We start from the raw sequence: 144179 nt of genomic DNA on the forward strand, positions 1-144179 counted from the left end.
GTCTGGAGTACAGTGGCGTGATCTTGGCTCACTGCAAGCTCCACCTCCCGGGTTCACGCCATTCTGTCTCAGCCTCCCGAGTAGCTGGGACTACAGGTGCCTGCCACCACGCCCGACTAATTTTTTTGTATTTTTAGTAGAGACGGGGTTTCACAACATTAGCCAGGATGGTCTCGATCTCCTGACCTCGTGATCTAACTGCCTCAGCCTCCCAAAGTGCTGGGATTACAGGCGTGAGCCACTGCACCCAGCCATGGATTCACTGATTTTTTGAAGGGTTTTTCATGTCTCTGTCTCCTTCAGTTCTGCTCTGTTCTTAGTTATTTCTTGTCTTCTGCTAGCTTTTGAATTTGTTTGCTCTTGCTTCTCTAGTTCTTTTAATTGTGGTGTTAGGGTGTTGATTTTAGATCTTTCCTGCTTTCTCCTGTGGGCTTTTAGTGCTATAAATTTCCCTCTAAACACTGCATTAGCTGTGTTCCAGAGATTCTGGTATGTTGTGTCTTTGTTCTCATTGGTTTCAAAGAACTTATTTATTTCTGCCTTAATTTTGTTATTTATTCAGTAGTCATTCAGGAGTAGGTTGTTCAGTTTACGTGTAGTTTTGTAGTTTTGAATAAGTTTCTTTTTTTAATAGTTTAATATATTTTAATAGCATACTTACAGGAACAGCACAGCAGACAGACAACATTAAAAACATGTACTTGCCTGGGTGCAGTGACTCAGGCCTGTAATCCCAGCACTTTGGGAGGCTGAGGTGGGCAGATCACGTGGTCAGGAGATGGAGACCATCCTGGCCAACACGGTGAAACCCCATCTGTACTAAAAATATGAAAAATTAGCCAGTGTGGTGGCACATGCCTTTAGTCACAGCTACTCTGGAGGCTGAGGCAGGAGAATTGCTTGAACCTGGGAGGTGGAGGTTGCAGTGAGCCAAGATCTTGCCACTGCACTCCAGCCTGGGCGACAGAGCAAGACTCCATCTCCAAAAAAAAAAAAAAAAAAAAAAGAAAACAAACAAACACGTACTTGCATGTAGGACAACTCAGTTAGAAAAACATAGTGAATGGATGGAATCTACTGTGTGATAAAAATGCTACAAACACCATTTAGTTGCTGTCAATAAGAAATTTACTTGTTTTTAAAAAAATGCTAATGCTGGCATTGTCTAGAAAAATTTAACAGGTTTATTTATAATTATTATAAAGTTGAACTGCTGAAACCTGTTCACTGAAACATTTTAACTTGCATTAATGCTTTACATCTCCACATTTATATTAAAAATTTACACACAAATGAAAATTGAAAAAATGCCATTACCTGATTTCTATCCCCTATTTTTCCACTTGCAATCATACACTTAGGTATCTTTTGACCCCATGGAAAAAAATATCTAACCTTCATAACCACCAATAACAGGAAGAAGAGAATTTTTTTCTTTTTCTTTTTTTTTTTCTTTTTTTCTGAGATGGAGTCTCACCTATCGCCCAGGCTGGAGTGCAGTGGCACGATCTCGGCTCACTGCAAGCTCCACCTCCTGGGTTCACACCATTCTCCCGCCTCAGTCTCCCGAGTAGCTGGGACTACAGGTGTCCGCCACCACGCCCGGCTAATTTTTTGTATTTTTAGTAGAGACGGGGTTTCACTGTGTTAGCCAGGATGGTCTCGATCTCCTGACCTCGTCATCCGCCCGCCTTGGCCTCCCAAAGTGCTGGGATTACAGGCGTGAGCCACCGCGCCCGGTCGAGAATTTTTTTCTTTTTGAGAATGAAATGTTTCCCATCATAGTGGATTCTTAAGCACGTTTTCCTTGTATGCGGCGTGCTAGCTGGATTTCTTTTGGCATAATAGTTAGCCGTTTGGCATGGATAGCACACAGGTTGCTGTCTTCAAAAAGGCCAACCAGGTAGGCCTCACTTGCCTCCTGCAAAGCTCCAATAGCTGCACTCTGGAAGCGTAGATCTGTTTTCAAGTCCTGAGCAATTTCTTGCACCAGACGCTGAAAGCGAAGTTTGCGAATCAGAAGTTCAGTGGCCTTCTGATAACGTCTGATTTCACGGAGTGCCACAGTACCAGGCCTGTAATGATGAGGTTTCTTCACCCCTCCAGTAGAGGGCGCACTCTTGTGAGCGGCTTTTGTACCCAGTTGCTTCCTGGCTGCTTTACGGTCGATTTGCAGGCAGTCCGCTTTGTACAAGCCATGGTATAGAGGCTTCCTTATTTACCTCCCTTATCCTTCAGCTGGAGCTCTGCGAGCCAGAGGCAGCGCTGGCGTTGGAGAGTGATGGCGGCATGGCGGTGCGGCGGCGGCTGCGAACACCTTGAGTGAGTTTCTTAATCCTCAGTTCTAATTTGATTGTACTGTGGTCTGAGAAACTTTGTTATGATTTCCGTTCTTTTGCATTTGCTGAGGAGTGTTTTACTTCCAATTATGTGGTCAATTTTATTTTTTATTTATTTGTTTATTTATTTTTGAGACGGAGTCTCGCTTTGTCTCCCAGGCTGGGGTGCAGTGGCGCCATCTCGGCTCACTGCAAGCTCCGCCTCCCGGGTTCACGCCATTCTGCTGCCTCAGCCTCCGGAGTAGCTAGCATTACAGGCGCCTGCCACCACGCCCGGCTAATTTTTTTGTATTTTTTTAGTAGAGACGGTGTTTCACCGTGTTAGCTAGGATGGTCTCGATCTCCTGACCTCGTGATCCCCCCGCCTCGGCCTCCCAAAGTGCTGGGATTACAGGCGTGAGCCACCGCGGCCGGCCTATGTGGTTCATTTTAGAATAAGTTCTATGTGGTGCTGAGAAGAACGTACATTCTGTTGATTTGGGGTGGAGAGTTCTGTTGATGTCTATTAGGTTTATTTGGTCCAGAGCTGAGTTCAAGTCCTGAATATCTTTGTTAATTTTTTGTCTCGTTGAAATGTCTAACATTGACAGTGGGGTTTTAAAGTCTCTCACTATTATTGTGTGGGAGTCTAAGTCTCTTTGTAGGTCTCAAAGACCTTGCTTTATGAATCTGGGTGCTCTTGTATTCTTTAATTTTATTTATTTATTTTTTGAGACGGAGTCTCGCTCTGTCGCCCAGTCTGAAGTGCAATGGTGGGATCTTGACTCACTGCAACCTGTGCCTACCGGTTGCGAGCGATTCTGCCACCTCAGCCTCCCAAGTAGCTGGGACTACAGACGTGCGCCACCATGCCGGCTATTTTTTTTTTTTTTTTTTAGAGACAGGGTTTCATCATGTTGGCCAGGCTGGTCTTGAACTCCTGACCTCAAGTGATTCGCCCACCTCAGCCTCCCAAAGTGCTAGGATTACAGGCGTGAGCCACTGCGCCCAGCCTAATTTTTATATTTTTTTCTAGAGAAGGGGTTTAACTATGTTGCCCAGGCTGAGGACTTATCTTTTAAGGAAGTACAGCTATTTGTTTCTGATTAAATATTTTGAATTAAAAGGTTACTTTTTTTTATATCAATGGTTTTTTGTAAATCCATGCCTCTATTTAACGAAGAGGACAGTACTAAGAGTTCATACTAAATTATAAACGGGCCGGGTGCAATGGCTAACACCTGTACTCCTAGCACTTTGGAAGGCCGAGAGGGGAGGATTGCTTTTGTCAAGGAGTTTGAGACCAATTTGTACAACACAGGGAGACCCCATCACTACAAAAAATAAAAACAAAATTAGCTGGGCTTGGTGGCGTGTGCCTGTGGTCCCAGCTACTCAGGAGGCTGAGCTGGGAGCCCAGGAAGTTGAGGCTTCTATGAGCCGTGATCAAGCCACTGCACTGCAGCCTGGGTGACAGAGTGAGAACCTGTCTCAAAAAATATATATTAATATATAATAAGATATATTAAATATTAAACAATATATTATATAATAAATAATAAATAATAATATATAATATGTATATTTATATAATATATATATAAATGAAGAAAAATAAGACTATACAGCTCCAATTTCCTGACACATATCTCACTCTGGGTCACTTTTAGATAGCTTTGGATGGTCTCAGGGTTAGGCGTTTCTGGGATTCAAAAAGATCACTTTTTTCTGTTATTTGTCATATTTACAATTTTAATAGTAACATGATCATTACTACTGTTTTCTGCATGTTAGATTCTAGGTTCTGAATTTGAGGTTATAAGCGACCTAGAAAATGATAATATTTAGAGTCGATATAATAATCAGCTTTTGTGTATTTTGTACATTGGGGAGTAAAATCTTGAGTTAGCCATAACCTAGAGTCTAGGACTACCAGTTTTGTCATCATTTTCTGATTCTTCTCAGTTCTCTTTGTTTTGCTACACTAGTGTAAATGTATTCCCTTGTTTCAATATAATAACCCCACATGTACATAGGCCCCTCCAAAACAGACAACATGCAAAAATGTAGAGTTTACGATTCTAAAGTGTTTAAGATTTCTACTCAGATGCTTTGATTTGCTTCCACAATCAGATACTGAATGTATCTTCTGTTTAAAGAATAGAGATGAGGAAAATAGCACTGTCTGTGTGTGTATGTGTGTGTGTGTGGTGTGTGCGTGTGTGTGTGAAATAGACTGATGTGATGCATTGTGACAACAGGTTGGGTTAATGACATCCTCTTTTTATAAGGACACCAGTCATATTGAATTAAGGCCCATTCTAATGACATTATTTTAACTTAATTCTTAAAGACCCAATCTCCAAATACAGTTACCTTGTGAGGTACTGGGGGTTAGAAATTCAACATATGAATTTTGAGGGAACACAACTCAGCCCATGACGCACCCATAAAGGTGGAGAAGCAAAGGGAAGAATTTGAAATTACCACCCATTAAAGGCTTACAATAAGGGCCCTACAGATCTAATACTCAGACCTTTGAGAAAAAGGGGGAGTTGGTCTGGTGCTTATATCTCAGAGCTCAAAAACCTATACCACAGCACAAATTTAAGATGCAAATATCTTACTACCAAGATGGAATAAGAATTACTGGAGTTTACAGTCTTCTCTGAAAAAACATAGAAAAAAACCAAATAATAGACAAAAAATATATAAAACCAATTTTTAAGACATCAAGCAATGAAGGGCAGTAATGTTGGAAAATGGGAAACAAATGAGCCCTGTGATTACACAGCCTCCTGAACTGAGAGAGATCCCAGGTTGTGACAAAGAGAGGGGGACCCCAGGCAGGGTCTGGTAGAACTCTGTATGTTGAGGAGACAGAGTTGAGAGTCTGGGGAAACGGAGGCAGCTAGCATTTTCAGGACAGAGTGCCAGAAGTGAAGGAGCTGCCCCAGAGAGAATTCTGGAGATCTGTAGAGGGTGCCCCTTAGTATTCAGGAGAAAGCTGGTCAGCACATCCATGAGAGGAAATGACTCAAAGCCGGGGAAAAACCACTGAGAGGATTAGAGAGAAGAGCATATAACACTCACACAAGGCCAGAGAAACTGCCATCTTACTAGCTAGACTGGAGAAGCTCACAATTCACAGGACGCTGGGGACAATACTGAGAAGGGCCTTGACTCAGTAGTGTGCAATAGTTAAGTTAACCCAAGACTAATCGTGGCTCTGGTCATTCCTAATTTTTTTTTTTTTTTGAGGCAGAGTCTCGCTCTGTCACCCAGGCTGGAGTGCAGTGGCACGATCTTGGCTCACTGCAAGCTCCACCTCCCGGGTTCACGCCATTCTTCTGCCTCAGCCTCCTGAGTAGCTGGGACTGCAGGTGCCTGCCACCATGTCCGGCTAATTTTTTGTATTTTTAGTAGAGATGGGGTTTCACCGTGTTAGCCAGGATGGTCTCGATCTCCGGACCTTGTGATCCGCCCGCCTCGGCCTCCTAAAGTGCTGGGATTACAGGTGTGAGCCACTGTGCCCGGCCCCCCCCCCCGCCTTTTTTTTTTTTTTTGGAGCCTTACTCTGTTGCCCAGGCTTGTGTGCAGTGGTGGGATCTCAGCTCATTGCAGCCTCCACCTCTTGGGTTCAAGTGATTCTTGTGCCTCAGCCTGTCCAGTAGCTGGGATTACAGGCATGTACCACCACGCCTGTCTAATTTTTGTATTTTTAGTAGAGTTGGGGTTTCACTATGTTGGCCAGTCTGGTCTCGAACCCTTGACCTCAAGTGATCTGCCCACCTTGTCCTCCCAAAGTGCTGGAATTACAGGCATGAGCCGCCACACCCGGCCCATTCCTAATAAGTCTCAAAAGCAAGACCAAAAGAGGATCCAACCATTTCCAAGTAACTTAACTATATCTGAGAACAAAGCTCAAGAATATTTATTGAGATACAGAAAAGATGCAGAACTCATCAAGGTGAAATTCACAATTTTACTAGGCATGAAAAAAGGCAAAAAACAACAACAACAACAAAAACTGATGCATAATGAAGAGAAAAATCAATCAATTGAATTGGATCAAGAAGTGATACAGAGGCTGGGCACGGTGGCTTATGCCTATAATCTCAGCACTTTGGCAGGCCGAGGTAAGTGGATCATCTGAAGTCAGGAGTTTGAGAGCAGCCTGGCCAACATGGTGAAACGCTGTCTCTACTAAAAATACAAAAATTAGTACCGGGCATGGTGGTGGGTGCCTGTAATCCCAGCTACTCGGGAGGCTGAGGCAGGAGGATCACTTGAACCTGGGAGGCGGAGGTTGCAGTGAGTGGCGGTCACACCATTGCACTCCACTCCAGCCTGGTGACAAGAGTGAAACTCTGTAAAAAAAAAAAAAAAAGAAGAAGTAAAGGACATTAAAGCCAGTTACTATAACTCTATTTCATATGCTCAAAAAGATTTTTTTTTGTAAAGACCTAAAGTGAGTTTCTACAGGTAAAAATGACAATGCCATCAAAACAGCTTTATTTGTAATAGCCAAAAAAATGGGAAATAATCCATATGCCATGAACAGGTGAATGGTAAACCGTGGTGTATCTGTACAATGAAATACTACTCAGCAATAAAAGGGGCAAAGTATTGATACACACAACAATGTGGATGAGTCTCAAAATAATTATGCTAAGTGAAAGAAACCGAGCAAAAGGAGAACACACAAAATGTGAATTCACCTACAGTGATAGAAAGTAGATTAGTAGTTGCCTGGAGATGGGAGTGGGTAGGGATTACAAAAGGTTATGAGAAACTTTTCAGGGGATGGTTGGACTTGTTCATTATCTGGATTGTGATGATGGTTTCATGAATATACATACATCTGTCAAAACTTATAAAATTGTACACTTTGAATATGTGATGTGCAGCTTATGGCAAGTTAATTGGTAAAGCTGTATTTTTTTTTTAAATAATGATTGACAGGAGTGTTTAAGGTCTGTCTCAAAACTTATCTCTTCTGGAGGCTGCTACACACCAACCTGTACTTGTACTTTATACTCAGAAACACTAATGTGCAGTTGCCCTATCAGTAACTTGCTTTGATGGGTAGTTCTACCCACAGACTCTTAGTAGGAACATTAGCAGCTAGCATTTGCCTTCAGCTTTGCTTCCAGTGACTCTTCTCTTCCTAACAGGATTTTTGCAGCCCCAATAACCTCATATGATATTTAGAGGGTGAGATATTTAGTATTAATTCACAGCATTCTCACTAACTGGGTCAATGGAAAGAAGTATGGACAAGGAATACAGTCTTGCTGAAATTGTGCTGCCGCTAAGTAGACACACATAGAGGTAAAGCGCTCACTGCATGGTAATGGTCTGTTCTCAGCTTTCTAGTATTGCATTGTCTTCTGTAATTGTGCAGTATCTTCTGCCTGGAAATCTTCCAACTCTCCCACAAGATATTTTATTTTACAACATCCATGTAAAGAAAAGTTAAAATAGTCATGACTTGCTAACCTCAATAAGGTCAACAACAGGTTTTTAAAATCTTTCTTTCTCTTTCCTTATCTCTGCCATTGTTAAATAATTCAGGAAATACCTAGCGAGGGCTTAGTGCGGGGCACACTTAGCTGTCATGTACGTCTACAGCCTTGTTATTCAAAGGGTATTTAGTGGAGGACAGTCTCTGCATCGGCTGGGAGCTTATTAGAAATGCAGAGTCTTAGTTCTCCTCCAGACATACAGGATCAGTTTCTGCATTTTAACAAGATCCCTTGGTGATTTGTATGTACATTTAAGAAGCTGTGTTCTGGAGAATTCTTCTTAGCTCTACCACTTAAATACTGCCATGACTTTGAGAAAGAGACTTCACTTCTTTAAGTCATTAACAAATGAGGGGTGTGGGAGTAATAGTAGAACCCACCTCATATTTGTTGGGAGGATTTAGTGAGACAAACCTTCTAAAATCCTTAACATACTAGCTACTAAGTGCTTTTAAAAAATTACCCTTTATTATTATTATTATTTTGTAGTTGAAAGAAAAAACACTTTTTTAATAAAACATCGATCATAGGCACTTCCTCTCTAGTTTATTTATGTGTTCATAATGACGGCAGAGAGACATTATTGCAACAAACATGAAAAATAAATATGACACTTGATCCCGAATTAGAACTTGAAGAAGAAAGGAAATGAGGGAAAGGGAATGTCTTAGCTTGAACTCTTATAACAAAATACCACATACTGGGTGGCTTAAACAACAGATGTGTATTTTATTTAATTATTTTTTTTGAGATGGAGTCTCGCTCTGTTGCCCAGGCTGAAGTGCAGTGACACGATCTCGGCTCACTGCAACCTCCACCTCTTGGGTTCAAGCAATTCTCCTATCTCAGCCTCCCGAGTAGCTGGGACTACGGGCACACGCCATGACGCATGGCTAATTTTTGTATTTTCAGTAGAGACAGGGTTTCACCATATTGGTCAGGCTGGTCTCGAATTCTTGACCTCAGGTGATCCGCCTGCCTCGGCCTCCTGAAGTGCTGGAATTACAGGCAGGAGCCACTGCGCCCGGCCTCAGAAATGTATTTTCTTACAGTTCTGGAGGTTGTGGTGCCCGCATGGCTAGGTTTTGGTGAGGATGCTCCTCCTGGCATGCAGATAACTGCCTTCTCATTGTGTCTTCACATGCCCTTTACTCCACAGTTGCACCTGGAGGGGGAGAGAGATTGTTCTTTCTCCTTTCTCTCTCTGTTTTTTTTTTTTTTTTTTTTTTTGACGTGGAGTCTCACTCCGTCGTCCAGGCTGGAGCGCAGTGGCGCGATCCTTGGGTCACTGCAACCTCCACCTCCCTGGTTCGAGTGATTCTCCTGCCTCAGCCTCCGGAGTAGCTGGGACTACAGGCACGTGCCACCACGCCCGGCTAATTTTTGTATTTTTAGTAGAGATGGGGTTTCATCATGTTGGTCAGGCTGGTCTCAAACTCCTGACCTCAAGTGACCCGCCCGCCTTGGCCTCCTAAAGTCCTGGGATTACAGACATGAGCCGCTGTGCCTGGCCTCTTCCTGTCCTTATAAAGCCACTAATCCCATCAGGAGGGCCCTACCCTCAACCATAATTACCCTCAGAGGCCTCATCTCCAAATACCATCACATTGGGGGTTAGAATTTCAACATAGAAATTTTGGGGGGATACAAACATTCAGTCCATAGCAGGGAATATGTTTGTTGATGCTGTTGTTATTCTTCCTGTAAGTGACACTATTGGACATTTGAATTTAAGTGATATAGAATTTGATAATGATGAATCTCTTCCAGGTGAAAAGCTGAACAAAAACTTTCAGAAGAGGACTGGATGTATTTAAGGGCTTTAAACAATAATAATGTTGCTATCCAGAGACTGCTGTTGCTGATACCCCCTTCCTTTTGCTCAGTTTCCTCAAGAAAGGGTCTCTGGGTGGCTGGCTACCTTGGACCCCCTAACTAATAAGCTCCAGGTTATACTTGTTCCACTCAAGTCTATTTATTTTATTATTATTCTTTCCTTAGGGACGGGTCGCATTATGTTGCCCAGGCTGGACTTGAACTTCTGGGCTCGAGCAATTCTCCCACCTCAGCCTACCAAGCAGCTGGGACTACAGGTCTGCACCACTGCACCCCACCCATTCAAGTCCACATCCCCAGAAACGAGGATAATGCTTGGCACAAGGTAGGCATTTAATACATATATGTTGAATGTATGAATAAATATACTGGCTCTTTCTCAAGGCCAGAGAAGCCTCTCTTCATCTTCCCAGGACTTCCATTACCTACTTTTTTTCTGGAGGGCGGGGGGGAATAATTTCAACCTACAGAAAAGATGCAGATGCAAGAATAATGAAAGGAACTCTTAGATACCCTTTAACCAAATTCACCAATAATGTTTTAGTTTGTAAAATCTAATTTGAAATAATTTTTTTAAAAATTTATTTTCTCCTCAAATTTCTTTTTCTTTTTCTTTGGCTTAAGAATCTTCATGTTTTTATTTATTTATTTATTTATTTTTTGTTTTTGTTTTTTTGAGACAGAGTCTCACTCTGTTGCCCAGCCTGGAGTGCAGTGGCATTATCTAGACTCACTGCAACCTCCACCTCCTGTGTTCAAGTGATTCTTGTGCCTCAGCCTCCTGAGTAGCTGGGATTACCAGTGCACGCCACCACGCCAGGCTACTTTTTGTATTTTTAGTAGAGACAGGGTTTCGCCATGTTGGCCAGCCTGGTCTCGAACTCCTGACCTCAGGTGATCTGCCTGCCATGGCCTCCCAAAGTGCTGGGATTACAGGCTCATGCCTGTAATCACTGCACCCAGCCTCAAATTCCTTTTTTACCATGAAATAATTTCAAATTTATAGATTTGCAAGAAAAACACAAATAATACAAAGAACTACCTTATACCCTTCACCCAGATTTCCTGATTATTAATCATTTACATTTGTCTGTTTTTCTTTCATGTACCATTATTTTATTCCTGATACATTTGAGATTAAGTTGCAGACATGTTGACAAATTACCCCTAAATACTTCAGTGTGTATTTCCAAAAACAAGGATACTTTTCCATAGAACCTCAATACTCTCATCAAAATCAGGGTATTAACATTGCTACAATACTTTAATCCACAAATTCCACTTAAATTTCAACAATTGCAGGGATAGCATTAGGAGAAATACCTAATGTAGATGACAGGTTGATGGGTGCAGCAAACCACCATGGCATGTCTATACCTATGTAACAAACCTGCACGTTCTGCACGTGTATCCCAGAACTTAAAGTATAATAAAAAAATTTTCAACAATTGTTCAATAATGTCACTTATTGAAAGGAAGAGCAACAGCATCATCAACAAAACTTTTCCGCCTTTCCTTTCTGTTTCAAGATTCAATTCAGGATCATGCATTGTATTTAGTTGTCATGTCTCTCTCTCTCTCTTTTTTTTTTTTTTGAGACAGGGTCTTGCTCTGTTGCCCTGGCTGGAGTGCGGTGGCATGATCTTGGCTTACTGCAACCTTCGCCTCCTGGGTTCAAGTGATTCTCCTGCCTCAGCCTCCCGAGTAGCTGGGATTACAGGCATGTGCCATCATGCCATCACCCCTGGCTAATTTTTGTATTTTTAGTAGAGATAGGGTCTCACCATGTTGGCCAGGCTGGTGTCATGTCTCTTTAGTTTCCTTCAATGCTTAGTTTTTTCCTCATTTTTCATGATCTTGCCATTTTTGAAAAGGATAGGTCAGTTATTTTATAGTATTTCCCTCAATTTGGGTTTGTCTGATGTTTCTTCATGTCTAGATTCAGAGTATGGATTTTTGGTAAGAATGCTATAGAAGCAATACGATTTTCCTCTCAATGCCTCACATTAGGAAGCACAAAATACCAATTTTCCTCATTAATAATGATAGTAACTTTTTTCACACTGTTAAGATGATGTTTATATTTCTCCACTGTAGAGTTCATTAATAACAGATATTTTATTGAGCTTTACTTTTAAATTTTATACATATGTATCTTTTTTTCATCAAAATTTTAATGAGCTTAACATCTATGGATAATTCTTGTCTGAATAATTTATTACAGCAGTGGTTGCTGAGTGTTATTTTCTAATTCTTTTTTTTCCTTTTTTGAGATGGAGTCTCACTGTGATGCCGAGGGTGGAGTGCAGTGGCACAATCTCAGCTCACTGCAACCTCCGTTTCCTGGGTTCGAGTGATTCTCCTGCCTCAGCCTCCTGAATAGCTGGGATTACAGGCACCTGTCACCATGCCTGGCTAATTTTTGTATTTTTAGTAGAGATGGAGTTTTACTATGTTGGCCAGGCTTGTCTCAAACTCCTGGCCTTAAGTGATCTGCCCATCTCAGCGACCCAAAGTGCTGGGATTACAGGTGTGAGCCACCATGCCCGGCCTTGTTATTTTCTAATTTGATCATTTCTTGTACATTTATTAGTTGGCATTGTACTATAAGATAGATCTTTTCTTTGAATATCAGTATGGGCTTATGGATTCTTATTTTATTGAATCAGTTATGCTCTATTATTATCCTTAACTATTACTTATTACAGCTTTATTGATGTATATTTGACATACAAGAAATTGCATATACATAAAGTGAAAAGTTTGAAGAATTTTGTGTACCTATAAAGTGAATAAACTGTTACACTAATCAGTGAAATAAATATTTTCATTAATCCCTAAAAGTTTCCTTGTCCTTCTTAGTAATCCAATCTCCCTTCCTCTCTCTCCATCCTCAGGAAAGCACTAATTTGATTTCTGACACTGTAGATTAATTTCCATTTTTTCTAGAATTTCATGTAAATGGAATTCTACAGTATGCATTTTTGGAGTGAGGGTTCTGGCTTCTTTCACGTGGTGTAATTATTCTGAGATTAATCCATGTTGTTGAATCTATCAGTGGTTTCTTATTTTTATTGGTGAGTAGTATTCCATTGTATTGATTTACCAAAGTATGTTCACCCATTCACTTATTCTTGGGTATTTATTTTTTTTCTAGTTTGTGACTCTTACTAATGAAATTGCTATGAGCAAGTAAGAAGTCTCTGTACAAGTCTATGTCTGTGTCTGTATGGATATATTCTTTGATTTTCTTGGTAAAATATCTAGAGTTGGAATGGCTGGATTATACAGTAGATCTATGTTGAACTTCTATGAAACTGCTAAGTTATCAAAGTATTTGTACCACTTTACAGTCTCCTCAGCAATATATGAACACATTCATTGTTTGATGTCTGCACCAATACTTGGTATGGTCATTCTCTTTAATTTTATCCATTACACAATGGGTATACTGGTACTACTTTATGGTTTTGATTTTCATTTTCCCAGTAACTACTGATGTTAAACATTTTTAAATGTACTTATTTACCATTCTTGTATCTTCTTCAGTGAAGTGTCTGTTCAAATCTTCTGCCCATTTTTACTGGGTCATTTGTCTTCTTCTTCTTGAGTTGTAAGAATTTCTTTTTCTTTTTTTTTTTTTTTGAGACAGAGTCTTGCTCTGTCGCCCAGGCTGGAGTAGCTGGGACTACAGGCGCCCGTCACCATGCCTGGTTATTTTTTTGTATTTTTAGTAGAGACGGGGTTTCACTGTGTTGGCCAGGATGGTCTTGATCTCCTGACCTTGTGATCCGCCCGCCTCGGCCTCCCAAAGTGCTGGGATTACAGGCATGAGCCACCGTGCCCGGCCTGAGTTGTAAGAATTTTTCATATATTCTAGAAGTAATTTATCAGATTGTATGTTTTGCAAATATTTTCTCCACTCCTGCCTTTTCATTTTCTTTTCTTTCTTTCTCTCTCTTTTTTTTTTTTTTTTTTTTGAGGCAGAATTTCACTCTTGTTGCCCAGGCTGGAGTGCAATGGCATGATCTCAGCTCACTACAACCTCTGCCTCCCGGGTTCAAGAAATTCTCCTACCTCAGCCTCCCGAGTAGCTGGGATTACAGGCATGCACCACCACACCCGCCTAATTTTGTATTTTTAGTAGAGATGGGGTTTCTTAATAGTGTTATTGGAAGAGCAAAGGTTTTTGATTTTCATGAAGTCAGCTTGGAAGTAGATCCTCCAATCGCAGATGACTACATCCCAGGCCAACAGTTTGCCTGAAACCCTATGAGAAACCCTGAGCCAAAACCACCCAGCTAAGCTACTCCTGGCTTCCTGACCCTCAGAAACTATGTGGAATCATAAATGTTTGTTGTTTTTAGTTACTAAGTTTTGGATAAAATGATATGCTGTGATAGATAACTAATATACACTGGCTTAAAGTGAATATGCCTTGTAATTTTCTTCATATATAAATTTTTAATAATTTCAACTATTATTTTATATTCAGAGGGTACATGTGTAGGTTTGTTACCTGGGTATATCGCATGATGCTGAGGTTTGAGGTATGTATGATTGATTCCATCACCCAGGTACTGAGCGTAGTACCCAATAATTAAATTTTCAACCCTCCCCTCCAATAGTCCCTAGTGTGTATTGTTACCGTCTTTATGTCCGTGAGTACCCATCGTTTAGCACCCACTTACAAGTGATAACATGCTGTATTTGGCTTTCGTGTTTCTGTGTTAATTCACTTAGTGTAAGGCCTCCAGATGCATCCATGTTGCTGCAAGGGAAATTATTTTATTCTTTATTATGGCTGTGTAGTATTCCATGGTGTATGTATGCCACATTTTCTTATTCCAGTCCATGATTGATGGGAACCTAGGTTGATTCCATGTCTTCACTATTGTGAATAGTGCTGCAATTAACATACAAGTGCATGTGTCTTTTTGGTAGAATTAATTATTTTCTTTTGGGTATATACCTAGTAATGGGAGTGCTGTGTTGGCTGGTATAGTTCTAAGTTCTTTGAGAAATCTACAAACTGCTTTCCACAGTGGCTGAACTAGTTTATATTCCCACCAACAGTGCATAAGCTTTCTCTTTTCACTGTAGCCTCACCAGCATCTGTTATTTTTTGATATTTTAGTAATAGCCATTCTGACTGGTATGAGATGGTATCTGGTGTGGTTTTGATTTGTATCGATTTGTATTTCTCTGATGACTAGTGATGTCGATCATTTTTCATTAGTGACGGTGAGCATTTTTAGTTATTTCAGTATATATATGTTATATAAAATATATATTTTTTGTTTGGTGTTCATTGAGCTCCTTTGATCTGTGGGTCTTTTTTTTTTTTCTATTGCTTTCTTCAAGTTCACTAACTTTTTCTTCTGCAGTGTCTGGTGTTAATTTAATCTGGCACATTTTTTCCAGAGACTGCATTTATTATCTCTTGAAATCAGTTTGTGCCTTTTAAGTATTTTAGCATGCTTACCATTTACCATACTCTTTACCATGCTTACCATTTACATTCTTTTATATGGAGTATGTTTACAGTAGCTGTTTTAATAACTATTAATTTTATTGTCTGTGTCATTTCTGTGTCTATTTCCGATCATTAATTTTATCTTTATTATAAATCACATTTTCTTGCTTTTTTGCATGCCTTTTAAATTTTATTGGATGCCAGATATTTTGAATTTTATGTTGTTGGCTGGGGTTGTTTGCATTCCTTTAAATAGTTTTGGTCTTTTTTTTTTTTGGCAGGCAGTTATCTGGAAACAATTTTATTTTTTTAAGGTTTGCTTTTAATTTGTTAGGTGGGTCCTAGGGCTAATTCGGCTCTAATACTGAGGCAACACCTTCTGAAAATTCTGCTTGATGCACCATGTGTTAACAGGCCTTCCCACACTGGCTAGTGGCAATATGAACTCCTGACCTGTGTGAGCTCTGGTGATTGTTTCACTTGATTCTTTCTGATGTTCTCTCCCTGGCCCTGGGACGTTTCCTCAAACACATGTGCTAATCAGTGGGCAGCTAAAGAATCAAGGGCAATCCTCTATAGATCTCCGGAGCCTTTGCTCTATCAGCTCTCTCTTCTCTGGTAATCTGGTCTTTAAATTCTAGCTGTCTTGGTGTCCCCAAGCTCTAAACTTTGTTTCCTCACCTCAGGGAACCCTTGTGGATTCCCTTTAGGGGCTTCCTTCCTGAGCTGCACCCTGTAAGCTCTCTCTAGGCCGTGAAGCAATTTTAGGGCTCACATTGTTTGCTTTCTTTCAAGAATCACATCCCTGTGCCATTTTCACATATCTGAAAACCATTGTTTCATATATTTCTCATTTTTAAATACTATATATTTATTTATTTATTTGTTTTTATTTTTTAAGACAGAGTCTCACTTTGTCACCCAGGCTAGAGTGCAGTGGTGTGATCTCGGCTCACTGCATCCGCAGCCTCCCGGGTTCAAGCGATTCTCCTGCCTCAGCCTCATGAGTAGCTGGGATTACAGGCACCAGCCACCACACCTGGCTAATTTTTGTATTTTTAGTAGAGACGGGGTTTTACCATGTTGGCTAGGCTGGTCTCGAACACCTGGCCTCTAGTGATCCACCCTCCTTGGCCTCCCAAAGTGCTGAGATTACAGGTGTGAGCCACCGTGCCTGGCTCAGATTTTACTTTTCATAGCAGTTTTAGAATTTCAGAACAATTAAGAAAGTAGTACAGAGTTCCTATATACCCCACATCCAGTTTTCCCTCTTATTGTTTTACATTTGTATGATACATGTCATAATTAATGAACCAACATTTACACATTATTATTAGCTAAAGTCCGTAGTTCTTTTTATTTCCTTAGTTTTTACCTATTTTTTTTCTTCTTTTCTTTTCTTTCTTTTATTTTTTTGAGACGGGTCTTGCTCTGTCACCCAGGCTGGAGTGCAGTGGTGTGATGATGGCTCACTGCAGCCTTGACCTCCCAGGTTCAAGTGATCCTCCCACCTCATCCTCCTGAGTAGCTGGGACCATAGGCACACACCACCACACCTAACTAATTTTTAAATTTTTAGTAGGGACAGGGTTTTGCCATATTGCACAGGCCAGTCTTGAACTCCTGGGCTCAAGCGATCCACCCATCTTGGATTCCCAAAGTGCTGGGGTTACGGGCGTGAGCCACCATGCCCAGCCCCTAATGCTCGTTTTCTACCTTAGAATCCCATCCAGGATACTGCATCACTTTTAGTTGTTGTATCTCTCTAGGCTTCTCCTGGCTGTGACAGTTTTTCAGACTTTCCTATGGTTCTGATGACCTTTACAGTTTTGAGAAATACTAGTCACGTGTTTTACAGGATGTCCTGCTATTTGACATACAGACCAATGGAATAAAATGGAGAATGCAGAAATTAATCCATATATTTATAGCTAACTGTTATTTTTTATTTCCGTAGGTTATGGGGAACAGGTGGTGTTTGGTTACATGAGTAAGTTCTTTAGTGGTAATTTGTGAAATTTTGGTGCACCCATCACCCAAACAGTATATACTCTACCCTATTTGTAGTCTTTTTACCCTCACCCCCTCCACCCCTTACCCCAGAGCCCCCAAAGTCCATTATGTAATTCTTATGCCTTTGCATCCTCATAGCTTAGCTCCCACTTATGAATGAGAAGATACGATGTTTGGTTTTCCATTCCTGAGTTACTTCACTTAGAATAATAGTCTCCAGTCTCATCCAGGTTGTTGCAAATGCCATCAACTCATTCTTTTTTATGGCTGAGTAGTATTCCATCATATATATATTGTGAGATATATACATCACAATTCTTTCTATATATACCATATATACCACAATTTCATATATATATACACATGCATACACACACACACACACACACACACACACACACATACCACAATTTCTTTATCTACTCGTTGTTTGATGGGTATTTGGGTTGGTTCCACATTTTTGCAATTGCGAATTGTGCTGCTATAAACAGGTGTGTGCAAGTATCGTTTTTGTATAATGACTGGGTAGGTAGCCAGTAATGGGGTTGCTGGATCAAATGATAGTTCTACTTTTAGTTCTTTAAGGAACCTCCACACTGTTTTCCATAATGGTTGTACTAGCTTACATTACCATTAGCATTGTAGAGGTTTTCCTTGTTCACCACATCCACACCAACATCTATTATTTTTTGATTTTTTTGATTATGGCCATTCTTGCAGAAGTAAGGTGGTATTGCATTGTGGTTTTGATTTGCACTTCCCTGATAACTAATGATGTTGAGCATTTTTTCATATGTTTCTTGGCCATTTGTATATCTTCTTTTGAGAATTGTCTATGTATGTCCTTGGCCCACTTTTTGGTGGGATTGTTTGATTTTTTTCTTGCTAATTTGTTTGAGATTGTCGTAGATTCTGGATATTAGTCCTTTGTCGGATGTATAGATTGGGAAGATTTTCTTCCACTCTGTGGGTTGTGTGTTTACTCTGCTGACTGTTCCTTCTGCTGTGCAAAAGCTCTTTAGTTTAATTAAGTCCCAGCAATTTATCTTTGATTTATTGCATTTGCTTTTGTGTTCTTGGTCATGAAATCCTTGCCTAAGCCAATGTCTGGAGGGGTTTTTCTGATGCTATCTTCTATAATTTTTATAGTTTGAGGTTTTAGATTTAAGTCCTTGATCCATCTTGAGTTAGTTTTTGTATAAGGTGAGAGACGAGGATCCAGTTTCATTCTCCTACATGTGGCTTGCCAATTATCCCAGCACCATTGTTGAATACAGTGTCATTTCCCCATTTTATGTTTTTGTTTACTTTGTCAAAAATCAGTTGGCTGTAAGTATTTGGCTTTATTTCTGGGTTCTCTATTCTGTTCCATTGGTCTATGTGCCTATTTTTATACCAATACCATGATGTTTTGGTGACTATGTCTTTATAGTGTAGTTTGAAATCAGGTAATGTGATGCCTCCAGATTTGTTCTTTTTGCTTAGTCTTACTTTGGCTATGCGGGCTTGTTTTTTGTTCCAAATGAATTTTAGGATTGTTTTTTTCTAGTTCTGTGAAGAATGATGGTGGTATTTTGAGGGAAATTGCATTGAATATGTAGATTGCTTTTGGCAGTATGGTCATTTTCATAATATTGATTCTACCCATCCATGAGCATGGGCTGTGTTTCCATTTGTTCATGTTGTCTATGATTTCTTTCAACAGTGTTTTGTAGTTTTCGTTGTAGATGTCTTTTACCTTCTTGGTTAGGTATGTTCTTGAGTATTTTATTTTATTTTATTTTATTTTATGTTATGTTATGTTATGTTATGTTATGTTATGTTATGTTATGTTATGTTATGTTATGTTATGTTATTTTATTTTTACAGCTATTGTAAAAGGGGTTGAGTTCTTGATTTGATTCCCAGCTTGGTTGCTGTTGGTGTATAGCAGAACTACTGATTTGTGTACATTAATTTTGTATTCGGATACTTTGCTGAGTTCTTTTAACAGTTCTAGGAGCTTTTTTGAAGAGTCTTTAGGGTTTTCTAGATGTACAATCATATAAGCAGCAAACAGTGACAGTTTGACTTCCTCTTTACCGATTTGGATGCTCTTTATTTCTTTATCTTGTCTGATTGCTCTGGCTAGGACTTCCAGTACTATGTTGAAGAGGAGTGGTGAGAGTGGGCATCCTTGTCTTGTTCCAGTTCTCAGAGGGAATGCTTTCAACTTTTCCCCATTCAGTATTATGTTGGCTGTGGGTTTGTCATAGATGGCTTTTATTATATTGAGGTATGTCCCTTGTATGTTGATTTTGCTGAGAGTTTTAATCATAAAGGGAAGCTGGATTTTGTTGAATGCTTTTTCTGCATCTATTGAGATGATCATGTAATATTTTTGTTTTTAATTATGTTTATGTGGTGTATCACATTTATTGATTTGCATATGTTAATCCTGCATCCCTGGTATGAAACCCACTTGATCATGGTATATTACATTTCGATATCTTATTGGATTAGGTTAGCTAGTATTTTGTTAAGGATTTTAGCATCTATGTTCATCAGGGATATTGGTCTGTAGTTTCTTTTTTAGTTATGTCCTTTCCTGGCTTTGGTATTAGGGTGATACTGGCTTCATAGAATGATTTAGGAAGGGGTCCTTCTTTCTCTATCTTGTGGAATAGTGTCAAAAGGATTAGTACCAATTCTTCTTTGGATGTCTGGTAAAATTCAGCTGTGAATTTATCTGGTCCTGGCCTTTTTTTCTTGGTAATTTTTAAGTTACCATTTCAATTTTGCTGCTTGTTACTGGTCTGTTCATGGTATCTAATTCTTCCTGATTTAAACTAGGAGGGTTGTATCTTTCCAAGAATTTACCCATCTCCTCTAGGTTTTGTTGTTTATGTGCATAAAAGTGTTCATAGTAGTCTTGAATAATCTTTTCTATTTATGTGTTCTCAGTTGTAATATCTCCCATTTCATTTCTAATTGAGCTTATTTGGATTTTCTCTCTTGGTTAATCCTGCTAATGGTCTATCAATTTTATTTATCTTTTCAAAGAACCAGCTTTTTATTTCATTTATCTTTTCTATTTTTTTTTTTTGTTTCAATTTCATTTAGTTCTGCTCTGACCTTGGTTATTTCCTTTCTTCTGCTAGGGTTGGGTTTGGTTTGTTCTTGTTTCTCTAGTTCTTGAGGTGTGACTTTAGATTGTCTGTCTGTGGTCTTTCAGATTTTTTGATGTAGGCATTTAGAGTTATGAACTTTCCTCTTAGCATCACCTTTGTGGTATCCCAGAGGTTTTGATAGGTTATGTGACTATTATCATTCAGTTCAAAGAATTTTTCAATTTCCCGCTGGGCGCAGTGGCTCACGCCTGTAATCCCAGCAGTTTGGGAGGCCAAGACAGGCAGATCACCTGAGGTCAGGAGTTCAAGATCAGCCTGGCCAACATGACGAAACCCTGTCTCTACTAAAACTACGAAAATTAGCCAGGCATGGTGGCGGGCGCCTGTAATCCCAGCTACCTGGGAGGCTGAGGCAGGGAGAATTGCTTGAACCTGTGAGGCGGAGGTTGCAGTGAGCCAAGATCATGCCACTGCACTCCAGCTTGGGCAACAGAGTGAGACTCCATCTCAAAAAAAAAAAAAAGAATTTTTAAATTTCTGTCTTGATTTCATTGTTGACCCAATGATCGTTCAAAAGCAGGTTATTTAATTTCCATGTATTTGCATGGTTTTGAAGGTTTCTTTTGGCGTTGATTTCCAGTTTTAGTTCCTGTGGTGTGAGAGAGTGCTTGACATAATTTCAGTTTTCTTAAATTTATTAAGGCTTGTTTTGTGGCCTATCATATGGTCTATCTTGGAGAAAGTTCCATGAGCTGTTGAATAGAATGTATATTCTGTGGTTGTTGGCTAGAATATTCTGTTAATATCTGTTAAGTACATTTGTTCTAGGGTATAGTTTAAATCCATTGTTTCTTTGTTGACTTTCTGTCTTGATGACCTGTCTAGTGCTGTCAGTGAGGTATTGAAGTCCCCCACTATTATTGTGTTGTTGTCTATCTCATTTCTTAGGTCTAGTAGTAATTGTTTTATAAATTTGGGAGCTCCAGTGTTAGGTGCATATATATTTAGGATAGTGATATTTTCCTGTTGGACAAGGCCTTTTTATCATTATATAATGCCCCTCTTTGTTTTTTTAACTGCTGTTGCTTTAAAGTTTGTTCTGTCTGATATAAAAATAGCAAATCCTGCTTGCTTTTGATGTCCATTTGCATGGAATGTCTTTTTCCACCCTTTTACCTTAAGTTTATGTGAGTCCTTATGTGTTAGATTAGTCTCTTGAAGGCAGCAGATGGTTAGTGAATTCTTATCCATTCTGCAATTCTGTATCTTTTAAGTGTAGCACTTAGGCCATTTACATTCAATGTTAGTATTAAGATATGAGGTACTATTCCATTCATCATGCTATTTGTTGCCTGTATACCTTTTTTTTTTTAAATTGTATTTTTGTTTTATAGGTCCTGGGAGGCTTATGCTTTAAAGAGGTTCTGTTTTGATATGTTTCAGGATTCATTTCAAGATTTAGAGCTTTTAGTAGTTGTTGTAGTGTTGGCTTGGTAGTGGTGAATTCTCTTAGCATCTGTTTGTTTGAAAAAGACTGTATCTTTCCTTCATTTATTAAGCTTTGTTTAGCTGGCTATGAAATTCTTGGCTGATAATTGTTTTGTTTGAGGAGGCTGATGATAGGGCCCCAATCCCTTCTAGCTTGCGGGGTTTCTGCGGAGAAATCTGCTGTTAATCTGATAGGTTTTAGTTTATAGGTTACCTGGTGCTATTGACTCACAGTTTTTAAGATTCTTTCCTTCATCTTAACTTTAGATAACCTGGTGACAGTGTGCCTAGGCGATGATTTTTTTGAGATGAGTTTCCCAGGTGTTCTTTGTGCCTCTTGTATTTGGATGTCTAGGTCTCTAGCAAGGCTCGGAAAGTTCTCCTTGATTATTCCCCCAAATATGTTTTCCAAACTTTTAGATTTCTCTTCTTTCTCAGGAACTCTGATTATTCTTAAGTTTGGTTGTTTAACATAATCCCAGACTTCTTGGAGGCTTTGTTCATATTTTCTTTTTTTCTTTGTCTTTGTTGGATTAGATTAATTTGAAAACCTTGTCTTCAAGCTCTGAAGTTCTTTCTTCTGCTTATTCGATTCTATTGCTGAGACTTTCCAGGGCATTTTGCATTTCTATAAGTGTGTCCATTGTTTCCTGAAGCTTTGATTGTTTTTTATTTATGCTATCTATTTCCTTGAAGATTTCCCCTCTCATTTCTTGTATCATTTAAAAAAATTTCCTTACATTGGGCTTTGCCTTTCTCTGGTGCCTCCTTGATTAGCTTAATGATTGCCCTTCTGAATTTTTTTTTGGGTAAATCAGGGATTTTCTTCTTGGTTTGGATCCATTGTTGGTGAGCTAGTGTGATTTTTTTTGGGTGTTAATGAACCTTGTTTTGTCATATTACCAGAGTTGGTTTTCTGGTTTCTTCTCATTTTGGTAGGCTCTGTCAGATGGCTGAAGGCTGTTGTTCAGATTCTTTTGTCCCATGGGTGTTCCCTTGATATAGTACTCTCCCTCTTTTCCTAGGGATGTGGCTTCCTGGGAGCCAAGCTATAGTGATTGTCATCTCTCTTCTGGATCTAGCCACCCAGCAGGTCTACCAGGCTCTGGGCTGGTACTGGGGGTTGCCTGTACAGAGTCCTGTGATAAGAACCATCTATGGGTCTCTCAGCTGTGGATACCAGCACCTGCTCTGGTGGAAGTGACAGGGGGGTGAAATGGACTCTGTGAAGGTCCTTAGTTTTGGCTGTTTAATTCACTATTTTTGTACTGGTGGACCTCCTGCCAGGAGGTGGTGCATTCAACAGAGCATTAGCTGTGGTAGTATGGGGAGGATCAGGTGGTGGGCGGAGCCCTAGAACTCCCAAGAGTATATGCCCTTTGTCTTCAGCTACTAAGGTGGGTAGGGGAGGACTATCAGGTGGGGGCAGGGCGAGGCATATCTGAGCTCAGACTCTCCTTGAGCGGGTCTTGCTTGGGCTGCTGTGTGGGATGAGGGTGTGGTTCCCAGGTCAATGCAGTTATGTTCCCAAGAGGCTTATGGCTGGCTCTGCTGTGTCATTCAGGTTGTCATGGAAGTGGGGGAAAGCCAGCAGTCACAGGCCTTACCCTGTTCCCTTGCAACCAAAAAGGCTGGTCTCACTTCCACTCTTCCCCTGTATCCCCACAATAGCACTGAGTTTGTTTCCAGGCAGTGGGCAAGCAGAGCTGAGAACTTGCCCCAGGCTACCAGTCTCCCAGCTGCAAAAGCATGCAGGGCTTTCGTACTTTCCGCCTGTGGAGTCTGCACACCAGATTCACACCCTGCCCTGAGTTCTGGCCGGGAGACTTCTCATTTGGTTGAAATTGTTACAAAGTTCAGCTGGAGGTTTCCTTCTCCCTGTGGCCTTTTCCAAGTACCCCCAGGCAGCCTGCTCCAGGGACCCCTGTGAGGCAAGGCAGAAATGGTTTCTTAGGAGACCCAGAGAGCCCACAGGGCTTTTCCTGCTGCTGTTTCTACCACTGTGTTTTGTTCTGCTCTCTAAATTGATTCAGCTCCAGGTGAGGTTAGAATCTTCTCCCATTCGCTAGACCTTGAGATTCCCCATTGAGGGTGTATGTTCGAGGGCAGACAATCCCCCTTTCCCATTTTCACCGTTTGGGCACTCACAGTATTTGTGGTGTCTCCCGGGTCGTGCAGGAGCAATTTGCCTCCTTCAGTGGGTCTGTGGGTTCTCTCAGCTTTCCTGATTTATTCCTGCAGTAGTTCTAGAGCAAAAGTTCATGAAGTGAGCCTCCACATGCTGCTCTGTCCGTCCGCGTGGGAGCTGCAATCCAGTCCTGCCTCCCGTCCACCGTGATCCTCTCTAGTCCCCACTATTTGAATTTAACTGATGTTTTCCTCATGATAAGACAGGTTTGTGAGTTATTGGGAGGAAGACCACAGAGGTAAAGTGCCATTTTCATCTCGTCATATCAAGGATACGTATTATAAACACAGTTTATGGTTGCTGATGTTCACCAAAATCTCCTTATTTATGTTTGCAGGGACTAGGATATTTATTTTATACTTTGAGTTATAATCCAATACTACTTTATTTATTTTTTTGCTTAATTCCTTCCATTTTTGGCTACTGAGAGCTCTTTCAGTGGCTCCTGTTGTTATAGAACTGAACTGGGGTCCACTTGTCTGGCACAGTAAAAACAGATGCCTACACTGAGGTTTTTGCAGTGCTAGAAAGGAAGATGTTTATTGCATAGTACTACACAAGGAAGATCAGACAGCTAAATGCCCAAGTCTAGACTCCCCAATGAGTTTTTTAAGGCAAGGGTAAATTTCAGAAAAGCAGAAGTTATAGGTAAAATAATAAATCAATATGGTGGTTACATGTTGGTTTGAGCTTAAAAGGGCAGGATATCTTGCAGTGGTGGTTTACAGGTTGTAGATAGATTCAAGAACTTCTGATTTGCCATTGGTTAAGAAGAGAAGCTTTGTTTAAAAATTTGGGGTCCGTGGAAAAATGTTAACTGGCCTGGCTAGGGGAACTTTTTTTCTCCAAGCCCCTCAGAAAGAAACAGAATAAAGGGTGAATAAAGTTTAGTCTTCACGTCCTCTTTATTGGGGGTATACGTGCCAATGGATCCATTTGTGGGGGTCCTAAGTGGGAGTACAAGCTCATGAAAGACAACTCAGTGACATACGTTTTTATTCTTAGTTTCTATAGGGAAAGCAAAAATCTCTGGAACTGTAATTTCCTTGGCTTTTGTTTTAGGCTACGATTTCCTTCTTGCTTAACAAGTTACTTAAATTCACTTCTGGGGCTAACTAGATGCCTGGAATTTCGCTTGAAGGAATTTCAGGATTTTCCTTTGTGTTCATGCTTGAGATTTACAGGATCCCCAAAAGGGACCCCCTGCTGTGTCTCACAGTGTCTATAGCAATGTGGCTTTTTGTTTTTATTTTCAGCTCTTCCTTACTTTTTGACACAAGATGCTCCAGGCTTATCTTGTATATTTCCTCCCCCAGGCTTAAACTAGCCATTTCTTTGAGGATCCCTTATTCCTTTTGTTGGAAATGGTTGGTGCTTGCCTGTAATCCCAGCTACTTGGGAGGCTGAGACGGGAGAATCGCCTGAACCCGGGAGGCGGAGGTTGCAGTGAGTCAAGATTGTGCCATTGGACTCCTGCCTGAGCAACAGAGCAAGATTCCGTCTCAAAAAAAAAAAAAAAAGAAAAAAAAAAGAAACCAAGTTCTGGGACCTAATGAGTTTTTGTTGCTACTTCTTTAGGCCTTCTCAGCTTCAGAGAAAAACTATATGTGCATTTACTAGCCCATGCATACATAGGTATCTATACATATCTGTATCTATATTAAGCTAAGCATGAATTTAGATTGATACATAGAACTGAAATCCATTATTACTACCCAGGTTACTCTTGATTTTTTTCTAGTTTTATTGAAATATAACTGCAAATAAAAATGTATATATTCAATATTTCCAACATGATAATTCGATGTATGTATACATTGTGAAATAATTGCTACAACCAAATTAACACATTTATCATCATCCATAGTTACTATTTTCTATGTAAGTGCTGTGTGTGTGTGTGTTTGTATGGAGAAGACACTGAAAAACTGTTCTTTTATCAAATTTTAAGTAAACAACACAGTATTATTAACCATGGTCACTTTCTTGTACATTAGATCCTCAGAACTTATTCACTTTATAACTGAAAATTTGTACCCATTGACCAGTATCTCTTCAGCTCCTCCACCCCCAAGCCCTTGGCAGCCACCGTTCTAGTCTCTGCTTCTATAAGTTTGACTTTTTGGGAAATGAAATCAGTGTCTCAAAGAGATATCTGGCTGGGCGCGGTGGCTCATGCCTGTAAACCCAGCACTCTGGGAGGCCGAGGCGGGTGAATTGCTTGAGTCCAGGAGTTTGAGACAAGCCTAGGCAACATAGCGAAACTCTGTCTTTACTGAAAATACAAAATGTTAGCCTGACATGGAGGCACGTGCCTGTAATCCCAGTTACTCCGGAGGCTGAGGTAGGAGAATCACTTGAGCCCAGGAGGTTGAGGCTGCAGTGAGCTGAGATCACGCCACTGCATTCTAACTTAGGTGAGAGAGTGAAACACTGTCTCAAAAAAAAAAAAAAAAAAAAAAAAAAAGAGCTGTCTGGGTTTTCATTGCAGCATTATTCACAGTAGCCTAGATATGGAAACAACCTAAGTGTCTATGAACAGATGAATATTTATAGAAAATGTGCTATGTAGATACAATGGAGTATCATTTAGCTCTGAAACAAGGAAATCCTGCCATTTGTAACAACATGGATGAAACTGGAGGAAATTATGTTAAATGAAATAAGACAGACACAGAAAAATGGGTACTATATGATCTCACTTATATGTAGAATCTAGAAAATTATCTTTAAAAATTAAATTTTATTTATTTCTTTGATCAGTTAATCTAGTTACATGGCTAAAAAAGTAAAAGGGGCATGTAGTGAAAATTCTCCCTTCCTTTCCTTTCCTACAATCACAGACTGCCTTCTGAAAGTGACTAACGTTACCACTTTCTACAGGGGAATTGAGATGAGAAGATCATCTTTCTTTCTTTGTTTTTTTAGAGATAAACTCTCACTCTGTTGTCCAGGCTGGAGTGCAGTGTTGCGATCCTAACTTATTGCAGCTTTATACTCCTGGGCTCAAGCAATCCTCTTGCCCTAGCCTCCCAGGAAGCTCACTACAGGTGCGTGCACCATGCCTGGCTAATTAAATTTTTTTTTTTTTTGTAGAGATGGTGTCTTGCTATGTTGCTCAGGCTGGTCTCGAATTCCTGGCCTCAAGTGATCCTCTCACCTCAGCCTTCCAAAGTGCTGGGTTCACAGGCTTAAGCCACTGCACCCTCTACTTTAATTTTATCTTACAACAACAATGTTGAAGATAGTACCAGTTGAAGAAGATAGTACCAATACCATTTTAAAAGTAAGGAGAATGGGAAATAAAAATTTGTTTTTCTTTTAAATGAGAAAATTGTATAAATTCATAATGTAGACAATTTGAGAAGCACTACGGAAACACTCAAAGTTTAGAGTCAGGATTTGACTGTGGTATAAATCTGATCTCTGCTGGTTCATAGCTATTTAAACCTGACATATCTTTTAAGCAATCTGAGTCTCAATATTTTCATCTGAACATTGGACTAATAATACCTATTTAATAGAGTTGTTAATTATATTTGTAATGTGCTGAAGCCAGTGCCTGCCACAAACAAATCGCTCAAAGAATGGTAACTATTATAATTTTAAGTTGTTTTAGTGGTTGAGCATAAAAACAATTGTTTTATTGTATGTCAGTAATATTTATGTAAGTTAGCCTCAGATATTGGATGGAGAGATTGCTAGCTATTATTTTCCTTAGCCATCTAGCCAGGTCCATTGCTGGAAAGTGGCATGTTCCTTATTTTAACAGCAAATCTTTGAAGGAAAATTCTGGCTTCCTCCTCTCCATAGAAATGCAAAGTCAAATTTTTGGAAAATAAATGCTAAAATTGTCTTTTTTTCCTCCAGTAACTATATATTGGAGCTCTCTTCAAGTATATAAAGCATTTTTGGGAATGCCTTTATAAAACAGATAATTCATACCCTGAGAGAAAAACCTTAAACATGGATAAGATTCTAAATAAGTCTAAGGGGCAGTTTGGCAGTAAGAGAGGGCATTTCTGTCTACCTAAGTTGCTCTTGACAATGGATGTTTAAGCAGGGTAATCAAATGTGACTTCTATCATCAAAATTAGTAGGGCATGAAAAACTTTTATGAGCTCATTCATTACATTGCCTGTTTGAAAATATGATCTCATGTGCCTTCTTAAGAGTGGTCACTTTGGGCTCCCTCTGCAAAGCGAGGGTTTCAGATTTTCAGGATGTTGCTAAGCAGACCAGGATTTGCTAATCCTTATGAAAGTCATTTAATGTTTTTTATTTGTTTTGTTTTTTTGAGACAGGGTCTCACTCTGCTGCCCAGGCTGGAGTGCAGGGGTGCCATCAAAGCTCACTGCAGCCTCTAACTCCTGGTCTCAGTTGGTCCTCCCATCCCAGTCTCTTGAGTAGCTGGGACTACAGCTGTGCACCACCATGCTTGGCTAATTTTTGTATTTTTTTGTAGAGATGGGGTTTCACCATGTTGTCCAGGCTGGGCTCAGACTCCCCAGCTCAAGCAGTCTGCCCATCTTGGCTTCCCAAAGTGTTGGGATTACAGGTGTGAGCCATCATGCCTGGCAATGTTTGTGTTTTTGAAGGAGCAATAGACTTCTTGTATTTGGGTAGTCCCATTGTTAGAACTCTTTCTCTTTTACTCTTTTTCACTTGGGCAGTTGGTAAATAATTAGTGCTATTTTCACCAAAGGTCATATTCTTTTCCAAGTTTATCTTCTTGGTTTTATATTACTCCTATCTAGAAGAAGGAAGTCTCTAATTTAGTAGGAGTAAGTTAAGTAAGACAAAGAATGTATGCAAGTATTTCCAAATTTATTCATATCTAATTTTTTTTGTATTCAACAAATATAGCCATCAAATCGTAGATGTTGTAGCACACCTAGGGACACATATATAATATTAATAACACACATGCATTTGCTTTATTTTTCATCCTCAGGAATTTTCACTTCAACCTCTAATTTGGTCAAAAAGTCATTCATTTTTCTAATTACTCATCATGCAATGGTGTTTTCCCTGTTTATGTCTTATTTTAAACAATAATTTAGCAAGGGATTTCTAGCTAAATAAACCTCAATGAGCTTGTTTTTGATTTAGAACATGCAGATTTTATTTAATTGGTGAATCAATCTTTGTCTATTAGATATCCTCCTGAAGTGCAAAGTCTAGGGAACAATTTAATACCAGAGACTTGTCAGTTTGGATACACATGCTTCTATGGACCTTTAGAAATAAGATGCATATTTATCTGGCTAATTATGGCTTGGCAGATGTGTTGCTGAGGTCTGGTACATAGTCAGTTCTAAAGGTGAATTGTCAGCTAGAGGCAAGACTTCAACCAGTGCCCATCAGAGGAATGCACAAGTCCACAAATGCCAGGAATTAGCAGATATAACTTGAAGAGATAGTCTCAGGCTTTGAAGGACTAAATAAAAAGAAGTGGCTGATGATGTCAAATGGTGTTGGGGTTTCTCAATCGTTGCTAGACTTTAAAAACGCACAATTATCTGTATTAAATAAATGAAAATATTTGAGAGAAAGTGAAATCAGAGAAAATACTGATTTGGTCACTGTAGATACTGGGTTGATATGGAGCACTTTATATAACTTTGTATGTGTGTGAGCTTGTGTCTTATTTCTCTAACTTGTAAAATTCTGGCTGCTTCTATGTTATAATGCATCATGGTATGGACCAGAACCATAAAATAGGATTTTCCATGATGATGGTCATGTTCTACATCTGCACTGCCTAATATATAGCCACTAGACTCATGTGGCTGTTGAACGCTTGAAATGTGGCTAATGCAAATGAGTTATATAATTTTAAATTTAATTTCAATGAAAAGAACCACATATGGCAAGTGGCTACTGTATTGGACAGTGCAGTTCTAGTCATTGACATACAATAAATACTCCTTTTCTAAGCCCAAGTGAAAAAAATTGCTAGTTTCACATGCATTGTAGAGGAGTAGCTACTAAATACTTGTATTTCAAATGTAAAACCACAGAATTTTCTCCTCTTTTACACCAGAGTAAACTGTATCACTGATCTGAGCTGTATCACGTATTTGATTAGTATCATGTGTTTTTTCAGGTCTTTCTTTTTCTATGTCTTTTCTCCATGACAAAAATTAATAGCCCATGGTTTCTTTGTATTTCTCCTTGATTTAACACATGTTTATTTAGCATCTACTATGTGTCAGGCACTGTCTTGATGCTGGATATGCAGCAGAGAATAAGACTGATCTCAATGAAATTACTTTAACACACAATTATGTAAAAATTATTTGAGAACAATTATGGTAAGGTTTTAGTGTATTTATCTAGAAATAACTAAAAAATTGTTGATTGATTGAGAATTGTCACTGTCTACAAACTCTGTTTCTATTAGGCATTGACCTTGACTACTTTTTTTTTTTTTTTTTTTTTTGAGACGGAATCTCGCTCTGTCGCCAGCCTGGAATACAGTGGTGTGATCTCGGCTCACTGCAACCTCTGCCTCCTAGGTTCAAGTGATTCTCCTGCCTCAGCCTCCTGAGTAGCTGGGACTACAGGCGTGCCCCACCACGCCCAGCTAATTTTTGCACTTTTAGTAGAGACAGAGTTTCACCATATTGGCCAGGTGACCTTGACTACTTTAAAAGGGCTCTCAGTTTATTATTTTTGTTTTAGAGATGAGGTCCTGCTTTGTCACCCAGGCTGGAGTGCAGTGGTTTGATTATAGATCACTGCAGCCTTGAACATCGGGGCTCAAATGGTCTTCTTGTCTCAGCCTCTTGGTAGCTGGGGCTCCTCAGTTTAAATTAGGTATGTAGGAGTGGGGAAAAGATGAATGGTAGAGCAGGGGGAGAGAAAAAAGGAATAACATTTCTTCTTTAGTTCTATGTAACTCCAGTTGAATATAACCTCCTTGCAGGAGGAATTATCCTGTTCCCTTCCACAATCCTCCACTAGCCTGTGTCCCCAGCACCTGAGCTAGCGTCTAGTGAGCATTATAAAACAAAACCAAACACCACATAAAATCTTTCTGGATTTTCCTTTTAGATTGTTTCTAATTTTGTGAGGAATTTAATGATTTTTGAAATCGTTCTTCTACAGTCATTTTTGTTTTGTTGCCTTTTTTCCTTCAACCGATTAAATGCTTCAGGTGTCCAAACTGGAGTGGCTGAAAATTATTATAGAGCTGCCCCTTTCATCATCCCATTCCCTTCTTTCTTCCCCTTTTGGTCTTTGCTATGGTGTGAATGTTGGAGTCCTTCAAAAATTCCTATGTTGGAACCTAATATCCAGTGTGATAGTATTAAGAGGTGGGTCCTTTTGGGAAGCGATGAAGTAGTAAAGCCTCAGCTCTCATGAATGGGATTGGTACCCTTATAAAAGAGTTAATAGGGAATTGCCTTGCCCCTTCTGCCATGTATGGACACAGCAAGAGGTGCAATCTGTGAGGAATAGGCAGGCTCTCACCTGACATCAAATCTTTGGCACCTTGATCTTGGACTTCCCAGCCTTAAGAACTATGAAAAATAAATTTCTGTTGTTTACAAATTACCCAGTCTAAGGTATTTTGTTATAGTAGGCTGAACAGGCTGAGACAGTCTTTTTTCTTATTTTCCCCATTAATTTTGAGGTAGGAGATGAGGAAGGAAACAGATAGATGGTCAGGGTTCTGAAGTTTATAATTCCAGTTCTTTTTTCTTTAATTTCCTTTCTCTTCCCATCAAGCTATGAATCCACAGCTGACTTTTCCCTTCATTTGCATTTCTTACATTTTAAGGCTATTTCCAAATTCTCAATATTTATCTCCTTCTACTCTAAAATTTTGGCACACTTTTCTTTGAAGAGCAGGTCAACATAAAAGAAAACTAAAAGTCAATCTTGATGTCATTGGTTGCAAAGTGTATGTCCTGCTTGATTCACATCATATTCTTATCACATTCTTTTAATCAGCTTAACATTTTGGGGAAATGTCCCTATAGGAATTTTCTTCTGTACTTTTCAGCTTTGTGGTAATTATCAATGTAGACATTAAACTAGATTTACAGAAAATCTATATTTATTCCAATAAGAACACCTCTATTTTGTTTGGATAAGCCATTGCTCTCTGGTGTTAAAATATACTCAAAGTAATTACACCATTAAAAGTTAATTTTGGCTCCACTTTAGAATCAAATCTGAGATTGGATTCATGTTTTCAATAACTTCAGTCCTGAAGCTTTGCATTTTTTAGTAAGTGTGGAGATGCATTTAGGAGGTTGAGCTTCTTGTTCATAACTGGTTTTGAATTGTTCATGGGCACAATAATCATTAGGAACAATAATCATAAGCAGTTATAAGTGCCAGAATGATAACTGCTTCCTTTCCTACTGCTGTTGTAACAAAATATTATGAACTGAGTTGCTCAATGCCACACAATTTTTTTCTGTTACAATTCTGGAGTCAAAAGTCCAAAAATCAAACTGGGTAGGCTAAAGTCAGCAGGGCCATGTTCCTTTTTGAGGCTCTGGGGGAGAATTTGTTTCCTTGTCTTTTCTATCTTTTATTGGCTGCCCGTATCCCTTGACTCCTGCCCCTTTCCCTGCATCACTCTGACCTCTATTTTTGTTGTCACTTCTTATCTCTGACTTCGATCTCTTTCCTCTGTCTTTTAAGAATCCTTGTGATTACATTGGGCCGCCTGGATAATCCAGGATAATCTCTCCCTGCCAAGATGCTTAGCTAAATCACATCTGCACAGTTCCGCACAGTTCCTTTTGCCGTGTAAGGTAACATTCATAGGTTCTGGGGATGTGGGCACCTTCGGGGACCATTATTATGCCTAGCCACACCAACTCTAAGTTAAACAAGAAAATAGCACATCGAGTTCAGAGCCCCATGTGATGTCACTAAGGCTCCCTCTCTCTCATTTATGTTCTTTTGTGTTGGTCTCCTGTTCAGGCAAGATCTTCCTATAAAGTGAAAAAAAATGGTCACTAGAAAACATGACCTAAAATTCTATCAGTGTCTCATTCTCAAAAGTTTCAGGGATGACTTTGTCAGAGTTTATATTTTCATGTTCCTTCTGTAGACAATCTGCAATCTCTGATTCTTATTTGGCGGCCTTAATTGAGGAGAGGAGCAAGTTTATCCTTACTTAAGCCTCATGAACTTAACTGTGAAGAAAGGGTGGTTTGCCTAATGAAAATTGATCTGCTTTTACCAGAAGAAGAGAAAATGGGATATTGTGTAGAAAAACTAATATTCATTCAGTACATACTCCTTAGGATGCAGGAATCTATGTGTTTTCTTTGAAAGGTTTATGATTCACAGAACACTTTAAAGCCCAAGAAACTTTATTATCAGGCTCACAAAGTTGATCTAATTCCTCTAGAAAGACCCAGCATTGATTCCTCTGGGTGAAAGGCACTAATTCATTATCAATCATCATTATCAGGGTGTACACATGATTTAGGTGCTTTGCCATTCCCCTTCTAGGCAGTAATGAAAGTAGCTAAACATGGGAATTTCTCTATGCCTTGTCTATAAAGCATTGCTCAGAAGAGAAGGGTTACTTCAAAAAAGATTTCTTCTTATTCACAGTAACAAAAATGAATTCCCCTCACACCTCCCCCATATAAAAAGTGAAAAATAAAATAAAACTTTATAGATAAGGCTAAATTTCAATAGATAACCCTCTCCTACTTCATAGTGTTCCCCTTCTGATTCCACAGCCATCAGCTGGGTTTTCAGACATTGTTCTGAACATATAAAGTAGGTTATATATAGGTTACTTTGAAAGCCTTAAATGACGTGATGTTTACCCTACATTAGAAGTTATACTTTATTTGATTATAATTGATTCAATCTTCTATTAGAAGTTATAATCAATCCTATTACCTATTCTATCATGTAAGTTTCTACAATGAAGAAAAGTTTTCTTGTCTTCAATTACTTGGGAAATGAGAAAGAAAACAAAGTTTGTTTATTATATAACCATTCCAGATACTTGATCAGATTGACTTTCACTTGTATCTGGGCAAAGCTCATACTAATTCTTTTAGTTTTTCCCTCTAGGTCAACTTTTCTAATTCTTTCATTATCTTTGGTTGGGGAAATGTCAAAGATACTTTTAGACAAGTAGGTAATTTACTAAAACATTTTCATTTCTAAAATTTTAACTATATACAAACCCACATATAAGCTACACAAGATGACTCTTGTATATCTATTCTTCAGTTTCAGTACTTACCAACTCATGACTAAATTATTTTAAAACAAATCTCAGACAAAAATTTAATTATAAAGATAATTATTTATAAAAAAATACTATTGACCAAGGAGGTGGAGCAAGATGGCTGCATAGAAGCCTCCACTGATTACCCTCCTGACAAAAACACCAAATTTAACAACTATCTCCACAAAAAAGCACCTTGTTAAGAACCAACAATCAGGTTAACGATCACAATACCTGGCTTTAACGTCATATCACTGAAAGGCACTGAAGAGGGTAGGAAAGACAGTCTTGAATTGCCTGCACAACCCCTTCCTCATCTCTTGGCAGTGGCAATGTGGCACAAAGATGGGTGTCACATGGGGTGTGCTTGGCGGAGGGAGACTGCAGCAATTGTGGGACTTTGCATTGGAACTCAGGGCTGCCAATACCAGGCAGAACTCAGCCAAAACCCAGAGGAAGCATTTAGACTAGCCCTAGCCAGAGGGGAATCGCCCATTCCAACAGTCAGAACTTGAGTTTCAGCAAGCTTTGCCATTGTGGGCTAAGAGGCTCTGGGGTCCCAAATAAACCTGAAAGGTAGTCTAGGTTGCAGTTCCAGGCAAGCCTCTAATTCCTAGGCAAACTCCAATGCTGCGCTGGGCTTGGAGCCAGTGGACTTGGGGGACACCCAGCTTGTGAGTCACACGCTGGAGTGGATAAGGGAGTACTTGCATCACCCCTCCCCTCAACCCCAGGCAGCACAATTCACAGCTCCAAAAGAGACCCTTCCTTACCCTGAGGAGAGGAGAGGGAAAAGTAAAGAGGACTTTGTCTTGCAACAGGGAAACCAGTTCGGCCACAGTAGGACAGGGCATCAAGCAGGGTTGTGAGGTTCCCCATTCCAGGCCCTAGCTCCCAGATAACTTTTCTTTTCTTTTCTCTTTTCTTCTCTTTTCGTTTCTTTTATTTCTTTTCTTTCTCTTTCCTTCTTTCATTTTTCTTTCTTTTTTCCTTCCTTCCTTTCTTTCTTTTTGAATATAACATTGAGGCTTTTTTTTTTTTTTTTTGGACAGGGTCTGGCTCTCTGGCTCTGTCACTGTCCCCCAGGCTGGAGTGCAGTGGCACGATCTCGGCTCACCGCAACCTCCGCCTCCCAGGTTCAAGTGATTCTCCTGTCTCAGCTTCCCAAGTAACTGGGATTACAGGTGCCCACCACCATAGAAAATACTATTTTTTTGAACTTTTAGTAGAGATGGGGTTTCACCATGTTGGTCAGGCTGGTCTCAAACTCCTGGCCTCAAGTTATCCACCTGCTTCGGCCTCCCAAAGTGCTGGGATTACAGATGTGAGCCACTGAGCCCAGCCACCATAGAGCTTTAATTATGATTCAGCATTCAAAATTGCATTTACAGACAAATGTTCAGTTATTAATGGAAGGAATGTGTCTATAATTATGGGCCTGAGGTTCTGAAAACTTCATACCCTGCCCCATGAGCAGCAAGCAAAATGGAACAGGTGGTTTTTGTTAAAGAACAAGTTTTTAAAAAAAATTTATTTATTTATTTATTTAGAGATGGCATCTTGCTTTGTTGCCCAGGCTGGAGTGTGGTGGCATGATCTCAGCTCATTGCAACCTCCGCCTCCCAGGTTCAAGCGATCCTCCTGCCTCAGCCTCCTGAATAGCTGAGATTACAGGCATGTGCCACCATGCCCGGCTAATTTTTGTATTTTTAGTAGAGACGGGGTTTCACCATGTTGGTTGGGCTGGTCTCGAACTCCTCACCTCGTGATCCACCTGTCTCGGCCTCCCAAAGTGCTGGGATTACAGGCATGAGCCACTGTGCCTGGCCAAAAATTTATTTTTTATTTCAATAGATTTTTAGGGAGCAGGTGGCATTTGATTACATGAATAAGGTTTTTAGTGATAATTTCTGAGATTTTAGTGCACCTATCACCTGAGCAGTGTACACTGTACTGAGTGTGTAGTCCCTGATGACATTTCTAGACACACCTTGTGCTAGAAGGAAACCCGCTGCCTTAAAGGGAAGGACCCAGTTGTGGCAGAATTCATCACCTGCTGACTAAAGAGCTCTTGAGTCCTGAATAATCAGCAGCAGTAACCAGGTAGTGCATAGTGTGAGCCTTGGGTGAGACTCTGAGATGTGCTGGCTTCAGGTGTGACCCAGCATATTCACAACTGTGGTGGCTATAAGGAACAACTCCTTCTGCTTGAGAAAAGTAGAGGGAAGAATAAAGGGGACTTTGTCTTGCAGCTTAGGTACCAGCTCAGTCACAATGGGGAAGAACACCAAGTGGGCCCTTGGGGTCCCCGATTCCAGGCCTTGGCTCTTGGATGGCATTTCTAGACCTACCTTGGGCCAGAGGGCAGCCCACTGCCCTGAAGAGTGAGTCCCAGGCCTGGTAGCATTTCACACAAGCTGACTGAAGAGCCCTTGGGCCTTAAATGAACATCAGCAGTACTGTCCAAGGGCCTTGGGGGTGGTGGATATGGAGACAGACTTCCCTGGTTGGAGAAACAGGAGTGGGGAGGGAAAAGGACTTTGTCTTGTGGTTTTGGTGCCAACTTAGCTACAGCAGAATAGAGTACCAGGTAGATTTTTAAGGTTTACAACACAAGGCCCTTGATCCTGGACAGCAACTCTGGACCTGCCAGGGCCCAGGGGAACTTACCACTCTGAAGAGAAGAACACAGACTGGCTGGTTTTGCCATCTGCTGGTTGTAGAGCCCTAGGGCCTTGAGCAAACATAGGCAGTAGCCAGGTAGTGGTTACAGTGGGCCTTGGGAAGACCTAGTACCGTGCTGGCTTCAGGTCAGATCCAACATAGTCCCAGTGGTGGTGGCCCCAGGCGTGCTTGTGTCAGTGCTTCCCCAGCCTCAGGCAGCTCAGCACAGAGAGAGGGAGTCCATTAATTTGAGAGAAATAAGGGAAGAGAACAAGAGTCTCTGCTTGGTAACCCAGATAATTCTCTTTCAAAATAGTTATTTTTTTATTTGTTTGAGACAGAGTCTCACTCTGTCTCCCAGGCTGGAGTATAATGGCATGATCCCAGCTCATTGCAACCTCCATCTCCTGGGCTCAAGTTATCTTTCTGCCTCAACCTCCCAAGTAGATAGGACTTACGGGTGCACACTACCATGCCTGGCTAATTTTTGTATTGTTTTGTAGAGATGAGGTTTTACTATGTTGCTCAGGCTGGTCTTGAACTCCTGGGCTCAAGCAATCCACCTGCTCAGCCTCCCAAAGTGCTGGAATTGCAGGTGTGAGCTACTGAGCCTGGCCTCAGAGAATTCTTCTGGCTCTTATCCAATACCACCAAGGCAGTACCTCTACAAATCTGTAAGAACCACAGCATTGCAGTGCCCCCTAATGCGGATACAGCTACAGTAACTAGAAACTTAGATTACAAAAGCAAAGTCCCTTTGAATAGATGAAAAACCTTCCCGAGAAGGAAGGGTACAAATAAGCCCAGACCATGAAGACTACAATACCTAACTTTTCGATGTCTAGACACTGACAAACATCCACAGACATCAAGATTATCTAGGAAAACATGACCTCACCAAATGAACTAAGTAAGGCACCAGGAGCCAGCCCTGGAGAGATAGAGATATGTGACTTTTAAGACCAAGAATTCAAAATAACTTTTGAGGAAACTAAGAAATTCAAGATAACACAGAGAAAAAATTCAAAATCCTATTAGATAGATTTAACAAAGAAATTACAGTAATAAAAATAATCAAACAGAAATTCTGGAGTGGAAAAATGCAATTGCCTTACTGGAGGATGCATCAGAGTCTCTTAATAGCAGAATGCATCAAACAGAAGAAAGAATTCAGGCTACTTGAAAGTACACGGTTAGAGGAGACAAAAGACAAAAAAATAAAAAAACAATGAAGCACAGTTAAAAGATCTGGAAAATAGCTTCAAAATGGCAAATCTGATAATTATTGAACTTATAGAGGAAGAAGGGAGAGAGAGATAGGGGGCAGAACATTTATTTAGAGAGATAGTATCAGAGAACTTCCCAAACCAGAGAAAGATATCAATACCCCAATGCAAGAAGGTTATTGAACACCAAGCACATTTAACCCAAAGAAGACTACCTCAAGAGATTGAAAAAACTCCCAGAGGTCAAGGATAAAGACAGGATCATAAAAGCAGGAAGAGAAAAGAAACAAATAACATACAATGGAGCTCCAATACAACTAGCAGCAGATTTTTCAGTGGATCGCTTACAGACCAAGAGAGAGTGGCATGCCATAGTTAAAATGCTGAAGGAAAAAAAATTACCCTAGAATAGTATATCTGGCAAAAAATATCCTTCAAATATGGAGGAGAAATAAAGACTGTCCCAGACAAACAAAAGCTGAGGTATTTTATTAACACCAGACATGTCCTACAAGAAATGCTAAAGGGAGTACTTCAGTCTCAAAGAAAAGGATGTTAATGAGCAATAAGAAATCATCTGAAGGTACAAAACTCACTGGTAATAGTAAGTACATGGAAAAACACAGAACATTGTAACACTGTAACTGTGGTGTGTAAACCACTCTAATCTTAATTAGAAAGATGAAAAGATGAACCAATCAAAAATAATAACTGCAGCAACTTTTCAAGCCATAAACTGTACAAGGAGAAATAAATAGAAACAACAATTTAAGTTAAAAAGCAGGGAGATGAAGTTAAAGTTTTTATTAGTTTTCCTTTTTCTTTCTTTCTTTTTTTTTGAGACGGAGTCTCTCTCTATCACCCAGGCTGGAGTTAAAGTATAAAGTTTTTATTAGTTTTCCTTTCTCTTTCTTTTTTTTGAGAGGGAGTCTACCTCTACCACCCAGGCTGGAATGCAGTGGCGCATCTCAGCTCACTGCAACCTCCACCTTCTGGGTTCAAGCAATTCTCCTGCCTCAGTCTCCCGAGTAGCTGGGATTACAGGCGCCTGCCACCACAGTCGGCTAGTTTTTGTATATTTAGTAGATAGAGTTTCACCGTGTTGGCCAGGTTGGTCTTGAACTCCTGACCTCAGGTGATCCACCCACCTTGGCCTCCCAAAGTGCTGGGATTACAGGTGTGAGTCACCACACATGGCCTAGTTTTCTTTTTACATGTTTGTTTATGCAATCAGTGTTAAGTTGTCATAAATTTAAAATAATGGGTTATAAGATATTATTTGCAAACCTCATGGTAACCTCAAATCTAAAAACATATAATAGATACACAAAAAATAAAAAGCAAGAAATTAAAACATACCACCAGAGAAAATTGCTTTCACTAAAAGGAAGACAGGAAGGAAGAAAAGAAGAAAGAAAAGACCACAAAACAACCAGAAATCAAATCACAAAGTGCAGGAGTAAGTCCTTACTTATCAATGATAACATGGAATGTAAATGAACTAAACTCTTCGACCAAAAGACATGGAGTGGCTAAATGGTTTAAAAAAGAAAGACCCAATGATCTGTTGCCTACAAGAAACCATTTACATTGTCTATGTGTGTCTTTATAGAAGAAATAAAGAAGAAATAAAGGTGTGTGTCTTTATGAAATAAAGGGATGGAAGAAGATATTCCATGCAAATAGAAACCTAAAAAGATCAGGAGTAACTATACTTATATTAGACACAATAGATTTCTATACAAAATCAAAAAAATAGAGAAAAATAAGACCCTTATATAATGGGTCAATAAAGGATAAATAAAAAGGGCATACTAATTGTAAATATATATGCAGCCAGCACTAGGGCACCCAGATATATAAAGCAAATATTATTAGAGCTAAAAAGAGACAGACCCCATTACAATAATAGCTGGAGACTTTAACATTCCACTTTCATCATTGGACAAATCATCCAGACAGAAAATCAACCAAGAAACATCAGACTTAATCTGCACTATAGACCAAATGGACCTAATAGATATTTACATGCTATTTCATTCAATGGCTGCAGAATACACATTCTTCTCAGCACATGGATCATTCTCAAGGATACACCATATGTTAGGCCACAAAGTTTGAAATATTCAAAAAAATTTCTAATAATATCAAACATCTTCTCTGACCACAATGGAATAAAACTAGAAGTCAATAATGAGGAATTTTTGAAACTATAGAAAAACATGGAAATTAAGCCATATGCTTCTGATGACCAGTGGGTCAATGAGGAGATTAGGAAGGAAATTGAAGTTTCTTGAAACAAATTATAATGGGAAAACAATATACCAAAACCTTTGAGATACAGCAAAAGCAGTACTAAGAGGGAAGTTTATAGCTATAAGTTCCTATATCAAAAAAGAATAAAAACTTCAAGTAAACAATCTACTAATGCATGTCAAAGAACCAGAAAAGCAAGAGCAAACCAAACCCAAAGTTAGCAGAATAAGAGAAATAATGAAGATCAGAGCAGAAATAAATGAAATTAAAATGAAGAAAACAATATAAAAGATTAATGAAATGAAAGTTTTTTTTAAAGCCGGGCGCAGTGGCTCATGCGTGTAATCCCAGCACTTTGGGAGGCCGAGGCGGGCAGATCACAAGGTCAAGAGTTCGAGACCATCCTGGCTGACACAGTGAAACCCCATCTCTACTAAAATACAGAAAAAAAAAATTAACCAGGCGTAGGTGGTGCACGCCTGTAGTCCCAGCTACTTGGGAGGCTGAGGCAGGAGAATGGCCTAAAACCTGGGAGGCGGAGCTTGCAGTGAGCCGAGATCGTGCCACTGCACTCCAACATGGGAGCAGAGCAAGACTCCGTCTCAAAAAAAAAAAAAATGTTTTTTTAAAAGATAAAGAAAATGAACAAACCTTCAGCCAAACTAAGAAAAAAAGAAGATCCAAATAAATAAAATCAGAGATGAAAGAGGAGACATTCCAGCTGATAACACAGAAATTCAAAGGATCATTAGAGACTACTATGAGTAACTATATACCAATTAATTTTAAAACCTAGAAGAAATGGTCAACTTCCTAGACCCATACAACATACCAAGATTGAAGTACAGAAAAATATAAAACCTAAACAGGTCAATAATAAGTAATGAGATATAAGCTGTATCTGTTATCCCTTTGAATAAATGTTATACCCCTATCTGCTAATAGTTCTTACATTTGCCATTTTGAGGCTAATTCCTAGATCCTGTAAGTATATTTTATTGTTTTTTATTCTTTTGTCTACGCTGGCTTTGTATTTTCAAATAGCCTGACTTCAAGCTCACTATGTTTTTCTTCTGTTTGATTCATTCTGCTATTAAGAGACTCTGATGCAGTCTTCAGTATGTCAACTGCATTTTTTCCACTCCAGAATTTCTATTTGATTATTTTTATTATTGCAATTTATTTGTTAAGTCTCCCAGTGAAGAAAAGGTTGAGACCCAATGGTTTAACTGCTGAATTTCACCAAACATTTAAGGAAGAGCCAGTACCAATCCTACTGAAACTATTCCAAAAAATAGAAGTGGAGAGAGTAGCTTCTTCTTTTTTTTTGGAGTCAGAGTCTCGCTTTGTTGCCCAGGCTGGAGTGTGGAGTGCAGTGGTGTGATCTTGGCTCACTGCACCTCCACCTCCTGGGTTCAAGCAGTTCTTCTGCCTCAGGCTCCCAAGTAGCTGGGACTACAGGCACATGCCGCCACTCCCAGCTATTTTTTTTTTTTTTGTATTTTTAGTAGAGACAGGGTTTCATCATGTTGCCCAGGCTGATTTCAAACTCCTGAACTCAGGCAATCCACCCGCCTTGCCCGCCTTGGCCTCCCAAAGTGCTGGGATTACAGGTGTGAGCCACCGTGCCTGGCCAAGTATTTTCAAACTCATTCTCTGAGTCCAGTATTACCCTGATACCAAAACTGGATAAAAATATGTCCAAAAAGAAAACTAGGCTTGTTGTAATGGCTCATGCCTGTAATCCCAACAATTTGGTAGGGCAAGGCAGTAGGATCACTTGAGCTTAGGAATTTCAGATCAGCTTGGGAAGCATGGTGTAATTATGTCTCTACCAAAAAAACACAAAAATTAGCTAGATTTGATGGCATGTGCCTCTAGTCCCAGCTACTCTGGAGGCTGAAGTGGAAGGATCACTTGAGCCTGTGAGGTTGAGGCTGCAGTGAACCATGATTATGTCACTGCACTCCAGCCTGGGTGACAGAGTGAGACCCTCTCTCAAAATAAGAAAACCAGAGAAAAGAAAAAAAGAAAAGAAAGAAAGAGGGAGAGAAAGAAAGAGGGCAATATCGCTGATGAACATTGAGGAAAAAATCCTCAGTAAAATACTAGCAAGCCAAATTCAACAATGCATTAAAAAGATCATTTATCACCACCAAGTGGGATTTGTCCCAGTATGCATGGATGGTTCAACATATGCAAATGAACCAATGTTATATATCATACCAGCATAATGAAGGACAAAAACCATATGATCATTTCAATTGGTGCTGAAAAAGCATTTAAGAAAATTTAACATCCCTTCATGATAAAAATCTTTAAAAAATTGGGTATAGAAGGAACATATCTCAACATAATAAAAGTCATATATAACAGACCCACAGCTAGTATGATACTGAATGGGGAAAAATGGAAGCCTTTCCTCTAAGATCTAGAACACAACAAGAATGCCCATTTTCATCGCTGTTATTTGATATTGTATGGGAAGTCCTAGCTACAGAAATCAAACAAGAGAAAGAAATAAAGGGCATCCAAATTGGAAAGGCAGAAATCAAATTATCCTTGTTTGCAGATTATATGATCTTATATTTACAAAAATCTAAAGACTCCACAAAAGAACTGTTGGAACTAGGCTGGGCACGGTGGCTCACGCCTGTAATCCCAGCACTTTGGGAGGCCGAGGTGGGTGGATCATGAGGTCAGGAGATCGAGACCATCCTGGCTAACATGGTGAAACCCCGTCTCTACTAAAAATGCAAAAAATTAGCCAGGCGTAGTGGCGGGTGCCTGTAGTCCCAGCTACTTGGGAGGCTGAGGCAGGAGAATGGTGTGAACCAGGGAGGTGGAAGTTGCAGTGAGCTGAGATCATGCCACTGACTGCACTCCAGCCTGGGTGACAGAGCGAGACTTCGTCTCAAAAAAAAAAAAAAGAGCTATTGGAATTGATAAACAAATTTAGTAAAGTCACAGCATACAAAATCAACACACAAAAGTCAGTAGCATTTCTATATGCCAACAGCAAACAATCTGAAAAAGAAATCAAGAAAGTAACCGCATTTACAATAGCTACATATAAAATTAAATATTTAGGAATTAACCAAAGAAGTGACAGATCTCTACAATAAAAACTATAAAACACTGATCAAAAAAATTGAAGAGGACACCAAAAAAATGGAAAGAGATTCCATGTTTATGAATTGGAAGAATCAATATTGTTAAAATATTCATACTACCCAGAGCAATCTATAGATTCAATGCAATCTCTATCAAATTACCAATGACATTCTTCACAGAAATAGAAAAAACTCCTAAAATTTATATTGAACCACAAAAGACCCCAAATAGCCAAAGCTATCCTAAGCAAAAAGAACAAAACTGGAGGAATCACATTACTTGACTTCAAATTATACTATAGAGCTATAGTAACCAAAGCAGCATGGTACTGGCATAAAAACAGACACATAGACCAATGAAACAGAATGGAGAACCCAGAAACAAATTTATATGTCTACAATAAACTGATTTTCAGCAAAGATGTCAAGACACACATTGGAGAAAAGACAGTCTTCAATAAACCATGCTGGGAAAAACACACACATGCATGTTTGCATTGCTATTGCATGCATGCATTATTCACGTGCAGAAGAATGAAACTAGACCCCCCCATCTCTTGTCATATACAAAAATAAAATCAAAATGGATTAAAAACTTAAATCTAAGACCTCAAATTATGAAACTACTGAAAGAAAACTTTGGGGAAAATCTCCAGAACATTGGTCTAGGCAAAGATTACTTGAGTAATACCCTATAAGTGCAGGCAGCCAAAGCAAAAGTGGACAAATGCGATCACATCAAGATAAAAAGCTGCACAGCAAATGAAACAATCAACTAAGTGAAAAGACAACCCACAGAATGGGAGAAAATATTTGCAAAGTACCCATCTAACAAAGTATATATGTATATATATATATATATATATATATATATATTTTTTTTTTTTTTTTTTTTTTTTTTTTTTGAGATGGAATTTTGCTCTTGTTGCCCAGGCTGGGGTGCAATGGTGTGATCTTGACTCACAGCACCCTCCAACTCCTAGGTTCAAGTGATTTTCCTGCCTCAGCCTCCCGAGTAGCTGGGATTACAGGCATGCACCACTATGCCTGGCTAATTTTGTATTTTTAGTAGAGACGGGGTTTCTCCATGTTGGTCAGGCTGGTCTTGAACTCCTGATCTCAGGTGATCTGCCTGCCTCAGCCTCCCAAAGTGCTAGGATTATAGGTGTGAGCCACTGCTCCCGGCCCTAACAAAAGCATTAATAACCAGAATATATAAGAAGCTCAAACAACTGTACAGGAAAAAAAATCTAATAATTTGATTTAAAAATGGGCAACAGATTTGAATAGACATTTCTCAAAAGAAAACACAGAAATGGCGAACCGTTATGTGAAAAGCTGATCATTGTCATTGATCAGTAGAGAAATACAAATTGAAACTACAATGAGATATAATTTCATCCCAGTTGGGTGGGGGGAGGGGGGAGGGATAGCTTTAGGAGATATACCTAATGCTAAATGACGAGTTAATGGGTGCAGCACACCAGCATGGCACATGTATACACATGTAACTAACCGGCACATTGTGCACATGTACCCTAAAACTTAAAGTATAATAATAAAAATAATAACAATAATAATTTCATCCCAGTTAAAATGGCTTTTATTGAAGGGAAGCATGTTTTGATCTGGATAGGAGTATTAAAAGATGTTAAATTGGGACTTTATTTTGGGTATTTGTTTTGTAAGACATCACAAAGGTGAAGAATAATATAACAGACATCAAGTGTCCTCTGATGAAATCATTTATTTTCTCCCTTCCTCCACTGCATTTTTGGGGATGGTGGTAGTACTGGAGGATTTTCAGAAGAAACAAGCTAACCCTATTGCCATTTGTCATATGTCACAAAAGTGAGGTGGGCCGGGGAGTGTACTGATTAACCCTATAACTTAGAAACATGGATTCTTGTGGAGGACAAACACTAATATGTCTTGGTGAATAACACAGCAGATAAAATAGAGCGCAATCTGGTCATAAATCCCTTGACTAGTGCCATCAATTGCTATGAGAAATTCCCTGAGAAATTTCCGGACAATTCTGTTTCCTGGATTCTGGGGGGTTTCTACCACTGAAGAACTCTGCCTGCTAGTGAGATGGCACATTGGTCAGGGTTCTTGTTGAAAGTAACAGAAGCCAGCTCTAACAGATACAAGTGCAAAAGGAATTTATAGAAATACATCAGAAAAAGAAAAGTAGTTATACTGGGTAGTTCACAGAGAAACTGGGAAGCCAGGAGAACCAGGCTGGGGCTGTGCAGGTGGAAAATGTGCCCTCGATTATGCCACTGAACTAGTCCAGAGATATGCCTGGGACATCCATGGGAGCTTGAGGCTTGCAGTATGTGCTGGTGACACTGCTGCTTGTGGACTCTGGTGTCACGGCTAGTGGTGCCATCAGAAGTAGGTGTTTTCTTTATTGCTTTTCTCAAATTTGGATGAGGTGAATCTGTAGCTCCACAGGATGGTGTAACGCCATTGAACATCTCACTGAATATCTTTTTGAAGTGTCCATTTTACTTGAATGTTTCATGCAAAAAATTTATGTTAAAATTAATATGCATACTAAAAATGGCTTTTATTCAAAAGCCAGACAATAACAAATGCTGGCAGGGATATAGAGAAAAGGGAACTCTTGTACATCTTTTGTGGAAATGTAAATTAGTACAACCACTATGGAGAACAGTTTAGAGGTTCCTCAAATACCTAAAAGTTGAGCTACCATATGATCCTGCCATTCCACTGCTAGGTATATACCCAAAAGAAAGGAAAACAGTATATCAAAGAGATACCTGTATTCCTGTGTTTATTGCAGCACTATTCACAATAGCTAAGATTCGGAAGCAATCTGTGTTCATCAACAGACAAATGGATAAAGAAAATTTGGTACTTATACACAATGTAGTACTTTTCAGCCATAAAAAAGAATGAGATTCTGTCATTTGCAATCACATGGTAGGAACTGGAGTTCATTATGTAAGTGAAATAAGACTGGCACAGAAAGACAAACTTCACATTTTCTCACTTATTTGTGTGAACTAAACAGTTAAAGCAATATGACTCATGGAGATAGAGAGTAGAAGGATGGTTACCAGAGGCTGAGAAGGGTAGTGGGAGGGTGTGTGTAGGGGGAAGTGGGGATGATTAATTGGTACAAAAAAATAGAATGAGTTAGACAGTATTTGCTGCACAACAGAGTGACTATAGTCAATAATAATTTAATTATACATTTATAAATAATTAAAAGAGGCTATTTGGGCTGACACTAAGAATAAATGCCTGAGGGGCTGGATACCCCATTTACCCTGATGTGGTTATTACACATTGTATTTCTGTATCAAAATATCTCATAGAGCCCATACATATATACACCTACTTTGTACTCACAAAAATTAAAAATTAAAATTAAAAATATAAAAAGTTATTCTTCTCACAAAACACTATTATCACTGTATTAGTCTGTTTTCACGTTGCTGGTGAAGACATACCTGAGACTGGGCAATTTACAAAAGAAAGAGATTTAGTGGACTCACAGTTCCACGTGATTGGGGAGGCCTCACAGTCATTTTGGAAGGCGAAAGGCACATCTCACATGGCAGCAGACGAGAGAAGAGAGCTTGTGCAGGGAGACTTCCGTTTTTAAAACCATCAGATCTCGTGAGACCCACTCACCGTCACAAGAACAGCTTGTGAAAGACCTGACTCTGAGGCAGAGTTCTTCGGTGGATTCAACCACCTCCCACCAGGTCCCTCCCACAACACGTGGGAATTCAAGATGAGATTTGGGTGGGGACACAGCCAAACCACATCAATTACTAATAAAAATAACTCCTTAAAGAAATAATTTATCTAGTAAATATTTAAAATCTCTTTCTTATCTCCTTCTTTTTAAAATTTTTTTTTGAACAAATAAGGTTGCCCTCCCTTGGTTGATCTAACTCTTACATGTCTTTTAATTAGTAGATTCCACTCTTCTTCATCTTTCTTTTTCCCCTCCCTTTATTTATTTATTTATTTCCTTGCAAATTGTTTGTGGAAGCAACTTGTTGTTTGTCCTGCAGAGATTCTGAGAGATTATATTTTGCTGCTTGTATCAACTATTTGACTTATTCTTTTATCTACATATTTTCTCTGCATTGATTATTAGAGCTATGTTCAGCTTATTATTTTTCTTTTGGTAAGAGAAAATTGTGGTGTTACCAGAAACCTTCTGGGGACTTACCAATATAGTGAAAAAAATTAATGTAATTTAGTTTGCCACAAGCAGAAATATTGAGGAAAAATATTTAGAAATATGAATACAATCATTCTACTTGCAATGTAAATACATTTATCTCAAAGTGGACACAGCCTGCACAAGTTGATCTTGGAAATGTTCCTTGCCTGTAATTATTTCCTGTTTATTCTAAAGCCCTGTTCTTGATATATTCCTCTTCTAAAAAAACCTATGTAAAAATCAGTCATACAAAAGAACACATATATGACATAATAAACATTAAGAGTAACAAAACATCCACCCCTATGCTTATCTTGTGCTTATATTCTTTTTTTTTTGAGAGAAGCATTGCATTTTTATTTATTTATTTATTTTTTATTTTAATTTATTATTATACTTTAAGTTTTAGGGTACATGTGCACAATGTGCAGGTTTGTTACATATGTATACATGTGCCATGTTGGTGTACTGTACCCATTAACTCGTCATTTAGCATTAGGTATATCTCCTAATGCTATCCCTCCCCCCTCCCCCCACCCCACAACAGTCCCCGGTGTGTGATGTTCCCCTTCCTGTGTCCATGTGTTCTCGTTGTTCAATTCCCACCTATGAGTGAGAACATGTGGTGTTTGGTTTTTTGTCCTTGCGATAGCTTGCTGAGAATGATGATTTCCAGTTTCATCCATGTCCCTACAAAGGACATGAACTCATCATTTTTTATGGCTGCATAGTATTCCATGGTGTGTATGTGCAACATTTTCTTAATCCAGTCTATCATTGTTGGACATTTGGGTTGGTTCCAAGTCTTTGCTATTGTGAATAGTGCCGCAATAAACATACGTGTGCATGTGTCTTTATAGCAGCATGATTTATAGTCCTTTGGGTATATACCCAGTAATGGGATGGCTGGGTCAAATGGTATTTCTAGTTCTAGATCCCCGAGGAATCGCCACACTGACTTCCACAATGGTTGAACTAGTTTACAGTCCCACCAACAGTGTAAAAGTGTTCCTATTTCTCCACATCCTCTCCAGCACCTGTTGTTTCCTGACTTTTTAATGATCGCCATTCTAACTGCTGTGAGATGGTATCTCATTGTGGTGTTGATTTGCATTTCTCTGACGGCCAGTGATGATGAGCATTTTTTCATGTGTTTTTTGGCTGCATAAATGTCTTCTTTTGAGAAGTGTCTGTTCATATCCTTCACCCACTTTTTGATGGGGTTGTTTGTTTTTTTTTTGTAAATTTGTTTGAGTTCATTGTAGATTCTGGATATTAGCCCTTTGTCAGATGAGTAGGTTGCGAAAATTTTCTCCCATTTTGTAGGTTGCCTGTTCACTGTGATGGTAGTTTCTTTTGCTGTGCAGAAGCTCTTTAGTTTAATTAGATCCCATTAGTCAATTTTGGCTTTTGTTGCCATTGCTTTTGGTGTTTTAGACATGAAGTCCTTGCACATGCCTATGTCCTGAATGGTATTGCCTAGGTTTTCTTCTAGGGTTTTTATGGTTTTGACTTTAACATTTAAGTCTTTAATCCATCTTGAATTAATTTTTGTATAAGGTGTAAGGAAGGGATCCACTTTCAGCTTTCTACATATGGCTAGCCAGTTTTCCCAGCACCATTTATTAAATAGGGAATCCTTTCCCCATTGCTTGTTTTTCTCAGGTGTGTCAAAGATCAGATAGTTGTAGATATGCGGCATTATTTCTGAGGGCTCTGTTCTGTTCCGTTGGTCTATATCTCTGTTTTGATACCAGTACCATGCTGTTTTGGTTACTGTAGCCTTGTAGTATAGTTTGAAGTCAGGTAGCATGATGCCTCCAGCTTTGTTCTTTTGACTTAGGATTGACTTGGTGATGTGGGCTCTTTTTTGGTTCCATATGAACTTTAAAGTAGTTTTTTCCAATTCTGTGAAGAAAGTCATTGGTAGCTTGATGGGGATGGCATTGAATCTGTAAATTACCTTGGGCAGTATGGCCATTTTCATGATATTGATTCTTCCAACCCATGAGCATGGAATGTTCTTCCATTTGTTTGTATCCTCTTTTATTTCATTGAGCAGTGGTTTGTAGTTCTTCTTGAAGAGGTCCTTCACGTCCCTTGTAAGTTGGATTGCTAGGTATTTTATTCTCTTTGAAGCAATTGTGAATGGGAGTTCACTCATGATTTGGCTCTCTGTTTGTCTGTTATTGGTGTATAAGAATGTTTGTGATTTTTGTACATTGATTTTATATCCTGAGACTTTGCTGAAGTTGCTTATCAGCTTAAGGAGATTTCGGGCTGAGACAATGGGGTTTTCTAGATATACCACCATGTCATCTGCAAACAGGGACAATTTGACTTCCTCTTTTCCTAATTGAATACCCTTTATTTCCTTCTCCTGCCTAATTGCCCTGGCCAGAACTTCCAACACTATGTTGAATAGGAGTGGTGAGAGAGGGCATCCCTGTCTTGTGCCAGTTTTCAAAGGGAATGCTTCCAGTTTTTGCCCATTCAGTATGATATTGGCTGTGGGTTTGTCATAGATAGCTCTAATTATTTTGAGATACGTCCCATCAATACCTAATTTATTGAGAGTTTTTAGCATGAAGCATTGTTGAATTTTGTCAAAGGCCTTTTCTGCATCTATTGAGATAATCATGTGGTTTTTGTCTTTGGTTCTGTTTATATGCTGGATTACATTTATTGATTTGCGTATGTTGAACCAGCCTTGCATCCCAGGGATGAAGCCTACTTGATCATGGTGGATAAGCTTTTTGATGTGCTGCTGGATTCAGTTTGCCAGTATTTTATTGAGGAATTTTGCATCAATGTTCATCAAGGTTATTGGTCTAAAATTCTCTTTTTTGGTTGTGTCTCTGCCTGGCTTTGGTATCAGGATGATGCTGGCCTCATAAAATGAGTTAGGGAGGATTCCCTCTTTTTCTATTGATTGGAATAGTTTCAGAAGGAATGGTACCAGTTCCTCCTTGTACCTCTGGTAGAATTCGGCTGTGAATCCATCTGGTCCTGGACTCTTTTTGGTTGGTAAGCTATTGATTATTGCCACAATTTCAGATCCTGTTATTGGTCTATTCAGAGATTCAACTTCTTCCTGGTTTAGTCTTGGGAGGGTGTATGTGTCGAGGAATTTATCCATTTCTCCTAGATTTTCTAGTTTATTTGCATACAGGTGTTTGTAGTATTCTCTGATGGTAGTTTGTATTTCTGTGGGATTGGTGGTGATATCCCCTTTATCTTTTTTTATTGCGTCTAGTTGATTCTTCTTTCTTTTCTTCTTTATTAGTCTTGGTAGCGGTCTATCAATTTTGTTGATCTTTTCAAAAAACCAGCTCCTGTATTCATTAATTTTTTGAAGGGTTTTTTGTGTCTCTATTTCCTTCAGTTCTGCTCTGATTTTAGTTATTTCTTGCCTTCTGCTAGCTTTTGAATGTGTTTGCTCTTGCTTTTCTAGTTCTTTTAATTGTGATGTTAGGGCGTCAATTTTGGATCTTTCCTGCTTTCTCCTGTGGGCATTTAGTGCTATAAATTTCCCTCTATACACTGATTTGAATGTGTCCCAGAGATCCTGGTATGTTGTGTCTTTGTTCTCGTTGGTTTCAAAGAACATCTTTATTTCTGCCTTCATTTCGTTATGTACCCAGTAGTCATTCAGGAGCAGGTTGTTCAGTTTCCATGTAGTTGAGCGGTTTTGAGTGAGTTTCTTAATCCTGACTTCTAGTTTGATTGCACTGTGGTCTGAGAGACAGTTTGTTATAATTTCTATGCTTTTACATTTGCTGAGGAGAGCTTTACTTCCAACTATGTGGTCAGTTTTGGAGTGGGTGTGGTGTGGTGCTGAAAAAAATGTATATTCTGTTGATTTGGGGTGGAGAGTTCTGTAGATGTCTATTAGGTCTGCTTGGTGCAGAGCTGAGTTCGATTCCTGGGTATCCTTGTTAACTTTCTGTCTCGTTGATCTGTCTAATGTTGACAGTGAATAAAAGTCTCCTATTATTATTGTGTGGGAGTCTAAGTCTCTTTCTAGGTCACTCAGGACTTGCTTTATGACTCTGGGTACTTCTTTATTGGGTGCATATATATTTAGGATAGTTAGCTGTTCTTGTTGAATTGATCCCTTTACCATTAGGTAATGGCCTTCTTTGTCTCTTTTGATCTTCGTTCATTTAAAGTCTGTTTTATCAGAGACTAGGATTGCAACCCCTGCGTTTTTTTGTTTTCCATTTGCTTGGTAGATATGCTTATATTCTTAAATAAGAATAATAAAACATCCACCCCTATGCCAGTATCTTTGATGTTCCTTGGCGTCCTTCCCTAATTCCATCCTTTTTATTCTCTTCCAGGTGTTTATAATTCCCTTGGTTTTCTTCACAATTTCACCACATAAATGTGAGTTTTAAAATAATATATTTAAAATTTTTCTTGTTTACCAAAACTTTATTTAAATGATATAATGTATGTTTCAATTATATATGATATTTCTGTGACTTGCTTTTTTTGCTCAGTAGTATGCCTTTTTGATTTGCCTAGGTTAGGGTTTCTCAACCTCCACACTACTGAAATTTTGGACTGGACGATTCTTTGTTGTGACAGTCTGTCCTGTGCATCATAGGATGTTAGGTGCATAACTAGTCTCTAGCCATTAGATGCCAGTGACTTGACCCTAGCCGTGGCAATCACAAGTGTGTCCAGACATTGCCAAATGTCACCTGGGTGTTTGAGTTTGTGTTGGGGTGGCAGATTCCCTCGGTTGAAAAGTATTGGTCTATGTTGCTGTGTATGGATGAATTTCATTCAATTTCACTGATACAGATCATTTTATTAATATTACCTGAATATGCACCTGTTGATTTATCCATTCTTCTGTTGATGAAATTTGCATTTTCCCATGGTTTAGCTATTACAAACCATGCTATTGTGAATGTATCTATGCATAGCCCCTGGTATGTGTGTACTATAATTCTTCTAGGGGTGCATATCTAAGGATTAAAATATTGGCTTATGAAGTTTACCCATCTTCAACTTCAAAGATTAGGCAAAAACATTTTACAACTTTCTCTTTTTTTAAATTTACAGACAAGACAGACAGACAGACACATACACACACATGCACACATTTCCTAATCTCTTGTTTTGTAAATATTATAACACAGGACAATAGTATGCATGCACCCAATAGAAACAAACATGATGGTAAAGTCAAAGTTTCTTTTCTAAGATGCTAGAAGATGATCAGTTCAGTTTAGCATTTCTGGAACTCAAAATCTCACATCTATCTCCCCATAAATTGTGGTGTGGGAAATAATACCAAGGATGGAGCAAAAAAGAATTGTGAAGCTCTAAAATTTTCCTTCGTTTATTCAGTATGTAATTGCTGCTCCTCTACTATGTGCTTGGCACTGTCAGAGTCATCATGGTGAATAAAACACCATTCCTTCCTCAAGAAACTCGTATTAGTCAGCTAGAAATATATTAACAATTAAATTTAAAATAACAAGATATGAACAAAGAAAAAGGACCAGAAGAGTACAAATGAAGTGCCAAATTCAGTTAAAAGGGTAAAGAATAACTTCACCTAAGAGTGGCATTCATTCATTCATTAACTCAACACATATTTATTGTGTTCTTACTGTGCTCCTGGCACCGTTTTGGGACTGTTAATATCCTGCTGTGTCAACAAAGCAGTCACACTCTCATGGAGCTGACATTCTAGTTAGGGGGAGACAGACAGTAAGCAAACACAAATCACCCTGAGGTAGAACTCAGCTAGGCGTATGTGGGGAATAGGGAGATTAATAGGAGAGCTGGGCTTTGAAGGGTCACTAGGAGTTTTTGTGGTGGTTGTAGGGAATACGGGCAGCAGGAATATCATGTAGAAGCACAGAATATCCAAGAGTAGGGAATAGGGGGTTGTTCTGGCTTCTTAGGTATGTGGAAAAGGCAAAGGATAGGAAGGATTTTCTGGGAGAAGAGATGGGATTGAAAGAGGAGATGGGGTATAGAATGCTTATTATTAAGAAAAAAAAAAACTTCAAACATGCCACAAAAGTAGAGGAAATACTATACTGAACCCCTGTATCTCAATTGCCTAGATTTTATAATTATCAAGAATTTGCCCTCTTCCTTCTTCTATCCTCCTTTCTTCTTCTCCTCCTCCTCTTTTTTGCTAAAATATTTAAAGCAAATCTCAGACATTATGTAATTTCCCTAACATAACTCAGAATATATTTCTAGAGTTACATGAATTTTTGAAAATATAACCATAACATCATTATCACATTTGCCAAATTTAATGAAATTTCCTTGCAACATTCAATAGCCAACCCATATTGAAATTTAGCACATTGTCTGAACCAATTTTTAAACTGATTGATGTATTCAAATGATTATCTAAATGAGTTCTACTGTTTGTATTTGGCTATTAAGTCTTTAATCTTTATTTTATTTATTTATGTTTTTTGAGACAGGGTCTCACTCTGTTGCCCAGGCTGAAGTGCAGTGGCATGATCATGGCTTCACAGCTCACTACAGCCTTGACCACCTGGGCTCAAGAAATCCTCCCACCTCAGCCTCCTGAGTGGCTGGGAATACAGGTGCATGCCACCGCCATGCCTGGCTAATTTTTGTGTGTTTTTGTAGAGACAGGATTTTGCTATTTTACCCAGCCTGGTCTTGAACTCTTGGGCTCAAGTGATCTGCCCACCTTGACCTCCCAAAGTGTTGGGATTACAGGCTTGAGCCACTGTGCCTGGCCTAAATCTTTAATCTTTAAAAAATTTCTTTTGACATGGAACTCATTAGTTAGAACTAAAGATTTGAGTAGATTTAGGTCCATCATTTTTGGTTTGGCTCTGTGTCCCCACCCAAATGTCATGTTGAATTGTAATCCCCACATGTTAGGGGAGGGGCCTGGTGGGAGGTGATTGGATCATGGGGGCGGATTTCCCCCTTGCTGGTCTTGTGATAGTGAGTGAATTTTCACAAGATCTAATCATTTAAACATGTGTAGTACCTCCCCCTTCTCTTTCTCTCTCCTGCTGCCATATAAGACATGCCTTGCTTCCCCTTCACCTTCTACCACAATTGTAAGTTTCCTGAAGCCTCAGCCATGCAGAACTGTGAATCAATTAAACCTCTTTTCTTTATAAATTACCCAGTCTCAGGCAGTTCTTTATAGCAGTGTGAAAACAGACTATTCATAAGTGACACTTCATAAATGGTCTTGGATGACACTTCACAAGTGGTCTTGGATGCTGCCTGTGTTTCATGTCATGAAGCATATATTTTTGGTAGCCCTAATTTAATGATGCAAAGATTAATCATTGAAATTCACATGGTGACACTGTTTCTCTCATATATAAGTTCACTGTGGAACTTTCATTTATTTTTTTCACCAGCTGTTTTTTTAAGCTATAAACATTTTGTAGAGAAGTTTCATTCTTTAGTTATATCCCTTTGGTTATCCAAAATAAACTTCACAAAAAAGGTTAGATAATTTCTCAATTCTTTCCCTAAAGTTCTACCTTAGAAAGAGTGTTTGGGGTCTCAGTTACTGCCAGTGGTGACCAGTGTTCTGCCTTTCTCTCTCATACACATTAAAAACTCATGTGTTTTTATATATTCATGTGTATGAACCAGTACAGTTATTATCAAACTGTTTTTCAATGGCGATAATAATGAGCTGCTCTGGGATTTGAGAAAAGAATGATATGGATTTCAAGAAAATAGGAAATTACTAGGTAGAAGAAGTTAAAACTCTGCATACAAAAATGCTGAGATGGAACTGAGGGAATTGGTCATCTCTCTTTATCACCAATAGAACTGCACTGAGACTCTCTATACGATCAAAGGTGATGTTTAAGCTCCAGGTAATGCCTAGTTGCTTTCACAGGTGATTTAATGCAACATAGATAAATCATAAGAGAAACACAACATTGTCCTTTGGGGTTGATTCTGAGGAAGAAATAGGGAATACAATAAAGATAGTGAAGGGAAAGCTGAAATGCTATATACTAAAAAAATGGGGATTAAAGTTCTGCTCAGGTATTCTACCACCCACTACAGTCTAGTACAAAATTCCATTTCCAAATGAAATGATTCATATACAGGCCACTAGAGTAATGAAGAATACTTCCTTTGACTAATACAACATAGACCATTGGATCCTAGACATCATATTCTGAATTTCTCATTTCACCAATGTGGAAACTGAGTCTACAAGATATTGTTAATAATAATTCACACAATAAAAGGACAATTTTCCTGAAAAATTATCTCTACTAGATTTTTCCCATCAGCATAAAAGGTGCTGTTATTTCTCTTTTCTTAAAACACATACACATACCTTTTAGTTCTAGTTCTCCCCATAGGTTTATAGATAAACTGGAAATAGTTCCTGGGTTCTGACGTCCTAATTCTATACGTAATATTTCATTTTACTTCACCACTTGTCTGTCTAATGCAAACCTCAAACTTAACATGGCCATAACAGAACTCTTAATCTTTCTCCCCAGTCTTCACGTCCATCTCTTCACACTCTAGTGACAACATCATTCTTGCAGTTGCTTAGACCAGATACATTTGGGTTATCCTTGGCTCTTTCTCACTTGATATCTTTTCCACTGGGCAACCCTGCACTATGTACCTTTCCAATATTCTAGAAACGTTTTGCCACCTTTGCTATAACCATCCTGGTCTGAGCCACCATCATTTCTCACTGCAATTGAAAAGCCTGTTAACACATTCTCTCTATCCATTACAGTCTAGTCTCAACACAGCTGTCAGTGATCTTTACAAAAGTCATATTCTTTCACTGCTTTTGCTCAAGAGTCTCTAATGACCTTTTACCTCACACTGAGTAAAAGGCAAAGTCATTATAATGATCTACAAGGCCCTGTTTTATCTGACTCTTGTTACTTTTCTGACCTCATCTGCTTCTCTCCCCATCTAATTACTGTCCTTTGGTCACACTTACCTCCCTGCTTATCCTAGACTGCTTGCTCCTTCTTCTTACACACATTCACTCCTCTATCTCTGGTTCTTTTTCTCCAAATACCTGGTTGGATGTCTTCCGTACTTCTCTTGTCCTCGTCCATCCACTACTCAGTGAAGCCCTACCTGATTGCTCTGTTTAAAATCTTCATCCCTATCACCTATCAATAGTTAGCTCTCTCTTCTACTTTAGTTTTTTTCCATTAAATTTATCATCTTCTGCTACATAAAACTCAAAAAAATGAAATCAGTAATCAACTGAAAAAAATCCACTGATATGGCAGCTTTATGTGATTAAATAAAGAATTTGTTTACTTGCTGTATTTCCCACTGGAATGTAAACTCTATACTTCTCATTAGTGACTGGTATAAAATAAGCATTCAATAACTGTTGGCTGAATTAAATACCTAGGAAAACATTAACCAAAGGAGGTGAAAGATCTCTACAAGGAAAACTACAAAACACTGATGAAAGAAATCATAGATGACACAAACAAATAGAAAAAATCCCATGCTTATGAACTGGAAGCATCAATATCATTAAAGTGACAATAGTGCCCAGTGCAATCTACAGATTCAATGCAATCCTTAGAAAATTACTAATGTCCCAAATTGACAAATGGGATCTAATTAAACTAAAGAGCTTTTGCACAGCAAAAGAAACCACCATCAGAGTGAACAGGCAACCTACAGAATGGGAGAAAATTTTCACAACCTACTCATCTGACAAAGGGCTAATATCCAGAATCTACAATGAACTCAAACAAATTTACAAGAAAAAAACAAATAACCCCATGAAAAAGTGGGCAAAGGATATGAACAGACACTTCTCAAAAGAAGACATTTATGCAGCCAAAAAACACATGAAAAAATGCTCATCATCACTGGCCATCAGAGAAATGCAAATCAACACCACAATGAGATACCATCTCACACCAGTTAGAATGGCAATCATTAAAAAGTCAGGAAACAACAGGTGCTGGAGAGGATGTGGAGAAATAGGAACACTTTTACACTGTTGGTGGGACTGTAAACTAGTTCAACCATTGTGGAAGTCAGTGTGGCGATTCCTCAGGGACTAGAACTGGAAATACCATTTGACCCACCCATCCCATTACTGGGTATATACCCAAAGGATTGTAAATGATGCTGCTATAAAGACACATGCACATGTATGTTTATTGCAGCACTATTCATAATAGAAAAGACTTGGAACCAACCCAAATGTCCAACAATGATAGACTGGATTAAGAAAACGTGGCACATATACACCATGGAATACTATGCAGCCATGAAAAATGATGAGTTCATGTCCTTTGTAGGGACATGGATGAAGCTGGAAACCATCATTCTCAGCAAACTATCACGAGGACAAAAAACCAAACACCACGTTCTTACTCATAGGTGGAAATTGAACAATGAGAACACATGGACACAGGAAGGGGAACATCACACACTGGGGCCTGTTGTGGGGTGGGGGGAGGGGGAGGGATAGCATTAGGAGATATACCTAATGTTAAATGATGAGTTAATGGGTGCAGTACACCAACGTGGCACATGTATACATATGTAACAAACCTGCACATTGTGCACATGTACCCTAAAACTTAAAGTATAATTAAAAAAAAATAAAGTTACTAACATCATTCTTCATAGAATTAGAGAAAATTATTCTAAAGTTTATATGAAACCAAAAAAGGGCCAGAATAGCAAAAGCAGTACTAAGCAAAAAGAATAAAGCCAGAGACATCACGTTACCTGACTTCAGATTATACTACAAGGCCGTAGTTACTAAAACAGCATGGTACTATTCAAAAATAGACACATAGATCAATGAAACAGAACAGAGAACCTGGAAATAAAGCCACGTATCTACAACCAGCTGATTTTTCACAATGTCAACAAAAATAAACAGTTACAAAAGGACACCCTATTCAATAAATGGTGCTGGGAAGATTGGCAGAAGAATAAAACTGGACCCCTATCTCTCACCATATACAAAAATTAATTCAAGATGGATTAAAGATCTAAATATAAGATCTGAAACTATAAAAATTCTAGAAGAAAACCTAGGAAAAATTCCTAGACATTGGCCTGTGCAAAGAATTTATGACAAAGATTCCCAAAACAAATGCAACAAAAACAGAAAGAGAAACGGAATTTAAAAAGCTTCTGCACAGCAAAATAAATAACCAATAGAGTAAACAGACAACCTGCAGAATTGGGGAAAATATTTGCAAATTATGCCTCTGACAAAGGACTAATATGCAGAGTCTACAAGGAACTCAGTTAGCAACAAGAACAAAAAACAACAAAACCAATAATCCCCTTAAGAAAGAGCAAAGGATGAGAATAGACATTTCTCAAAAGAAGACATACAAATGTCCAACAGACATATGAAAAAATACTCGACATTAATCATCAGAGAAATGTAAATTAGAACCACAATGAGATATCATCTCACATCAGTCAGAATGGCTATTATTAAAAAGTGAAAAACAACAGATGTTGGCATGGATGCAGAAAACAGTGAAACCTTATACACTGTTAATGAGAATGTAAATTAGTACAACATCTGTGAAAAACAGGATGGCAATTTCTCAAAGAACTAAATATAGAACTGCCATTTGACCTAGCAGTGCCTCTGGATATCTACCCAAAAAAAGAAGTTATTATATAAAAAAACACCTGCACTTTTATGTTTACTGTGGTGCTATTCACAACAGCAAAGTCATGGAATCAACCTAAGATCTATCAACATATGATTGGATAAGGAAATGTAATATATATATATATATATATATACATACACCATGAAATACCATATGGTTGTAAAAAAGAATGAAATCATGGTCTTTGCAGCAACATGGATGGAGCTAGAGGCCATTATCCTAAGTGAATTAATATGGAAACAGAAGATCAAACACCGCATGTTCTCACTTTTAAGTGAGAGCTAAACAGTGGGCACACAAGGAAACAAAGATGGAAATAATAGATACTGGGGACTCCAAAAATGGGAGAGGTTGAGAGTGGGGGCGAGGGTTAAAAGATTGTACTTATTACAATGTGTACTATTTGGGTGAGGGGTATACTGGAAGCCCAAACCTCATCATTATGCAATATATCCGTGTAACAAATTTGCACATGTACCCCTCAATCCAAATTAAAAAAAAATCAAAAGCCAAATTATTGGCTAAACGGCTGAATGAATAAATGGCCAATCTGGAGACTTCTATCATGTAGAAAAGAAAGAAAATAAATTCAGTAGTAAAGCTGGACATAATTCATATTGAGACTTTTTGATAAATGATTTGAATACCTTGGAAAGAAGAGATTCTTGTCCTGAAGTAACCTATTTTATTTTCTTCAAGACTATGGCATCTTTCTCATTATCTGACTTTTAAAGAATTAATTCTCCAAAGTTTATGGGTTTAGATGTCAGTGAGGGATGGATTTCAGATGTCAGGGCAGAGTGCTGGTTCGCTTATTAAATCCATTCATTTCTTGTTCCATTGCAATAGAGCCCTGATTTTAAACAGTGAGGCAAAATGTACAGCTAAGACACCAAATTTTATAGCTATTGATAACTAGACTTGGCCAATGAAATATAAGTGGAAGATGTTTCCAAGAGCTCTTTAAATCAAGCTACCTTGGCTGGAGACACTCTGTTTGCATTTCTCCTCCCTTCCCCCTTTTTTCCAATCTAAAGTTCAACAAATATTTCCAGGAGTTTCAGTAATCCTACTGAATTAGGATGTAACTTGAGGATGAAAGCCTTTTCTCAAGTGGCAGAATACAAAGATGAAATAAATATGGTCTAATGATTGATGTCACAGAGCTGCCATTCACATTCTGGACTGTCTACATCTGGACATGTCTTATATGCAAAAAAAAGCCATATATTTTTCTCAGCTACTGTTTTTGATTTTTGTTTTGAGACAGGGTCTCACTCTGTAACACAGGCCGGAGTGCAGTGGCATAATCACGGCTCACTGTGGCCTTGACCTCCCCAGGCTCAGGTGATCCTCCTGCTTCAGTCTCCTGAGTAGTTGGCACTACAGGTGCATACCACCACACTCAGTGATATGGTTTGGCTGTGTCCCCACCCAAATTTCATCTTGAATTGTAGTTCCCACAATCCTCAAGTGTCGTGGGAGGGACCCTGTTGGAGGTAATTGAATCATGCGGGTGGGTTTACCCATGCTGTTCTCATGATAGTCAATAAGTCTCATGAGATCTGATGATTTTATAAAGGGCAGTTCCCCTGCACATGCTCTCTTGCCTGCCTCTGTGTAAGATGTGCCTGTCTTCTTTTTTTGCCTAACACTATGATTGTGAGGTCTCCCCAGCCATGTGGAACTGTAAGTCTATTAAACCTCTTTTTCTTTATAAATTACCCAGTCTTGGGTATTCTTTCATAGTATGAAAATGGACCCAAGTGGTCAATTTTCTGATTGACCAAGTACTGGTCAAGTGGGATGCTGCTGTAAAGATACACAACAATGTGGAAATGACTTTGGAACTGGGTAACAGGCAGAGGTTGGAGCAATTTGGAGGGCTTAGTAGAAGATAGGAAAATGTGGGAAAGTTTGGAACTTTCTAGAGGCTTGGAGGACTCAGAAGACAGGAAGATGTGGGAAAGTATGGAACTTCCTAGAGACTTGTTGGGTGGCTTTTACCAAAATGCAGATAGTGATATGAATAATAAAGTCCAGGCTAAGTGGTCTCAGATGAAGATGAAGAACTTGTTGGGAACTGGAGTAAAGGTCACTCTTGCTATGCAAAGAAACTGGTGTCATTTTGCCCTTGCCCTAGAGATCTGTGGAACTTTGAACTTGAGAGAGATGATTTGGCGTATCTGGTGGAAGAAATGTCTAAGCAGCAAAGTGTTCAAGAGGAAGCAGAACATAAAAGTTTGAAAAATTTGCAGCCTGACGATGCAGTAGAAAAGAAAAACCCATTTTCTGGGGAGAAGTTCAAGCTGGTAGCAGAAATTTTCATAAGTAATGAGGAGCCAATTGCTAATCACCAAGACAATGGGGAAAATGTCTGCAGGACATATCAGAGAACTTTGTGGCAGTCCCTCCCATTACAGGCCCAGAGGCCTAGGAGGAAAAAAGGGTTTCCTGGGCTGGGTCTGGGGCCCCCCCTGCTACATGCAGCCTCAGGACTTGGTGCCCTGTGTCCCAGCTGCTTTAGCTGTGGCTAAAAGGGGCCAAGGTACTGCTCAGGCTGTGGCTTTGGAGGGTGCAAGCCCCAAGCCTTGACAGCTTCCACATGGTACTGGTCCTGTGGGTGGGCAGAAGACAAGAATTGAGGTTTGGGAACCTCCACCTAGATTTCAGAGGATGTATAGAAATGCCTGGATCTCGAGGCAGAAATTGTTTGCAGGGGCAGTACGAACCTGGAGGACCTCTGCTAGGACAGTGCAGAAGGGAAATGTGGGGTGGGAGCCCCCAAACAGAGTCCCCACTGGGGCACTGCCTAGTGGAGCTGTGAGAAGAGGGTGACTGTTCTCCAGACCCCAAAATGATAGATCCACCCACAGCTTGCACTGTGCACCTGGAAAAGCTGCAAACACTCAATGGCAGCCCATGAAAGCAGCCAGGAGGGGGACTGTGCCCTGCAAAGCTACAGGGGTGGAGCTGCCCATGACCATAGAAACCTACCTCTTGCATCAGTATGACCTGGATGTGAAACATGGAGTCAAAGGAGATCATTTTGGAGCTTTAAGATTTGACTGCTCCTCTGGATTTCAGACTTGCGTGGGGCCTGTAGCTTCTTTGTTTTTGCCAATTTCTCCCACTTGGAATGGTTGTATTTACCCAATGTTTGTACCCCCATTGTTATCTAGGAAGTAACTAACTTGCTGTTGATTTTTCAGGCTCATAGGTGGAAGACATTTGCCTTGTCTCAGATGAGACTTTGGGTTGTGGACTTTTGAGTTAATGCTGAAATGGGAAGGGCCAGGGGTAGAATGATGTGGTTTGGCTGTGTCCCCACCCAAATCTCATTTTGAATTGTAGCTCCCATAATCCCCACATGTTGTGGGAGGGACCTGGTTGGAGGTAACTGAATCATGAGGGCAGGTTTTTCCATGCTATTCTTATGATACTGAATAAGTCTCATGATATCTGATAGTTTTATGAAAGGCAGTTCCCCTGCACACACTCTCTTGCCTGCTGCCATGTAAGACGTGCCTTTCCTACTCCTTTGCCTTCCACCATGATCATGAGGCCTTCCCAGCCATGTCGAACTGTGGGTGTATTAAACCTCTTTTTCTTTATAAATTATCCACCCTTGGGTATTTCCTGATAGCAGTATGCAAATGGACTAATACACCTGCCTATTTTTTTTTTTGTATTTTTTGTAGAGATGGGGTTTCTCCATGTTGCCCAGGCTGGTCTGGAACTCCTGGGCTCGGTGATCGGCCTGCCTTGGCCTCCCAAAGTGCTAGGATTACAGGAGTGAACCACCATTGGTTTAATATGTTTATTGTCTTTTTTTTCTTTTTCTTTTTTTAATAGTGTGAGGCAGCTCTGTTACTCATAGCTGCTTGCAGCTCTTTATTTTTTATTTTTAAATTTTTTTGTTATTTAGTTTTTATTTCATAATCATAAACTTAACTCTGCAATCCAGCTAGGCCTGGAAGGGAACAAGGAAAACAGGGAACAAAAAGGGAACTGAAGCGAGAGCACAAAGATTCTAGGATACTTTGAGCAAATGGGGTGGAGGGGTGTTTGCCTGAGCTACAGAAAGAATGGGCTGGTGGTTAAGATGAAACACAAATCAAACTTATTAGAGTTGTCCACAGTCTGCAATAGTGATCTTCTTGCTGGTCTTGCCATTTCTGGACCCAAAGCGCTCCATGGCTTCCACAATATTCTTGCCTTCTTTTACCTTGCTGAAGACCATGTACTTGCCATCCAGCCACTCAGTCTTGCCAGTGCAGATGAAAAACTGGGAACCATTGGTGTTGGGTCCACCAGTTTCCATGGACAAGATGCCACGACCTGTATGCTTTAGGATGACGTTCTTGTCATCAAATTTCTCCCCACAGATGGATTTGCCACCAGTGCCATTATGGCGTGTGAACTTGCCACACTGACACATAAACCCTGGAATAATTCTGTGAAAGCAGGAACCCTTATAACCAAATCCTTTCTCTCCAGTGCACAAAGGTTTTCTGCTGTCTTTGGAATCTTGCAGACAAGATTCCAAAGGAGACGTGACCCAAGGGCTCACCATCAACAGCGATGTCAAAGAACATGGTGAGGTTGACCGTGGCTGATAGTATGGGGCTCCCAGTGGTGGTGGCGTCTGCAAAGCCTGCAGTTCTTAACAAAAAGAATGGTGTTGTCATGTTAACAAGAAAATTCAAAAGGTATACCTAATAGAAAATATGAAACATTTAGAAGAAATTCTGCCTTACCTATTTTTGTACATAAGTCATACCTAATACTAAAATATCTCAAGAAAATGGTTGGAGAAACTCCTAATTACAGATAAGTTTCTAACTTACATATGAAAAGATCAATTTATGGCATAGCTTCTATTCTTTTTCTTTTCACAGCTTTATTGATGTATGTTTTATATAGCATAAAATTCATCCATTTTAAGTGTACAATTCAATTTAGTATATTCACAGAGTTGTGCCACCATTTCCAATTTAATTTTAGAACTTTTTTTTTTTGAGATGGAGTTTCGCTCTTGTTGCCCAGGCTGGAGTGCAATGGCGTGATCTTGGCTCACTACAACCTCTGCCTCCTTGGTTAAAGCGATTCTCCTGCCTCAGCCTCCTGAGTAGCTGGGATTACAGGCATGTACCACCATGCCTGGCTAATTTTGTATTTTTAGTAGAGATGGGGTTTCTCCAACACTCTAAAGATAAACCTTATACCCTTTACAAACCTATTTTCCATTTCTCACCCTTACCTTTAAACCCTTTGCCTCCAGCCCTGGACCTAGCCATAGCTCCTGACGAGGACTAATTTACTTTTGGTCTGTATGGATTTGCCTATTCTGGACATTTTACATACACAAGTCCATATCATATGTAGTATTTTTGTGTCTGACTTCTTTTTCTTAGAATGTGTTTTCAAGGTTTATCCATGTAGAATGTAACAATACTTCACTTTTTATGGCCAAATAATATTCCACCGTATGGATGTATGACATTTTGTTTGCCTATTCACCTGCTGATGGGTGCTTAGGTTGTTTCTGCATTTTGGCTATTATGAATAATGCTTCTGTGATTGTTCATGCATAAGTCTCTGTGTGGACAAGTGCTTTCATTTCTCTTGGGAGTTTTCATTTCTCTTAGGAGTGGATTTGCTGGTCACATGGTTTAACATTTTGTTTATGTTTAACATTTTGAAAAATTGCCAAATTGTTTTCCAAAATGGCTTCGCTGTTTTACAATCTCAACAGCAATGTATGAGGGTTCCCATTTTCTACATTCTCTACACTTGTTATTATTTCTCTCTGTCTTTTTTTTGTAAATAGTCATCCTAGGGAGATTGAAATGTAATCCCACTGTGGTTTTGATTTGCATTTATCTAATGACTAATGATATTGAGCATCTTTTCATGTGTTTATTGGCCATTTATGTATCTTCTTTGGAGAAATGTTTATTTAATCCCTTTGCTCATTTTTAAAATTGGGTTATTTATTTTCCTATTGTTGAGTTGCATTTTTCTATATTCTAGATGATTGCTTTATCAGATATATGATTTAGAAGTATATTCTTTGGTTCTGTGGGTTGTCTTTTCAATTTTTTTTCTGTCCCAACTTTTATTTTAAGTCCAAGGGGGTATATGTGCAGATCTGTTACATGGGTAAATTGTGTGTCATGGGGGTTTAGTGTACAGATAATTTTGTCACCCAAGTAATCAGCATAATACCCGATAATTGGTTTTTCAGTCTTCTGCCTCCTCCCACACTCCACCCTCAAATACGCCCTGGTGTCTATTGTTCCCTTCTTTGTGCCCATGTGTACTCAATGTTTACCTCCTACTCATAAATGAGAATATATGGTATTTTGGTTCCTGTTCCTGCAATTATTCACTTAAGATTACAGCCTCCATCTCCATCTATGTTGCTGAGAAAGCCATGATCTCATTTTTATAGCTACGTAGTATTCCATGGTGTATATATACCACATTTTCTTTATCTAGTCTGCTGTTGATGGGCATCTAGGTGGATTCCATGTCTTTGCTATTGTGAGTAATGCAGTGAACATATGCATGCATTTGTCTTTATGGTAGAACAATTTATATTCCTTTGGGTGTATACCCAATAATGGAATTGCTGGGTCAAATGGTACTTCTATTTTAAGTTATTTTAAAAATCCCCAGACTGCTTTCCACAGTGGCTGAACTAATTTACATTCCCACCAGCAGTATATAAGCATACCCTTTTCTCCTAGGATCTTTATAGTTTTAGGTTTCACATTTAAGTCTTCAATCCATTTTGAGTTGATTTTTGTATATGGTGAAAGGTAGGGGTCCAGTTTCAATCTTCTGCATATTCTTAGCCAATTATCCCAGCAGCATTTATTAAATAGGGAGTTGTTTCCCAATTGCTTTTGTTGACTTTATCCAAGATCAGATAGTTTTAGGTGTGTGGCCTTATTTCTGGGTTTTCTAGTCTGTTCCATTGGTCTATGTGTCTATTTTTGTACCAGTGTAACATACTGTTTTAGTTACTGTAGCCTTGTAGTATAATTTGAAGTTGGGTAGTGTGATGCCTCTGGCTTTATTTTTTTTTCTTAGGATTGCTTTGGCTATTCAGGCTCTTTTTTGGTTGCAAATGAATGTTAGAATTTTTTTTACCCTAATTCTGTGAACATGTCATTGGTAGTTTGATAAAAATAGCATTGAATCCGTAAATAGTTTTGGGCAGTATGGCCATTTTAACAACATTGATTCTCCTATACATGAGTATGTAATGTTTTTCCATTTGTTGGTGTAATCTCTGATTTTTTTAAGCAGTGTTTTGTAATTTCCATTGTAGAGATCTTTCACCTCTCTGGTTAGCTGTATTGCTAGATGCTTTATTCTTTTGTGGCTACTGTGAATGGGATTGCATTCTTTTTTTGTTTTTTGAGATGGAGTCCCCCTCTGTCACCCACGCTGGAGTGCAGTGGTGCAGTCTTGGCTCACTGCAACCTCTGACTCCTGGGTTCAAGCGATTCTCTAGCCTCAGCCTCCCAAGCAGCTGGGATTACAGGCAGACCACCAAACCCAGCTAATTTGTTTGTATTTTTAGCAGAGATGGGGTTTCGCCATGTTGGCCAGGCTGGTCTCTAGCTCCTGACCTCAGGTGATCCACCCGCCTCAGCCTCCCAAAGTGCTGGGAATACAGGCATGAGCCACCATGCCTGGCCAGGGATTGCATTCTTGATTTAGCTCTCAGCTTGGATGTTATTGATTGGCATACAGAAATGCTACTGATTTTTGTACATTGATTTTATATCTTAAAATTTACTGAAGTTGGTTATAAGATCTAGAAGCCTGTGGGCAGAGACCATCAGGTTTTCTAGGTATAGTATCATATTGTTTGACTTCCTCTGTTCCTATTTGGATGCTTTTTTTTTTTTCTTTGATGGGATTTCACTCTTGTTGCCCAGGCTAGAATGCAGTGGCATGATCTCGGCTCACCGCAATCTCTACCCACCAGGTTCAAGAGATTCTCCTGCCTCAGCCTCCCAAGTAGCTGGGATTACAGGCACCCACCACCACACCTGGATAATTTTTGTACTTTTAGTAGAGGTGGGGTTTCACCATGTTGACCAGCTGGTCTCAAACTCCAGACCTCAGGTGATCCACCTGCCTCGGCCTCCCAAAGTTCTGGGATTACAGGCGTGAGCCACTGCGCCCAGCCTGGATGCCTTTTATTTCTTTATCTTGCCTGATTGCTCTGACTAGGACTTCTTTTCTTCTCTTTTTACATTTTTTTATTAAAAAAAAATAGAGACAAGATCTCACTATGTTGCCCAGGCTGGTCTCAAACTCCTGAGCTCAAGTGATCTTCCTGCCTCAGCCTCCCAAAGTGTTGGGATTACAGGCATGGGCCACTGTCACTGGCCAGGAGTTCCTCTTTTCAGTTTTGTATGCACAAAAGTTCTACATCTTAATGAAGCTTAATTTATCTATATATTTTTTGTTTCATGTGCTTTTGGTGTTTTATCTAAGAAATCAGCCATTGCCTAATCCAATGTCTCAAAGATTTACTCCTATGTTTTCCTTTAGGTGTTTTATAATTTTACCTCTTACACTTAGATCTATTAGCCATTTTGAATTAATATTTGTGTATATTGTGAGGCAGAGATGTCCAGACTCATTCTTTTTCATGTGGATATCCAGTTGTCTGAACATCATTTTTTAAAATACTCTTTTTTTCCCACTGAATTGTTTTTATATCCTTGTCAAAAATCAATTGACAATAAATGTGAGAGTTTATGTATGGACTCCTAATCCTATTCCATTGATTTATATTCTGTTTCTTTGTCAGTATTGCACTGTCTTGATTACTGTAGCTTTATATTGTGCAAAAGTGATTGCGGTTTTTGCCATTATTTTCAATTGTAAAACCTGCAATTACTTTTGCATCAACCGAATAGTAGATTTGGAAATCAGGAAGTGTGTCTTCCAGCTTTTTTATTTTTCGATATTCTTTTGGCTATTCTTGATCCCTCGCATTCCCATATAAATTTTAGTGACAGCTTGTCAATTTTTGAATTAAAAAACAGTTGGAATTTTGATAGATATTTTGTTGAATTTGTAGATTAATTTGGGGAGTATTGCTATCTTAACAATTTAAGTTTTCTGATTCATGAATATGACATGTCTATTTATGTAGTTCTTGTTTAGTTTCTTTCAACAGTATTTGTAGTGCTCAGTGTACAAGGCCTGAGATTTTTTTTTTGGCTAAAATTCTCCTAGGTATTTTATTTGCTGCTAATATAAATGGGATCATTTTTAAGTTTCATTTTCAGATTGTTCATTACTTGTAGATAGAAATACAATCGATTTTTGTATATTGACCTTGTATCCTGGCAAGTTTTTGAGCTCATTTATTAGTTCTACAAGTTTTAAAATCTGATTCCTTAGAGTTTTCTATATACAAATATAGATAGCTTGCAAATAAAGATAGTTTCATATTTCTTTTTAAATCTTTTTTCTTGCACAGTTGCTTTCCTAAAGCCTCAAGAACAGTGTGGATTAAAGTGGTGAGTGCAGACATCCTTATCTTGTTCCTGTTCTTAGAGAAATGGCACTCAGTTTTTCTTCATTAAGCATGATATTAGCTGTGGTTTTCCATAGATACCCCTAATCAGACTGAGAAAATTCCTTTTTATTTCTAATTTTTTAAAAGTGTTTTTATCATGAAAATATGTTGGATTTTTTCAACTGTGTTTTCTTTTTTCTTTTCTTTTTTTTCTCGAGACAGGGTCTTGTTCTGTCACCTAGGTTGGAGTGCAGTGGCTTGATCATGACTCACCGCAGCCTCAACGCCCGAGTAAAGTTGGAACTTTAGGCAAATGCCACTATGTCTGGTTAATTTTTGAATTTTTTTGTAGAGTCAGGGTCTTGCCGTGGTTGCCCAGGCTGGTCTCGAACTCCTGGGCTCAAGCTGTGTACTGACTTTGGCCTCCCAAAGTGCTGGGATTATAGGCATGAGCCACTGCACCCAGCTCAACTGCTTTTTCTATGTCTTTTGAGAAAATCCTGGTTTTTATTTTCTATTTTTCTACTAATATGGTATATTACATTGATTGATTTTTGTAGCCTAAACCACTAACCTTATTCCTGGGATAAATCCACCTTGATCATGATGTATAATTCTTTTATATTTTGCTGAATATTGCTTGCTAGTATTTTGTTAATAATTTTTGTGTCTATATTTATAAGGGGTATTGGTTCATTGCTTTCATAATCCTTTTTGTAAAACATCATTTTTTTTTTTCTTTATGAGACAGGGTCTCCCTTCCTCACCCAGGCTGAAGTGCAGTGGTGCGACTTTGGCTCATTGCAACCTGCGCCTCCTGGGTTCAAGTGATTCTCTTGCTTCAGCCTCCAGCGTGGCTGGGACTACAGGTGTGTGCCACCACACCTGGCTAATTTTTGCATTTTTAGTAGAGATGGGTTTTTGCCATGTTGACGAGGCTGGTCTTAAACTCCTGGCCTCAAGTGATCTGTCCGCCTTGTCCTCTCAAAGTGTTGGGATTACAGGAGTGAGCCACTGTGCCCGGTGGAAAAAATTAAAAAAACTCTTTGAAAAAATTTCAGACTTAAAAGGACATAGAATCCCCGTACACTTTTCATGCAGCTCCATCAAATGTTAGCGCCTAAACATACTTGCTTTAGCATTATCTATCTGTCTGTCTGTCTATCTATCTATCTATCTATCTATCTATCTATCTATCTATCTATCTAATTTATGTGTGTGTGTGATTTTTTTTTTGAATTTTTTTTTCTCAAATCACAATTTGAGCCAATTTGGACACCTTTAATGTTCCGGATATGCCCAGCTGTCTTCCACATTGGGAACATCTATTTATATAGGCATCTTTTTCTGAAGATCTTTCACTTCCTATTTTCAAGAAGTAACCTCTTCTCATCCTCCCAGTTTCAGTCAGTGATACCTCATCAGTGTAATCTTCCAATACCCCACCTGTGTAAGGCCCACCATTCTTTTCTGTCCCTGCACCCTGATGATTTCCCCTATGAAGATTTTTGCAATTTGAAAATCTGTATTTATTTATTAGTTACCTTAATTGTTCTTTGTTTTTCTCACTGGTTTATAAACTCTGAGAGGAGGGTGTCATGTTTCTTCTATGCACCATGGCATAATCAATGTTTAGCACAGTGCCTTGCATGCAGTAATTATTCAAGAGATATTTATTGAAGAATAAATTAATAAAATATGGAATAAATGCTTAGATAACTAGTATATGTTTTCAGGGCTTGATTTTTCTGTGAGTTGATTCAAGCAGTATATGTTTCTCTCTGGAAGGAGAGTGAAAAACCAATTAAATGTTATTCAGTATAGTTTGAGATGCTTTTAAATTAAATATTAGATGCCAGTACTGCTGTAGTTTGGATCTTTGTCCCTTCCAAATCTCATGCTGAAATTTGATCCCCAGTGTTAGAATTGATGCCTAATGGGGGTGTTTGGGTCATGGGAGCAGATCCCTTATGAATGGCTTGATGCTGTAGTAGTGGTAATGAGCATGCTGTCATTCTGTTAGTTTCCCCAAGAGCTGATTGTTAAAGAGTGTGGCACCTCCCTCCTCTCTTTTGCTTCCTCTCTCACCATGCAGTCTCTGCACACATGGGCTCCTCTTCACTTTCTGCCATGAGTGGAAGCAGCCTGTGGCCCTTACCAGATGCAGATGCTCAATCTTGAACTTTCCCAGCCATGAAAATCATGACCCAAATAAACCTGTTTTCTTTCAAATTATTCGGTCTCAGGTATTTCTTTATAACAACCCTAAATAGACTTAGACAATGACTTATTTCACTTTGAAAGAAATCAAAATAGGGAGTAAGAATTTGTTTACAATTGAAATAATACAAAAAGGATAATTGTGATTTAAAATTTGGGGAAGTAAGGAAATAATATATACCAAAACTAAGATATTTAAAGTTACTATAGAAAAAATGCAAATAAATGAGTAAACAAAGAAAAGAAATAAAACCAAAACCAAAAGCCCTCTATAAACAAGAGGGGATGGGGGAGGGGTGCATTTTGTTCCTCTAAACTTAGTATCTACCTTTAAGGAAAACATATTTACTAAAGATTTTTCAGGGCCTATATTAAGGATTCGATAATATCGACAAAGAATGGCAAATATGTTTATTTTGTTTTGGTCTGTTGATTATTTTAGCAGGTATGATTTTTAGAAAATTGTGAGTCACTTTGAGGTAGGCAGTTAGAGGCCTGGGTACCAACTGGTATTTAACAGAAACAGAACGACATACAGGAGGAAAAGTTATTCTTTAGTATAGCTTAAGGTTAAAGTAGAGTTGGAATATATGTAGAAAAGTCCAGTTTACAAAGCCAAAAATGACGACTGTGGTGCCATAAGCATTGAATATCTGACAAAAAGAAAGCTATTTCAGGGGAAAAATACAAACAAAGTTGAATTTATTCTTTAATATATATGAAACTTAAAAATTTTACAAATACTGTTAAATATAATTGTACATATTCGTTATTTTAACGTTCAAGACTATAATATTTTTGTGTGTTTCTTTATGCAGTAGTACAATTAGTAGCTAAACATCTTGAAATTCTTATGGAAATATTTATTTTCTACTAATAATGCATTCGTTCATTCATTTTATCATATGGGCTTTAGCAATTTTAATTAAATGATTTTGCATGTATTTGAATTAACAATAGTACAATGAATATCATGGTAACGAGTGACTGGATCACTACACAGAGAAAGAATAAACAAAGTCAATATTCCAACTTTAACATGGTGATGTTTCTTTCTCTGTTGGTATTTTCTAAAGACACTGTCTTAAGGGGCAGCATGCTAACTGTTGGGAAATATGGCTTAGCCAAGGGCTGGTTAGCTACAAAGAGCAGAGACCTGAGTTTAAGTGGGCCTGGTGTCATTATGCTGTCACAAGCAGTAGAAGGGGAGGGAGGTCCTCAGAGGAGACAATAAAGACTAAAGACAGACACTCAGACCAGGGAATAAGGGGCCAGTGTCTAAAGTCAGGCGGAGACTGAGTTACTTCTAAACAAGGAATCAATCATGAGGAGATTAGCTGCTTGAACAAAAAAGAGGGAATAAATACAGTAGGAACATTAAAAAGGCCTTGGGGATATTTCCCTTTTAGATTTAGTCTTTTAAGTTGGTGCTGTGACTTCCAAAGAATTATTAAAATTTGAAGGAGTGTGATTTTTTTTCCTGTATGTTTGCACATTTTAAAACTTTCTATAACATTAGGCTGGGCACGGTGGCTCACGCCTATAATCCCAGCACTTTGGGAGGACGAGGCAGGCGGATCATCTGAGGTCAGGAGTTCAAGACCTGCCTGGCCAACATGGTGAAACCACCATCTCCACCTAAAAAAAATGCAAAAATTAGCTGGGCATGGTGGTGGGCACCTGTAATCCCAGCTACTCAGGAAGCTGAGGCAGGAGAATAGCTTGAACCCGGGAGGCAGAGGTTGCAGTGAGCCGAGATGGCACCACTGCACTCTAGCCTGGGCAGCAGAGCAAGACTCCATCTCAAAAAAAAAAAAAAAAAAACTTTCTGTAACGTTAGATGTGAAATTAAGCTAGGCAGTGAACCTTGTAGTTTTGATATTAAATGAAAAATTCTCATTAATTTTTTTTTTGACCCAGGCTGGAGTGCAGTGGCACGATCTTGGCTCACTTGCAACCTCCACCTCCTGGGCTCAGGTGATCCTCTCAACTCAGCACTCCAAGTAGCTGGGACTACAGGCAGGTGCCACCACGCCTGGCTAATATTTTGTATTTTTTGTAGAGACATGGTTTCACCATGTTGCCCAGGCTGGTCTTGAACTCCTGAGCTCAAGCCCACCTCAGGCTCCCAAAGTGCTAAGATTAAAGGCATGAACCATCGCGCCCGGCCTCATTCATTGCATTTGATTATTGCCATTACCTTTAAAAGTTGGCAGTAAACTTGAAGTCCCACCTTTTCTTTTCACTAACTGAGGAATCTTGGACAAATCACTTTACCACTCTCAGCTGCAGTTTCTTCATATGTGAAATGGAATAATGGAGTGAGAAAGAAGGGTGAGTAAATTTGTGTCTAAGGAATAAGACAGTCATTTTAGAGCTGCAGAATACTGTATAAATAGAAAACAGAATTGCCTCATGAATCAATTCTTACATAGTCTGGGTAGCTATTAGGCAAACTAATGTTTTCCATTTGTAAAACTGAGACACTGCCTATTTACACGGTAAGTGTTAGCATTTATGTAACACCTCAGGCTCCCAAAGTGCTAATGTTTACTATCTAGCTCTTCACAGAAAGGTTTGCTGACTACTGATATAATATATATATATATATATATATATATATATATATATATATACACACACACACACACACGTATCTATATGTATTTATATATTATATTTATAAATGTATAAATATGTATTTATATATTTATATATTTATACATTTATATATTTATAAATGTATAAATATGTATGGATATATAGATATGTATAAATAAATATACATTATTGACATATTTTATCAATAGTATATATGTAGACTAATATATACATATACCTACATAGAAAAGATAATAATTACCAATGCTAGTGCCAAGCATTTTACATGTATGTTTATTTAATTGTAATAACATATTTATTAGGTAGTTAAAATTATCTCCTTCCGTAGAGAGGAGGAGGAGGAAACTGAGATCCATGGAGCTTAAGGGACATATCCAAGATTGCATAGCCAATAAGTAGCTGAGTAGTGTCTAAAGTCATGCAGTGTAACCTAAGGTTCCAGCTGGCTTAAATCAAATGGTGGTGCACCTTCATATTGGCCCTGGCTGCATGAGGTCCCAAGTGAAAAGGGGGCTCTAGAGATTCACAGCTTTTCAGCCATGAGTAGGGTTTATTGAAGGAGGAAGGAAAAATACGTTTTGCTTTCCAAGTCATTCAGAAAGGGGTGTGTGTGTGTGTGTGTGTGTGTGCATGCTGGAGAGTGTGCTACAATTCCTCAGAACCCACAGAAGGCATCTTCTGTTTGTTCAAAAGGGAAGGTACATTTCACCAAACTTCCCTGTTGTTGGCATGAGTTTGCACTAATATAATAACATGCAGGTATCCATGATCACATGAAAATTCTGCCTGTTAGTTTATTAATATGACACTGAAAGTGGCAGGGAGTTAACTTTTTTTTAGAATTATGTGTAATTTGGAGAAGCTATATACTTATATTTTAACAGTTAATTTTTAAGTTATCTACCAGCATGTAACATTATGTGTCACCATTTGTTAACTTATACAAAGAGCAAAAATTTACAAACTGAACATCCCCACTGAGTTTGTCCCGAGGATGAACTTTTGATGAAATACAAAAATGTCTTTTACCCCCAAATCCTCCTGCTACAAAACTCCTCACTGTCCAGAGCCTATTGCCAGAGCTAGACTGCCTGGCAGTTGAAGAGGACAAGTGCACAAGGGAACAAATATAGACTCAATTAAAATCCAACCTTGTCCTATCTCTGACAAGGTAAAAAGAAAAAAGCAATGTGAATGGAAAACTGCATTTAGGTAAATTGTAGTAACAACCACACTACATATCCATGAAGCAGGTATCAGTTATAATAGAGAAAAGTACACAAATCATATGCATATAGCTCAATAAATTACCACAAACTAATACATTTATAACCAGCTATCAATAAAAAATTAATAAGCACCCAGAAACCCCTCTAATGTCTCATTCCAATCTAATATTCCTTTCCTCCTCTCTTAAAAGGTATGCTTTATATTCCAAAATTCGCAGTTATCCATGGAAAACTGTGTGTGGCTCTTTCAAAATTCTGTCACTAGATTCATGAACGTTGCACCTGAGAAGAAAAAAGTGAACATTCGTATTTACCATAAAATATATGTGTAGGTATTAAATGAACTAATATTTTGCTAATAGTGCTAAAAGATACTAGGTTACTTTGGATAAGGCTAGTGAAGTTTTATATATTCCTGATAGTGACCCTATTTTTGTTGCACATATTTGTACACCTGTCTTGTTTTGTGCAGCCCATTGCAAAAACAAATTTAAAAACTCTTTGTGAACAAGATCAACTTCGTAAGTGTCCTGTAGGTGGTTAATTGCTCCTTAATTATCAAGACTAATCAATAAGTATATATCTTATAGCAATAATTGCAACTTTAAAAGGATGGTAGTAGCTTTATTACAAATGAAATTGGGGATTGAGGAGATTGGATCTTAAAAACATTGGATCTGTTGATTTATGCTAATTTTTATATAAAGTCATACCCAGTGTGGCTGCTTAAACAAATTCATATTCTTACAATTGGTAAGTTTTTTTCCAATAAAATGATATATCTTGAAATGTGCATGCTTAAAGGGTAAAGTGAAATTAAATATAAGCCATTCCTTGGACAAACATATTTTAGGGTGTTGCATGGGACTTTGTATGTGTGGAGATTGTATCCAGCCAAGAGCAAAATAGCCTTTGAAGCTCATGTTGGGAATCTTAAGTGCAAAATTAATTGACTTCCAAAGCATAAAATGTATATACTATTTGTCATGAAACTTTATTTGATATTCAAATGTTTATTGTATAGTCTCTACTCACCCCCAGGACTGTTCTATTAAGACAACCTTCCTAGGTAGATTTTGTTTTTAATGCCGTTTGTGACAAATACAGTGGTAAATAATCATTGCTGGGGAAGTTATTTGTAGTCTTAGACATGTAATATTTTAAAAATATTTTTGAAGGGTTATGTCTTCATAACTTCAGCTATATCTCAAACTTCAATTTCAACAAGGATAAAGAAAAATCACGTAGAGAAGAAACAAAAGACTACTAAATGATGATGAGCTGTTGAATATTTGGGCGATATAAATTTATGGGAATTTAAAAAATAGGAATAAAAACAACAGCCCAGCTCTTCATGGTTGAATAAACAAGGTGGGAACTGCCACTGCCTCTTTCCAAATTGTATTTTAATCTTTTGCAATTTTTCTACTGTCTCTTCATATAATTAGTGGTCGATAGTTATTAATTTATTTGGCATTTATTATGCCAGTGTTAATTCATGCATAGCTAATATGCCTTAATTGGAATATGGAGGAATTTCTGATATGATGGAGTAATTCTAATGGAGTATTTATTGAGAGAAAATAAATATTATCAAATGGATCCCACTGTAGTTTATTAATTAGTCTTACACTTCATTATACAGAGTGACATTGAAATCTATACTAAATGAAAGAGCAGCAGTTTGAAAATTGGTTAGTATTTATCTTGCTATTTAATACATCTCTTTTGGAAACCACATGTAAGAACAAATTATCCAGCAACCAAGTTATCCTACCAACTATATTTCTATTTTGTGCTTTGTAGACTGGGAATCTTACAAGCTGAGCTATACCTCAGTTAGTGAGGAGATGATGGCTGAAATGAACCCATTAAAAAAAAAAAAATCCTTGTTACCTGATCCCTGCTCCTTCCAGAGCCCATTCCTGTGCACCAGTCACCTGCCTCTTGCTTCTCTTCCTTGTTTGGATTCATCTTTGGCCTTTCTTTTGCTTAAAATTTAGTGTCCGGTTTAAGGCTGAGTTCTGGAGAATTAGGCTATGAGAATTGAGTTCTAAAGATCATGGAACCCACGTTTTTCTGTGAATGTCATGTAAAGATTGGTAAAAGCAATATCTTTTACTGCCTTTGGTACAAATAAGTACTTACTCTGTGATTTCTGTGAGTTAACCCCATTTTTAACATGTGGAAGGAATTGCTTAATACTGGTGTTTCCATGGGCGTGTTTCTAGACTGTATTAGGTATTTTTACCTTTACTACTGCTAATGAAACTTCTTATTCTCTTTGTTCTTTTACAAAAAGCATTCTGATTACTTGACTGGGCTGAATAGTATTCTATGGTGTATGTGTGCCACATTTTTTTCTTTTTTTTTGAAGACATATTTTATTTTTATTTTACCAACAATTTTCAAACCACCTTATGTATTAATGATTTACTTAAGTCTTGTAAATTAAAAGGTATTTAGATTTATTACTATACATTTCTTATTTTATATGAGTACTCATTTATCTTTGAGGAATTTCTGGTTGACTGTATATCAGGTTTTACCATGTAGACACAACATATAATGTAATACATGTACATACGCATAAATACATCCAAGCATATATGTATACATATACACACATATATATACACATACACCAAAATACAGACCTTATAGCTTTCATTTTAGAATCTAATTCATGAAGTAATCACACAAACTTACTAGTTTATAAAATACAGTTGGATCCACATTATGTTTCTGACAAAACTGGGAAGTATTCATATGGCTAAATGTTTTTTGCCCTGATAGGTAACCTAATGAAGGCTATGGACAAAAATTTTGGGTAAAGAAGTTTCCATGGCAGTTTGATTTTTTAAAAAACAGTCTCTTTAGTCTCTTTTACTTTCCCTTTTTTCCTTTTTACAGTTTCAAATTATTTTAGAGTTAATTTTGAATTATTTACATTTTAATAGGAACTGGCTAAATTTTATAAGAAAAAGAAAATCTCCAAACAACCTTGAATTAATAAGTTTATCTCCTCTTTGCCAGTCTAGTTTGCTTCATTAGCAAATCAAATGCAAGTAAAAAACAATCTTAGCAGTTGTGTGTGTGTGTGTGTGTGTTTTTGCTGTTTTTATTTTATTTTAAAAATTCAACTTCTATTTTAGATAGTAGGTACATGTGAAGGCTTGTTACATGGGTTATATCGTGCCCAGGTAGTGAGCATAGTACCCAATAGGTAGATTTTCAACACACATCCCCCTCCTACTTCTTCCCTCTAGTAGTCCACAGTGTCTATTCCCATGCTTATGTTTATGTATGCTCACTATTTAGCTCCCACTTACAAGTGAGAACATGTGGCATTTGGTTTTCTATTCCTGTGTTAATTTGCTTAGGATTGTGGCCTCCAAGTTCACCCATGTTGCTCCAAAGGACATGATTTTGTTCTTTTTTATGACTGTGTAGTATTCCATGGTATATATGTAGAACATTTTCTTCTTTTTTTTTAATTTACAGAGTTTATTCAGATTTGTCCAGTTTTACATGTACTTGTATTTGTGTATGTCTGTCTTTGAATTTCTTTTTTTTTCTATTGACATCATTTATTATTGCCTGCTGACATTGTATCATTCTGCTCCCTTAATTTTCTTTCTTCATTTTTATTTTTATTATTATACCTTAAGTTCTAGGGTACATGTGCACAACGTGCAGGTTTGTTACATATGTATACATGTGCCTTGTTGGTGATTATCTAATCCATCACTGAGGGGACACCTAGGTTGATTCCATATCTTTGCTATTGTGAATAGCATTGCAATGAACATATGAGTGCATGTCTTTTTGGTAGAATAATTTATTTTCTCTTGTACATATAACTAGTAATGGGATTGTTAGGTCAAAATGTAGTTCTGTTTTAAGTTCTTTGAGAGATCTCCAAACTGCTTTCTGGAATGGTGGCTGAACTAGTTTTTATTCCCACCAACAGTGTGTAAGTGTTCCCTTTTCACTATAGCCTCGCCAGCATATGTTGTTTTTTGATTTTTTAATAATAGCCTTTCTGACTGGTGTGAGATGGTGTCTCGTTGTAGTTTTGATTAGCATTTCTCTGATGATTAGTGATGTGGAGCATTTTTTCATTATGTTTGTTGGCTGCTTGTATGTCTTCTTTTGAGAATTGTCTGTTCATGTCTTTTACCCATTTTTTAATGGGGTTGTTTGTTTTTTTGCTTGTTGAATTGCTTAAGTTCCCTATAGATTCTGGCTATTAGGCCTTTGTCAGATGCATAGTTTGAAAATATCTTCTCCCATTCTGTGGGTTGTCTGCTCTGTCCGTGGTTTCTTTTGCTGTGCAGAAGCTCATTAGTTTAATTAGGTCCCACTCAATTTTTGTTTTTGTTGCAATTGACAGCACATATTTTGGAGAAGAAATAGCCCTTGATGAAAAAAGTCAAGACATGTAATCTTGATCCACAGATAATGATTTGAAATTGGAGGAAAGAAAATCGTTGAATGTAGTATATAGGGTAAAAAATAAAAATAAATGAAGCCAGAATACACCATCAAGTTTAAGAGTCTCATCCATAGCTACTGTTGTAAACTGATGAGCCCCCTAGTTTAATAATACTATGGAGAAACAGAACATGAATCCTTGGGGATGGTAGAGTATTTGGAAATGGATTTTGGTAATGAGGAAGTCCACTAATAACATTTGGTAGCTTATGTCAGCCTATTTCATCCTAGGATCTCAACTTTCTTTATAAATATAGCTTTCAATAAAGTAATCAGCCATAGTTTACAAGTGTATAACCCAAGTTGTAGCAGTGAAGTAATATATATAATTAGCTATTGAATGCAAGATTGAGAATGGCCACTTACTCATTGCCTAATTACTTACCTACAATGTTCCATTTTGTTTATGTCCAACTTTTTTTTTTTCTGTTTTGGGATACCTGAAGGGTTAAGCTTGCAGGGGTGAGAGTTTAAAGCTTTTTGTGTATATGTGTATCTGCATATGTCTGTGTGTATGTGGCTGTATATACACATGTATATCTTCACTCTGTTCTATTTACTATAATTATTATGTTTTCTGAAAAAAATATCGCTATTTACAAATGATTTCACAGAAAATGTCTAAGGCTGATATTTTAGAGTATTTTATTATAAAACAAACTTTAAAGTAGTAAAATTTGAGTTTGGGATGAAGTGGCTGATTAGAGGTAGAATTCAGAAAGATTTCCAGATGGGAAGCTAAGATGAAGCCATGAGATTTGGTATACATTTATTTCCATTTGTTTTCTTTGGTGGTGGAAGCAAATGTCTGGTGAAATGGTTCTGTAAAGACCAGGGACAAACCAGAACATTAAAAAAAAATCAAGTTCCTGGATTGTTTTTTTTCCTTTGCCAAAGATGATCAGAATATTGTTAGACATATTTTTTTCTTAAAATTATGTATTTTCAAATACGAAGTCAGAAAGAGTATCCATCCTTTAGATTTACTCTGTGTAACATTAAGTGGTGTACTAACAAAACTGACAAAATGTGTTTTTTTGAAGCACACTGACAGGCAAAGAGTTTTTTTTTGAGACAGAGTCTCATTCTGTTGCCCAGACTGGAGTGCAGTGGTGTGGTCTCAGCTCAATGCAACCTCCGCCTCCTTGGTTCAAGTGATTCTTCTGCCTCAGCTTCCCGAGTAGCTGGGATTACAGCCATGCGCCAGCATGTCTGGCTAATTTTTCTATTTTTAGTAGCGATGGGGTTTCACCATATTGGCCAGGCTGGTCTCGAACTCCTGACCTCAAGTGACCCACCCACCTCGGCCTCTCAAAGTGCTGGGATTGCAGGTGTGAGCCAGTACTCCCAGCCCAAAGTTTAATAATATTGGAAGCTAGAAACAACAACAACAAAAACCAGTTGAGCTCTCAGTATAAAGCTGCTTGTCAGACTTACAATCAAAATGTAAATGTCAATACATTAAATACTTTTGCTGCAGCACAGCAAAAGAGAGAGAAACAGCTCAATGAGGTACACTGCCGGAAACTGGGGTGAAAAATGCTGTTTCAATTTTCTGAAAGTTGCATAAGACTAAAATATACTCCAGTAAATTAGGCTTTTACTTTAACAGGTTTGGTGTTTCATTTAGGGAGGAAAAAAGGAGATTAAACTCCAAAATCTCTTCCCATTCCATCCATTTTGACAGCTTTAAATGAAGAAAAGTAGTTTTTTGGTTATTACCTTCCATGATAATAATATTTTTTCTCATACTTCTCTGGCACATAAGACATATCCTTTGCTGTTGTCAATGTGTCGTAGCATTTTCCCTTCATATTGAACTTGCTTTCTAAACCAACTGTATCAAGTAGATATAATTTTTTGTGTAACTTTTCTAGCACCACAACCTGCCATTTGAGTGGAAATGCCTAGTAAACAGAATTTAATTTTCCAAAGTGTTTGTTCTTAGACTTTGTGGAAATTCAAGCTTTGCACTTTTTTCGTTTTCTACCGAGTTCTGTGCTCACAAGATAAGTGATTTTTTCTGGGAACTTCATTTATCTAGACTATAGGAGCACCCTAGTCTATAAAAAAAATAAAAATTTATATGCAAAAAGAAGTTGGGGGAGTTTTTCATGAGTGATCTTTAGCTTACTGAAAAGATCTGTCAAAGGGTTACTTCCAGAAGCCAGCTGTAAAAGTACATCTGCTTATTTTACACATAATTAACTACTTTATAAAGAAACCAAGGCAGAGAAAATTAAAGAATTAGGAATTCACTGCCAATTATAGAGCAATTAAAAATTAAGACATATTTATCTAAATCATCGTGGAAACCAACATGAAAACATAGTCTCTATGCCTAACAGGAGCACATGTACACAGTAGTCTGCTTGAGAAGCTGACATTCTTGATATTCATTGAATCATCTATCCTGGACTGTGCTTCGTTTGAAGGCCGCGAAAGTTGTTTTAGTTTAAATATATATCAGCTTTCTTCTCAAGGGACTTACAGTCTAATGAGAAGGATCAAATTATCAAATTGATGAATGTTTGACTCTTGCACTTAGGGAGGAGTGACTTGCTCTGGAATTGAGATTAAATGCTGTAGTTAGTGGTTCTCAGTTAATCAGAAAAATCTTCCAGAAAACAGGTTTAAACTTATGACCTAACTATCAAAGGGAAATATTCCCAATCCTATGGAGCAAGCTAACAATTTAGTGAGGTAGGAAGAAGGTATAGTTTAGATCTGGAAATCTGATTTATCTCTTAACTATGTGAGTTGGGGGAAGTTACTTTCTCTAAGCTTCAGTTTTCTTCATCTTAAGACTAATGGTCTTTATCTACTTCATAGCATTGTTGTGGAAACTAAATGAAATATAGTTGGAATGTGATTTGCACAGTCCTTGGCATGATTTCTCTAATTGACTTTCTATATATTCTCAATCTGCACCCATCAAGGTGTCATGCATTCTAGATTCACATCTGCCTCTGAGTTACAACACCTCATCCAGGTTAGTGGACAATCTGCCCGAAGTGCAAAAGTGGGTGCTGAAGAGCGGTTGGAAAGAGAGTCTCTGAGGACATGGTTGACACTAATAAAGAGTAGCCTGTTGGCTGGACTGCTCAGCTTAGAGGCACTAAGTCTGTAAGATTGGAAATTTGAAACACTTCAGCAACAAATGGAGAAAAACCAAAAACAAAAGTCAAAGTGAAAGAGGATTTAAACAGGAAGAATTAGAGAACTCCTTTGATGAATGATAATTTTCTTGAGAACAGAGATCAATGTTCTGCAACTTAAAAATTGGTTTGTAATTGTTTTTCTTTTGGCAGAGACTTGCTCTGTCGCCCAGGCTGGAGTCCAGTGGTGTGATCTCAGCTCACTGCAACCTCTGCCTCCTGGGTTCAAGAGATCCTCCTGCCTAGGCCTCCCAAGGAGCTGGGACTACAGGCACGTGCCACCAGGCTCAGCTAATTTTTGTATTTTTAGTAGAGATGGGGTTTCAGTATGTTGGCCAGGCTGGTCTCAAATTCCTGACTTCAAGTGATCCATCCGCCTCAACCTCCCGAAGTGCTGGGATTACAGGTGTGAGCCGCTGCGCCCAGCCTATAATTGTTTAATGAATGTATAAATAGGAAATCCCTGTTTACTGGGCACTAGCAGGGTTTTCTGCACACATGTGCCTCGACACTGACACACTGACAAGATAGGTTAGGAATGGTGAGTGCCTGTGACTTTCCCTATCAGTCCCTGATACAAATTCAAAGAAGAGATGATAGCCCTTATGAAAGCTAGGTTGCTGGTATCTGGAACTCAATTTCCTCTTTGGTTCAAGCAGAAAAGACTAGAAAGCCAGAGAGTCAGTGGTTAATGCAGTGTTAGAGTGGAGCAAGAGAAACAATTCTAGACAATGATTCTTCTACCTATGGCTAACAGGTGTCCATGGGACAGCATCGGGATGGGAAAGCTCAGCAGCTTAGGGAAGTACTCATACCCTGTCACTGGTAATAACAAGATCCAAAAGTAAGATGATATATAAAATAATTTTTACTTTCTGGACCACTATTTTTTTAAAAAATGATTATATCAGGAGGTTTTCTGCTTCAAAAGTTCCCCATTCTGTCTGGTTAGGTACAAGAAATTGGCTGAAATATCCAACGAATACAGGTAGATCAGAGACACCCAGCTGTTCTCCTCTTGGCATGAAAAAGACTTTTTTTCTTGCTAGTTATTTATTATTTTACTAAATGCCCAAAGGCTGTCAGATGGTGACATTTTTTTTCATCCACAGATAATCTAATAGTCTATTAGAAGTAGCCACTTACATAACAGTGGACACCTGAGCCTCTCCTGTATTAACTTTTCTTCAGTATTACCTTTGGACATGGGCCTGACACCAGAGAGATTGATGTTAGCTAGAGGTCAAATTTTAATGCATCAAGTCAGGTTTGTTTCTGAGAAGCCACCTGTTCCACAGAAACAGAAATGGTAGGGCGGAAGGGTAGAGTGAAAGGTCTCCCAATTTATCCCCCTATCTCTATGCAGTACATGGAGTGACCCAAATATTACATTAATTTTAATTGTACTTCTTGTTGTGCTGAGCTTGGTGATGTATCATTTCCTGCCTCTGTTCCTCAGAGTGTAGAATTTGTTTCACTGATAACACTGATAACTGCTGCCATAATGTCATCAAATCAAACATGAATTGATTTTGTGATTGAAACTGCAGATGCTACTATTATCTGATTACTTTAAATGCCTTTCTAAAGATACATTTGGCCTCTGTCTAATTCTCTCTGCTTTGATTTTCCTAGTATCCTCAGGGTTGACTTGTTACTCAAGGGTGAGTGCATCCTGTCAATATATAAATGATTCCCAGGGACTGGGGAAGAAACAGGAACCCTAGACTTCTGGACTACAGAGCCTCATTTTTGGTTCCTTTTAACTACATGTCCTTTAGATAATACTATTTTCATAGGAGAAAAATAAAATGAAGCTGAGAGTTCAGTTTTTTTTTCTAAGAAGAAGTTCACCCAAGCTTAAGTGTCCTGGGTTATATTGAAAGTGAGCGGACAACCCAGGCCCCTCCAGTATATCTGCAGCCTCCACCAAGATCCCAAAAAATCCAGCAGAACACTCTCTTGTCTCTGACCTTACACAACTCACCCAGTTTTCAACATGGTACAGTCTAGCTGCAAATAGATGACAGATGGCATTTTTTTTTGTTGATTAAGTATGAGACTCTCCTATAGAGGCAGGAGATCCTAAAACGTTTTATTTTGGTCAGTGGACTAATGACAAATAGCATAACACAAAAGCATTCAAAAATTAGTCAGACTTTTTATTGAGATTCTCCTGTCATCTAACCTTCCCAGAATTTAAAATTAGCTTGTCTGTACCTGTATTTTTGCCTCTGTGTTTGTGTGTCTGTGTATGTGTGTGTGAGAGAGAGAGAGAGAGAAAGAGAGAAACAGAAAGAGAGAGAGAGAAATTGATTTTTCATACCCTACCTTATAATTTAATAATTAATTAGCATCTTCTCCAGTGATGGAATGGAGAGATTGTTCATTAAGTCTGCAGATGGTTCTATGCTGGGCAAGCTAACAACATATAAAGTTAGTTAATTTCAGAGTTGCACAAAGCAGTGGAGAAGTAGATGAGATGGTCACGAAGTGTGGAAATTGGGTTGGGTCATGAATGAGAAATAAAAGAACCATAGCTTTATAGAGAGAAGACCAAGAAAATTAAAATAGCACAGTGGAAAAAATTTTCAGAAATATAAAATTTAGGACAATACTCTTCAGTGAAAATTGATAAGTGCAAGAAAAACCTTTACAACTTTTAGATATAAGGCTGGAAAATTGCTAAAAATTATTATAGAATAATATAATAATATAAATTTATATTATTATAGAATGAATAATAAAAGACTAAAATTAGATAACTGCATTGCATTTTATAGTGGTAAGGTAGAAGTCAACTAGATCAAGTGATAATGTGCTTTGTTATATAAAAATTAGATAAATTTATTAATTAAAAATATGTTTTGCTCACTTTATATGTGACCTCCTTTAAACCATTTTCCATATTGCCAACATAGTACTTTTTAAGTTTTTTTGAAATAATTTTAGATTTACATAAGTTTCAAAAATAAATTCCATATACTCTTTATATAGATTTCCCAAATGTTAACATTTTACCACATTTATCACTCTCTCTTGTTTCCTTTCTCTCTTTCTTCCTTCCCCTTTCCCTTCCTTCCATCTTTCCTTTTTTCTCTCTTTATAGTTATATATTTTGAACTGTTTGAGAGTAAACTGGAAACATGATATTTCTTTATATTGAAATACTTCAGTGTGTATTTATTTAAAATAAGTAATTTTTTTACATGGCTAAAGTACAGTGGTCAGCATCAAAAAATTACCAGTATAAAACTATTATATAATCTATAAATTTTGATCACATTTTCAGATTTCCCCACTAATATCATAATCGTACAATAATTTTTTTCTCTGGTTCAGACATGTATCCATGTTCACAAGTTACATTTAGTTATCATCAGAATAATCATCTAAAAAAACCCAGATCTGCTAGTACCACTCCCTGGCTAAACGTTTTATGATGATTTTGTAGTTTTCTTAAGATAAAATATCCCAGGCTATGTGTGATATTCAGCTGGTATGAAGCTCTGAAACCATATTGGCTTGTTAATGGCTCATCCAATTGTCTTGAGTTCATTCACATTGGTTAGTGCCTGTGTTAGAATGGTTGTTCAATATTTGCAATATTACTTCTGACCATGTCTCATAAAATCCTGCTTTCTTTTCCAGATTCATATTTTGAATTCTCTCCCAAGCTGTCTTTGCTGTGTTCCTACTTGTCACAAACTCCAGAGGGGAAAAGGTTTTATGCTACTTGAAATCTAACAATGTAGCTGCCACAGTTTCAAAGATGTTGCCAGAAGACACAAAACCCCTGGGTCAGAGACAAAGAATATTACTATGCATGGTACAAGAGGGAGATTAATGTTCACATGGTTCTCTTGACCCTCAAGTGCCATGAGGATGATGCGGAGGAAGACTCGGGTGGATGCTGTGCACACAGTGAATCTGTGTTTCAGCTTAGGAGCTGTTCTAAAAAGTAGGCTGCTAGCAAACTTGTCCAAACTTTGCCCTGGAGAAGATGTTATCTTTATTGTTCTGCGCAGGGAAACAGATCTGCACTTTGCCCCACAGAGAGAAACTATGTATCTTCTAAGGTTGTTTGCTATATAAATATTTTGGAAAGATAGTCCAGTAAAAGAGTTGATTCAAGTCATCCATAATACCTCTTATGGAGAAATGTCTCTCAACAACACTAACCATCTTTCAGTTTCTGTAATGGCCTATGCCCACTCTGAGTGCTGCTGTATTTGCTATTTTTCTTTTGGAAACATTTTCCCCGGCTTTCTCTGTCTCATCTAATTAACTTCTCATCATTCTTTAAATGTATTTTTTTTTTCAGTTCCTCAGATTAAGTTGGATTCCCCCATAGGTTGCTATTTATTCCATTAAGAGGATTTATTGGCTTGATGTGGTGGCTCATGGCTGTAATCCCAGCACTTTGGGAGGCCGAGGCAGGTGAAGCACAAGGTCAGGAGTTCAAGACCAGCCTGGCCAAGATGTTGAAACCCTGTCTCTACTAAAACTACAAAAACTAGCCAGGGGCAGTGGCAGGTGCCTGTAATCCCACCTACTCGGGAGGCTGAAGCAGGAGAATTGCTTGAACCCTGGGCGGCAGAGGTTGCAGTGAGCTGAGATCACGCCACCACACTCCAGCCTGGGCGACAGACTGAGATTCTCATCCAGAGTCAAATTTTCAAAAAAAAAAAAAAAAAAAAAGATTTATCACACTGTGATTTATGTCAGCGTAAACATTCGATTAATGTTTGTCTCTCACAGTAGACACAATTTCATAAATGTCAAAGACTGTGCTATGTTGCTTAACTTGAATCTCCAAAATTTAGCATAATAACTAACACATGGTACACAATATATGTTTTGGAGTGAAAAAGAAAATATGTGTCAAACATGTAGTATTTAAGTTAGCAGGACCTGTGCTTGTGCAATCTCATAGCAGTTATTCCAGATTTTTTGAGTATTTGATTTTGTCAAATCATCTGAAAATAATTAGAATCTGGTCTATTTATTTCTAGTATTTATACCTCAATTATTGTATATGAGTGGGTGCACATGTGTGTGTAACTGTAGTGGCTAGAATCTGTAATATAATGATGTGAGTACCAGTGACAGTGGGCATTTCTATGTTGTTCAACTCAAACAAGAATAGTTCTAATCTTTCATTAAATATAATTCTTCTAGAAGATACCTTTAAAGAAGTTTCTTTTTATTCATACAAGCATATTTTGAAGATATTGCAGGCTCAGTTCATCACCACCAAATAAAGATAAATTTCAATAAAGCAAGTCACACTATTTTTTTGGTTTCCCAGTACATATAAAAGTTAAGTTTACACTATACTGTAGTCTATTAAGTGTGCAATATACATATGTTTAAAAATATATACATACCATATAAAAAACTTTATTGCTAAAAAATGCTACTGATCACCTGAGCCTTCAGCAGGTTGTAATCTTTTTCCTAGTGGAGGCTCTTACCTTGATGTTGATGGCTGTTGACTGATCAGGATGGTGATTGCCAAAGGTTGTGGTGGCTGTGGTAGTGTCTTAAAATAGAAAATAAAGTTTTCTCCATCTATTTATTCTTCCTTTCATGAAAGATTTGAGATGCTGTTGAATACTATTTTACATGCAGTTGAACCTTTTTCAAAATTAGTGTCAATCCTCTCAAACCCTGCCATTACTTTATCAACTAAGTTTATGTAATATTCTAAATATTTTGTTGTCATTTTAACAATGTTCACTGAATTTTCGCCAGGAATTGATTCTGTCTCAAGAAGCCACTTTCTTAGAAGCAAGTCTTCATCTGTTCAGGCTTTATCATGATATTGCAGCAATTCAGTTACATCTTTAGGGTCCACTTCCAATTCTATTTCTCTTGCTATCGCTACCCAATGTGTAGTTATTTCCTCTATTGAAGTCTTAAACCTCACAAAGTCATTCATGAGGGTTGGAATCAACTTCCAAACTCCTGTTAATGTTGACATTTTGACCTCTTCCATGAATCATGAATGTTTTTAATGGCATCTAGAATTATGAATCCTTTCTAAAAAATTCTCAACTTATTTTGCACAGGTCCATTGGAGGAATCACTATTTATGGCAGCTATAGCCTTAAGAAATATATTTCTTAAATAATAAAACTGGAAAGCAAAAATTACCCCTTGATCCATGGGCTGAAGAATAGATGTGGTGTGAGCAAGCATAAAAACATTAATCTTCTTGTACATCACTATCAGAGCTCTTTAGTGGCTAGGTGCATTGTCAATTAACCTTAATATTTTAAAAGTAATCTTTTTTTAATGAGCAGTAGGTCTCAACAATGGGCTTAAAATATTCAGTAAACCATGATGTAAACAGATATGGTGTCATCTAGGTTTTGTTATTCCATTCATAGAACACAGGTAGAGTACATTTAGCATAATTCTTAATGGCTTTAGGTTTTTTTTTTTTTTTTTGAGACGGAGTCTTGCTCTGTCACCCAGGCTGGAGTGCAGTGGCACGATCTCAGCTCACTGCAAACTCCGCCTCCCGGGTTCACGCCATTCTCATGCCTCAGCCTCCTGAGTAGCTGGGACTACAGGTGCCCACGACCATGCCTGGCTAATTTTTTCTATTTTTAGTAGAGATTGGGTTTCACCATGTTAGCCAGATGGTCTCGATCTCCTGACCCTGTGATCCTCCTGCCTCTGCCTCCCAAAGTGCTGGGATTACAGGCATGAGCCACTGTGCCCGGCCAATGGCTTTAGGATTTTTAGAATGGTAAATGAACATTGGTTTCAACTTGAAGTCACCAGCTTCATTAACCTCTAACAAGAGAATCAGCCTGTCCTTTAAAGTTTTGAAAGCGGGCATTGACTGCTTCATTCTAACCATGAAAGTCCTAAATGGTGTTTTCTTCCAATAGAAGGCTGTTTTATCTACATAGAAAATCTGTTGTTTAGTGTAGCCAGTTTCAGCAATTATTTTAGCAAGATTTTCTAGATAACTTGCTGTAGATTCTACATCAGCATTTGCTACTTCACCTTGCACTTTTGTGGTATACATAGATGGCTTCTTTTCTTAAACTTCATGAACTAACTTCTGCTAGCTTCAAACTTTTCTCTGGCAGCTTCCTCACTTCTCTCAGCTTTCATAGAATTGAAGAAATTTAGAGCCCTGCTCTGGATTAGGCTTTGGCTTAAGGGAATGTTGTGGTTGGTTTGATCTTCTATCTAGACCACTAAAACTTTCTCCATATCAGCAATAAGGCTGTTTCACTTTCTTATCATTTGTGTGTTCACTGGAGAAGCACTTTTAATTTTCTTTAAGTTTTCCTTTGCATTTATTACTTGGATCACTGTTTGACACAAGGGGCCTAGCTTGTAGCATATCTCAGCTTTCAACATGCCTTCCTCAGTAAGCTTAATCATTTCTCTTTTGACTTAAAGAGAGACATATACAACTTTTCCTTTCATTTTGACACTCAGAAACGATTGTAGGATTATTAATTAGCCTAATTATAATGTTATTGTCTCTCAGGGAATACAGAAGCCTGAGGAAAGGGAGAGAGACGGGGGAATGGTTGGTCGGTGGAGCAGTCAGAACATAATCAACGCTTATCAATTAAGTTCACCATCTCATATGGGCCTGGTTCATGGCACCCCAAAACAATTACAATAGTAACATCAAAGATTACTGATTACAGATAATCAGAATGAATATAATAATGAAACAGTTTAAAATATTGTAGGAATTACCAAAATGTGACAGTTACAAAATGAGCACATGCTGTTAAAAAACATGGTGCTGTTAGACTTGTTGGACATGGGGTTACCAGAAACCTTCAATTGGTAAAAAACACAATTATCTGTAAAATATAAAGTGAAGTACAGTAAAACAAAGTATGCCTTTTTTTGTTGTTTGTTTTTTGAGACAGAGTTTCTCTCTGTTGCCCAGGCTGAAGTGCAGTGGCACAATCTTGGCTTACTGCAACCTCTGCCTCCTGAGTTCAAGCCATTCACGTGCCTCAGTCTCCCGAGTAGCTGGGATTACAGGCATGTGCCATCATGCCCGGCAAATTTTTGTATTTTTAGTAGAGACGGGGTTTTGCCTTATTGGCCAGGCTGGTCTCGAACTCCTGGCCTCAAGTGATCTGCTCGCCTCAGCCTCCCAAAGTGCTGGGATTACAGGCATGAGCCACTGTGTCCAGTCTATGCCTGTATTTGCTAAGAATTTTTTTTGAAAGAATATATATTGAGTTTTATTAACCACTTCCTCCTCAATATTTTTTGAGTTTTATTAACCACTGCCTCCCCAATATTTTTTTCTTTTAACCAATTTTTGAATCAGTAGAGCAAGTATTGCATTCCAAGAAAACATTACAAGGTTATTATATCATTTAAGAATGATATTCGTTGCAAGTGACAAAATACCAAAATTAACAGTGAAGTATCCCAACACAAAGTAATGTTAAATATTTGAGATAATGAATGTTAATTACATTGATCTGATCACTACACACTATATGTATCAAAACAACATTGTGTATCCTGTGAATACATACAAATACCTGTCAATTAAAAAATAAATTAATAACATCAGTAGGGTTTCTATGCATGAACAATGAACTAGTTGAAAATCAAGACGGCAATCCCACTTACAACAGCTACAAAAAATAAAACCACCTAAGAATAAATTTAACCAAGGTGGTGAAAAACCTCTACAAGGAAAACTATAAAACACTGATGAAAGAAATTAAAGAGGATACAAACAAATGCAAAGACATTCCATGCTCATGAATTGAAGAATTAGTATTATTAAAATGACAATGCCACCCAAAAGAATCTACAGACTCAATGAAACCCCTATCAAAATACCAGTGACATTCTTCACAAAAATAGAAAAAACATTCTAACATTTCTATGGAAACACAAAAGACCTCAAATAGCAAAGCAATCCTGAGCAAAAAGAACAAAACTGGAGGTATTGCACTGCCAGACCTCAAAATATCCTAAAAAAAAAAAACGCAAAGTAAATACAAAAGATAGGCATTACATCACATTACAAGAAATCTGGAATTAAGTTGTTCCAAAATAGGTCTGACTTAACAGCATTAGGACTCAGACATAGTTCTCTGAGATTCTTCTGGCCGACCCTTCATGATTCTTAGATGACTCTAGCAACTTTTCGTACCATGTTCTCATACAGAAGCCAAAGCCTTTATGTATGTCACTTTTAAATGGAAGTAGATATTTAAAAACATCAAACTTTAAACATGTATTGATATGTAGCTTAGTATTTATAGATTGAAGCAAAATCCATTAAAATTTGATATGTTTGAATTTATAAAAAATTTAAAAAGCAGTTATCATGATGAGTTTGGATATGTACATTATAACTCTAATGCCACTTTTAATCGATAACTTATAAACATTTAAAGTATTATATTTGAAAGAAAATTATTATTTTTTTATACATTGAATAGAGGTTATTTTGAAGTGCACATTTCAACATTTTTCTAAAAATACTACACCAAAACTTTGTTGAAAATACTTGCCTTTTTCAGAAATATATGTGACTCAATTCTAGGCAAATATTTAAAAAATAAAAACACATTTGGATAATATAGGCAGCATTTTATTATAAATTTATTTCAAAAACCTCACATTTTCTGCAAATAAAATCAAGAAGTAAAGAATTAAGGGACAATTAATTAATGAGGATAATAGGAATTCCAGGTGTAAATCATAAAATCATTATTTAATCAAGGACTTAATTAGTTGCTTTATCCACTCGATTGATGGGCATTTGGGTTGGTTCCACGATTTTGCAATTGTGAATTGTGCTGCTATAAACATGTGTGTGCAAGTATCTTTTTTGAATAATGATGTCTTTTTCTCTGGGTAGATACCCAGTAGTGGGGTCGCTGGATCAAATGGTAGTTCTACTTTTAGTTCTTTAAGGAGTCTCCACACTGTTTTCCATAGAGGCTCTACTGGTTTACACTCCCATCATCAGTGTAAAGTGTTCCCTGTTCACCACATCCATGCCAGCATCTACTGTTTTTTGATTTTTTGATTATGACCATTCTTGCAAGAATAAGGTGGTATCACACTGTGGTTTTGATTTGCATTTCCCTGATCATTAATGATGTTGAGCATTTTTTCATATGTTTGTTGGCCATTTGTATATCTTCTTTTGAGAATTGCCTATTCAAGTCCTTAGCCCACTTTTTGATGGGATTTTTTTTTTCTTACTGATTTGTTTGAGTTCACTATCGTTTCTGGATATTAGTCCTTTGTCAGATGTATAGATTGTGAAGATTTTCTCCCACTCTGTGGGTTGTCTGTTTACTCTGCTGACTGTTCCTTTTGCCGTGCAAAAGCTCTTTAGTCTAATTTGGTCCCAGCTGTTTATCTTTGTTTCTATTGCATTTGCCTTTGGGTTCTTGGTCATGAAATCCTTGCCTAAGCCAGTGTCTAGAAGAGTTTTACCAATGTTATCTTCTAGAATTTTTATAGTTTCATACCTTAGATTTAAGTCCTTAATCCATCTTGAGTAGATTTTTGCATAAATTAATAGATGAGGTTCCAGTTTTATTCTCCTACATGTGGCTAGCCAATTATCCCAGCACCATTTGTTGAATATAGTGTCCTTTCCCCACTTTATGTTTTTGTTTGCTTTGTCAAAGATCAGTTGGCTGTAAGTATTTGGGTTTATTTCTGGGTTCTCCATTCTGTTCCATTGGTATGTGCCTATTTTTATACCAGTACCATGCTGTTTTGGTGACTATGGCCTTATAGTATAGTTTCAAATCAGGTAATGTGATGCCTCCAGATTTGTTCTTTTTGCTTAGTCTTTCTTTGGCTATGTGGGCTCTTTTTGGTTTCATTTGAATTTGACAATTGTTTTTTCAAATTCTGTGAAGAATGATGGTGGTATTGTGATGGCAGTTGCATTGAATTTGTAGGTTGCTTTTGGCAGTGTGGTCATTTTCATAATATTGATTCTACCCATCCATGAGCATGGGATATGTTTCCATTTGTTTGTGTCATCTATGATTTATTTCAGCGGTGTTTTATAGTTTTTTTTTGTAGAGGTCTTTCACTTCCTTGGTTAGGTATATTTTGAAGTTTTCTTTTTTACAGCTATTGTAAGAGGGGTTGAGTTCTTGATTTGATTCTCAGCTTGGTCGCTGTTGGTGTGTAGAAGAGGTACTGGTGTGTGTACATTAATTTTGTATCTGGAAACTTTGCTGAATTCTTTGATCAGTTCTAGAAGCTTTCTGGAGGAGTCTTTAGGGTTTTCAAGATAAACGATCATACTGTCAACAAACAGCAACAGTTTGACTTCCTCTTTACTGATTTGGATGCCCTTTATTTCTTTCTCTTGTCTGATTGCTCTGGCTAGGACTTACAGTACTATGTTGAATAGAAGTGGTGAGAATGGGCATCCTTGTCTTGTTCCAGTTCTCAGGTGGAATGCTTTTAACTTTTCCTTGTTCAGTATTATGTTGGCCGTGTGTTTGTCATAGATGGCTTTATTATATTGAGGTATGTCCCTTCTATGCAAATTTTGCTGAGAGTTATAATCATAAAAGGATGCTGGATTTTTTTGAATGCTTTTTCTGGATCTATTGAGGTGATTATGTTATTTTTGTTTTAAATTCTGTTGATGTGGTGTATCACATTTATTGACTTGCATATGTTAAATCATCCTTGCATTCCTGGTATGAGACCCACTTGATCATTGTGGATTTTTTTTTTTGATATGTTGTTGGGCTCAGTTAGCTAGTATTTTGTTAAAGATTTTTTGTATCTATGTTCATCAAGGATATCAGTCTGTACTTTTCTTTTTTTGTTATGTCCTTTTCTGATTTTGGTATTATGGTGATACTGGCTTCATAGAATGATTTAGGGAGGGTTCCCCCTTTCTCTATCTTGTGGAATAGTGTCAAAAGGGTTGGTACCAATTCTTTGAATGTCTGGTAGAATTCTGCTGTGAATCCATCTGGTCCTGGACTTTTTTTTGTTGGTAATTTTAAAATTACCATTTCAATCTCACTGCTTGTATTGGTCTGTTCAGGGTGTCTAATTTTTCCTGGTTTCAGCTAGGAGGGTTGTAGCTTTCCCATAATTTATCCATCTATTCTAGGTTTTCTAGTTCATGTGAATAATGGTGTTCATAGTAGCCTTGAATAATCTTTTTTATTTTTGTGGTGTTGTAATATCTCCCTTTTTGTTTCTAATTAAGCTTATTTGGATTTTCTGTCTTCTTTTCTTGGTTAATTTTGCTAATGGTCTATCAATTTTATTGGTTCTTTCAAAGATCCAACTTTTTGTTTCATTTATCTTTTGTATTTTTTTTTGTTTCAATTTCATTCGTTCTGCTCTGATCTTGGTTATTCCCTTTCTTCTGCTGAGTTTGGGTTTGGTTTGGTTTTGTTTCTCTAGTTCCTTAAGGTGTGAACTCAGATTGTCTGTGCTCTTTTGGACTTTTTGACATAAGCGTTTAGGGCTATGAACTTTCCTCTTAGCACCACCTTTGCTGTGTCCCAGAGGTTATGGTAGGTTGTGTTACAATTGTCATTTCATTCAAAGATTTTTTAAATTTTCATCTTGATTTCATTTTAGACCCAATGATCATTCAGGAGCAGGTTATTTAATTTCCATGTATTTGCATTGTTTTAAAGGTTTCTTTTGGAGTTGATTTTTAGTTTTATTCCACTGTAGTCTGAGAGAGTGCTTTGTTATAATTTCAGTTTTTTTGAATTTATTGAGGCCTGTTTTGTGGCCTATCATATGGTCTATCTTGGAGAAAGTTCCATGCGCTGTTGAATAGAATGTATATTCTGCAGTTGATGGATGGAATGTTCTGTATATTGCTATTAAGCCTGTTTGTTCCAGGGTATAGTTTACATCCATTGTTTCTTTGTTGACTTCCTGTCTTGATGACCTGTCTGGTGCTGTGAGTGGAGTATTAAAGTTTCCCACTATTATTGTGTTGAAATCTATCTCATTTCTTTGGTCTATTAGTAATTGTTTTATAAATTTGGGAGCTCCAGTGTTAGATGAATATATATTTAGGATTGTGATATTTTCCTGTTGGGCAAGGCCTTTTATTCTTAAATAATGACCCTTTTTGTCTTTTTTAACTGCTGTTGCTTTAAAGTTTGTTTTTTTCTGATATAAGAATAGTTACTCCTGCTTGTTTTTGTTGTGCATTTACCTGAAATGTCTTTTTCCATCCCTTTACTTTAAATTTGTGTGAGTCCTTATGTGTTAGGTGAGTCTCTTGAAGGCATCAGAGAGTTGGTTGGTAAATTCTCATCCATTCTGCCATTTTGTATCTTTTAAGTGGAGCATTTAGGCCATTTACATTCAATGTTAGTATTGAGATGTAAGGTTCCATTCCCTTCACTGTGCTGTTTGTTGCCTGCATACCTTGTTTTTTCATTTTTCGTGTTTGTTTTTTAAATTGTATTTTTGCTTTATAAGTCCTGTGAAATTTATGCTTTAAAGAGGTTCTGTTTTGGTGTATTTCCAGGATTTGTTTCAAGATTTAGAGCTCCTTTTCGCAGTTCTTGTTGCGTTGGCTTTGTAGTGGTGAATTCCCTCATCATTTGTTTGTCTGAAAAAGACTGTATCTTTCCTTTATATATGAAGTTTAGTTTCACTGGATACAAAATTATTGGCTGATAATTGCTTTGTTTGAGGAGGCTGAAGATAGGGCCCCAATCCCTTTTAGCTTGTAGGGTTTCTGCTAAGAAATCTGCTGTTAATCTGATAGGTTTTTCCTTTACAAGTTACCTGGTACTTTTGTCTCACAGTTTTTAAGATTCTTTCCTTCATCTTAACTTAGATAACCTGAAGACAATGTGCCTAGGTGATGTTCTGGCAATGAATTTCCCAGGTGTTCTTTGAGCTCTTGTATTTGGATGTCTAGGTCTCTAGCAAGGCTGGGGAATTTTCTTCAGTTATTCCCCCAAATATGTTTTCCAAACTTATAGATTTCTATTCTTCCTCAGGAACACCGATTATTCTTAAGTTTGATCGTTTAACATAATCCCAGACTTCTTGGAGGCTTTGCTTGTATTTTCTTATTCTTTTTTCTTTGTCTTTGTTGGATTGGGTTAATTTGAAGACCTTGTCTTTTAGCTCTGAATTTCTTTCTTCTACTTCTTCAATGCTATTGCTGAGACTTTCCAGAGCATTTTGCATTTCTATAATTGTGTCTGTTGTTTCCTGAAGTTTTGATTGTTTTTTATTTATGCTATCTATTTTCTTGAATATTACTCCCTTCACTTCTTGTATCGTTTTTTGGGTTTCCTTGCATAGAGCTTCGCCTTTCTCTGATGCCTCCCTGATTAGCTTAATACCTAACCTCCTGATTTTTCTTTCAGGTAAATCATGGATTTCTTCTTGGTTTGGGTTAATTGCTGGTGAGCTAGTATGATTTTTTGGAGGAGTTAAAGAACCTTGTTTTGTCATATTACCAGAGTTGGTTTTCTGGTTCCTTCTCAGTTGGTAGGCTTTGTCAGAGGGAAGTTCTAGGGCTGAAGGCTGTTGTTCAGATTCTTTTGTCTTACAGGGTGTTGTTCTCTTGATTTAGTATTATCCCCATTTTCCTATGGATGTGGCTTCCTGTGGGCCGAGCTGTAGTGACTGTTATCTATCTTCTGGATCTAGCCGCCCACCAAGTCTACCCAGCTCCAGGCTGGTACCAGGGGTTGTCTGCCCAGAGTCCTGTGATGTGAACCATCTGTGGATCTCTCATCTGTGGATACCAGCACATTATTTGGGGTGTCTCCTGGGTCCTGCAGGAGCAATCTGCTTCCTTCAGGGTCCTCTCTGGTTTTCAGATTTATTCCTACAGTCGTTCTGGAGCAAAAATTTGTGATGCAAACCTCCACACACTGCTCTGTCTGTCCAAGTTGGAGCTGCAATCTAGTCCTGCCTCCCATCCACCGTAATCCCTTCTCCTTTTTTTTTTTCTTTACGGAGGTGATCAAGTTACAACTGATTTTGATAGAAGCACCAAGAACACTCGTTGGGGAAAAGACAGTTTCTTCAGTAAATGTTGCTTGGAAAACTGAATATACATATGCAGAAGAAGGAAACTAGACTCCCACCTCTCACCCTAAAGAAAACTCAAAATGAATCAAAATCCTAAATGTAAGACCAAAAACTATAAAACTACTAGTAGAAAACATAGGGGAAATGCTTCAGGACGTTGGCCTGGGAAAAGATATTGTGAATAAGACCTCAAAAGCACAGGCTGGAAAAGCAAAAATAAACAAATAGGATTATATCAAATTGAAAAGCTTCTTCAGAGCAAGTGAAACAACCAACAGAGTGAAAAGACAACTCGTTGAATGAGAAAAAAATATTTGCAAACTATTTATCCAACAGGGATTAGTGTCCAGAATATATAAGAACACAAACTTCTCAACAGTAAAAAAACAAGACAAAACAAAAACAAACAACACACACACACACACACACACACACATACACAAACACAGTTCTATTAAAAGAAGGGGAAATGATCTGAACAGACATTTCTCAAAAGAAGACATATGAATGGCCAAAAACATACGAAAAATACTCAACATTAATCTTCAGAGAAATGTGAGTCAAACCACAATAGGCTATCATCTCATCCCAGTTCGGGTGGCTATCATCAAAAATACAAAAAATAACAAATGCTGGCAAGGATGTGGAGAAAAGGAAACTCTTATACACTGTTGGTGGGAATGTACACTAGTATAGCCACTATGGAGAGCAGTGTGGGGGCTCCTCAAGAATCTATTAAATAGAACTACAGCAATCTCACTTCTGGGCCTTTATCTGAAGGAAAGGAAATCCTGCACTCTCATGTTTATTGTAGCACCATTTACAATAGCCAAGATATAGAATCAACCTAGGTATCCAACAACAGATGAATACATAAAGAAAATGCAATATATATAGTTAATGAACTAATCAGCTATGAAAAAGAATAAAATCCTGTCATTGTGGCAAGATGGATGTTCTTATACATATACAGAAGCTAAAAAACGATCTCATAGAAGTAAAAATTAGAACAGAGCATATTGGAGGCTGGGAAGTAAAGGGGGAAGGGAAGGATAGGGGAAGATTTGTTAAAGGATACAAACTTACAGCTAAATATGAGAAATAAGTTCTAGTGCTCTATAACACTGTAGGATGACTATAGTTAGCAATAATATATTAGATAGTTTCAAATAGCTAAAGTAGGATATTGAACATTCTTAACACAAATAAATGATAAATGTTTGAGATGATGTATATACTGATTACCCTGATCTGATCACTATACTTTGTATGTATCATAACATCACTACATACTCCATGTATGTATAATTATTATATGTCAATTAAAAAACAAATGAAAAAATAAAAAATGCTAGTAAATAAATGATAATATTCAATATTATTTAAATTTATTTAACTTTATGAAATCTGGAATTTTAGCTTCTGGTTGTATGGAGGTCTAGATAACCTGGATGCCTTTCATACTAGAATAAAACTATTTGTTAAACTAAAAAAAAAAGTTTAAGAAAGACTTGACAATAAACCAAATAGTTCTAGAAAATATTTTGAGCATTAGTGAAAATAGTTAAAATTTGTAACCAATAAAAATAAAACTTCTAGAAACAATAATATTGAAGAAAAACAATGTTGTATGTAAGGTATGGGAGTAAAGTACAATGTGTTTTTATATGAAAAGCATGCAAGGAATGTAGAATGTGCTTTTGTTAAGGAAAAAAGCAGAATAATTTTGTCTTAAAGTAAAATGAGAAAAAGGGAAAGCGTAGGACAGAACCTGAATGAATCTAGAAAGTTGTAGAAAGTTTGCAAAAAGGGAATTTAATTTTGTGAGGGCAAAACTGGCTAAGATTAAATGGCTTTATTTGTAAGACTTTTTTTTTTTTTTTCCTCAGAGGTAGGGTCTCTCTCTGTCACCTAGGCTGGAGTGCAGTGGCGTGATCATAGCTTCATAGCTTATTGCAGCCTTGAACTCCTGGTCCCCAAGTGATCCTCCTGCTTTGGCCTCCCAAATTGCTGAGATTACCAGCGTGAGCCATTGTGCCTGGCCAGATTCTTTGGTTTGTTTGTTTTTATTGAGACAGAGTCTCCCTCTGTCACCCAAGGCTGGAGTGCAGTGGTGTGATTTCAGCTCACGGCAAGCCTCCCCCTTCCAGGTTCAAGTGATTCTCCTGCCTCAGCCTCCTAAGTAACTGGGACTACAGGTGTGTGCCACCATGCTTACATAATTTTTTTGTGCTCTTAGTAGAGACAGGGTTTCTCCATGTTGGCCAGGCTGGTCTTGAACTTCTGACCTCAGGTGTTCCGCCCTCCTTGCCTTCCCAAAGTGCTGGAATTACAAGGGTGAGCCACTGTGCCCAGGCTTTTTTTCTTTTTTAATTAGGAAAATAATGTATTGACACAAGACTAGAGTTTGATTTTCTCTCTGTTAAAATGATAAAGTTTCTTGGCTCATCAATCTGTTCTTAATAAGAGATAGAGGCTCATGCCTGTTAATCCTAGCACTTTGGGAGGCTGAGGTGGGTGGATCACTTGAGCCCAGGAGTTCTAGACCAGTGTGGGCAACATGGTGAAACCCCACCTTAAAAAAAAAAAAAAAAGATGATAAAAGGTTTCTGTTTAGCTTGGAAAACAAAGATTCTGTGTCTTTTTTTCTTTTTTTTTTTTTAAATTATTATTATACTTTAAGTTTTAGGATACATGTGCACAATGTGCAGGTTAGTTACATATGTATACATGTGCCATGCTGGTGTGCTGCACCCATTAACTCGTCATTTAGCATTAGGTATCCTAATGCTATCCCTCCCCCCTCCCCCGACCTCACAACAGTCCCCAGAGTGTGATGTTCCCCTTCCTGTGTTCATGTGTTCTTATTGTTCAATTCCCACCTATGAGTGAGAACATGCGGTGTTTGGTTTTTTGTCCTTGCCATAGTTTACTGAGAATGATGATTTCCAATTTCATCCATGTCCCTACAAAGGACATGAACTCATCATTTTTTATGGCTGCATAGTATTCCATGGTGTATATGTGCCACATTTTCTTAATCCAGTCTATCATTGTTGGATGGACATTTGGGTTGGTTCCAAGTGCTTGCTATTGTGAATAGTGCTGCAATCAACATACGTGTGCATGTGTCTTTATAGCAGCATGATTTATAGTCCTTTGGGTATATACCCAGTAATGGGATGGCTGGGTCAAATGGTATTTCTAGTTCTAGATCCCTGAGGAATCGCCACACTGACTTCCACAATGGTTGAACTAGTTTACAGCCCCACCAACAGTGTAAAAGTGTTCCTATTTCTCCACATCCTCTCCAGCACCTGTTGTTTTCCTGACTTTTTAATGATTGCCATTCTAACTGGTGTGAGATGGTATCTCATTGTGGTTTTGATTTGCATTTCTCTGACAGCCAGTGATGATGAGCATTTTTTCATGTGTTTTTTGGCTGCATAAATGTCTTCTTTTGAGAAGTGTCTGTTCATATCCTTTGCCCACTTTTTGATGGGGTTATTTGTTTTTTTCTTGTAAATTTGTTTGAGTTCATTGTAGATTCTGGATATTAGCCCTTTGTCAAATGAGTAGGTTGCGAAAATTTTCTCCCATTTTGTAGGTTGCCTGTTCACTGTGATGGTAGTTTCTTTTGCTGTGCAGAAGCTCTTTAGTTTAATGAGATGCCATTTGTCAATTTTGGCTTTTGTTGCCATTGCTTTTGGTGTTTTAGACATGAAGTCCTTGCCCATGCCTACGTCCTGAATGGTAATGCCTAGGTTTTCTTCTAGGGTTCTTATGGTTTTAGGTCTAATGTTTAAGTCTTCAATCCATCTTGAATTGATTTTTGTATAAGGTGTAAGGAAGGGATCCAGTGTCAGCTTTCTACATATGGCTAGCCAGTTTTCCCAGCACCATTTATTAAATAGGGAATCCTTTCCCCATTGCGTGTTTTTCTCAGGTTTGTCAAAGATCAGATAGTTGTAGATATGCGGCGTTATTTCTGAGGGCTCTGTTCTGTTCCATTGATCTATATCTCTGTTTTGGTACCAGTACCATGCTGTTTTGGTTACTGTAGCCTTGTAGTATAGTTTGAAGTCAGGTGGCATGATGCCTCCAGCTTTGTTCTTTTGCCTTAGGATTTACTTGGCGATGCGGGCTCTTTTCTGGTTCCATATGAACTTTAAAGTAGTTTTTTCCAATTCTGTGAAGAAAGTCATTGGTAGCTTGATGGGGATGGCATTGAATCTATAAATTACCTTGGGCGGTATGGCCATTTTCACAATATTGATTCTTCCTACCCATGAGCATGGAATGTTCTTCCATTTGTTTGTATCCTCTTTTATTTCATTGAGCCATGGTTTGTAGTTCTCCTTGAAGAGGTCCTTCACATCCCTTGTAAGTTGGATTCCTAAGTATTTTATTCTCTTTGAAGCAATTGTGAATGGGAGTTCACTCATGATTTGGCTCTCTGTTTGTGTGTTGTTGGTGTATAAGAATGCTTGTGATTTTTGTACATTGATTTTGTATCCTGAGACTTTGCTGAAGTTGCTTATCAGCTTAAGGAGATTTTGGGCTGAGACAGTGGGGTTTTCTAGGTATACAATCATGTCATCTGCAAACAGGGACAATTTGACTTCCTCTTTTCCTAATTGAATACTCTTTATTTCCTTCTCCTGCCTGATTGCCCTGGCCAGAACTTCCAGCAATATGTTGAATAGGAGTGGTGAGAGAGGGCATCCCTGTCTTGTGCCAGTTTTCAAAGGGAATGCTTCCAGTTTTTGCCCATTCAGTATGATATTGGCTGTGGGTTCGTCATGGATAGCTCTTACTATTTTGAGATACATCCCATTAATACCTAATTTATTGAGAGTTTTTAGCATGAAGCATTGTTGAATTTTGTCAAAGGCCTTTTCTGCATCTATTGAGATAATCATGTGGTTTTTGTCTTTGGCTCTGTTTATATGCTGGATTACATTTATTGATTTACGTATATTGAACCAGCCTTGCATCCCAGGGATGAAGCCCACTTGATCATGGTGGATAAGCTTTTTGATGTGCTGCTGGATTCGGTTTGCAAGTATTTTATTGAGGATTTTTGCATCAATGTTCATCAAGGATATTGGTCTAAAATTCTCTTTTTTGGTTGTGTCTCTGCCTGGCTTTGGTATCAGGATGATGCTGGCCTCATAAAATGAGTTAGGGAGGATTCCCTCTTTTTCTATTGATTGGAATAGTTTCAAAGGAATGGTACCAGTTCCTCCTTGTACCTCTGATAGAATTCGGCTGTGAATCCATCTGGTCCTGGACTCTTTTTGGTTGGTAAGCTATTGATTATTGCCACAATTTCAGATCCTGTTATTGGTCTATTCGGAGATTCATCTTCTTCCTAGTTTAGTCTTGGGAGGGTGTATGTGTCGAGGAATTTATCCATTTCTTGTAGATTTTCTAGTTTATTTGCGTACAGGTGTTTGTAGTATTCTCTGATGGTAGTTTGTATTTCTGTGGGATTGGTGGTGATATCCCCTTTATCATTTTTTATTGCGTCTATTTGTTCTTCTCTCTTTTTTTCTTTATTAGTCTTGGTAGCAGTCTATCAATTTTGTTGATCCTTTCAAAAAACCAGCTCCTGGATTCATTAATTTTTTGAAAGGTTTTTTGTGTCTCTATTTCCTTCAGTTCTGCTCTGATTTTAGTTATTTCTTGCCTTCTGCTAGCTTTTGAATGTGTTTGCTCTTGCTTTTCTAGTTCTTTTAATTGTGATGTTAGGGTGTCAATTTTAGATCTTTCCTGCTTTCTCTTGTGGGCATTTAGTGCTATAAATTTCCCTCTACACACTGCTTTGAATGTGTCCCAGAGATTCTGGTATGTTGTGTCTTTGTTCTCGTTGGTTTCAAAGAACATCTTTATTTCTGCCTTCATTTCGTTATGTACCCAGTAGTCATTCAGGAGCAGGTTGTTCAGTTTCCATGTAGTTGAGCGGTTTTGAGTGAGTTTCTTAATCCTGAGTTCTAGTTTGATTGCACTGTGGTCTGAGAGACAGTTTGTTATAATTTCTGTTCTTTTACATTTGCTGAGGAGAGCTTTACTTCCAACTATGTGGTCAGTTTTGGAGTGGGTGTGGTGTGGTGCTGAAAAAAATGTATATTCTGTTGATTTGGGGTGGAGAGTTCTGTAGATGTCTATTAGGTCCGCTTGGTGCAGAGCTGAGTTCGATTCCTGGGTATCCTTGTTAACTTTCTGTCTCGTTGATCTGTCTAATGTTGACAGTGGGGTGTTAAAGTCTCCTATTATTATTGTGTGGGAGTCTAAGTCTCTTTCTAGGTCACTCAGGACTTGCTTTATGAATCTGGGTGCTTCTTTATTGGGTGCATATATATTTAGGATAGTTAGCTGTTCTTGTTGAATTGATCTCTTTACCATTATGTAATGGCCTTCGTCTCTTTTGATCTTTGTTGGTTTAAAGTCTGTTTTATCAGAGACTAGGATTGCAACCCCTGCCTTTTTTTGTTTTCTATTTGCTTGCTAGATCTTCCTCCATCCTTTTATTTTGAGCCTATGTGTGTCTCTGCATATGAGACACACGCTGAATACAGCACGCTAATGGGTTTCCTGAATACAGCACGCTAATGGGTCTTGACTCTTTATCCAATTTGCCAGTCTGTGTCTTTTAATTGGAGCATTTAGTCCATTTACATTTAAAGTTAATATTGTTATGTGTGAATTTGATCCTGTCATTATGATGTTATGTGGTTATTTTGCTCGTTAGTTGATGCAGTTTCTTCCTACCATTGATGGTCTTTACAATTTGGCATGTTTTTGCAGTGGCTGGTACCAGTTGTTCCTTTCCATGTTTAGTGCTTCCTTCAGGAGTTCTTGTAAGGCAGTCCTGGTGGTGAGAAAACCTCTCAGCATTTGCTTGTCTGTAATGGATTTTATTTCTCCTTTGCTTATGAAGCTTAGTTTGGCTGGATTTGAAATTCTGGGTTGAAAATTCTTTTCTTTAAGAATGTTGAATATTGGCCCCCACTCTCTATTGGCTTGTAGAGTTTCTGCCGAGAGATCCGCTTTTAGTCTGATGGACTTCCCTTTGTGGGTAACCCGACCTTTCTCTCTGGCTGCCCTTAACATTTTTTCCTTCATTTCAACTTTGGTGAATCTGACAATTATGTGTCTTGGAGTTGCTCTTCTCGAGGAGTATCTTTGTGGCGTTCTCTGTATTTCCTGAATCTTAATGTTGGCCTGCCTTGCTAGATTGGGGAAGTTCTCCTGGATAATATCCTGCAGAGTGTTTTCCAACTTGGTTCCATTCTCCCCGTCACGTTCAGGTACACGAATCAGATGTAGATTTGGTCTTTTCACATAGTCCCATATTTCTTGGAGGCTTTGGTCATTTCTTTTTATTCTTTTTTCTCTAAACTTCCCTTCTCGCTTCATTTCATTCATTTCATCTTCCATCACTGATACCCTTTCTTCCAGTTGATCGCATCGGCTCTTGAGGCTTCTGCCTTCTTCACGTAGTTCTCGAGCCTTAGCTTTCAGCTCCATCAGCTCCTTTAAGCACTTCTCTGTATTGGTTATTCTAGTTATACATTCGTCTAAATTTTTTTCAAAGTTTTCAAGTTCTTTGCCTTTGGTTTGAATTCCCTCCTGTAGCTCGGAGTAGTTTGATTGTCTGAAGCCTTCTTCTCTCAACTGGTCAAAGTCATTCTCCGTCCAGCTTTGTTCCGTTGCTGGTGAGGAACGGCGTTCCTTTGGAGGAGGAGAGGCTCTCTGCTTTTTCAAGTTTCCAGTTTTTCTGTTCTGTTTTTTCCCCATCTTTGTGGTTTTATCTCCTTTTGGTCTTTGATTATGGTGATGTACAGATGGGTTTTTGGTGTGGATGTCCTTTCTGTTTGTTAGTTTTCCTTCTAACAGACAGGACCCTCAGCTGCAGGTCTGTTGGAGTTTGCTAGAAGTCCACTCCAGACCCTGTTTGCCTGGGTATCAGCAGCGGTGTCTGCAGAACCGCAGATTTTCGTGATCCACGAATGCTGCTGTCTGATCGTTCCTCTGGAGGTTTTGTCTCAGAGGAGTACCCGGCCGTGTGAGGTATCAGTCTGCCCCTACTGGGGGGTGCCTCCCAGTTAGGCTTCTCAGGGGTCAGGGGTCAAGGACTCACTTGAGGAGGCAGTCTGCCCGTTCTCAGATCTCCAGCTGCGTGTTGGGAGAACCACTGCTCTCCTGAAAGCTGTCAGACAAGGACATTTAAGTCTGCAGAGGTTACTGCTGTCTTTTTGTTTGTCTGTGCCCTGCCCCCAGAGGTGGAGCCTACAGAGGCAGGCCGGCCTTCTTGAGCTGTGGTGGGCTCCACCTGGTTCGAGCTTCCCGGCTGCTTTGTTTACCTAAGCGAGCCTGGGCAATGGCGGGCGCCCCTCCCCCAGCCTCGCTGCCGCCTTGCAGTTTGATCTCAGATTGCTGTGCTAGCAATCAGCGAGACTCCATGGGCATAGGACCCTCCGAGCCACGTGCGGGATATAATCTCCTGGTGCACCATTTCCTAAGCCCGTCGGAAAAGCGCAGTATTCGGGTCGGAATGGCCCGATTTTCCAGGTGCCATCTGTCACCCTTTTCCTTGACCTGGAAAGGGAACTCCCTGATCCCTTGCACTTCCCCCAGTGAGGCAATGCCTCGCCCTGCTTCGGCTGGCACACGGTGCGCTGCACCCACTGTTCTGCGCCCACTAGTGAGCGCAGAAGACTGTTTGTCTGGCACTCCCTAGTGAGATGAACCCGGTACCTCAGATGGAAATACAGAAATCACCCGTCTTCTGCGTCGTTCACGCTGGGAGCTGTAGACCGGAGCTGTTCCTATTCGGCCATCTTGGCTCCTCCCTGTCTTTTCAAAATAGTTTTCTGTGCTGTGTTGTTTTTATCATGTCTTCAATTTTTTAATTGAAAACATGTTATCTCCTATATTTATATTTGAGGTATTTTATGACCATTATTGTTAAATAGATAACTAAGTATTTTTTCACAATTACATATGATCTTATTTAATTGAATGTTCAAACCTTTTGACATTTTGGCTTTTCTTGACCTTGAAGTGAACTTGACGTTTCCTAGACAGCCCCTGGAAAACATCAAAGGATTTGTTTTCTTACCTTGTTAAAAGAGAGATGCTAGACTAGTTAGATTTATTATTTTTTTCACTAAATTCCCTGGGAAACATTGTCAAAGAAGAGAGATTATTTCAGAAGGAATATAAGGTTCCTAGAAATCATCAATGGTCTTCCTATTTAAGATATGTCCTCTATAATGTTATTGGTTAAAAGTTCAGTTATTATTTAAAATGTCATGTAATATAACAACCAAATTTCCTCATCAATTGTATTTTTATAATGAACTTTCACTAAATCTTTAACTATAGCCATCTTAAGTCTTGTCACCCACAGATAGTTATTTTACTCTTATGCTTTCCTAAGAGCTCTTACAGCTACAGAACACTTTAAAGAAAACTGTCTCAGAAACCCATGGAAAAGGACTATGTTACGTATTTTGAGATACAGATTTCTGATGGCTTTGCCTAAGTAATTTTGAGATCATACCAATGATCAAGATTTCCAAAACTCTAATAAAAATCTGATGAACTCATAAAATTGCTGTTTTAGTCAGTTTGGGCTGCTACAACAAATTACCATAGACTTGGCTGGGTTTGTCGGCTCATGCCTGTAATCCCAGCAGTTTGAGGGGTCAAGGCAGGTGGATCACCTGAGGTTGAGACCAGCCTGGCTAATGTGGAGAAACCCTGTCTCTACTAAAAATAAAAAAAATTAGCCAGGCCTGGTGGTGTGTGCCTGTAGTCCCAGCTACTCAGAAGGCTGAGGGAGGAGAATTGCTTGAACACAACAGGCAGAGGTTGCGCCGGTGCACTCCAGCCTGGGTGACAGAACAAGACTGTCTCAAAAAAAAAAAATTTACCATAGACTGGATGTTTTACACTATATAAACATTTATTTCTCATGGTTTGGTTGCTGGGAAGACCAAGACAAAGGTGCTGGCAGACTCAGTATCTGGTTAGGGCACTCTTTCTGGTTTGTAGATGATCATTTTCTTGTTATATCCTCACATGGCAGAGAGAGAGAGAGAGAGAGAGAGAAAGAGAGAAAGAGACAGAGTGTTTTCCCACAGCTCTCAAACCCCTTGCAGGAGAGGGAGCATGCAGGCAGACAGGTGCAGGAACCAGAGCAAATGAACGCTGGGACTGGCTGGTTGCTCCTCTCCGGGGAGAACAGGCTTTGTGCGGGTCCTGAAGCCACGTCCAAGCATGTGACAATGCTCTTTTAGCTCTGCTGTCCAGGAAGGGTTGTCTGTGACCCCTGGAGCCCCAGAGGGTGTGTGTTACAATCAGTGCTCTTTTAGTAGTTGCCATCAGTTGACGGCTAAGTGGAGGGTCAGGTTGACAGGTTTTACACCCTACCCTCTTAGTACCTGAGTTCTTGCCCAGGGTTCGGGAAGAATCAGGTCACATGAACGAATTGAAGGGTGGTGAATGTGAAGGACTTTACTGAGCAGTGGAAGTGACTCCAGAGGGAAGGGGAGCTTGAAAGGGGGTGGAGTGGGAAGATAATCTTCCCCTGGGGTCCCGTTGTCCCCAGCCGAACTCCTCTCTGACCATAGTCTCTAACGTCCAGCTGCTTCTTCTCCTCTCGATGTCCAGATATTTCTCTCTTCTGTGTGTATGTATGCTCTGAGTCTGGATTTGGGGCTCTTATGGGCACAGGATAGGTGGTGGTAGGGCTGGCCAAAAGGCAGCATTGCACAGGAAAACAGAACTAGTTCTTACTTTGGGTGGTGGGTCCAGGATTGAGGGTGGAGCCCTCGCCAGGGATCATGCCCTCTTCTACCCAGCATTTCCTTGCGTCCTGTCCATATCATCATCACACAGTTTTAAGGAACTATGGTTAACTTTATTAAATCAGTACTTAACAAAGCACTCTCAAAAAAACAAAAAAAAAACCCAAAAAACAAAAAACTAGGCTGGTACCTGGCTTACAGGTTTCCTAGCCTTACAGGTAGAGTAAGAAGGTTCACCTACTGGCAGGCCGAAGAACCTTAGGATATCCACTCAAAAAGACTGCGATTCACTCAAATCTGTAGATGCTACAGATGAAGACTAATGATAAATTCCTGGCTTGGCTTCATAGCCTCAAGAGGATTTTAAATGTCCAGCCTGAGATTTTTTAAAATAAAAAGTGTCATAAAGCATATCTAAAAAGGCCTATATGGTCAGTTACTATTCTTGTTGAACTTACCTAAATAATCAGGCCAAATTTAATGAGAAAAATATTTTATAAGCAATAATAATATTACTTTGATTATCTTTAATCAAAAAGGTTAACTATAGAGAAAAAATATGTTTTAATGAAATAATATAACATGCCCTTATGGTTATCAGATTATACTTCTACTTATTGCCTTTAAGGTTTTATTATCTACCTGTAAATTGAACTGATCCAGCGATTTTACACATTTTTTTCAGGCCTAACCAAATTCTCAATTTTTCTAGTTTCCTTCAATATCTAGTTATAACTCTCCAAATTGATGTTTCCAATTTTTCTCCCTCCCTCCTGGTTTGGCATCACTGAGAACTAAAACTTGACTGCCCAGATCATTATATAAGGACTCAGTTTGCCTTGTATCTACCCTTTCCCCAGGATCTGAAAAAGCCCTCTGCACTGAAGCCAGGCAAAGTGATATAAACTTCAAAGAACTCATTGCTACAACAAACCATGTATGAGCAACCTTTGTTCCAGGAGCTGGACTCCATGGGGCACTCAGAAATATCACAGGAACTCCCACATCTTCCAAACTCTGCTCCAGAAAATAGCTAAACTGTGAAACATTCAGACTGTAAACTGGGAACTCCATCGGGTGGCTCCTGCTGTCCTCACTCCACCATCTAAAAACACTGAGAGCTCAGTGTCTAGAAATCTCAGCTCACTGTCTTCTGGACTAAAAAACTGGGTTTATAGTCTGCTCCAAGCATTAATCTTTGTTTTTGTTTCCATAAAGATACCCCTCATTAAATGCCTGATTGCTTACACCATCCAGCAAATATCCTCTACTACTACGTCTCAGCAGATAATTCAGCTGTTCTTTAATAAACAAAAGGCAATTCTTTCTTCTCTCCTCAACCTTTATGATGAATTTAGTGTATATTCTATTAGTTCATTTTACTACATTTTTATGCAGCCTAAAACCTTAAACTCCTTATTTTTTAAACAATGTATGTATTATACTACACATATCTTTTTGCTGCCATTTATTTTACTTAGATCCATTTTGTAGATCTACCTCCCTGCTGATACATATATATCAATTTCATTCATGGAACTACTTTGAATATATATCATATTTTATTTGTCCACTACTGAGAAATCTTCTTTATGAAATCATTATTAACTTAGTTATTAGAGAAATTTTATCAAAATGATAAGTACTTATGTTTTACTGAAAATGCACTCCAATCCCTTTTTAAACACATCTTACCACCGTATCTTTCTGACAGCCATTTGATGATTGCTGACATATAATGATGAAGTCTACTTTCCCCTCCGTACTGAGTATCATGAGGTCTACGTGAATGTCAGAAGGCTTCAATTCCCCTGAAAACTGAAGTAAATTCTTGGAGGTCTTTTTCAGGAAGTGCTCATATACTGAAGGAAGTCTATGATTTTGATACACGAAGGAACTGAGGTATATAGTGTTTGCTCAGTCTCTGGATAGTAAATATTTCCCTCCTTCCTTCCTGCAATGAGATATTTAGTAAATAACCAAGTTTTATTTAAAATTTATAAATCCATGGTCCTCTTTGTCTTAACACCATTCTTTGATCAATCATTACATTTTCTTAATGCCTTGTGGTTATCAGAGTGATGAATTGAGCATATTTTTATGTCTCTTTGTGCAGAGTTTCAGTGTGAGGAACTGTGTGAAAGTTTCTACAGGATAAATACTGAGAAGTTGAATTGTTGGGTCATATGGTTTTAGTATTTTCAGTTTTTCCAAATACTGCCAACTTGTTCTCCTAGAGGCTATTATAATTTGTTCTACTTCTGTGTGTAAGGGTTTCCTTTTCTCACCATTTTTGCCAACAGTTGGCATTGTCAAGCGCTTAATGTATTTGGTAAAAGTGGTATGTTCTTGCTGTTTTTATTCATTTGATTTTATTATTTGTGACATTGTTCTCTATTCTGCACCACTGATCTATTTGGCTGGTCTTGTGTAAGTAATACACTATTTTAATTACTATAGTTTTATAACAAATATTGTTATCAGTATAAGCCTATGCTCTATCATGCAATACTGCATAATATAACTGCCTCAATGTCCTACTTTTTACTTTTACTTAGCTAATTCCAGTATCTTTTTTAATGCTTGTAAGCTTTTGGAAGTCAAGAAATGTTTATTAGGCATCACCTGTATACTGTAATAGGCTAAATACTGTTGCATATTTCTTAAAAGTACTTAGTACTTGTAATACATCCAGCAAGTTGATGAATGAATAACGTAGCAGATCTCTGTCAGGGTGAGTGATTGGAGACCTCATTAGGCTGTGGAACCTGCAAGGTCCTCTCCTAGCTTTACTGGAGTTCCTGGAAGGAGTGCTGTTAAAGCTGGTCCCTTAGTTCCTACTTTAGTTTCTGGAACATCATTCCAATGGGTCTTCTCTGCCCCAGAGTCAAGAGAATATTATTTATGGACTAGGGCAGAAAGGAACAATCTCTAAGTGATGCATAACATTGGGTATTTGCTGATTGCATCTTGTTTAGTGTACACAATTGAAAATGATGAATTAATAGAAGCATAGAGTGACCTGGATACAAAAAAGAGCAATGTGACAATTATCATAACATTATTATTTTATACTTACCTTGCCCGTTTTTATTAGGAGATTTATTCTTTTTTTTTTACTAGATTTTTTTATTATTATAATTTAAGTTCTAGGGTACATGTGCACAACGTGCTGGTTTGTTACATATGTATACATGTGCTGTGCTGGCTTGCTGCATCCATTAACTCGTCATTTACATTAGGTATTTCTCCTAATGCTACCCCTCCCCCAAGCCCCACCCCACGACAGGCCCTGATGTGTGATGTTCCCTGCCCTGTGTCCAAGTGTTCACATTGTTCAATTCCCACCTATGAGTGAGAACATGCAGTGTTTGGTTTTCTGTCCTTGCAATAGTTTACTCAGAATGATGGTTTCCAGCTTCATCCATGTCCCTACAAAGGACATGAACTCATCCTTTTTTATGGCTGCATAGTATTCCATGGTGTATATATGCCACATTTTCTTAACCCAGTCTATCATTGATGGACATTTGGGTTGGTTGCAAGTCTTTGCTATTGTGGATAATGCTGCAATAAACATATGTGTGCATATGTCTTTATAGTAGCATGATTTATAATCCTTTGGGTATATACCCCATAATGGGATTGCTGGGTCAAATGGTATTTCTAGTTCTAGATCCTTGAGGAATTGCCACACTGTCTTCCACAATGGTTGAACTAGTTTCCACTGCCACCAACAGGGTAAAAGCGTTCCTATTTCTCCAGATCCTTTTCCAGCACCTGTTGTTTCCTGACTTTTTAATGATCACCATTCTAACTGGTGTGAGATGGTATCTCATTGTGGTTTTGATTTGCATTTCTCTGATGATCAGTGATGATGAGCATTTTTTCGTGTGTCTTTTGGCTGCATAAATGTCTTCTTTTGAAAAGTGTCTGTTCATATACTTTGCCCAGTTTTTGATGGGGTTGTTTGATTTTTTCTTGTAAATTTGTTTGAGTTCTTTGTAGATTCTGGATAGTAGCCCTTTGTCAGATGGATAGATTGCAAACATTTTTTCCCATTCTGTAGGTTGCCTGTTCACTCTGATGGTAGTTTCTTTTTGCTGTGCAGAAGTTCTTTAGTTTAATTAGATCCCATTTGCTTTTGAATATGTTTGCTCTTGCTTCTCTAGTTGTTTTAATTGTGATGTTAGGGTGTCAATTTTAGATCTTTCCTGGTTTCTCTTGTGAGCATTTAGTGCTATAAATTTCCCTCTACACACTGCTTTAAATGTGTCCGAGAGATTCTGGTACGTTGTGTCTTTGTTCTCATTGGTTTCAAAGAACATCTTTATTTCTGCCTTCATTTCGTTATTTACCCAGTAGTCATTCAGGAGCAGGTTGTTCAGTTTCCATGTGGTTGTGTGGTTTTGAGTGAGTTTCTTAATCCTGAGTTCTAACTTGATTGCACTGTGGTCTGAGAGACAGTTTGTTACGATTTCTGTTCTTTTACATTTGCTGAGGAGTGCTTTAATTCCAACTATGTGGTCAATTTTGGAATAAGTGTGATGTGCTGAGAAGAATGTATATTCTGTTGATTTGGGGTGGAGAATTCTTGCAGATGTCTATTAGGCCTGCTTGGTGCAGAGCTGAGTTCAAGTCCTGGATATCCTTGTTAACCTTCTGTCTCATTGATCTGTCTAATATGGACAGTGGGGTGTTAAAGTCTCCCATTATTATTGTGTGGGAATCTAAGTCTCTTTTTAGGTCTCTCAGAACTTGCTTTATGAATCTGGGTGCTCCTGTATTGGGTGCATATATATTTAGGATAGTTAGCTCTTCTTGTTGAAGTGATCCCTTTTTCATTATGTAATGGCCTTCTTTGTCTCTTTTGATCTTTGTTGGTTTAAAGTCAGTTTTATGAGACTACGATTGCAACCCCTGCTTTCAATTTGCTTGGTAGATCTTCCTGCATCTGTTTATTTTGAACCTACCTGTGTCTCTGCATGTGAGATGGGTCTCCTGAATACAGCACACTGATGGATCTTGACTCTTTATCCAATTTGCCAGTCTGTGTCTTTTAATTGGGGCATTTAGCCCATTTACATTTAAGGTTAATATTGTTTTGTGTGAATTTGATCCTGTCATTATGACGTTAGCTGGTTATTTTGCTCGTTAGTTGATGCAGTTTCTTCCTAGCATTGATGGTCTTTACAATTTGGCATGTTTTTACAGTGGCTGGTACCGGTTGTTCCTTTCCATGTTTTGTGCTTCCTTCAGGAGCTCTTGTAGGGCAGGCCTGGTGGTGACAAAATCTCTCAGCATTTGCTTGTCTGTAAAGGATTTTACTTCTCCTTCACTTATGAAGCTTAGTTTGGCTGGATATGAAATTCTGGGTTGAAAATTCTTTCCTTTAAGAATGTTGGGGGGGGGCGGTTCCAAGATGGCCGAATAAGAACAGCTCCAGTCTACAGCTCCCAGTGTGAGCAATGCGGAAGATGGGTGATTTCTGCATTTCCAACTGAGGTACCAGGTTCATCTCACTGGGGCTTGTCAGAGAGTGGGTGCAGGACAATGGGTGCAGCCCACCGAGTGTGAGCCAAAACAGGGTGAGGCATCGCATCACGCGGGAAGCCCAAGGGGTCAGGGAGTTCCCTCTCCTAGCCAAGGGAAGCTGTGACAGAAGGCACCCGGAAAATTGGGTCACTCCCACCCTAATAGTGTGCTTTTCTAATGGTCTTAGCAAATGGCACACTAGTATATCCCACACCTGGCTCGGGGCATCCCACGCTCACGGAGCCTCGCTCATTGCTAGCACAGCAGTCTGAGATTGAACTGCCACGTGGCAGCGAGGCTGGGGGAGGTGCGCCTGCCATTACTGAGGCTTGAGTAGGTAAACAAAGCGGCCAGGAAGCTCGATCTGGGTGGAGCCCACCACAGCTCAAGGAGGCCTGCCTGCCTCTGTAGACTCCACCTCTGGGGGCAGGGCATAGCCAAACAAAAGGCAGCAGAACCTCTGCAGACTTAAATGTCCCTGTCTGACAGCTTTGAAGAGAGTAGTGGTTCTCCCAGCATGGAGTTTGAGATCTGAGAATGGACAGACTGCCTCCTCAAGTGGGTCCCTGACCCCTAAGTAGCCTAACTGGGAGGCACACCCCAGTAGGGGCAGACTGACACCTCATACGGCTGGGTACCCCTCTGAGACGAAGCTTCCAGAGGAACGATCAGGCAGCAACATTTGCTGTTCAGCAATATTCGCTGTTCTGCATCCTCTGATGCTGATACCCAGGCAAACAGGGTCTGGAGTGGACCTCCAGCAAACTCCAACAGACCTGTAGCTGAGGGTCCTGACTGTTAGAAGGAAAAGTAACAAACAGAAAGTACATCCACACCAAAACCCCATCTGTACGTCACCATCATCAAAGACCAAAGGTAGATAAAACCACAAAGATGGGGAAAAAACAGAGCAGAAAAGCTGAAAATTCTAAAAATCAGAGTGCCTCTCCCCCTCCAAAGGAATGCAGCTCCTCGCCAGCAATGGAACAAAGCTGGACGGAGAATGACTTTGACGAGTTGAGACAAGAAGGCTTCAGACGATCGAACTTCTCTGAGCTAAAGGAGGAAGTTCGAACCCATTGCAAAGAAGCTAAAAACCTTGAAAAAAGATGAGACGAATGGCTAACTAGAATAACCAATGTAGAGAAGTCCTTAAAGGACCTGATGGAGCTGAAAATCATGGAACAAGAACTACGTGATGAATGCACAAGCCTCAATAGCCGATTCGATCAACTGGAAAAAAGGGTATCAGTGATTGAAGATCAAATGAATGAAATGAAGTGAGAAGAGAAGTTTAGAGAAAAAAGAGTAAAAAGAAATGAACAAAGCCTCAAAGAAATATTGGACTATGTGAAAAGACCAAATCTACGTTTGATTGGTGTACCTGAAAATGACGTGGAGAATGGAACCAGCTGGAAAACACTCTTCAGGATATTATCCAGGAGAACTTCCCCAACCTAGCAAGGCAGGCCAACATTCAAATTCAGGAAATACAGAGAACGCCACAAAGATACTCCTTGAGAACAGCAACCCCAAGACACATAATTGTAAGATTCACCAAACTTGAAATGAAAGAAAAAATGTTAAGGGCAGCCAGAGAGAAAGGTCAGGTTACCCACAAAGGGAAGCCCATCAGACTAACAGTGGTTCTCTCGGCAGAAACTCTACAAGCCAGAATAGAGTGGGGGCCAATATTCAACATTCTTAAAGAAAAGAATTTTCAAACCAGAATATCTTATCCAGCCAAACTAAGCTTCATAAGTGAAGGAGAAATAAAATCCTTTATAGACAAGCAAATGCTGAGAGATTTTCTCACCACCAGGCCTGGCCTACAAGAGCTCCTGAAGGAAGTGCAAAACATGGAAAGGAACAACTGGTACCAGCCAATGCAAAAACATGCCAAATTGTAAAGTCCATCAATGGTGGGAAGACACTGTATCAACTAACGAGCAAAATAACCAGCTAACATCATAATGACATAATCAAATTCACACAAAACAATATTAACCTTAAATGTAAATGGGCTAAGTGCTCCAATTAAAAGACACAGACTGGCAAATTGGATAAAGAGTCAAGACCCATTAGTGTGCGGTATTCAGGAGACCCATCTTACGTGCAGAGACACACATAGGCTCAAAATAAAGGGATGGAGGAAGATCTACCAAGCAAATGGAAAACAAAAAAGGCAGGGGTTGCAATCCTAGCCTCTGATAAAACAGACTTTAAACCAACAAAGATCAAAAGAGACAAAGAAGGCCATTACAATCAAATTAGAACTCAGGATTAAGAAACTCACTCAAAACTGCTCAAATACATGGAAAATGAACAACCTGCTCCTGAATGAGCACTGGGTATATAACAAAATGAAGGCAGAAATAAAGCTGTTCTTTGAAACCAATGAGATCAAAGCACAACATACCAGAATCTCTGGAACACATTTAAAGCAGTGTGTAGAGGGAAATTGATAGCACTAAATGACCACTAGAGAAAGTAGGAAAGATCTAAAATTGACACCCCAATATCACAATTAAAAGAAATAGAGAAACAAGAGCGAACATATTCAAAAGCTAGCAGAAGGCAATAAATAAGATCAGAGCAGAACTGAAGGAGATAGAGACACAAAAAACCCTTCAAAAAAATCAATGAATCCAGAAGCTGGTTTTTTGAAAAGATAAAAAAAATTAATAGACCACTAGCAAGTCTAATGAAGAAGAAAAGAGAGAAGAATCAAATATATGCAATAAAAAATAAAGGGGATATCACCACTGATCCCACAGAAATACAGACTACCATCAGAGAATTCTATAAACACCTCTATGCGAATAAACTAGAAAATCTAGAAGAAATGGATAAATTCCTTGACACATACACTCTTCCAAGACTAAACCAGGAAGAAGTTGAATCCCTTAATAGACCGATAACAGGCTCTGAAATTGAGGCAATAATTAATAGCCTACCAACCAAAAAGAGTCCAGGACCAGATGGATTCACAGCCAAATTCTACCAGAGGTACAAGGAGGAGCTGGTACCATTCCTTCTGAAACTATTCCCATCAATAGAAAAAGAGGGAATCCTTCCTAACTCATTTTTTGAGGCCAGCATCATTCTGATACCAAAGTGTGGCAGAGACACACCAAAAAAAGAGAATTTTAGACCCATATTCCTGATGAACATCGATGCAAAAATCCTCAACAATATACTGCCAAACCGAATCCAGCAGCACATCAAAAAGCTTATCCACCAAGATCAAGTGGGCTTCATCCCTGGGATGCAAGGCTGGTTCAACATACGCAAATCAATGAATGTAATCCAGCATACAAACAGAACCAAAGACAAAAACCACATGATTATCTCAATAGATGCAGAAAAGGTCTTTGACAAAATTCAACAGCCCTTTGTGCTAAAAACTCTCAATAAATTAGGTATTGATGGAATGTATCTCAAAATAATAAGAGCTATTTATGAGAAACCCACAGCCAATATCATACTTGAATGGGCAAAAACTGGAAGCATTCCCTTTGAAAACTGACACAAGACAGGAATGCCCTCTCTCACCACGCCTATTCAACATAGTGTTGGAAGTTCTGGCCAGGGCAGTTAGGCAGGAGAAAGAAACAAAGGGTATTCAACCAGGAAAAGAGGAGGTCAAATTGTCCCTGTTTGCAGATGACATGACTGTATATTTAGAAAACCCCATCGTCTCAGCCCAAAATCTCCTTAAGCTGATAAGCAACTTCAGCAAAGTCTCAGGATACAAAATCAATGTGCAGAAATCACAAGCATTCTTATACACCAATAACAGACAAACAGAGAACCAAATCATGAGTGAACTTTCATTCACAATTGCTTCAAAGAGAATAAAATACCTAGGAATCCACCTTACAAGAGATGTGAAGGACCTCCTCAAGGAGAACTGCAAACCACTGCTCAATGAAATAAAAGAGGACAGAAACAAATGGAAGAACATTCCATGCTCAGGGATAGGAAGAATCAATATCGTGAAAATGACCATACTGCCCAAGGTAATTTATAGATTCAATGCCATCCCCATCAAGCTACCAATGACTTTCTTCACAGAATTGGAAAAAACTACTTTAAAGTTCATATGGAACCAGAAAAGAGCCCCCATCGCCAAGTCAATCCTAAGCCAAAAGAACAAAGCTGGAGGCATCACGCTACCTGACTTCAAACTATACTACAAGGCTACAGTAACCAAAACAGCATGGTACTGGTACCAAAACAGAGATATAGACCAATGGAACAGAACAGAGCCCTCAGAAATAATACCACACATCTGCAACCATCTGATCTTCGACAAACTTGACAAAAACAAGCAATGAGGAAAGGATTCCCTATTTAATAAATGGTGCTGGGAAAACTGGCTAGCCCTATGTAGAAAGCTGAAACTGGATCCCTTCCTTATACCTTATACAAAAATTAATTCAAGATGGATTAAAGACTTACATGTTAGACCTAAAACCATAAAAACCCTAGAAGGAAACCTAGGCAATATCATTCAGTACATAGGCATGGGCAAGGACTTCATGTCTAAAACACCAAAAGTAATGTCAACAAAAGCCATAATTGACAAATGGGATCTAATTAAACTAAAGAGCTTCTGCACAGCAAAAGAAACTACCATCAGAACAAACAGGCAACCTAAAGAATGGGAGAAAATTTTTGCAATCTACTCATCTGACCAAGGGCTAATATCCAGAATCTACAAAAACTCAAACAAGTTTACAAGAAAATAACAAACAACCTCATCAAAAAGTGGGCAAAGAATATGAAGAGAGACTTCTCAATAGAAGATATTTATGCAGCCAACAGACACATGAAAAAATGCTCATCATCACTGGCCATCAGAGTAATGCAAATCAAAACCACAATGAGATACCATCTCACACCAGTTAGAACGGTGATCATTAAAAAGTCAGGAAACAACAGATGCTGGAGAGGATGTGGAGAAATAGGAACACTTTTACACTGTTGGTGGGACTGTAACCTGGTTCAACCATTGTGGAAGACAGTGTGGTGATTCCTCAAGGATTTAGAACTAGAAATACCATTTGACCCAGCCATCCCATTGCTGGATATATACCCAAAGGATTATAAATCATGCTGCTATAAAGACATATGCACACATATGTTTACTGCAGCACTCTTCACAATAGCAGAGACTTGGAATCAACCTAAATGTCCATCAATGATAGACTGGATTAAGAAAATGTGGCACATATACACCATGGAATACTATGTAGCCATAAAAAAGGATGAGTTCATGTCCTTTGTAGGGACATGGATGAAGCTAGAAACCATCATTCTGAGCGAACTGTTGCAAGGACCAAAAACCAAACACCGCATGTTCTCACTCATAGGTGGGAATTGAACAATGAGAACACTTGGACACAGGGCGGGGAACATCACACATCGGGGCCTGTCATGGGGTGGTGGAGGGTGGAGGGATAGCATTAAGAGATATACCTAATGGAAATGACGAGTTAATGGATGCAGCACACCAACATGGCATATGTATACATATGTAATAAACCTGCACGTTGTTCTCATGTACCCTAGAACTTAAAGTGTAAAAAATTAAAAAAGAATATTGAATATTGGCCCCCACTGTCTTCTGGCTTGTAGAGTTTCTGCTGAGAGATCTGCTGTTATTCTGATGGGCTTCCCTTTGTGGGTAACCTGACCTTTCTCTCTGGCTGCCCTTAGCATTTTTTCCTTCATTTCAAGTTTGGTGAATCTTACAATTATATGTCCTGGGGTTTCTCTTCTCGAGGAATGTCTTTGTGATGTTGTCTGTATTTCCTGAATTTGAGTGTTTGCCTGCCTTGCTAGGTTGGGGACGTTCTCCTGGATAATATCCTGCAGAGTGTTTCCAGCTTGATTCCATTCTCCCCATCACTTTCAGGTACACCAATTAGACATAGATTTGGTGTTTTCACATAATCCCATATTTCTTGGAGGCTTTGTTCATTTCTTTTTACTCTTTTTTTTTCCAACTTCTCTTCTCACTTCATTTCATTCATTTGATCTTCAATCGCTGATACACTTTCTTCCACTTGATCAAATCGGCTACTGAAGGTTGTGCATGTGTCACATAGTTCTCGTGCCGTGGTTTTCAGCTACATCAGGTCGTTTAAGGTCTTCTCTACACTGCTTATTCTAGGTAGCCATTCATGTAATCTTTTTTCAAGGTTTTTAACTTCCTTGCGATGGGTTCAAACATCCTCTTTTAGTTTGGAGAAGTTTGTTATTACCGACTTTCTGAAGCCTACTCCTGTCAACTCGTCAAAGTCATTCTCTGTCCTGCTTTTTTCCATTTCTGGCGAGGAGCTGTGATCCTTTGGAGGAGAAGGGGTGCTCTGGTTTTTAGAATTTTCAGCTTTTCTGTTCTGGTTTCTCCCCATCTTTGTGGTTTTATTTACCTTTGGTCTTTGATGTTGGTGACCTACAGATGGGGTTTTGGTATGGATGTCCTGTTTGTTGATGTTGATGCTATTCCTTTCTGTTTGTTAGTTTTCCTTCTAACAGTCAGGTCCCTCAGCTGCAGGTCTGTTGGAGTTTGCTGGAGGTCCACTCCAGACCCTGTTTTCCTGGGTATCACCAGCAGAGGCTGCAGAACAGCAAATATTGCAGAACAGCAAATGCTGCCTGATCCTTCCTCTGGAAGCTTCCTCTCAGAGGGGCCCCTGGCTGTATTAGGTGTCAGTTGCCCTTACTGGGAGTTACTACTACTTCCATTTAGGCTACATGGAGGTCAGGGACCCACTTGAGGAGGCAGTTTGTCCGTTCTCGGAGCTCACTGTGCTGGGAGAACCACTGCTCTCTTCAGAGCTGTCAGACAGGGATGTTTAAGTTTTAGAAGTTTCTGCTGCCTTTTTTTCAGCTTTGCCCTGCCCCCGGAGGTGGAGTCTACAGAGGCAGGCGGGCCTAGTTGAGCTGCCGTGAGCTTCACCCAGTTCAAGCTTCCTGGCCGCTTTGTTTACCTACTCAAGCCTCAGCAATGGCGGACACCCTCCCCCAGCCAGGCTTGCCGCCTCGAAGTTCGATCTGGGACTAGCAAAGATCAAGTCACCATGGGTGTGGGACCTACTGAGCCAGGCATGGTATATAATCTCCTGGTGTACTGTATGACAAGACCTTTGGAAAAGTGTAGTGTTTAGGTGGCACTGTCCTGATTTTCCCGGTGCAGTCTGTCAAGGCTTGCCTTAGGTAGGAAAAGGAAATCCCCCAAACCCCTTGCGCTTCCCGGGTGAGACGATGCCTTGCCTTGCTTTGGCTCACCCTCCGTGGGCTGCACCCACAGTCCCAATGAGATGAACGAGGTACCTCAGTTGGAAATGCAGAAAACACCCTTCTTCTCTATCACGCTGGGAGCTGCAGACTGGAGCTGTTCCTATTTGGCCATTTTGGAATGAACTAGTAATTCAGTTTAATAAAATGCGGAAGACCTGCCTTTGAGTCCTGACCCCCACAGTTTCTCCACTGCAAATCTGTCTTGGGATGATATAGCACGTTTTCAGTAGCTAACTTAAATAATGTTAAATAGCCCTACATTTGACACATTGGTTTTCTGTATCTTCTTATTAATCAGGACAGCCATATGGCACCACCAAGACTTTCAGAATACTGCAGAGACTCCATGAGTTAAACCTTGGTAATTCTATAAGTTTAAATATCTGTGCTATATTTTCCTCAAGTCTGTTTTTGGGGGAGAAGGCATTACTGGCTGGATTTACTTCTTACTTTAGTATCTATTTTTGGAGAGCTGGATGCACTATGTTCTAAATTGATGAAATAGTTCTAGTTTAAAGAACTTTCTAGTTGTAAGGACTTTTATTAAAAAGAGCAAGGCAGGTATTGCGATCAAATTTTTGTTTCAGCCCTTGTAGTGGTCTCTTGGAAATTGGGGTATTTTGTATTATTGAACAAAAATATCACGGAGGGACTCACAGTTAATGAGGTGGAGTCCCTAGTAGTGGAGGAATGGCTTTTACCCAGAAAATGGAAAAACAAAGAAAGGATCAAAGAAAGACTTTGAGGAAATATTTTTCTGGATTTTTGAATGGCAGTATGAGGGGGTCAAACAACCACAATTTTCAGAGCTATCCCTGAAGTCCCTGTCTAAGATGGATTTATAGAGGAATCCCTCTTTTTTTTTTTTTGAGTAACAAAATAGTGTGTATGATGTAACTTGGGGATCATTTTAAACAAATGCTACAAAAAGACTTTCCAGAAAAATACAATGAAAAAATAGCAACAAGTCATCCTCAGAAATATTACCCAGAGGATGGAGCAATGAAGAAAGGTAGTTGAGTTCTTCTCACTACATTTTTGTATCCAAAGAGCAGTGAGAAGTTTGAATCACTACTTTGCCTGAAATCATCCCAGACTCACTGTCCCCACTATTTATATCTTGCTGGAGAATAAATAATTTTGCATTCTTATTATGTTCTGGTCAAAAACATTTAAAAAATGAAGGAAAAAAAATCCTCCTGTACCAAGATTTATTCTTACATAAATAACCTTAATTGCACTAGTAATTCAAGAGTCTTAGGTCTATAAAATTAACTGAATAATTGTGTTAGATTGCTAAACAATTTAAATGTGTTTGTATATATAAATTTTACAAAGTATGCAAACACTATAATATATGAGGTTAGGTTTTAAGAGGCTGATCAATGTAATTTCTTTTCCAGTATCGACATTCCAATAGAACACACTTTATAATGCAAGCCAAGGATCATTTGTGTACAATGCCTCATCATCCCTAAAAGGTTTTTATTTTGAGTTTGCTGGTGTATAAAATGTATTGTTTTTTGGAGGAAAAAACAGAAAATTTCTCTTAACAAATATGTTATTCTATGTTTTAATTTTGGTTAGCACTTTAGACTCTATAGCACACTTTAACATACATCATTTTCATAGAATCCTTTCACTGATTCATTAGGGTTTATTTAATCTTTTGTAGAGAAGAAAAGATTGAGACTCAGATAGCTGTGTGTGATTTTCCCCAAGGTCACATGACTAGGTAGTGGAGGATTCAGGGAGGACGAAAGCCACATGTTTTGGCTCCTGATTTTTCCATACTGCATTTTTTTTATGGGGGTGGGGGTGTGTTTTGAAGAATCCCTGTACATTAATTCAGCAGTAAAAGACCTCTCTTTGAAACATTTTTTGCATCTTCTGCATTTCTTTGGGGCGTTAAAGATTCAGGGGCCGGGCGTGGTAGCTCACACTTGTAATCCCAGCACTTTGGGAGGCTGAGGCGGGTGGATCACCTGAGTTCAGGAGTTCGAGACCAGCCTGACCAACATGGTGAAACCCTGTCTCTACTAAAAATACAAAAATTAGCTGGGCGTTGTGGCCATTGCCTGTAATCTCAGCTACTTGGGAGGCTGAGGCAGGAGAATCGCTTGAACCCGGAAGGCAGAGATTGCAGTGAGCCGGATTTCACCATTGCACTCCAGCCTGGGCAACAGAGCAAGACTCCATCTCAAAAAAAAAAAAAAATTTCAGGAGACATCTATTGACTCAGAGCACAGAAGGTAGAGCTTTAAAAGGACTTAATAGATTTTAAGAAATAGAGATTGTCTTTGTGATGAAGAAAACTACTTATAATGTAAACAACTAACATTGTTTTTCTCTCTTTAGCTCAGCAAGCGAAATGAAGAGTGGGATTATGTTGCCAAAAAATATGCCTAAAACTCAGCTTCAGGGTATATAGCAGGGATTTAAGGAGGAATACATTCCAAATCTCAAAATTATGTATCATGTTTGTCACTGTAAACAACTAAAAATACTCAAAAAACCTCTGTGTTTCTAACACTAAAATCATTATTATTAATACACACTATGTGTACCTTTATATATTTTGTCTTCTTTCATGAAAATGAAACACCCTCATAATTTATTATTATCCCTTTGAATAGACTTTCTACTCCTATCTGTTGCTCTACCTCCTCTTTAAGGTCAATAATTCTCAAATTTGTGCTTTTGAGGTTACTTTCCAAACCCTGTAGGCATGGTTTATTGTTATTTTATTATTTTTCTTTTGTCTCCTCTGTGTATTTTTAAATAGCCTGTCTTCAAGCTCACTAATTCTTTCTTTTGCATTCTTCAGTATGTCAACTGCATTTTTCAGCTCTAGAATTTCTGCTTGATTCTTTTTAATTATTTGAATCTCTTTGTTTAATACATCTGATAGTATTCTGAATTTTTTCTCTTTGTTATCTTGAATTTCTTTGAGTTTCCTCAGCACAGCTATTTTGAATTTTCTGTCTGAAAGGTCGTATATCTCTGTTTCTCCAGGAGTGGTCCCTGATGCCTTGTTTAGTTCATTTGGTGAAGTTATATTTTCCTGGGTGGTGTTGGTGCTAGTAGATGTTCTTTGGTGTCTGGGCATTGGAAAGCTAGGTATTTACTGTAGTTTTCACTGTCTGGGCTTATTTGTAGCTGTCCTTCTTGGGAAGGCTCTCTAGATATTTGAAAGGATGTAGGTGTTGTGATCTATGCTGTATGTGCTGTAGGGGGCACCCCAAGCCTAGTAATGCTGTTGTTCTTGCAGACTCGTAGAGGTACCTCCTTGATGGTCTTGCACAAGATCTGGGAGAATTCTCTGGATTACCAGGCAGAAATATTTATTCTCTTCCCTTACTTCCTCCCAAACAAACAGAGTCTCTCCCTCTCTATGTTCTGAGCCAGCTAGAGCTGGGGATGAGTGACACGAGTATCCCTGTGGCCACCACCACTATGACTGTACTGGGTCAGACCTGAAGCCATCACAGCATTGGGTCTTGCCCAAGTCCTGCTGTAACCACTGCTGGATACTTGCCTATATTCTCTCAAGGCCCTGGGGCTCTACAATCAGCAGGTGGCAAATCCATCCAGGCCTCTGTCTTTCCTTTCAGGATGGCAAGTTCCCCCATTTCCCTGGTGGGTCCAGAGGTACTGTCCAGGAGTCAGGGACTAGAGCCAAAAACCTTAGATGTCTACCCGGTGTTCCACTGTACTGTGGCTGAGCTGACACTCAAACCACAAGACACAGTACTTCCCACTCTTCCTTCCCCTTTCCAAAGGCAGAGGAGCCTCACCCCATAGCCACCACCACCACAGGCCACAGGGTGTGCTGCCAGACTACCGATGATGTTTACTGAAGGCCCAAGGGCTCTTAAGTCAGCTTGTGGTGTATGCTGCCTGGCCTGGGACTCACCCTTCAGGGCAGTGCTCTTCCCTTTGGCCCAGGGAAAGTCCAGAAATGCCATCCGAGAATCAAGTCTTGGAATCAGGGACCCTAAGAGCCCGCTTGGTGCTCTACCACCCTATGTCTGAGCTGGTACCTAAGGTGCAAGAAAAAGGCCCATTTGCTTTTCCTTCTGCTTTTCTCAAGCAAAGGAGTTTCATCCCATAGCCACCACAGTTAGTAATGTGCTGAGTCTCACCTGAAGCCCGTAAGTCTCAGAGATTTACCCAAGGCCCTTGACATAGTACCTGGGTATCACTGCTGATCATTTAGGGCCCAAGGGCTCTTCAGTTAGCAGCCAATGAATGCTGCCAGGATTGGGTCCTTTCCTTCAAGGCAGAGGATTCTCTTCTGGCCCAGGGTATGTCTAGAAATATTATCTGGGAGGGAGGGCCTGGAAGTGGGCCTCACGACTCTGACCAGTGCTTTATCCTGCTGTGGCTGAGCTGGTATCCAAGATGTAAGACAAAGTCCTCCCTGCTTTTCCTTCTCCTCTCAAGTGGAAGGAAGGGGTCTAGTTTGGAGCTGTAAGCTGTGCAGCCTGGGGTTAGGGGAGGGGTGATGACACACCACACTGCAGCTGCCAGAGGTGAGGAAGGGGTGGCATAAGGAATTCAGGGCCGTTTTTCTATCTCTTTGGTGCCCCTTTGAGGAATATGAAGTAAAACCAGGTACTATGAAGGCTCACCTATTTTTTGATTCTTATAAAGTTTTTTTTTTTTTTTTTTTTTTTTGAGATGGAGTCTCACTCTGTTGCCCAGGCTGGAGCGCAGTGGCGCCATCTCGGCTCACTGCAAGCTCCGCCTCCCGGGTTCAAGCCATTCTCCTGCCTCAGCCTCCCAAGTAGCTGGGACTACAGGCACCTGCCACCACTCCCGGCTAATTTTTTTGTATTTTTAGTAGAGATGGGGTTTCACTATGTTAGCCAGGATGGTCTCGATCTCCTGACCTCGTGATCCTCCCGCCTCAGCCTCCCAAAGTGCTGGGATTGCAGGTGTGAGCCACTGTGCCCGGCTAAAGTTTTTTTGTTTTTTTAGATGTAGTTTTGCTCTATTGTAGCCCAGGCTGGAGTGTGGGGGCACAATGTTGACTCACTGCAACCTCTGCCTCCCAGATTCAAGTCATTCCCTGTCTCAGCGCCCCATGGTGCCCAGCTAACTTTTTGTATTTTTAGTAGAGATGGGGTTTCACCATATTGGCCGGGCTGGTCTCGAACTCCTAACCTCAGGTGATCCACCCACCTCAGCCTCCTAAAGTGCTGGGATTACAGGCATAAGCCACCGTGCCCCGCTTTAGATAGTTGTTAACTTGTCCTTGTCAGGGGGAAAATCAGTGGAGCCTTCTACTCCTCCATTTTGCTCTGCCTCTCTCCCAAAGGAATTTAAGAAGTGATTTTGTATTAATTTTCTATTGCTGTGTAACAAATGACCACAAAGTTAAAACCCACCGAGTTATCTCCTGGTTTCTGTAGATCACAAATCCCAGTGTGGCATCACTGAATTCTCTGCTCCAGGTCTCATAAGGCTGGAAGTAAGGTGTCAACCAGTACTATGTTCTCATTTGTAGCTTGGGGGTGCTCTTACAAGCTCATTTAGGTTATGAACAGAATTCAGTTTCTTGTGGTTGTAATAAGACTGAGGTCCTAATTTTCTTGCTGACTGACTGGGAGTTGCTATTAGCTGTTCGGGGCCATCCTCATGTCCTAATCACATGGCCCCATCCAAAGGCAATTCATGATGTAACTATTTATTTTCTTCCAGGACAGCAGAAGAGCTCACTGATGCTTCCAGTATCTTTCAAAGGGCTCACCTAATTAGGTCAGTCCCACCCAGAGTAATCTCCCCTTTGATTAACTTAACATCACCTGACTAGGGGATTTCATTATATCTGCAAAAATCTCTTTTGTCACATAATGCAGTGTAATCCTGGGTATAAAATCTTGTATTCACAGGTTCTGGTGACATTTCAAGATTATGCATGATGGGTATTCTAGAGAGCAGGAATTTTATGGGCAATTTAGGAGGCTCTGTGATCCAGATGTCCAGGCTCAAGTATACTCACTAGAAAGGATATTACTCTCTATTTTTAGCTCTTATTCTTAAAAAAAAAATGGTTCTAATCTTCTTGTTACAGCATTCTGTGGGCGTTTTTTCTCTTTCCTACCTCTCATCCTATGTCAAGTCTGTAGTGATATTCCTTTCCTTCCTTCATTCCAATGTAGAAAATGACAGTCCTGCCCGATCAGCATGTTTTATCCCATCACTAGTGACTTATTTAGAGATGAATACATGACAAGACCAAATCAGTTAGAGAGATTTCTGGGAGTTTGGTTTGGTTGGAATTATTGAAAATTAGAAGCTCTCTTTTTTCACTGGGAGTGTTAGATGTAGGATAAGACAATGCTGGAATTGCCTGGGATACCACATTAGAGACCTTTCTAAGGTCTGGAGAAATCAAAGTCAAGGATGGTGAAGGAGTCCTGATGACATTGTTGGAGGTCATTCATGTTTGAAGCCAGGTCTACTTGTACTCCTTTCAGTTGTGCAAATCAATATTACAGTAACTACTACTACCATTACTACTGCCACCACTACTACCACCACCACCATTATTATTTCTATTATTATTTGGATTAAAATCTGTTTCTATCAAATGAACTCAACAACTCTAAAATTTTTCCTAAATTTTCTTAGGAAAGTCCAGTGTAAGGATGCTATGTATATGGAGATCCAGAAACAGTATTTTTTTTTTTTTTTGAGACAGAGTCTCGCTCTGTTGCCTAGGCTGGAGTGCAGTGGTGCAGTCTCGGCTCACTGCAACCTCTGCCCCCTGGGTTCAAGCGACCAGAAACAGTATGTTCAAGAAGCCTCATGAATTTCAGCTGGAATGACTGAGCACAGCATACTTATTTGGTATGTCTTTTCCCCCTAGAATATTCCCCCCAAATATTCCAAATAAGGAATCATATTTTGTGAACAACCAAAACCGAAGGATTTATGACAATGTTAAGGTGGGGGTCTGATGACTCTGAAATTTGCAGGGCAGGCTTGCCGGCTGGAAATTCAGGCAGGGTTTTCATGTGGTAGTTTTGTGCAGAATTCCTTTTATGTCAGGGAACCTCAGTTTTTGCTCATAAGGTTTCCAACTGATTGGATGAGGCCCATGTACATTGTGGAGATTAATCTTTTTTTCTTAAGGCAGGTGGATCACTTAAGCCCGGGAGTTTGAGAGCAGCTCGGACAACATAGCAAGACCTTGTCACTACAAAAATTAACTAATTTTGCCGAGCATCATGAGATGTGCCTGTAGTCCAAGCTACTCAGGAAGCTGAGGTGGGACGATTGCTTAATCCCAGGAAGCTGAGGCTGCAGTGACCAAATCGCACCACTGCACTCCAGCCTGGGTGACAGAGTGAGACCTTGTCTCAAATAAATAAATAAATAAATAAACGGAGTATTCTATTAAACAAATACCTTCACAGCAACATTTAGACTGGTGTTTGAAGAACTGTGTACTTATAGCTTAGCCAAGTTGATGAAGTTAATCATCACAATAGTAAATGAGATACTTAATATTATTTTATCTTTTCTTATCTGTACTTTAAGTAAAACAAGAATGGTTACAAAACTGAGAAGTTTTGATTGTTCTCATTATCTGAAATTATTCATCTCATACTTGCTGAAGATGTCCTAGTATTATTCATGAGAAAACTTTTTCTCTTTTTATCTTCTCTAAGTACATTTTGTTCATCTCTCCAGTAGTAAAGCTGACAGCTATAGATGAAAGATAATCTGAGATATTACAAAAATCTGAGATACCTTACCTAATTCTGTTAGAGCAGTAAGCCAAAATGATACAGATAGAATCTAGGAAAATAGTAATGAAGACTCAGTATATTTTTCTAATCCTCATTTTATAGGTGAGGAAATTGAGGCCCAGGAAATTAAATAATTGGTCCGCAGTTATCCAGTTTTTTTTTTTTTTTTTAGACTGAGTCTCACTCTGTCGCCCAGGCTGGAGTGCAGTGGTGCGATCTCGGCTCACTGCAACCTCGGCTCACTGCAACCTCCGCCTCCCGGGTTCACGCCATTCTCCTGCCTCAGCCTCCCGAGTAGCTTGGACTACAGGCACCTGCCACTATGTATTTTTAGTAGAGATGGGGTTTCCCCATGTTAGCCAGGATGGTCTCAATCTCCTGATCTCGTGATCCACCCACCTCGGCCTCCCAAAGTGCTGGGATTACAGGTGTGAGCCACCGCACCCAGTCACACAGTTTTAAGTAATGGAATTGGGGCTAGCATTCAGCTCATTTGACCTCAGCTATATTTTTAAAATATTACATTGTCTCTACAATAAATATTTTCCATTTTTACATTCTAATGTATATTTTGTTCCTAACTGATGTTTTTATAGGCTTTGTCTTTTTAGAGATTATTCATGGAAGCTTTTTTAGAAGACAGAGGCCTTAAATTATAGTGTAGGTGCCCAAAAATATTTGTTTTGTTGAAGAATACATTTTTGTACAAATACTCCATGTCAGGCCTACTGCTAATAGCTCAGAGACCCTAATTGGGAGCAGAGTAATAGCAGAGTTGATTGCTCTCACAGCATTCTGTGATTATCTTCATTAGAGTCCTTAATCAAGTCATGGTGCTATTTTCTCTTCAGTCTCCCTTTTCTCCTACTAAATTATAGGTCTGTGTGCCCCTTAAGAGAACCTTTTCTGTCTTAGAAATCACAATAAAAGCTTTGTGTTTCAGCATTCAGAATCTGACACTGGTCAGTGCTTAACATGTGGTTATTGAAGAAAAGAAAGAAGAAAGGAAGGGGAGGGTGAATACATATATTTTTCTTAATGAAGAATTGATACCTAGGTTGTAGGCTAAGCCTGTGAAGCAATCACCCTGAGCAAGTTTCTTAATCTCAGCCCTAGTTTCTTCATTTATACAATAGGGATACAAATGCTTATATTACTTACATCACTGAGTTGTGATAATAAAACAATGTGAAAGAAAGCACTTTGAAAAGCAAACAATGAAAACTTTTTTCGGAGGTTCCAAGATGGTCAAATAGGAACAGCTCCAGTATACAGCTCCCAGTGTGAGTGATGCAGAAGACGGGTGATTTCTGCATTTCCAGCTGATGTACCGGGTTCATCTCACGGGGGCTTGTTGGACAGTGGGTGCAGGACAGTGGGTGCAGCCCACGGACTGTGAGCTGAAGCAGGGTGAGGCAAAGTGCAAGGGATCAGGGAATTCCCTTTCCTAGCCAAGAGAAGCCCTGACAGATGGGACCTGGAAAATCGGGTCACTCCCACCCTAATACTGCACTTTTCCAATGGTCTTAGCAAACGGCACACCAGGAGATTATATCACGTGCCTGGCTTGGAGGGTCCCACACCCACGGAGCCTCACTCATTGCTAGCACAGCAGTCTGATATGGAACTGCAAGGCAGCAGCAAGGCTGGGGGAGGGGCGCCTGCCATTGCTGAGACTTGAGTGGGTAAACAAAGCTGGCGGGAAGCTTGAACTGGGTGGAGCCCACCACAGCTCAAGGAGGCCTGCCTGCCTCTGTAAACTCCACCTCTGGGGGCAGGGCATAGCTGAACAAAAGGCAGCAGAAACTTCTGCAGACTTAAACGTCCCTGTCTGACAGCTTTGAAGAGAGTAGTGGATCTCCCAGGACGGAGTTTGAGATCTGAGAACAGACAGAGTGCCTCCTCAAGTGGGTCCCTGTCCCCGAGTAGCCTAACTGGGAGGCACCTCCCAGTAGGGGCCAACTGACACCTCATACGGCCGGATGCCCCTCTGAGACGAAGCTTCCAGAGGAACGATCAGGCAGCTACGTTTGCTGTTCTGTAGTATTTGCGGTTCTGCAGCCTCCGCTGGTGACACCCAGGAAAACAGGGTCTGGAGTGGACCTCCAGCAAACTCCAACAGACCTGCAGCTGAGGGTCCTGACTGTTAGAAGGAAGACTAACAAACAGAAAGGGCATCCGCACCAAAACCACATCTGTATGTCACCATCATCAAAGACCAAAAGTAGATAAAAACACAAAGATGGGGAGAAACCAGAGCAGAAAAGCTGAAAATTCTAAAAATCAGAGTGCCTCTTTTCCTCCAAAGGAATGCAGCTCCTTGCCAGCAACGGAACAAAGCTGGACGGAGAATGACTTTGACGAGTTGAGAGAAGAAGGCTTCAGACAATCGGTAATAACAAACTTCTCAGAGCTAAAGGAGGATGTTTGAACCCATCACAAAGAAGCTAAAAACCTTGAAAAAAGATTAGATAAATGGCTAACTAGAATAACCAGCACAGAGAAGACCTTAAATGACCTGATGGAGCTGAAAACCATGGCAGAGAACTACGTGATGCATGCACAAGCTTCAGTAGGGGATTTGATCAAGTGGAAGAAAGGGTATCAGTGATTGAAGATCAAATGAATGAAATGAAGTGAGAAGAGAAGTTTAGAGAAAAAAGAGTAAAAAGAAATGAATAAAGCCTCCAAGAAATACGGGACTATGTGAAAAGACCAAATCTACGTCTGATTGGTGTACGTGAAAGTGATGGGGAGAATGGAACCAAGTTGGAAAACACTCCGTAGGATATTATCCAGGAGAACTTCCCCAATCTAGCAAGGCAGGCCAACATTCAAATTCAGGAAATACAGAGAACACCACAAAGATACGCCTCGAGAAGAGCAACTCCAAGACACATAATTGTCAGATTCACCAAAGTTGAAATGAAGGAAAAAATGTTAAGGGCAGCCAGAGAGAAAGTTCAGGTTACCCATAAAGGGAAGCCCATCAGACTAACAGCAGATCTCTTGGCAGAAACTCTTACAAGCCAGAAGAGAGTGGGGGCTAATATTCAACATTCTTAGAGAAAAGAATTTTCAACCCAGAATTTCATATGCAGCCAAACTAAGCTTCATAAGTGAAGGAGAAATAAAATCCTTTATAGACAAGCAAATGCTGAGAGATTTTCTCACCACCAGGCTTGCCTTACAAGAACTCCTGAAGGAAGCACTAAACATGGAAAGGAACAACTGGTACCAGCCACTGCAAAAACATGCCAAATTGTAAAGACCATCAATGGTAGGAAGAAACTGCATCAACTAACGAGCAAAATAACCAGCTAACATCATAATGACATGATCAAATTCACACAAAACAATATTAACCTTAAATGTAAATGGGCTAAATGCTCCAATTAAAAGACATAGACTGGCAAATTGGATAAAGAGTCAAGACCCATCAGTGTGCTGTATTGAGGAAACCCATCTCACGTGCAGGGACATACATAGGCTCAAAATAAAAGGATGGAGGAAGATTTACCAAGCCAATGGAAAACAAAAAAAGGCAGGGGTTGCAATCCTAGTCTCTGATAAAACAGACATTAAACCAACAAAGATCAGAAGAGACGAAGGCCATTACATAATGGTAAAGGGATCAATTCAACAAGAAGAGCTAACTATCCTAAATATATATGTACCCAATACAGGAGCACCCAGATTCATAAAGCAAGTCCTTAGAGACCTACAAAGAGGCTTAGACTCCCACACAAATATCATGGGAGACTTTAACACCCCACTGTCAACATTAGACAGATCCACAAGACAGAAAGTTAACAAGGATATCCAGGAATTGAACTCAGCTCTGCACCAAGCGGACCTAATAGACATCTACAGAACTCTCCACCCCAAATCAACAGAATATACATTCTTCTCAGCACCACATCACACTTACTCCAAATTGACCACATAGTTGGAATTAAAGCACTCCTCAGCAAATGTAAAAGAATAGAAATTATAAGAAACTGTCTCTCAGACCACAATGCAATCAAACTAGAACTCAGTATTAAGAAACTCACTCAAAACTGCTCAACTACATGGAAACTGAACAACTTGCTCCTGAATGACTACTGGGTACATAACAAAATGAAGGCAGAAATAAAGATCTTCTTTGAAACCAATGAGAACAAAGAGATAACATACCAGAATCTCTGGGACACATTTAAAGCAGTGTGTAGAGGGAAATTTATAGCACTAAATGCCCACAAGAGAAAGCAGGGAAGATCTAAAATTGATGTCCTAACATCACAATTAAAAGAACTAGAGAAGGAAGAGCAAACAAATTCAAGAGCTAGCAGAAGTCAAGAAATAACTAAGATCAGAGCAGAACTGAAGGAGACAGAGACACAAAAAACTCTTCAAAAAATCAATGAATCCAGGAGCTGGTTTTTTGAAAAGATCAACAAACTTGATACACAGCTAGCAAGACTAATAAAGAAGAAAAGAGAGAAGAATCAAATAGACACAATAAAAAATGATAAAGGGGATATCACCACCTATCCCACAGAGATACAAACTGCCATCAGAGAATACCATAAACATCTCTACACAAATAAACTAGAAAATCTAGAAGAAATGGATAAATTCCTGGACACATACACCCTCCAAAGACTAAACAAGGAAGAAGTTGAATTCCTCAATAGACCAATAACAGGCTCTGAAATAGAGGCAATAATTAATAGCCTACCAACCAAAAAAAGTCCAGGACCAGACGGATTCACAGCTGAATTCTGCCAGAGATACAAAGAGGAGCTGGTACCATTCCTTCTGAAACTATTCCCATCAATAGAAAAAGAGGGAATCCTCCCGAATTCATTTTATGAGGCCAGCATCATCCCGATACCAAAGCCTGGAAGAGACACAACAAGAAAAGAGAATTTTAGGCCAATATCCCTGATGAACATCGATGCAAACCTCCTCAATAAAATACTGGCAAACCGAATCCAGCAGCACATCAAAAAGCTTCAAAGTTGGCTTCATCCCTGGGATACAAGGCTGGTACAACCTACACAAATCCATAAAGGTAATTCATCACATAAACAGAACCAAAGAGAAAAACCATATGATTATCTTAATAGATGCAGAAAAGGCCTCTGACAAAATTCAACCACCTTCATGCTAAAAACTCTCAATAAATTAGGTATTGATGGGACGTATCTCAAAATAATAAGAGCTATTTATGACAAACCGACAGCCAATATCATACTGAATGGGCAAAAACTGGAAGCATTCCCTTTGAAAACTGGCACAAGACAGGTATGCCCTCTCTTGCCACTTCTATTCAACATATTTTTGGAAGTTCTGGTCAGGGCAATCAGGCAGGAGAAGGAAATAAAGGGTATTCAATTAGGAAAAGAGAAAGTCAAATTGTCCCTGTTTGCAGATGACATGATTGCATATTTAGACAACCCCATCATCTCAGCTCCAAATCTCCTTAAGCTGAAAATCAAATTCAGCAAAGTCTCAGGATACAAAATCAGTGTGCAAAAATCACAAGTATTCCTATACACCAATAACAGACCAACAGAGAGCCAAATCATGAGTGAACTCCCATTCACAATTGGTACAAAGAGAATAAAATACCTAGGAATCCAACTTACAAGGGACGTGAAGGACCTCTTCAAGGAGAACTACAAACCACTGCTCAAGGAAATAAAAGAGGACACAAACAAATGGAAGAACATTCCATGCTCATGGATAGGAAGAATCAATATTGTGAAAATGGCCATACCGCCCAAGGTAATTTATAGATTCAGTGCCATCCCCATCAAGTTACCAATGACTTTCTTCACAGAATTGGAAAAAACTACTTTAAACTTCATATGGAACCAAAAAAGAGCCCGCATTGCCAAGTCAATCCTAAGCCAAAAGAACAAAGCTGGAGGCATCATGCTGCTTGACTTCAAACTATACTGCAAGGCTACGGTAACCAAAACAGCATGGTACTGGTACCAAAACAGAGATATAGACCAATGGAACAGAACAGAGCCCTCACAGATAATACCACACATCTACAACCATCTGATCTTTGACAAACCTGACAAAAACAAGAAATTCGGAAAGGATTCCCTAATTAATAAATGGTGCTGGGAAAACTGGCTAGCCCTATGTAGAAAGCTGAAACTGGATCCCTTCCTTACACCTTATACAAAAATTAATTCAAGATGGATTAAATACTTAAATGTCAGACCTAAAACTATAAAAACCCAAGAAGAAAACCTAGGCAATACCATTCAGGTCATAGGCATGGGCAAGGACTTCATGTCTAAAACACCAAAAGCAATGGCAACAAAAGCCAAAATTGACAAATGGGATCTAATTAAACTAAAGAGCTTCTGCACAGCAAAAGAAACTACCATCAGAGTGAACAGGCAACCTACAGAATGGGAGAAAATTTTTGCAATCTACTCATCTGACAAAGGGCTAATATCCAGAATCTACAAAGAACTTAAACAAATTTACAAGAAAAAATCAAGCCCATCAAAAAGTGGGTGAAGGGTATGAACATATGGTTTTCAAAAGAAGACATTTATGCAGCCAACAGACACATGAAAAAATGCTCATCATCAGTGATCATCAGATAAATGCAAATCAAAACCACAATGAGATACCATCTCACACCAGTTAGAACGGCGATCATTAAAAGGTCAGGAAACTGCAGGTGCTGGAGAGGATGTGGAGAAATAGGAACACTTTTACACTGTTGATGGGACTGTAAACTTGTTCAACCATTGTGGAAGACAGCGTGGCAATTCCTCAAGGATCTAGAACTAGAAATACCATTTGACCCAGCAATCCCATTACTGGATATGTACCCAAAGGATTATAAATCATGCTGCTATAAAGACACTTGCACATGTATGTTTATTGCAACACTATTCACAATAGCAAAGACTTGGAACCAACCCAAATGTCCATCAATGATAGATTGGATTAAGAAAATGTGGCACATACACACCATGGAATACTATGCAGCCATAAAAAATGAGGAGTTCATGTCCTTTGCAGGGACATGGAAAGCTGGAAGCCATCATTCTTAGCAAAGTATCACAAGGACAGAAAACCAAACACCGCATGTTCTCACTCATAGGTGGGAATTGAACAGTGAGAACACTTGGACATAGGATGGGGAACATCACACACTGGGGCCTGTCATGGGGTGGGGGGAGGGGGGAGGGATAGCATTAGGAGATATACCTAATGTAAATGACGAGTTAATGGGTCCAGCACACCAACATGGCACATGTATACATATGTAACAAACCTGCACGTTGTGCACATGTACCCTAGAACTTAAAGTATAATAATAGTAATAAAAAAAGAAAACTTTTGTCAATGCTTTTATCATTTTGGAATCAATGAAAACTTTTATATTAAACAATGAAAACTTTTATCGAAGAAATTAAAATTGTTTCTTTCCTGAAGAGACCTCTTGAAATGTCAATATCAACTGCCTGAGACTTCTCTAAAGATTTTCTTAATGATTAAACTGACAATAAAATTGGAATGGGATGATGTGTGTGCTGTAAGGAGGGCCTCACTCCACCCAATCAATTAATAGATTTTGTTCTTAAAATCCATTTCTGTTCTACTTGGATATAAAATATTAGGAATCTTTGTTCCTAATATTTTCTTTTTAGGAAATAAATTCCTGAATTAATTATCTCAAAATATATTTTATGGCTTTATTTTTGATTATAGAAAGAAACTGTTAACTGTAAAAAACATAGAAATTATAGAAGAGATTAAATCCAATGAGTCTATTTCCTGAAAAACAGTTTATATTTTATAATATTTTTGTATTATGTATGTAAGTGTGTATGTAATGTATATGTCTATGTGTATCTATGTGTGTATGTATATATGTATATGTGTATATACACACATACATGATTCAGACCATACTTTTTATTGTAGAAGTTTGGAACATACAAAAAGGATGAAAGAAAGATAATAGTGATTTATTTACTTAAAATTTTTTCTACTTTTATTTTACATACAGGGGTACATGTGCATATTTATTACATGGGAATGTTGTGTGGTGCTCAGGTTTGGAGTATGAATCCTTTCACCCTGTTAGTGAGCATAGTATCTGATAGGTATTTTTTAAACCTGCCTTCTAGTAGTCCACAGTGTCTATTTTTCCCACATTTATGTCCATATGTGCTCAATGCTTAGCTCTCACTTATAAGTGAGAACATGCAGTATATGATTTTCTGTTCCTGCACTAATTTGTTTAGGATTATGACCTCCAGCTACATTGCAAAGGACATGATTTCATTCTTTTTTATGGCTGTGTAGTATTCCATGGTGTATATGTAACACATTTTCTTTATCAAATTCACCATTGAGGGCCAGGTTGATTCCATATCTTTGCTATTGTGAATAACACTGCAATGAATGCACAAGTGCATGTGTCTTTTGGCAGAATGATTTATATTCCTTTGGGTATATACCCAGTACTGGATTGCTGGGTTGAATGGTAGCACTCTTTTAAGTTCTTTGTTTTTTTTTTTTTGAAACTGAGTCTCACTCTGTTGCCGAGGCTGGAGTGCAGTGGTGCGATCTTGGCTTACTGCATCTCTACCTCCTGGGTCAAGTGATTCTCCTGCCTCAGCCTCCCGAGTAGCTGAGATCACAGGCATGTGCTACCATGCCCGGTTAGTTTTTTTGTATTTTTAGTAGAGAGGGCATTTCACCATGTTGGCCAGGCTGGTCTTGAACTCCTGACCTCAAATCATCCGCCCACCTCGGCCTCCCAAAATGTTGAGATTACAGGTGTGAGCCACCTCGCCCGGCCTGTTTTAAGTTCTTTGAGAAGCATCCAGACTACTTTCCGCAGTGGCTGGACTAATTTACATTCCTACCAACAGTTTATAAGCATTCCCTTTTCTCTGCATCCTTGCCAACATCTGCTGTTTTCTGACTTTTTGATAAAAGCAGTTCTGACTGGTGTGGAAATTGTATCTCATTGTGGTTTTGACTAGCATTTCTCTGATGATTAGCGGTGCTGAGCATTTTTTTCATATGTTCGTTGGCCACTTATATGTCTTTGTTTGTCGTTTGCGTTTTTTTTTTAAATGGGGTTGTTTTTTGCTTGTTGATTTGCTTAAGTTCCCTATAGTTCTATACGCCCAAAGATTTTATGTCTTTGTCAGATACATAGTTTGTGACTATCTTCTCCAATTCTGTAGGTTGTCTGTTTGCTCCGTTGAGAATTTCTTTTGCTGTGCAGCAGCTTTTTAGTTTAACTAAGTCTCACTTCTCTATTTTTATTTTTGTTGCAATTGCTTTTCGTGACTTAGCCAGAAATTCCTTGCCAAGGCTGATGTTGAGAAGAGTATTTCCTAGATTGTTTTCAAGAATTTTTATAGTTTGAGGTATTACATTTAAATAATTCTATTAAAAACTTTTTAAATGTTAGATTTAGGAGGTACATGTGTAGGTTTGTTACATGAATATGTTGCATAATGCTGGGGTTTGGGCTCCTATTGAACCTATCCTTCAAATAGTGAACATAGTATCTAATAGGTAATTGTTCAACTCTTGCCCCAGCCCTCTCTTTCTTCTTTTGAAGTCCCCAATGTCTATTGTTTTCATCTTTGTGTCCATATGTACCCATTTTTTAGCTCCTACTTATAAGAGAACTTGCAGTATTTGATTTGATTTTCTGTTTCTGCATTAATTCACTTAGGATAATGGTCTCCAGCTGTATTGATGTTGCTGCAAAGGACATGACTTTATACTTTTTTATGGCTGTGTAGTATTCTATGATGTATATGTCCCACATTGAAAGAAAATAATTCTTAATCCCTCCTACCAAAGGTTTTTAATCTTACCTATTAAAATTCTTCCAGGCTTTTTCTTTTTAATACACATACAATATGAGTAAGTGTTTAGAATCCTTGATGGAATATTCAGTATTTGTGACTTCACTCTGAATTCACATTTCCAGGAGGAAAAGTTTGAATACCTTCATCTTAGATTGGCAAGAGAAGGGGGATAATAGTCTCACCAAAAGGAATAGAAGTGTAAGTCCTGAAAAGAAAAAAAAAAAACGTGATTTTATCAGAAGAAGGAGAAGATAGTGTAGTGGACAATCATAGACAATAGATGCTCACTTCAGTACCTAGGTATGTATATATTTTAAATGATATTCTAGTGTTCCATATTTTGTTCCTTTTTGTTTTCTTTTTAGTAATTTTTCTATTGTGGCAATATATAATAATATAAAATTTACCATTTTTAATGTTTTAGGGCCATTAAGTACATTCACATTGTTGAGTAACCATCACCACTATTCATCTGCAGAACTTTTAAATCATCCATACTGGAATTCTATACTTATTAAATAAAAATGCCCTCTTTGCCTCTACGTTCTTTATGAATTTGACTATTCTAGGTATATCTTACGAGTGAAACCATGAATATTTACTTTGTATCTGTCTCATTTCACTTCACTTAATGTCTTCAAGGTTCATCCTTGTTGCATGTATGTAAATTTCACTTTTTTTTTCTTTTTTTAAGAGACAGGGTCTCGCTGTGTTGCCCAGGCTGGTCTTGAACTCCTAGGCTCAAGCAGTCCTCCTGCCTTGGCCTCACAAAGTGCTGGGATTACAGATGTAAGCCACCATGCCTGAACTAAATTTCACTTTTTATCTTTTCTACAGTAAGATTATATTTTGTGTGTGTGTGTGTGTGTATACATACATATACATATATATATATATGCCATGCCATATTTTGTTTATTCATCTGGTACAATTTGGGATGTTTTTGTCCTTTGGCTATTGTGAATAATGCTGCTATGAACATTGCTGCACAAAGATCTGTTTGAGTCCCTGCTTCCAGTTTCATGATGTATATACCCAGAAGTAGAATTATTGGATCTTATTACAAATCTATGTTTAATTTTTGAGAGAACATCATTTTCTGCAGCAGCTGCATCATTTTACATTTCGAACAGCAATGCATAAAAATTCTAATTTCTCCACATCTTTGCTAACACTTGTTGTTTTCTGTTTTTTGATAATAGCCATCCTAATGAGTGTAAGGTGGTACCACATTTGTTTTATATTTTATTCAGTTTTTAATATGTCAAACTTTATAATTACATGTTATTTAACTTTTCTAAACAAGTTAGTTTTCATTTGTGACATAGTATTTTATCATATAGATACAAATAATGTATTTAATTAATCATTTATTTGCTGATATGTATATTATACATATTCTAGATTCTTTCTATTCTGTTTTTTTTTTCAGTCTTAAATCTGATTTTGTAAGAAAGCCTAATGTTCTGTCCTTTTGTGTTCCAAGGAATGAGTAGTATATGTGTGTGGGTATGTCTGTGAGTGTATGTCTGTATGGTTGGCAGGTGCAGGGTGGGTGGTGGTGATAATTTTAGCCACTTGCCTCGATCTTCTTTAAAATGTTCATGCTCAAGGTCTTAAAATATACATTTTATGATGAAAGTGTTAATTATCTGTCATATAAAATTTTCATTGTCTTTCCTTTTAAGTTATATATGTTTTGTTGGGCCCTTTCTTGGACTGGAGTTTTTGAGAAACAGACTCTGAGAGAGATTTGCATACAGGAGATTTATAGGGAAGTACCCTAAGCAACAAAATATGTGAGTGAGTCTGAGGAGAGTAGGACTGTTTTTCACATTGAGCAGGCCAGTATGAAGGATGCTTCAGGGGATCATCTGTGTATCAGATTACAGAATGATTCACAAGCATATTACCATGCAATACAAAGACTTTGACACATTGTGTTCATTCCTCTATGTCAATCCACATGCCTCTTTTCCAGACTTCCCTGTACCAGACATCCAGGGGTTTTTTCCTTCTATGTGTTGATTAACCAGTAAAGTCCTTTGCCATTGCTCATGAAACTATATATATATATATGTGTATGGGCCACTTTTCATTCCACACAAAGCAGATGGCTGGGTACACCTGCTGAAGCTCTGCCCATTGTGAGAAATTTTCTTTTTTGCTTTTTTTTTTTTCAAAGTCACCTCTGAGTGAGATGTAGCAGCTGTCAATTTTCAACTTGTGCTCACCTACTGAGTCAGTCTTTTCATGAATGAAGAATTTTTAGTATTTCTAATTCATCTAATGTATCGCTTTCTTGTGCATCTCAGGCCATCTGAGTGGCATGTTAGACCATCTCCCAGTGTTCTTGCAGGATGTTAAATCCTGCTTCACAGGATAGTACTCCCATATTGATAAACTCTCTCTTACCAACTGTATGTTCCAAGACTCCTTGTTCTAGCCCCTTTAGATCCAGTTCTACATATGCTCTCCATGCTCCTGCTATTGAATGTGTCATATAACCCGTATTCTAGGCAACCTAGTTCAAGAGTGCCTTGGTCCTGAAGGAGATCTGAGCTGCATGTCACAGGCTCTCTTTTATATGAGGGTCATCTTTCATTGATCATTATTTTTCTGCATAAAGGAGCACATTTATATTATAATAACCATAGTTTCCCTTTACTGAGAACCTACTATGTACTACATTATGTGTCTATTAATTAATGATTTACTAACTTTACTAATTTTTACACATACTCTTCCAGGTAAGTATGCTATAATTTTACAAATGTGGTAACTAAAGTTTAGTGAAGTAGTCATTTACTCATGGTCACAGACATAGCTAGTGTTTAAACTGAGGTCAAAATAACTTCAAAACCTATACTTGTGCCCTGCATTGCTTGAGATAAAGTTTCACTGTTTTAAAACAAATTAATTGTGGGTCTAGTCTTCAATTAACAGGGCAGTAAGGAAAACAATATTAGTTTTTATTTGGGGCTCCTCCATATGGTTCTATAAGACTTGAGTTGGGGCAAGTTGTGATGAGTAAGTGATCTGATCCATAGCCCAGCATGTCTTGATCATTACCACAGTTTAGTCTGCTGCACAATACTTTGCACATACTTGTCTTCTGTTATTTTTCTGGTAGAGTTGTACTGGGCCATCTCAGATATCTCTGACTGGTCCTACTCATTGGTCCACAGAGGCCCCTGATGCTGCCCTCAAGGCCTAGGTTCTTAGAGGCCAACATCAGATACTCCTCTCCATCGTCCATCTGGGGTGCTGTGTGCGGCTGAAACATGGGTCTCCTTCACTTGCTGAAAATTCAACCCTATACAGCTCTAAGTCTGTGGGATGCTCACCCTCTCATTTCTTCCAGGCCACATTCTCATCTTTCATCTTTTTGCCCCCTTCCCCCACCTTTCTTAATTAAATTTAGCCACGTTCCTTTATGAAAATATTTGGAAAACAGAGGTTGTTAATTCTAATTTCTCTCATACTTCCACCCTAGGACTCAAAATCTTGGGTTTTTTTCTTGAGAAAGGAAAGAAAAATATAATAGCTTTCAGTTGCATCAAAGAGAAAAACAAAACATAGACTAATATCCTGCTACAGTTTTAACATCTTGAAATTTGGTGATAATCATATTAGCTAACATCTACTGAGTGCATAAAATGTACCAGGAAGTGTTCGAAGGTTCTTTCTTTTAAAATTTATTTATCCTTACAGCAGCTCATGAGGTAGATACTCCCATTACCCACATTTTATAGATAAAGAGTTTGAGGCATAAAAGGTTAAATATTGTGTTAAATCACATAGGTACCTAGTGGTAGAGTCAAGAGTTGAACCCCAGGCAGTTGATTCAAGCATTTGTGCTCATAAACATTTTTGTATATTTTCTGTCATACCACCTACTAAAATCAAAGGCAGTTTGCTGATTTAGCAAGAAATGTTTTTGGTCATACATACAAAACATTTTAGCTATGGATCAGAAATTGGGAATTAAGTCCAATTCTCACTTGAGCTTACACTGGACACTTGGAAAAGTGTTCTAATTTCTTCACTCTGCTAGAGAAATGTATTTTAATTTCAAGTTTAACCTTCCATTGGTACCTTTGAAAGAGAAAACCTTTGCCTAACTTTAATGTTTCCTACATTAACATTTAGATAGAAATGTTTACATAGAAAAAAAGAGGATTGAAAGTGGAATTTATTTATTATCTACCTATCACCTATTATATCCATCTATCATCTATGTTTATCTGTCTATTCATCTATTCATCCATCATCTATAATTACTCCATTGACATTGTTTGTGCTATTGGCAGCTTAGTTCTTTCTCCATTACTGAAGTTACCATGAGCTGAGTAAAAGTCCATGATAAAAATCACAGACTTTTTATTCTCAAAATTCTTTTCAGAATTGACTAAAGCCACCACATTAAAAAGAAAACTGTCAGGATCAGGAGTGCTGGTACTGCCCTTTTACTCTGCTTACAGTTATGCAACAGTTCCTCTGATAATTTCTGCTTCCAGGAGGGAACAGTGGATTATAAAAGAGGAAAAGTACTAAAAGGTTTATTGAGAACACGTGTTTCTATTTAGAATTCATTTAAGTTGCCTGGCACAGTGCAGGAACTCACAAACATTAGTTAACTTCTGTGCTTCCCTAAGAATGTGGAGGAGGAAAAATGAATAGAAGGTAAAAGCAGGACTGTAGTTCAATAATTTAAAACTGTTCCAGAAATGCTTTCTTAACATTAAAAATGAAGAACTTAAAGGAACCCCACATGATAGAAACTTTGGAGAAGTATCAATAACGGCAAAACATTTTTGGGCTTCAGAGAACTGGGGCTTTGTTCTATTGGGTCTTGTCATTTGTCTTCTTCCTTGATGCTCTATTTCTTCACCTACAAGGTGGTTTTCTGTCACCTTGCTAGAGGCTGTGTAGAGATAAGATCATGTTTGTAAAGCAATCTGCAGTGCCTGTTTGGGTTTTCTCGCATAATTTATTGCTTCCACAGGTGATTGAAGTCTGCAGCTGGTAACAGGGATTCTGCAAGGTTACTGGGATGTCATTCACTCATCTGGGAGGTCTTTGTGCCCCCCAACTTACTCTGGCTGTTTATGTCACCTTATTGTTGGGAGCATGTCTTATTCTATCCATTAGCATAAAGGTGTTCAGAGTTAATGATGAGTAAACAATATATATTTTATGTGTTTTACAGGTAATTACCTTTC

At 38.6% G+C, this 144179-nt stretch overlaps 1 long non-coding RNA gene and 2 pseudogenes across 2 annotated transcripts; 1 reads left to right on the forward strand and 2 right to left on the reverse strand.

The window, feature by feature from the left end:
* On the reverse strand, nt 631-2317 carry H3P12 (H3 histone pseudogene 12; annotated as a pseudogene).
* Nucleotides 2105-87282, forward strand: LINC01205 (long intergenic non-protein coding RNA 1205). 2 transcript variants are annotated; one of them, NR_109841.1, is made up of 5 exons: nt 2105-2322; nt 9848-10007; nt 51998-52043; nt 68838-68877; nt 86254-87282. It is a non-coding gene; the product is annotated as a long intergenic non-protein coding RNA 1205 (long non-coding RNA). The 2 variants fall into 2 exon arrangements; NR_109842.2 differs by lacking the exons at nt 51998-52043; nt 68838-68877; nt 86254-87282 and having other exon boundaries at nt 9848-12525.
* PPIAP15 (peptidylprolyl isomerase A pseudogene 15) lies at nt 63235-63972 on the reverse strand (annotated as a pseudogene).
* Nucleotides 87283-144179: the final 56897 nt, after the last annotated feature.

Source organism: Homo sapiens, chromosome 3, assembly GCF_000001405.40.
Source record: "Homo sapiens chromosome 3, GRCh38.p14 Primary Assembly".
NCBI classification, from domain to species: domain Eukaryota; kingdom Metazoa; phylum Chordata; class Mammalia; order Primates; family Hominidae; genus Homo; species Homo sapiens.